This window comes from Rissa tridactyla, chromosome 15, assembly GCF_028500815.1.
Source record: "Rissa tridactyla isolate bRisTri1 chromosome 15, bRisTri1.patW.cur.20221130, whole genome shotgun sequence".
In the NCBI taxonomy this organism is placed as follows: domain Eukaryota; kingdom Metazoa; phylum Chordata; class Aves; order Charadriiformes; family Laridae; genus Rissa; species Rissa tridactyla.
The window spans coordinates 6627122-6753737 of NC_071480.1; the positions used below are offsets into that span (position 1 = coordinate 6627122).

The 126616-nt window shown below is 42.3% G+C and overlaps 1 protein-coding gene and 1 long non-coding RNA gene across 2 annotated transcripts; one reads left to right on the top strand and one right to left on the bottom strand.

Annotated features, from left to right (window-relative positions):
* Window positions 1–13473: 13473 nt before the first annotated feature.
* Window positions 13474–116721, top strand: TNRC6C (trinucleotide repeat containing adaptor 6C). Its single transcript, XM_054221149.1, is given in 24 exon segments — window positions 13474–15085; window positions 34936–35035; window positions 35947–35968; window positions 61270–61596; window positions 78228–80819; window positions 88524–88733; window positions 89804–89970; window positions 91193–91273; window positions 91917–91974; window positions 92184–92329; window positions 98957–99106; window positions 100359–100505; window positions 100931–101053; window positions 102440–102523; window positions 102833–103064; window positions 104804–104971; window positions 106077–106268; window positions 106416–106559; window positions 109392–109508; window positions 111876–112070; window positions 113442–113512; window positions 114208–114347; window positions 115794–116025; window positions 116027–116721. Coding segments are annotated over 23 exon segments (5790 nt in total). The 5' UTR covers window positions 13474–15085; window positions 34936–34972; the 3' UTR covers window positions 116156–116721.
* Window positions 62777–72800, bottom strand: LOC128917746 (uncharacterized). The gene is made up of 2 exons (XR_008469348.1): window positions 72355–72800; window positions 62777–65991 (listed from the first exon to the last, which is right to left on the bottom strand). It is a non-coding gene; the product is annotated as an uncharacterized LOC128917746 (long non-coding RNA).
* Window positions 116722–126616: the final 9895 nt, after the last annotated feature.

Genomic DNA, 126616 nt, shown 5'->3' on the forward strand with positions numbered 1-126616 from the left:
CGGCTGGGCAGCGTCAGGCACAGCCCGGGCACCCCTGGAATAGCCTCTGCAGGGAGAAACCGCCTTTACGTGGGAAATTCCTGGCACTGCAGCAGTGTGATGCCGGCGCTGGGGATGCAGGGATGCATGTGAGCCGCGTCTGCGGCGGTGCCTTCGCGGAACAGCACCGAGCCGCGTGTCGGAGTTATGGATATGTTAGTGTGGGCTGGCTCTGCAGCCTGGCTCCTGTTTCTGCAGCTGAACTGCCGGCAGGTAGCCTACCTTTGGTTGGAATGGGTGTGTTTGTTGGGCTGTGCCAGGGCCGTGCCAAGTGGCACATTCCCGGGATGTGAGTTCGTCCCCAGCCACACACTCAAACCTGCCGGGAATTGGGAATTGCTCCCTGTGCCCTGCAGCTCACGATACGCGCACCCGTTAGGTTACCGCCAGCGGGAACAGGTACCATTTTGTGCAAAATTTCTTTTGTGGGTAACGCAGGCTTTTTAACGCACAGACACCCCGGGCGTGTTTTTGTGGGAGTAGCTACTGTTTCCAAACAAAGGGCTCCTTTCTTCCCAGCAAACAGAGGTAGGTGGTGTGAGCTGAATGCAACCTGCCTCCAGCCTTTGTTCTGCGGTACCTAACACATCCCGGCACTCGGTGCTTGGCATCGTGCAAATATACAGCAGGGAAAAAAGATGGTCCATGCCCAGCGGGGCTCGGTGGAGCTGCCCCCGCTCTGTCCCACCATCCCTGGCCTTTCCCGCGGCCGGGGATGCCCCAGACAAGGGTGATGGTTGTGCCGGGTGAAGGATTCCCTGCCTGGCACCGACCTGGCATGCCGGGAGCCATGCAAGAGCCTGTCCCCGTCCGTCCCAGCCCTCGGGCACGCTGCCACGCTGCCGTGGTTTCAGACAGGCATGGCTTGTCTTGGGAGGCTGCTGCCAAGCAGGGGAAATTAGGGCATTTCTGAGTCTATCGGGCTCTCTGCAGGGTGGGGAACGTGGCAGCGGAGCCGCTCAGCCCCTCCAAGGGGGACCCGAACCCATGCAGGGGTCCAGCTTCTGCAGGGGCTTTCCTGTGCTCCAGCGAGCAGATGTTTGTTCGGTCACATCACCTTCCTTGCCACATAAACTTGTGTCTAACGAAGCAGAGAGGCACCGAGATCATTTCTGGATCACACGTCGTTTGGGAGAAAATTTTAATAATTTCATACAATATTTTAAAATCTGGGTTAAGCCCAGGAACGGCACAGCAGAGGAAACCGCTGGGCAGCCAACAAAGCTGTACCATCTCCCCTTCCTAGCTTCGAGAGGCCATGTTGTGACCAAAGTAATCCTCCTTTCTGCTCACATCACCTTTCCGGATTTATCATTTTAATGTTCTCTGGGCCACCAAGCCCCACAGCTGTAAATTAATTTTTAAAGTAATACAGGTTTTAAAACTTCCATCTGCTTTAATGAGCTTGGGGGAATCCTGTTGTATTAAAAAACATGCATGCAATTATTTTTCCATCTTGGGTTTCGCCAGTTCCCAGCACCGCTCTGCGATGACATCTTCTTCCCCTCTCAAAAGTGTTTTCTTGTGATAATGTGGCATCGTATCCTGATGGTGTGTGTTTTGCCACACGTGGGCAAGGCTAGAGAGGACTTCTCTAAGGACGAAGCAGTATCATTAGCAGGTCCCTCGGTGGCTTCCCAGTCACCTTTCCATTAATCCAGTTCTGCATCACAGAATTACGAAGCGGCTAATGAACAGCTCCGGCGCCGGGAGCCTGGAGGTACCGTATTAACCGGACGTCTCTTTGAACTGCGTGATTTCTGGTGGGAAAACTTCATGGAAAAAACGAGATTGTGTTTGTTTTCACAGCCTTCTGCATCTGTTTTTAAATATTTGCTCACAGTAGTTCTGGGGGGGTTTTTTCTTTTTTTTTTTTTATTAGCAATTAGCCTAATAAGCCACCTTTTCATTGCTTCGCATGTAGATTAACCACTTCAGAGAGTATAAAATAAACATTTTGCGATGCATGTGTGTATCTTCTGGAAAAGATGAGTAACCTGCTTCCACTGAGACGAAGTCCTCCTAATGTCAGGGTTTTGCTCTAATTGTTAGCACCCGAGATTTTTTTTTCCCTTTTATTTCCCTTAAGACAACTTCTTACAGCAGCCGTTAACCTGAATTTTTAACACAATTAATTCTTATTTAGCCAGTACATTCAAAATGATGTTCTTTATAAGTAACAAATAAATAGCCTGGGAATGTGCAACTTCCATGTAGTACCTGAGCATGTAGAAGATTCAGCTCTGCTGAGATCAGGCAGAGTTGAGCAACCCGGACAGATTTCAGCTGTTGTGTTAAAAATGAGTCTCTAAGGGACAGTCCTTCCTTGCAGCCCATGGTTGAGCTGGGTCTTTTGGAGGGACAGGAGACGTAGCAGCCGAAAAGAGCACAGATATCCCCAAATCACTGTGCTGTGTTGCCTGCCCTTACCGCCTGATGGAAATCACGGTTAATAGCAAAATCACAGTGACTAAAATATTGCCGATGCTGATGATGTCCTGGGAGGACACCAGCCACACGGGTGACGTCAGCTTGATTTTTCTGAGCTTTCAGGTAACTTCTGAGTAAGTTATTCCAGAACCAGTGGGATAAATTAAGCCTTTCCTCCAAATCTGAGATAAGCCCCTATCTCTTGCCTGCACCCACATCTCCCTGGGTGAGCGGGGGCCGGGCCAGGGCCACATCTCCCTGGCTGGCTGTCAGCGGAACCAGGAGCACAGCCAACCATTCACCCCCTCGCTGGGGACCCCCACCCCCCTCTAGTCTTTTTTCCCCCCTACACGCAAAATTTGCAGGAACTTAACACCTTCTTGACTTCTCTGTCGTGCGGTAAATGTTGTTTTCCCAAATGAGCGGGGGACAATGGGAAGAAACTGGCAGCATGACTGCACAAGCTCCAGTTCTTTGGCAAATCGGGTTAAAACCGAGCGAGTTGTTTATGTCCATCCCTTGCCATCGCAGTATTGCCACCCCTGCGAGGGCACCCCTCTGCTCCCGACGCAGAGGATGCAGCACTCTACAACTTCACGTTGAATTTTGCTGTTCAACTTACAGCTACCCGGCGCTCGATTCAAAGGCATCGAGCATAAGCGAAACCCTCAAACTCCAGCCAAAAAATCAGGCCCTGGGCGAGCGACGCTGAGTGTCCGAAGTGACCCAAGGCAGCGGGGAACAGGGGCTGCCTCTTGCTCCGCGCCGAGCCCCCGGGGATGTGCCGGCTCCCGGCTGGCCCGGGCATGGCCCCAGCTCTAATAAGATCAGTCCTGCAGCGTGTTTCCTGAGCAGCAGGAACAATGAGCCTCTGTCCCACATGCCGCCGCCGCAGCCAGAACAAGAACCAGACCAAAAAAAAAAAAAAATAGAGAGGGGGAAAAAAAAAATTAAAAAAAAGAAGGGAGGGGAGGAAAAAGATCTTCATCTTTCAGCAGAGCTGCACTCGTATTCACCTCCCGCTTTAGCAAACCTGAAATGCTCAGTGCCTACGCCCGCAGACGGAGGATAAGTTATCAGGGCTGGTGAACGACAATGTGGGGTTTTTTCCAGCACAAAGCCTTAACCACCCCCCTCCAGGGACCCCTTGGCCTCCTCTCGTGTCCGCATTTCCAGAGCCGGTGACAAATTCCACATCACCACAAAGGAATTTCCTTTCCCTTGCAGAGATAAGGGACCTCGCAGGGTGCAGCAGGGCGGTCACCCCTCCCTGGCTGGCATCTCCCCCTCCCCGGCTGGCATCTCCTCCCCGGCTGGCATCTCCCCTTCCCCAGCTGCCATCTCCTTCCTGGCCGGCATCTCCCCCTCCCCGGGTGGCATCTCCTGCCAGAGGGACTTGCCCTGCTGCCCCAGGGACAGGTAACGGCCTCCTCCCATTAGCAAATGAGGTCAGTGGTCCACACGTGGGGGATAACTAACTGGAGATCAATAAGTGGTTGGACACCAGACTGTCTTAAAATCCCATTTTGCTGTTGTTTAAGGCTGTCATGTAGATGACAGACACAGGTTCTTGGGGAATTTGATGTTTCTCACACCCTGGTGGCCAGGGCAAGCCAAAGGTTTGGCTCCCTGACTCTGCCTCCAGGCTGGCTCCCCAAAAACAGTCCGGGATCCTGCCCACAGCACAGCCAAGGGGCTTCAATGAAGCACTGATGACCTTAGAATCATAGAATCACAGAATGTGTTGGGTTGGAAGGGACCTTTAAAGGCCATCTAATCCAACCCCCCTGCAGTCAGCAGGGACATCTTCAACTAGATCAGACCTTGGACCAGCCGGGCTGCGTTGGCCCCACCGCTTGTGGGTTTGGCTTTGGAGAGGTTTTTTAGGAGACAAGCTCTCCTAAAAACTCCTTCAAGTGTGGCAGGAATCGTGTTTTTCCCCTGCTGCCTTTTTGCCTACAGCTTTCCCCCGGGCCAAGCGATTAGTTCGTGTGACTCAGTAGCTTTGATGGAGCAATGCTGATTTACACCAGTTGATGAGCTGCTCTGATTTTCTTATAGAAAATCACTGTTAGGCTGTTACACTTAACCTGTACTAAACTGTGCATGAATGATTTATTGTGTACTTCTCATGCAAATTACATTAATAGACTCTGTCATACATAGGAGAAGATGCTAGAAAATTACTAAAAGCTGCTACACTTAAAAACGTTTCAGAAGAAAATAATGTCTTATATTGTATTACCTGAGAAATACATCTGACTCTCCCCTTGAAGGCACGTACATGAGAGAACAGTGGGAAGGCTGCGTTGCGTTGCATTGTGCATGAAGCACCTTGAGGCTTTAACAGAAAAGCTACAAGAAGGATTTTAAAGGAATATATATCGATAACCAGAGCTGCATTACGGGGAAGGGGAGAAGTGTTTTCCTCACGTACCGCATTCAACCCGACTCATGATCCGGGAGCGTTTGATGACTTCAGGATCAGGCTGCAGAGAAGAAACAAACCAAAAGCAGTCCTGTCTAATTAACTGAACATATTTACATGTGTAAAACTCTCCTGTAGTCCTCGTAATGACTAATGCATAATTATGCACAGACAAATCCCCACAGTAAACACAAATATTTTTGTTTGTGATTATTTATCTCAGGAGAGCTTAGCAATTTGTCAGGGCTTTGCTGAGCGGCTCAGCTGAGCCGAGCGAGGAGTGGGCAGTGGGCGACCGCCCGGGGTCACCCCAGGAGCCATTGCAGCCATGCAGCCACAGAGGAGGGCAGCTTTTGGCTCACAGACCAGTTTTGCATCGAAAAAAATGGAGATTTGGGTCAAAACAATGTATTTTGCAAGTTTATTCCAATTTCACAGAAATACCATGGTTTCTCACAAGTTTAGAGAACATTCCCAACCTCTTCATGCTACAACCCTCTCTCTTATGTGCTGCCTCCCCCAGACTGTCGGGATGGGAACGGGCTCGTGTGTACTCATCGTGCCGAGATGTGACGGTACCAGGTGATGTTTGTGCACTAAGAAAAGCCATTTCCCTGTGGCTCCTTCCTCTGCCCGTGTTCAGTTATCTGAATTGCACAGCAGGTAACTGCACCGTTATCTGAACTGGCATCCTCAAGGATGCGGCAACCTCCGGCACCTTGTGGAGGGGATGTCTGTAGAGGGAAGGGATGTCCTCCAGTGGCCAGACCACTTGGTCCCTACTCTAAGAGAGGGCCAGCATGGACACAGCAGGTTCCTGTAGGGAAATATTGTATTCTCACAGTGCCTGCAGGAGAAGAGATGAAAAAACACATGGAAAAAAAAATTAATCCTCGTAGGCAATTTGGAATGAAGATTTTAGCTGGGATGGAGGGAGTCTATTGGCATGTCGGTCCATGCACCACACGCGCCGGGGAGCCAGGGGAGCACTGAACAGAGCAGAAAGCAAGAGCACTTGCAGGGTATGAAAATGTAGTTTTAAAGTCTTCCCACTGGCCTCAGCGGATGCCAGATTCTCTTTCATACTTTGACTTTGGCTTTTGTTGTCCTCTGGTTTGCCCCAGGGTGTTTCGCAGCTCAGCTGCAGGGATGGACAAATCTCGCCTAGGCACACGCCGACCGACGCGTGTTTGACATCAGGTCTGATGTCCCCTGGTTTCAGTGGGGCATCTGTATCAGAAAATCCGTAGTGCTTTGCTCTTACACAGCACGGGATGGTGGTCTGGAGAGATGTGGGGGAAGGAAAGCAGGAGGCAGCATTCCCAAGCCAACACGACGTCTCTTTGCGGGCAGGTACAGGCAGGGATGAGCGTGTTTGCCCGGTGCCCCGAGCTGGCTGGACGTGTGGGAGCTCTGATCCATCACCTGGACAGTCCCACTGGTGTCACGTCTCCTCCCTGACTGTGCCATCACCCTGCCTGGGAGTGGTGTGGGCATCTCACCCCGCACCGATGCCTGTTCAGCACAAAGAGTCTTCCCGAACCTCTCAGGAGTCACCAGGCTCTCGGTCTGCTCTCGAGTCCTCTGCGCCATGTCATCTTAATCCATGGAGCCATGCAACCCCTAGTGACAAATTCGTCACTGAGTCAATGGCTTTCCTCCTAAAATCCTCTTCAGGGAACAATTCTCCTATGTCTGATACGGTGACTAATTGATAACTTTCTTTAAGGGGACTGCACGATAACTTTCTTTGAAGCAGTATATTATGATCAGTGGGTTTTCCAAGGAGCGTGCTGCTCTCTTAATTCTCACCTTCATTATTTTAATACCCCTGTAAAATGGATTTCTAATGGATCTATATTGCCATAAAACTTTAGGGATGGTGGGTGGGTGTCAATAAATTCTTTGCAATCCGAGCCACTCCGCCAGCGGGTGGGGAGCAGAGTGAGAGGCTCTGAGGAGAAGCCAGGTCTTGACTCAGGACTGTGGCTTCCAGCGGCGTGACCTTCCCTGATTTGACCCCGTCCTGCTGTCTCTGAACACCTTGCAAAACTTCATTAAGCAACATGACTAGTATCTGTCACAAGCAATTCGTTCTCTCCCACCTCCTCACCCCAGGGATAAATCATATCAGCTCTGTCAAGAATACAGAAGCCGCCCTAGGTACAATCCAGCCCCAAGTGTTGATACCTGGTACGTCTGTGCGGAATAATAGTCATCACATCAGAGCTTTTTCACCCAAAGATCCCAAGGCAGGCAGTAAATGTACGTTATACTGGCATCAACCCCCTTCAAAACGTTCTCTGCTACCAAGGGGATGGAAGGCAGCAGCCGCTATCCCCACTTAATCAAAGAAAGAAAGAAGTGGATGTTATGGGCCTCTGAAAATATGCGGTGACTTTAGAGAGGTCAAATTTGCCCAGGACGCTGGGAAAAACTCTTTTACCGTTGCATCCATTACCTGGTCTCACGAAAACCGCTCAAGAATCTTATTTTTGTCTCACCTGGGTTCTTGGGCTATGACAACTCATTTTTACCTTGGACATCAAAGCAGAGGGCCCAGCAATTGCTTAGAAACAAGCTGCAGCCGTAGGCGTTTGCCAGGCTGCCATCCTTTGCCCTGAGGAGCTCCTAGGATCGGCATGTGCTGGAGGGAGGGTGATCCCTGTGCTTCCCAGCGCGCGGGGTACAAAGGAGTCCCCTCCCAGGGGTGTAGGGGATCCATGTCTGACGCGTTGGCTTGTTTCAGTGCTAGAATTTGAGGTCAGATATGTCATTTATAGTGTCCTGCTGCAAAACCCCACTGACGGCTGCTGTTTGTGTCAGGAAATGCTGTTTGGCTGCCACCGGCATTGCAGGGGCGGTGAGGGGACAGCGTCTGGCCTGAGGACTTGGTTTTCTTTTTTTCCTTAAGTATTTCCAAGTCCTTTAACCGCTGTTTTGATAGCTGGTGGGGTGCTAGAAGATATTCTGCTCCCTGCCACTTGTTTCAGAAGAATTTTCACCCCTTGGGTTTTTCATCCTGGTGCAGCTGTTTGAGCTATCCATGTCAAAAAAGGTCAGACTGGTATATACAGCAAATTAACCTTTTCGTGGACTGCCTCCAACTCTGCTTTATTTCCATCGGGATAAGAGACTTGCAAATAGGTAGGAAAATCAAAAGCGTCTTGAGCGCGCCAGGAAAACAGCTCCAGTGCTTTCCATGTGTGAGGCTCTGTGTGGGATGACGATAAAAATCGAAAAATCTGAAGGAGACTCTGAAAATCCTTTTTTTGAAAGGCTTTCTCAGCAAAGAAGCGCTGGCACCTTTTTCCCAGTTCACTGAAAGGTTGGGTAATCGGGCTTTTTTTCCCCTTTCTGCTGCAGGATTTTTATTACAGACACTTGGCTTGGCGTCCCCCCCGTCAGCCTGCCAGTGCCAGATGCAACAACTTCAGTATTTTACTGGGGCTTTGCACACTCGGTGGTGGGTTTTCTGAAACATCTGCAGCTGCGTCTGGATGAGGAGCGCACTCTGTGCCAGCAGAACAGGCGGTGACTTCCCTCGGCTTGTTCCAGCCCCCTTGTACCAATAAACGTTGTCCACGAAGGTAAAAACCTGAGCAAGAGAAACCTATTTTTGGAAACACTTTGACTATCAGGAGCATGATGCACCTCTGCAGGTTTTTCCAGCCTCTAGAATGAACTTGGGGTGCTGCGTTCACACGTTACAACCTCTAAAATGTTGCTGATTCTCCCCCTGAGTAAGCTATAGGGTAAGCTGTAGGGTGAGCTATAGGGCCAAGTCCTGGGCTCTGCCCCCTCTGTTCAGGGTAGATTATGTATTTGATGTTAGGCAAGTATTGATAATAAGCAGAACATGTTATGGCAGCTGTGTGTGCTGTGGCAAGGAGGGTAGAGAGTCATGCGCTTCTTGCTTGCTTTTTGGCCTCGGGACACTTGTGTTCTTGTTTATACAATAGCTCTGCTCAGAGAGCAAGAATAAAAAATACCTTGTTTTCCCCCGCGCCAGATTGCTGTTTAGCATCGTGCTACATCTCTCTCGTGGGAAATACAGGTCCGAGACTCTCAGGTGGGGGAGGGAATTGAATCCAGATGTTACGTTTTCTGGGCAAGTGTCTGAAGTAATGGGTTATTACACAAAAAAAAGGGGAACCAGCTCATCCAACCCAGGGGTAATAGATGGGCTCTCAGGCTCCCGTGATGCTGCTTGCCACAGTGGCCTCGCTGATGTTAAATGTCTGTGCCAGAGATGGGGAGGAACTCGGGGTACCAGTTCAGGAGTCCCTTCAGCTTCTGGGCCAGTGCCACAGAGAAGGCATTTCGTAGCTGGATACAACCACCCTGGGGCTGGTTGTCTCAAGTGGGGGCATGTTCCCACCAACTGGGCAAAGAACAGTTATTCTTTTTGCATGAAAATGCGGGGAGAGAAACATAAGTTAATTAAAATGAGTTTTTCCATAAAAGGAATGACCTGTAAGTTCATTTAAGCATTCACCCTAAGGATGCAGTTGTTGGTAGGGTGGCCAGGAGGGATGTTTGTGTCCTTCAGAGGGAGGGGACTAAACACAAGTGTCTTGCACGTCCCCAACTCCTTTGGAAATTTGGCCAAGAGCCCGTTGTGTCCTGGAACTTGCCCTCCCAGTGCGGCCATACATAAACCCCTGCCCCTGGGCATCAGCTCAGACACAGGAGGGCTTTCGAGGTGTAGCTTCACCTTGTCTGGGCTTTAGGACATCCTCTTCAGCCTCAGAGACCAGCCTCCCCTCCAAGGCATGAGGTTGCATTTATCATCAAAGCATGGCTAGTGCTGGTGTCCGGCTTTGAGCCAAATTTTGTGTGTGCTTGTTACTGCTTGGTGAGAAGTGCTCGTGGACTGGTTTGAGCCGCTTTTGCACTTGGTTGGATCACAGAAAAATAAGCAAGAGGTGTAAAGTCTGCAGTGGAGGAACGCTTTGCGTGAAGACCTCTGCTCAGCTTCGCTTTGTCCCTCTCAGCAAAGAAAACACCCTATCTGCGTGGTTCCTCACACTCGGGTCCATCCATCCGACATGTCCAGCCCCCTGTGAACATTTTGGTCGCAGCCCTTTCCCCAAGACACGGGCGTAGGAGGAAATTTGAGGTTTAGGAGGCGGCAGTGCAAGCGCAGGAATTCCTCCTCCTCTGCCAGCAACGAACCGCTGGCATCGTATGTCCCTTTCCCTTCCCTTCACACTCCATCACATCTGTTCTTACTCATGTGTGACCAAAAAAAGGCCACCTGAGCGCTGGGGGGAAGGAGAGAGTTCAAAGGCAGCAGCGCATGCCTGAAGAGATGGCTCCCATGCCGGAGCAGCTCCGAAAAATAAACCTCGAGGAGAAGCCTGTGCCCAGCCGTGGTCCTGTGATGGTGGCTTGGCTCAGGACAAGGGAGCTGTTAGGGGGACAGATGGACCGTACGTGGTGACAGCGGTCACCAGCCCCTGCAACGCTGCAGCCCATGGCACCGGGGCTGCAAACGCCCCCAGGGCGCGCAGAGGGCAAAACCCGGGAGGGAGACCAGTTCAGGGGAAAAAAATCGAATTTGCATTGGATAAAGCCCTGCGTTTCGTGGTAAAAGAGCTCAGGTTTACCAGAATGCGTTTTTACCCGTCACTGATAGTATTTTCGAACACGGGTATCAAACACAAGGGGCTCTCTGTGTCTGTGCGGCTGAGGTTACATCCTGCTTTTTGTGGTAATTTCGCCAGGGCCAAGAAAACGTATTAGTACACAAATCACTTGCAGTTTTATTCCGTTTTGACATTTCAGGGTCTCCAGCAACTTGGCATCACCCTGCAGAGCCTGCCATTCTTGGAAATATTTGTGTGTTAAAAGTGTGTTTTGAATTACAAATATTTGTGCGTTCACAAAAAAACCCCGTAATTTCGGGCCCCGTTTGACCAGGAATGGTTCCTTTGTGCGATGGCCAGGCAGAGCTGTCGGTGGAGGGCAGCCTCCGGCCGGGTGGATGGTGAGGATGAGGATGCTCGTCCCCATACGCAGGCGAAAAAGGCACGCTTGGCTTTTATCTGTTCGACTTCTTTGGGGGTTGGTGGCTTTTAGCAGAAGAGCAAAATCTCTTTCGAAAGCGGCAGTGTGGCAACCTCCCGCTGCTCTGGGGAGGTCTTTGTGGGAAGGAGTCTATAGGTGCTGACCTACATTTAAGGAAGAGGAGGGAGATGGGGAGCTGCCGGCTCCGGTGCTGCTCTCGGGGTTGCACGAGCCAAGGAGCACAAGGGCATCTTCGCTCTACTCCAGCTCTGCCACCGTCGTGGTGGCTGGATTCACTCCTGGGAAAAGGTGCCAGACGGACACTCAAAACATAGCAGGGAAAAAAAAAAAAAAAGCCTTGTTCATAATAATTTTTCCCTTTCTTTGTGCTGATGAAGTACAAATGGGGCATTTAAATCCGATTTTTATAACATTTCGCGTATATGTAGATCATGGTCTGACCTGGAGAAGACACTTTGTTCTGACTACAACGATCTGATTTTTTTTTTTTTTTGGGTCTTCTGTTGGATATATTCTGTTGGATTCTGGCACAATATGGGCTCCCTCCAGTGGTCAAGGAACTCGGGGCTCCTGCTGGCGCTTGCCCAGTTGCCGGAGCGGGCAGGGTGGCTTTGGTTCACAAATCTGAATAAAAGTCAGACTAGGACTGTATTTTTTTTTTTTTCTTATTTTCCCCCATCTCCCACTGTTTGTGCGTGTGTGAGTCTCATCCCACTCGCAATAGTAAACGCCCTGCTCTGGAACCCACACTCAATTAATATTTAAGTGGAACGGCCTGCGCAAATAACGATTGGGGCTTTAGATTTCCTCGCAGTTCCCGAAACGTTGGCTGCGGAAGGAGGAGAGGAAAAGGGAGAGGAGCGAGAGCCGGAGAGGATCTGCTGAAAGACCCAGACGCAACAATTTTTAGCAAAAAAAAAAAAAAAAAAAAAAAAAAAAGACTAATTTTTGCATTCCGCTCTTCCCGTGGTACTCGGGAGAGTAGATCCCAGCTTTCTCCTCAAACCTGCGCACGATTAATGTGGTTATTGTTGGGGGGGGGGGGGGGGGGGCGGTGGCGAGCCAGTCCCCCTGAAACGTGACGTTCCCCCCTCCCCTCGCCCAGGCACACGATCCCCAGCCGTTCCCTGCTTTGGAAAATGTAAAATATTGGAATTATTTTTGGTAGGCACCTTGGTAAGGGATGTGCAGTCCTCCCTGCCCCCGATGGCTGGCCGGGGGGGGGGGGGGGGGGTGTCAGCCTAGCGCCGGGGGGGCTAGCAGAGCGCGTTGAAGGGCTGGGCCATGCCTGTAGGTACAGGTATAGTCTGTCCCAAGTGTATGTATCCATAGGGGTGTATATATCCATGGGGGGGGGGGGTACTGGGGGTGCTTCTGGTGGGATGTGGGCCCAGGGGGTGCAGCAGGACCCTGTTTCACCCCCGCCTACCCGCCCCCGCCACGCTGGGGTTTGTGCAGCCTGGGGCTTTTTTGCACGGGGGGGTGAATGCACCGACACTGGTTTGCACGGGGGGGTGTGTGTGGTGTGAATGCATCGACGGCCGTTTGCACGGGGGGTGTGTGTGAATGCACAGTCGTTTGCACGGGGGGGTGTGTGAATGCACAGTCGTTTGCACGGGGGGAGGGATGGTTAAAACACAGACACTCATTTGCAAGGGGGGGGTGGTGGTGGTGAAGAAGCGCCACTCATTTGCGTGGGGTGGTGAATGCGCCGACAGCCCTTCGCGGTTGGGGGGGTGAAGCCCCTCTGCACCCCTTTGCGGGGGGGAGGTGGTCGCTCTCCCGTCTCCCCCCCGCCTCCCCCGCGGGGCGTGTGAACGCACCGACACTCATTTGCACGGGGGGGGGTGTGTGGTGAATGCACCGACATCCTTTTGCACGGGGGGGTGTTTTAAATGCACCGTCCCTCATTTGCACGGGGTGTGTGTGTGAAGTCCCTCTGCACCCCTTTGCGGGGGGGGGGATGGCCGCTCTCCCGCCGCCCCCCCCCCTCCCCCCCCCCCCCCCGCGGGGCGTGTGAATGCACCGACACTCATTTGCGGGGGGGAAGGAGGCGTGTGAAGCACCTACACCAGTTTGCACGGGCGCGGTGCGAAGCCCCCCTGTACCCTTTGGTTGGGGGGGGGGTGGCCGCTCTCCCGGCCCCCCCGCGGGCTGTGTGAATGCACCGACACCGGTTTGCACGGGGTGGGGGGGTGAACGCACCGACATTCATTTGCGAGGGGGGGTGGATGTGAGCGCACCGACACCCGTTTGCGCGGGGGGGTGAACCCCTCTGCACCCCTTTGCTGGGGGGGGGGGGGGGGAGCCGCTCTCCCGCCGCCCCCCCCACACACAGCGCGCGCCGCCGCGGCGGGGGGAGGGGGCGTGGCCAGCGAGCGCGCGGCCTCGCCGCTCTTTGGCTCCGGCCGCCGCGCTCATTTGCATGTGGCGGGGGCTCCCCTGTCACGTGGCCGCGCGCGGGCTGGAGGGGCGGGGGCGGGGGCGGAGGCGGAGGCGGGGGGGGGCAGACTTCCTGTTTGAGGTCAGCGCGGGGAGGGGAGGGGAGGGGGGAGCGCGCGGCGAAGCCTCCCCGCGGTCTCGCGCTGCCTGGCGGGGCTCTTGTCAGTTAGCAACAAAATGGCCGCGGCGGCAGCAGCTCTGCTCCCGAGGACGGCGGCGGCGGCGGCCTCCCTGGCGGTGGCGGTAGCGGCAGCGGCGGCGGCGGCGGCGCGGAGGAGCGGGGGAGCGGCCCGGCAGCACTGAAACTGAAGCCTGCCTGCGAGCGGACGAGGCGAGAGCGAGCGGGAGAGACGACGAGAGGCGCTGCGGGCCCCCCCCCTCACCCCTTCCCCCTCAGCCCGGCTGACTGAGCGACTCTGCCCCAGGCGCGGCTGCTGCAGCCCCCCCTTGGGGAGACGCTGCCGCCTCGGCCTCCGGCCTCCTCCCGCCTCCCCACCGGGGTCCCTGCCCCACGGCAAGGGGCTCCGCTGCCGCAGCCTCGCCCCCCCCTCCCCGGCCCGGAGAGCCTGCCGGATCCCTCCGGAGGAGAGGGAGAGAGCCCGTGGGATCACTCTCCTCCTGCCCCCGGATCCCCCGGGCGAGCGAGGCAGACGAGACTGTTGGGTTTCCCCCGCTCCCCCCGTCGCCTCCCACCCCACACCCTCCGTGAAAGACTTTGCTGGATCCTCCTCCTCGGGTCCCCTCCCCGCGCTCGCTCCTTCCTGCCAGAGCGGCTGCTGGATCCTCCTCCTCCCGCCCCAGAGACGGCCGGATCGCGCCGCCGGGGTCCCTGCCAGAGAGACGCGGATCCTCCTCCCCCGAGAGACTGCTGCGGGTCCGCCGCCCCTCCTCGGAGCGCCCCGAGACCCGGCGGGATCCTCCTCCTGCCCGGAGCCCCATGTGAGACTCCGCATCCCCCCGTGGCTCCGTGGTTTGGTGGTGTTTTGTTTTATTTTTCTTTTTTTTTTTTTAAAGGGGGGGATCCATCTTAAAAACTATTTGCTGGGTCCCAGTTTCTCTTTTTAATTTGCACTTTTAAAAACAACAAAAACAAACCCTCAGATGCTCCTCCATGTGGACTGAGAACCCATCAAGACACACACACGAGAACTCATCCCGATCAACTCCAAATCCTGGCTTTCGTGGGTTTTGCTGCAACACATAAAAGCAAGCTTGTATTTAAGACACACTCGTGCAAAAATCTAGCTGGGGACCGTAAGGTGTATTTTGTCTTGGTTTCTTCGTCTTGGTTTTTTTTTTTTTTTGCTTCACTGGAAATCAAAAGCTTGTTTTGGAATTGGACCTGCTTTTGCTGCACTTCTCTGGGCTGGATAACACTGAAGCTCTTTGCTTTTCTACTTGGATAGTGTTTTCCTGTTGATCTGTTGGTTTTTTTCTTCTCCTGTGTGGCAGACTTTTTTTTTTTTTTTGAGGGGGGTAAACAAACGACAACAACAACAAAAAAAATCTTAATTTTTTTTGGCCGTGTGAGATTTTTTTCGTATTCACATTCGTGAAATTACGGGTACACTTACAAAAAAAAAAAGAAGCATTAAAATAAGAAAGGAACACGTCAGAAAGACCCCTACACGGTAGACAAAATACTCACTTGTTTCCTTACAGCAAGACTGAATCGAAAGCTGCCAAAGAGCCCCATAAAGAAAAGACTAAAAGGTAAGAAGGGGTGATAACCTCCCTTAATCTGGGCATGGTAGAAGTTAGCAGTGGAAGAGACTTGCTAAGCCAATGCATACCTCCTTTTCTCACAAGTCTAAACCGGATTTTTAATTATTTTTTTTTCCACTGCTTGTTAGTCAGTGAATCAAGTAACACCACGGAACACTTCAAAATCCATTTATGTTTATCAGATATCGTTTTTTTTTTTTTCTTTAAAGAACTTGTGGAAATATTTTTTTTTTACACGCTAGAATTAATTCGGTATTTTTCTGAATTTCTGAACTGAGAACATTTTCTCAGTTCAAATAGCAGTTGTGGGCAAAATAGCGAACAGAAGTGCCATTTGTTGACCGCTTGTGTTGCAGACATGACCGTGTGCACTTGCTTTATAAATTACACGTGTGAAAATTATTGCAGGGCGTGTTGGAAATGATCCCAAGTCTGGAAAATGAGTGGTTTGGGGATGGTCAGCAGTGCTGAGCAGATGAGGCTCCAGCTTTGTCCTTCGTGGCTGCTTTTCTGTTAAAAGTTAAGGTCTCGAGATCCGTTTTTTTTCTTTCTTTCCCCCACCCCGTAATGAGATTATGGGGAACTACTGTAATTTTCTCCTGAGTATTCAGAGAGAGATCTTCGTCTAAACCTGAAATGTCGTCCGGTGGGAGAGAGAATATTGAACAGAATTTATAGTTGTAACTGCAAGGCTGAGGGGGAAGAAAATGGGGAGGGTTCAGTTGTTAACCTGAGAAATCCTGAAGCACTGGAAGTTTATTAATTGTTTGAATCTTTTGTTTGTATCACAAGTTTGTGTCAAAGGTTAATCTTCTTAATATGTAATTAGTTGAAGGTCCAATTATGGGATTTATTGAACGCAATTGTGTTTTTTCTCCCTCTTTTTCCATTAAATATAATACTGCTAGTCATACTTTGTGGCTGCTTTATTTTCTGCTAAAACTTGAGTGCATCTGTGGGAAGATACTTGTTCAATTAATACGATAGCCAGTTTAAATTTAGAAATAATCTATAGTACGTCATACCATGTCTGTTGCATATTTTTCCTCTCCTATGCATATGTATGCATCTGACGATTTACGCTAATTTATATACTGAGATTTACTCTGGACATCAGACCGGTTAAGGTAATTAAAAAGCCAATAAATCCCGCTGTTAGTGGGCTGCTTGATGATGCAGAGCTTTAAATCAGGTGGACGTTGGCGGTGCTCTGTGGACCTGAGGACAATGCGAGTGTGGAGGAGCAGGAGAACATCTGCACTCGCTGCTCTGGGGTATTGCTTCGGAAGAAAGTCACGTCCTTTAAATCCTGCCCTTATTACATACGGCGGGTGGGTTTTTTTGGATTGACCTGCGACTGACAATTAAAATGTAGTTTCCTATGGGGTATTACTTTTTATCGCTTGAAGAAAGTAGTGGAAAGGTACACACAGATTCTCACTGCTTCCCCCGTATGTTTTCCAAGGAAGTAGTGGGTGACTTGCGGTGGGTGCAGCCTGTGCTTAGCAAATCACATCGTTTTCCATAATTGCGGTTCTTCAAATTCAGAAAGCCCTGGGATGTCTCTCTGGCGACTTCAGTGTGTTATTTGCGAACTCAAAATGGTGCTGAGGAACCTGCCTCCGGATGCACTGTTGTTTCTGCTCCGGCTTCTGGAACGATTTCCAGAACGTTAAAGCATCAATGTCGGGCTTGTGTACAACTGGTGAGAAAAACGCCTGTAGCCTGTGGGAGGCTTGTTCGTTAATTTGTAGGACTAATAGCACTTTTTGGGGTGAGATTACAGAGGCTGTGTTATGCACGGGCATTTGTTAACCTTGCTGCTTCTGGGACTGTGACTTACTGAGTCTATGAAGAAAGCTGTAGTAAATCAGATTAATTTGCACGTTTTTTAGTGGACATGACTGTTGAAGGGGACTAGCAGTAGTGTAATAATGCCTTGCGTTGCTTTGTCCTTATCTTCAAAGGAGGATGTATCTTTCCTGAGTGGAAGTGGCCTGCCTGGCCCTGGGTTGTGCAGTGAAACAGGTCTGGGTTCAGCCCTGGGGACAGGGGCTGCCATCGGGAAAACTGCTGGAGCCTCTGGAGCAGCGCTGGGCTCAGGCCAAGAGCCATGTGTCTTAATAGGGGCTGCATTTTAGGCATTTTTGCGTACTTTTGACTAAACACTTTGTTTCTAGTAATGAAAAAAAACAGGGCAGACTAAACTGTTTAGAGCTCCTCCGCCTTGCAGTATAAAATACTTAGGATTTATTAATGTTTCTATTCTCTACGTGTGGATTCTCGTATTGACAAATTTAAGTATTGGTATGCATCAGGCTAAAAGCTGGCTTGAAGTGAGTAGTGTATTATATGCTGTTGGTTTATGTGTGCTGTTACATCTGTTACAGTACATGGATTATTTTGTAATTAGGCTGTCATGGATGCAGGGCATCAGTCCCACTTCCTAGGAATGGACTTGTGGGGAGCCTTGCTCTGTGCTGTTCCTGTGCTAGTCCAGGCTGTCATGGAATTTACTCTGGGATACTGCCCTGGGCCTTGAGATTCGGTATTAAGAAGCACTTGGTGACTTCAGGGTTCACCCTCTTGATCTGGGATCTTTGCATCTTTCAAAATCTGCCTTCTATCACCTGTGAATAGGACGAGGTTTACCTCATCTGCTATTGCAAAGCCTGCTGAGGCTTAGTGGGATGGATGAAAAATCCACCTCTCTAGGTTTTAAATTTCTTTTATTCTGGAGTTCGTCTTCCCTATCAAAATAACAAGCTATGCTTTTGATGACTTTTGTGATCTTTTGCTGATGCTTAAGGGAAGGAAAGTAATTCTGTTCTTTTTTGTTTGAAGGAGCTTTTTGAGACTTGGAAAAATAATAGGGTGAAATTTCCTTAATATGAGGCATAACATAATTGGGGATAAGAGTAATTTTAACCTGAAGATTCTTTGTTGAAGTTCTCAAAGCTCCCAAGTTTCATACCTTGCCCAGCTGGAGTAACAATAAAGCAGGGTCAAGTTAAAGGTTTTGTCAAGCAGGGGCTATAATATAATCTTTGTGTCTCTTGAAGCAAACTGTTGCTGAATGGCAACCTTATAGAAAGTATAGCTTTAAATTAGGCTAGAAATAAAACCTCTTATTTTTCTGTTTTTCATTCACTTCATTCAGAAAGGCCAGTAAATTTTATTCGTGTAAGGGATTTACTGCCTGCTGTTAACTCAAAATGACCGACGTTTTTACAGTCCGTTCGGATGCTGTATGCGATGTAGACACCTTTTCTCTTTCGTGTTAAGTTTGTTATTAAAAGCCTAACAGCGGCATTTACTTTCAGTTTTAACTGTTAAGACTTAACCAAGACTGGCGTATGTGGGAACGGGTAATATGTTAACTTAGCAGCTGGCCTTGCCGAGATAAACATGCGCTTTTCCAAATGCTGTCATCTGGCCCCTTTCCAAAACAAGCTGAAGGAGGAGGTCAGGGGTGGAGCCATCCTTTGCTTTAGTAAAAAGAGGCTTTCATTTGGAAAGAATTGCTAGATAGTATTGACTATGAGAATGGCAGATTTAAAAATAAAACGGCCAAACCTTTCCCAAGTAAACAAAATAGTCTGTGTTGATTACTTGTATCTCAGTGCCTGTTACTGTGCTGCTTCTCTTTGGAGGTATAGCAAAATAAATGTAGAATGCATATTGCTTCTTTTTAAAAAAATCAGTGCTTTATATAAGACTTTGAATGGGAGAACTGATGAAGAATTTATCATCTTTGGTTACAGTAGAGATGTGCAACACAAAGGTGCTATTGTTTTAATTGTTTAAAATTCAGATTACAAGATAATGGTAATACCATTAGAAGGTTTCCCTTTGGCCTAGAAGCTGCAGGTAGGAGCCTGTGGATCCCTTAGTATTAAAGATGAATGATAAGGAAACCTCTTAAATGCCTGTGATGCTGCAGTCTAGCCAATTTAGGATCACCTGATGCCTTCTAGTGATAATGGCTTGAGGTTTTCAGCTGTATTATGAAGATATCAGCCAGGGCAAATAGTATTTAGGAGTATACTTTATTGAATGGGGAGATGATCTAGAAGTGACAGTAAATTGCATTACGAAATGATCTATGCGCTCTGCTCAGTCTCTTCACTGGTAAATGCTAGTGGTAAGATGACAGATGGTTGTTCTTAATGTATGAAAGCAGAGGAATCAAGGTATTACTTGATCTTCCTTTAGGAATCTGAGCTATTTAGGAAAATGGTCTACCAAAAGTATGGCTTAGTTTTATATCTTAATTACCAGACATAGCTGTACTTATGCTTGTTTTATCATTACTTAATCTTGATTAACTTCACTGTGGATTCTCGCACACAGTTACAACTGTTTTCTGGAAGTTCATTTGTGCAGCTTCCTACCTCATCACTAATATGTTTTAAAATCTCATGTACAAGATAAAAATGTCTGAATTTGATCGTAATAACAAACTGTCCGGTTTTGCGTAGAGTAGTTACAGTGCTCTTTAAGGTTGTAGCACTTGAGGCAAATGTAGCAGTACTTTAAAATACGCATCTGATTCTTTTGTCTTTTTTTTTAAAAATGTAACATCTCTCTCTCCATCCCAATATAAAGGCTTCTTTCACTGAAGACATCTGTAAAACGACTAGCTGTTCTTAAGTCTCATGGTTCAGGGTACCAAGCATCAAAATCTGAGTTAGTTTTGGTCTTAGCCCTGGGTGTGAATCACCACTGTAATTTTTCAATGTTGAGGTCTTGAATGTAGTTGTAATTCAAGCTCATAAAATATTAGAAGCTTTGACGGTAGTGAGGTTTGCTTTCTGGAGCTCTTCCCCATGGGTTTGCAGCCAAGGATGGCTTGAGAGTGAGAACAGTTATCTGTGCTGCAGCAGTGATGTTTTATGGCTGGGTGCCCAGATTGTCTAGCTTTGCACACAGCTTTATAGTTTGCCTTTGAGGGCTATGGAGGTGGAAGTCATTTGTAATAAACAGCTATCTGCAGCTTGCTTTTTCTGTGTTTTGAAATGTACATCCATTTAAAAAATTGCAAGCTAGATGCACATTTACTTAGATTTCAATCGGGAAATTCTGTGTTTTAGAGAAATGTTAACAATTGCTTATTGCATTGTATTCAAAATAGCTAATATTTATCCCCCGGCTGTTTGGGCTTTTTTAGCTGTAAGCTCTGAATTGATAGAGTGTGAGATTTCTTTATTTTATTTTTTTTATCTGGGAGAAAAATTGACTTGTCAAATCGATTGGCATCCTTTGTGGTAATTAAGCCCCAGAGAAGAATATGGTTTTAGGCCTCAAAATAGTTATCATGCAACTACCAGCTATAGGCTCATTTAGGAAAAGATAACACCCACCCCCCTTCCACCGCAAGCAGAAAAAAACACCGTGGGCTATGAAGTGTTTAGTGTCTGCCCATGGGCGTTTTCCTGAGGCAGATCCATTCTTTTTTTTTTTCTTCTTTTTTTCTTTTTCCCTCCTAGCATCTTGTTAATGGAGTCTATGCATGTTTTCCCATGATGGCTTTCTGGAGGGATAGTGGGGAGTGCCTTTGTTATGATGTTGGTCAAGAACATCTCCTGGAATGGCAAATCTGTTTTTTCTTAGATGAGCTGTTTTCCTTCCTATTCCTCTTTTCTCTTCCTGTGTTCTGTCTGTGTGTTGCCTGCTTGAAGTTGACAGTTTTCTCTCCGGTACTGTATTGGCAATACTTCCCGATGAGAAGTGGAAGAGCTTTTTGTTTTGTTTGAGGGATACAGAGTCCTCGGAGTGGCTTGGATACCGTTCTGGGTGGTCAGGCTGTACACATATCGATTGTTAGTTCAAACTGACTTCTGCCAAGTCTATTTTAAGCTCAGACAGATATCTGCGTTGAGTCAGTTTGCTTTTCAGCTGCACTCGGATAGTCTTGGACTCTCAGGTCTTTTAGTTCTTCAGAATTCCGAAATGATTTCATGGCTGATGCTAACGTCATTGGTGCTTACAATAGAGATGCTTGTTTTTAAACAGTAGCTGTTAACTGGTAAGCAAAAGAGCATCAGCCCAGTGCTTTAACACAAACCATTCTAGAAAAAAGAAACAGTTGAATGAGAATGAAAAAACAAAAAACAAAACCAACCAAACAAAAAAAACCCCAACTGTAGAGATGCATAATGTGCTGACTGCCATTTTACCATCTTTTCCTACAAGGTCATTAATAAAAGACCACAGAAGGTCGTCTTTGGCATTGCTTGTAAGGTTTTTGCTTGAACTCAAAGTATGTTCACAATAGCATTGAAGATGATATTTCATATGAAATGTGAAGTTAAAAACTCGAGTAGCCCTGCAAACGTATGCTGATGGAGTGTATGTAAATCAAGTGGGACTCTTTACACAGTGTATTACCAAAGCCAGTCTAAAGTAGGATTGCTCATTATCCCTCTGCTAACATTGTTCTTCCTGTAGGTTTCAGCTTCGCTCTTCTCTCCGTGTTTTTAATCAATTGCACAAACTGACTTAGTACAGGAGAATTGCTTCCAATGTTTGTGTTATCTGAATTTTTTTCCACATTTTCAGCTTTGAACTGGATGCTCCAGTTGAAAGTTTGTCTCTTACGGCTTGGCTTGTGTAACAAAAGATGTTAAATCTCTGCAAATCTAATCATTCTTGTCTCTTTATGGTGTTATGGCTGTAATGCTGTAAATGTGCAGTATTGTGCCTCGTTTTGTGATGCTGCAAAAATTGCTGTTAGTTAAAAATAACCTATTGGCATAACAGTGCTGGTCACATCTGTTCTTAACGTACCTCTTCATTTTCCTGCTTATGAAACTATTTGATTTCTCTTTGTGTAACATTAGCTGATATAAACTATGAAGAGGTATATGTTAATCTTTTTAAGCCTTTTAAAAATATGGAAAATGCATCATCTTCTGATATGGAAGGCGAAGAGCCTGGTGGTGGCAATTTAAATACTATTTCATATTTTCTAGTATGATCATCATAAAATATAGCTGTCTGATCCAGGTGTGGAACTAAATTAGGTCTGTCACAGTAATAGAATTGCTGCTATTGAGGAGGAGAGTCTCTGTAAAAATAGCACTGTTTCAGGTGAAATATGTTATTACATGGGACTTACTGGAGCTTGGTGAATGTGTGATTTTTACTATTTCTATTCTTCTAATCAAACTTTTAGAAATCCTTCACTTTTCAAAAGAACGATCCAAGTTAAGTCTCCTTGAGCACCAGCAGTGTTCTGTAGTGATGTCAGTCTATACGGTGTTGCCACACTTACGTGTAATAATTGAATTGGTTGTGTTATCGGATGGATGCTTACATAACGATTTGCTTAAAGACCCTCAAATTGAATTTTTTCTTGCATTTGTGAAGATGAAATGTTCTTCACAAATTTCTAGGTGGAATATTACAATGACAACAAAACCTTATGCTTTTGAAGCAAATAACCCAGACTGATAGATATTATGTGCTTTTTCTGGATGATATTGCAACACTGATAGCCCAGCTGCATTGAAATTGTGATCCCCCTCGTTCCTGTCCCTCTATTGACATCCAGACAAGATCTGATCTTTCTGGAATTTTGTCTGCATCTACTGATCGGATAACATACTTGGAGACGTTTTGGATATATTTCTGAGAATATTTGCTCCCAGCGGCATTTCATGGACTAACTGAAGGCATAAAATAGTTATTACTAAGATCATAATTGACCATAAATTGATTTCCAAAGTGGTATTTACTGCAACTGGTTGTCTTTCTGTCCCGCAAGATCATTTATGGCTATTTCCTTTCCTCATCTCTCCTCCCCCTATGGGGATGCTATTCATTTACTAAGTTGAAAAATGGATGGTGGCCCATTCTTCCGATGGTGGCTCTGATATTCTAATTTATTATTGGAAGGAATTGACGTCAAGATGCTTTTACTATGGAAAGTGAAGTGGGGGAACAGAGGACTTTGAAACTTGATGTCAGCAATGCAGAGTTAATCTTTTAAACTCTGGTAGATTTGTGGAGGGAGAGGTGCTGGCTTGGGCCTTTCTGTTTCCGTAATTTTGGATGATAGAATTAAAGTCTTCCTGAATTTTGTGGATTCTGTTTCCAGCTGAAGCATGGGTACAGAGCAATGTAAGGGTTTATCTCGCTTGAGTTATGCTGCTATATTGATTTTCAAAACAGCATTGCAGCTGAAGATGCAATGGAACAAAAACTAAATTGCTTCAAAATGTATTATCTTTAAGTTGAATGAAATGATCATGGTGGGCAGTGTTTTGATTTTTGTAGTTAAACACTAAAAATATATAAAAGTGCACAAAACAATTAAGTAGATCTTCTTAATTTGTGTGCAAATTTTCACATATTTGCAGTGCACAACTTTTAGTATAGTTTATTAGTCTATAGTATGTTTTGTCTTCCTTGACTCAGATCAAATTTGGTGTTAACCTCCTGCAGAGAATTCCAGGACCCCTGACATTTTATTGTGACTCTTGATTAGCTCACCAGGGTTCCTGCTAAGAATTCTTCTTTCATTCATTTGATAAATTGAATTCCCTATTCACAGTGCCTTTAAATAGAATGGTATTTGGAAAACTTGAAGACAACAACTTGAATGTTCAGTGAGCTCACCCAGCAAATTTAAAAATGCATAAGGAAATTATGGGTTTGTGTATTCTGAAACCTTTTAAAAGAATAAATATTTTGCAAAAACATAAGTTTCCATCTTCATATTCCCTTGAAATTTTTTAAATTTCTGGTTCCTACAGCAGGGAGTTCTATTGACATCTGTTTTCCCTTTTTCATCTTATCTTGCCTTGTTATGTCAGGAGCCATGTGTTCACCTAACTTAAGTCTGTATCTGGGAGCAGGTATAATAAGGTGGTATATGCCCATATAGTGAAACTAGAGCTTTTCAATGCAGCATGTGTGCAGTGTGGAGAGCTTCTTGTTCTTTACACTCAGCATACCCTCGCCTGGCTTTTGTGCACCTCATAGATCCCTTATGCCATTTGTACTGTGTATGCCCTTACTCCTGGTGGTGATGCCGGCAGGGCTTGTACTCTGGAGTACCGTTCTTAGCTTTACAGCATGGGGAATGGTGTCAGTATTTTTTTTCTAATTCTAGATCATGAGACACAGGGAGGATTCCCTGTGAGGCCACTAACCTTTTACTCCACCATCCACGTCTGTCTCCGTGAGCCTCTCAAGTTGGGGCTGCAGCAGTGTCCTGCACCTCCTCACTGCTTGTGCATCTGAGCTGAGACCTGGAGGCCCTGGTAGGGAGATGGCAGAGGCCCATTCGCTGTCTAGGATGCCATCTTCATAAGGGCTGGTTTCGGCAGCCTTCTGCCACTCATCTGTGAAACAACTTTAATATCATAGGAAAACTCAGGCTGGAAGGGAGCTCAGGAGGTCATCTTGGATATGCAGGTCTGTATTTAAGTTGTGACGTGCATGTCTGGTAACATGTCCGCTGCTGCTCGCTGTGCTGCTGGCACGTGTTGGTGTTATTCTTAGACTTGTCTGGTACAGTTTCCCTGGCTGTGGGTAGGAGCGAGGGAAGTGCATGTGCGTTTTTCTACTGTGCCTGTGGCAGGAACTCTACCTAAAGGAGAGGATTTCTTCCAGACCTCGCCTTCCTGAGCCTTTTTAATCACACTGGAGCCAGTTGTGAATGTGGCAATGAACGTGTGTAGTTATGCCTGCTGTAAGCTGGGTGTCTTTTGTTGAAGATGTGTTGGCCCCACCTTTTCCCCAGAATAAGCCCAAGAGCAGCACCAGAAACATAATTGTCTTCAGCATAAATTCTGCTGCCTACTTTTTGATCCTGTAGGCTGTTTCATCTAGCTTGACCTGTGTGAGAGCACCAGCCTGGTCTTCAGCTCCCGCAGTAAGCGATTTGAGTATGCTTTCACCTGCTTATAACAGAGTGATTGGGCTCAGAAATAATCAAGTGCTGGCATGTGACTGTGATAGAAGGGGGGGAAAGGAAGACTAGGGGTGTTGGAAATCCCTACAGGGAAAATGGCACATCCTTTTAGTTACACAAACTTGCCTTTTTTTTTTTTTTTTTAAACCAAGAAACATAAAGGTTTAGCTGTGCTTTGTTGAAGGGTGTGGAGGGATGCTACACGGAAATGGTGTTGCTGGCTGTGTCCTCCAGCTCGTGTTGTCCCTTCTGACCCTGTTACTGGCAGACAGGTGACGATGCACTGACCGGCTCCTCCAGCCTCTGTCCCTGGGAGTGGTCAGCTCTGGGAGCCCAGGGGCTGTGCTGCCTGGCAAAACATCCTGTAGAGCTGTTGCTCCTGTTCCTGTTTCCTGGCCTCCTGCTTTGCAATATCCCTATGCAGCTGCCCCAGGAAGCAGCGCTCCTCTGACATGCTCTTCAAGTACGGCTTTGAGCCAGAAACCTGTCCATAGGTTCGTTCTGCCTCTAGGTCAGTTAACTGGTGATATTTAGTTGAACAATTTGTCAGTGTGGGGCTTTTCGTCTGTTGGCACAGGGCTCTGGTCTAAAATATTTTCAGAAACCAAAATAGCAAATGTAGTATCTGGGGAGAGACAAACATGCTGCACTCTTGCTGAGATACTGGATTCCTAAGCTGTTTTCCTGTATGTATTATGTCCCGGGAAGACTGGGGAAGAGCTCTGGACCAGATGCTACATCTACTGGTAAATATCATCAGGCTTGGGAGGGAGGCAGCGCTGTGAGTGCAAATCTAGTTATCTGCACTGTTCACAGTCTGTAGCTTAATTTTCCAAGAGAGGAGTCGGTCTGTGTTTGCTTGGAGAGAGATGTTGTTCATAGCATGTTTCTTGCTGTTTATAGCCTGCTTGGAGTGGTGAATGTAATGCAAGCTTTTTTGGGGGTGTGTTTTTGGGTTTTTTTGTTTGGTTTTTTTTTTTCCTTGGTCCTTGCATAGCCTGTGTGGTGCACATGATGGGATACTTGAGGTCTGCTGGGATGTTGTCAGCAGACTGAGGAAGCAAATTCTGATGTGGTTTGTGCCTGAAATGTAAACAAGAGTGAGGTTTTGTGTACAGTGTTCTAGCCCATGCCCAGTTTTTCCTACTAACTACTTAAGTTGTCCCAGAGTTGAGCTTTTATATACATAAATAAGCCTGCACTGTGGAGAGCAACACCTTCACAGAAGAGGTGGCGTACTTGCGTTGGCAGCAGCTTCACACCCTGTAGGATCATCTGCAGTAGCGTGTTGATTTGGACTGAGAGTTTGATGTTTAAGCAGACCTTCTGATTGTCCTCACCTGCTGTGCTTTGATTGTCATCATGGAGTGGTCTTGGAGTGCCACAGTTGGATTCCTTTTAAATAAAACTTCACTGGATGATGCGCTCCAAGGGTGCAGTTAATGCTTTCCTGCTGCAAGTCAGCGTTCGGTACATGGGAGCAGACTGGAGCTAGTCTCAAGTAATAAAGTAACTTGAAACGGGGATAGTGTGGCTACCAAGTCCTCTGCACCAACAGTTCTGCTCTGCAGCTCCATTTACATTAGTCTGTGCTACGTAGTAATGAAGATGTAGTGTACATCTCACGAAACATTCCCGTTTGGACTCCAGTACTCTCATTAGTACGCTGTCTGTCTCTGGGAACAATCCAGGAGAAACTGAACAAAAGGAAGTCTGTAGATGAAAAACCCTACAAACATTTACTAGGACTTGGACAGTGCTCAAATATGGGTGTGTCAAACTTCTGATATCTGACCTGCCACTTAGAGTGAATCTGCATCCTTAGTTTATAAAGGCTTTTTCTTCTCTGGGATTTTCCCCCACTTCTACTGAATGGTGATCAAGTAGTAGAAGGTAAAACAAGGCCAGATCAGTGTCCTTTTTAAAAATATCTTGAATTGAACAATATAGACTATCTAGTCTGCTTTATTTTTCTTCTTACCTAGTTTACTTCAGTGGTTGTTCACCTTACGCGTACATAAAGTAGTTATGCACACAATAAGTTAACACTGGGTGAACTGAAAACTTCCAGTGAGAGCCTAGGTCCTACAGTAAAGAGCAGCCGGCACTCTCCTCGAGGGCCTGCCAATAATTTATTGCTCTTTAACCAATGATCCAAAAAGACGTGTTGGAAACACCACGCGCTACTGCTGGAGATGCAGCCTTGAGACAGGGTGTGTGACACAGGTGCTCTTTTTTCTTCCGATCATTGAATTTCAGTTTTACAGACTGTAAGAACGGGATTATTAATTTAGTCTCTTGAGCAACCTAAAATCTCTCTGCAGTTTCTGTAAGATATTTTAATTGAATATGTTGCTTTTCACACCCTGTTCTCAACTAATGCTGTGGTGTTCTTGGGTGTCTTGAAATGGCAGCTACATTCTGTTCCTGCACAAATTTCAGTTGTGAATGAAGTTGTCTGTGTATGTCTTGCACCTTAGTCAGGTGTGCCGTGGCTTAAAGAAAGCCTGGAAGGGAGTACATAGGGATCCAGTTTAATCCCTCACGGTTACAGGCAGCAGCGGAGAAGGCTCCACAGAGCATAATAGTAGTACCTACCAGTATTCTGTAATAAATCAAATAAATAAAAATAAATAAAAACACACAAAGAAGGCTTCAGTGAAAGGAAGCATCAAGGGCAGTATTAGTGCTCTGTTTCTGTGCAGGAACTTAGGAGGTCAGTTTTGTGTTGCGTGCTTCAAGATAAGTTGACCAGATACTGGGAGCATCAAAGTACCAGGCCCACAATTGTTAGCATGGATGATATTTTGCTATTTCAGAGGAAGGGAGGAATTCCCTGTTAAGGCAAATAATGTATTAAGTAGTGACAGGTGGAGGACAGGGGCATCATTTGACAGCAAGAAACCCCAGAGCATGGGACTAATAAATTATAAATTGAGGTCAAACAAAACCACTCATCAAACTTCATTTATGACTCCTTGTAGGAAAAAAGCTTGCACCCGCACTTTCAAACTACAGGGTTTAGTTTCAAGCTGTGTGATCACACCTATACATGTAACTTGTCCATAAACTTATCTTGTCGTCAGTGGTGTGGCTGAGGGCTTTTCCCCCATTAATTCCCTTGAAAGGATATTGTAGGGTTTTACTTGGTGAATGGGTAGAGGCCTCCTGTTTCCAGTCTAATTGTCTTTGTGCCCAGGAGTTGGTGTGGCCTTTTATCAGTATTGCTTCTTAATAACAACAGTTCTTCCTTTCTTCAGGTGTTTTTCCTCTTATCTTCCCCAAACGTATGTTTATAAACCATTTTTTTTTGGTTGTTGTGAAATGCTACAGTGTGGAATATTTTTCATTATGCCTAATTCAAATCTCCTTTGTTGCAATTAAATTCAGTGCTACTTGCCATAGCTAAAGTAGAAAGATTTTACTCTGTTCTTCTCTACCTCTGTCTTTAACACCTATTTCAATAAAGGGGTTGCCATTTCTGTAGATTTGGTGAATCCAAGTCTGAAGTTTTTTCCAAGGGCCCATGCTTTTTTGATCTCTGATCCTTCTTGTTGCTGTTTTCTGGACTCTTCAGTTGATCTGTATCTCTGTTACTTTGGATAGTCCCAAACTGGACACAGTACGGCAGCTGATGGGTTTCTGACCATTTGTGACCATTGTTGCTTTGCCTTTGGATTGAGATCCTATGTAACACCTGTTTGTTTTTTTTTTTTTTCCCTCCCTGAAACTGGTGTTTAGCCATGCTGTATTGATAACATATGATTGCTTCCTGCCACACGTGGTACCCTGCACTCTTTCTCACTGAATTGCACTCTAATGTTTTTGTACATCTTGAGTTTATCAGGTTGTTCTGTTTGCAGCCCCATGACTTGACATATTCTGGAAACTTAGTAAGTGCACGCATTTTTCCAGCAGCAAAGCGGTTAATAAAGATTTTGCTGCTGGACATGTGGCATACTGCAACAAAAATCCATTGGTTCTCTGCCTCGTCGGAAGGGGAAATGCTGAGGTTACTTGTTTTGTGAGTATTTTATTGTAATTTCATTCAGCTTATGTTCCCTACCTGGTTCTTAGGAGAAAAAGAATACAGCAACCATATTCTTATAAACTCAACTTTGTATGTTGCTTGAAAGGCAATAAATTACTTGCGTTGCCTCCCTTTTGTCCTTTTCAAAAATACTTGCAAGTATGCCATAGGAAAAAAAATCAGACTTTCCCACCCCCAAAAAAATCCTTGTTTGTTTTACTGATGTTTTTATCTCTTCCCCTTTTAAGTTATATGCACAATCTTTGCCACTTGCTAGTTTTCTGGAGTGCCATCCATCTTCTGCCAATTCTTTAAGGTAATCTGGAATGACTTAGACACAGTTGTTCTTGTGGTAAATTACATCAGGCCCAGCCAGTGGAAAAACATCCAATTTCTCTAGGGACTGTTTAAGCTGTTCTTACTTTTGCTGGCCTGATTTCCTATTTGGAGTGGTAGAAAAATGTTTAGTTCAGTCTCTTTTTTCTTTTTTTTTTTTTTTTTTGTTTTTCCCCTGCCAGTTCATGGAAGTTTTCCTCAGAAGTTGGGTCGTTCCTTCTTCCCAGATTTGGGGAAAAGGCACTTGAGGTTCTTGCTTGGAGAGCTGCATTCACCAGCCACTTTGGGTGCAGAAGCCAGAGTGGAACACTGGGGTGGTGGTGGCGGCGGCAGAGATCCTGGGACAGGGACAGCTTGGTTGTTGGCTCTTTGCTGCTCCTGCCACCAGCTTGAAGCAAAGCCTCCCTGCATAGGGGACAGCACTGCGAAATCCCCCCGTGAAGCTGTCGTCATCTGCGGGCTCAGCACCCGTTCAGATGGTTGTTGGCCATCTGTTCCCAGCTGACCTCTTTAGTGAAGGCTAAAAGCAGAAAGAAAAGTGCTGTCACTTTATCCCTTGTAGGGTCAGCTGTCAATAGTCCCCCTTTCCCACTGACTATCAAAACTAATGTTTCCTCTTGCTTATTAATGAAGCACTTAAATGTTGATTTATTATTACTTTTTATATGCGCAATGCTAATTCTTGTTGGCCTTCCTCATTTTTGTCCCCCATGTGTTTGTGCTGGTTTTTTTTTTTCATATTCCTTCTTATTTATTTTGACCTAGTTTCTGTGCTGCTTTCTTTTTTGAGGTGATTGGAGAGCTTGTAATTAGGGACCAGCTTGACTCTTCTTGATTAATGACTGAGCCTAGATATCAAGGGGAAAAAGCTGGCACTTTTTAAAGTCACACCAGCTCCTTGCCTTCAGTGGTATTTACTCTAGAAAGGTCAAAGAGAGCTGGGCCAGATAAGGATGAAGCAGGAAACAAAATTGGCAATAGGTAAATGTGGAGTTTTAGTTTATCTGTTCTAGCAGTGATGAAAACGAGGATTGCTAATGATACAGTGACCTCTTGCTTTATGTGGTATTCCTCTCATACCTTAGAGTATCTGCATTCTTGTTTAGATTCTTGGTGATTTCCAAGAAAGAATGCCTGGCTTTTCCTATGTGACAGTATTTTTTGTTTATCCTGAATTAATTGAAAACAGCCTTTCCAGGATTCACTGCTCTTTATTTTGTTTGGGTTTTTTCATTCCATTCCATTTCCAGCCTTCAAGTTGCTTTCTGCTTTCATGATCTCAGACGCTTCTTTCTTATCATTTAGGATCAGATCTTGAAGAAATTTCTAAATAGTAATTTTTTTTTTCATTTCTATTTGAAACTGTATGATGCTAGATTTTGAGAACTTGGTAGATGGTTACTTCGTGTTCCATGCCTATGCTGTCCAGACCCTCTGCTTTCACCTGTAATGATGCATTGCTCTGTTAGTTCCTTCTGGAAAGCCTGCTCAGGATGCTTTAGTAGCCTGCCTTTGGGGGATTATTTGTCAGTTCTAGTTAAAACATTTCTCCCCGCCCACCCCCCCATCATCACTGTGAGGAAAAACACGTGTGTTCAGAAGTGCATGATGCCCTGTTGTATGGTGGGGGAAGTCAAACCCAGAGCAATGCTTAAGCAATTCTATGCAATTTGTGGGATTTCAGTCAGTAACAGCAACTTTCACAGCCATCAAGGGAGATTTTTCCAGCATAAAGTTTTTCCAGCATAAAGTAGGATGTGAATTTAAGGTACAAGAAGTATTTGAAAATTAAGGTATGGGAGCTATTTTCTCATTGGGCTAAACCAAACAAAGAAATCCACAGATCAAGGCTAAGGATGCTATTCTGAAGAGGTATTCCAGGCAGTTTTCTTATGTAAATAAATGCACCTTCAGTGTCTTAAACATATGCAAGCAAAATTCATTAGGCTGCTAGGATTGGAGTTGTGTCTCCTGGAGGGATAAGAGAGACAGGTCTCTGTCTAGTCCTCAGCTATTGCAGGAACTTCTGAACCATAAAGCACTGTATGGGTAATAACCTTGCATGCAATAACACAAATAGACTCTGCTTGAAGTTTGTTTAAAAATGCAATATTCCCGAAAGGCGCATTGCAAAATCCTGTTAGCATGTCACATCAATGCTAATTCAAAATACCAGCTGTGGCTTCAGATGTGAAAGTAATCCACAAGTCTCATACCAAGTAGAAAACTGAAGTTCTCGCTTAGCTTAAAAAATAAAATCAGCCTAGATTTCTTAATTTTTTAGAGGGATTAGTAAGCCTTTCTGCAACAGGCATTGACAAAACATAGCGGTATTTCTCAAGTTGTTCTGACCATGACCTGCATTTTGTTTTGCTCTCCTGTTCAGAGAGAGCTCTTGAGCATGTGTACTTTAGAGATAACCTTGGTTTAGGTTTGGATTTAATAAACTAATTGCAATCTGTAAAAATAACACTTGATGCTACAGAAAAACTCTTTGCCCTCTGCTCATAAAAATCCCCCATGATTCTGATACATCAGATCCATGTATATGAAAAAGGCAAACTCCTTAAGTATATTCTAAGACGCTTCTGGTTTAAATCATATGAGCTTTGTATTCATAAATTTTTTAGCATGTTTCCTGTAATAAAGATTAAATTGTTGCTCAGGAAGTAAAACTGCAACACATGCCTCTGACAACGTAATCAAACTTTATATAGCAGTGTTTTTATTGTTTTCCTTTTGTTTTGCTCTTAGATGACTAATTTCTGCCTAGAAGTGACAGCAAGAGTTGCCATCTGAGAGGCCACTTGTAGCTTTATTTCTATTTTAAGCCTATTTAAAGCATATGTATTCAGAAGTGTCATTATGTAAATCAGTTTTGAAAATTGAACTGCATTAAAAATTATAGTATCGTTTTCTGAGTTAATCTGAGGCTATTTTAATCTCAGAAATGAAATAAAAAACAGGTTTCCGCTAAGAGTGGCACTTCTACCTCTTGTGTTGTAATTGATATGATAATATGGTAATAAAATACATTGTATTTTTAATGGAGCAAAATGTTTGCTCTTCTTTGGTTTGGAAAATCCTCTGACATGGTGTATTACCTGTGTGAGGGAGGGGATAGCATCTAACAGTGCTCAGGAAATGTCAAAACAGAACCAGCTTTAGAGGACAGAAAGGCTGGAAGTTCATAGTGGAGTCCATGAGATTTTAGCAGTGATGAAAGGAACTTGATATTAAAAAAAAAAGGCCTAAAAAGAAAGTTGGGAAGTATGTACCTTCGTAGTTTAAAGAAAACTCTGCAAATTAAGTGAAATAGTGGTGGTGTGTTTTGGTTGGGTTCTTTTTTTTTTTTTTTTTTTAAATACTGCACTGACTTATTAAAAAGGATATAAATGTAATTGTGGTGTTCTGGAATTATTGTTATGTCGTGGGTTTTCTTAAGTACTAGCAGGAGGAAACCAAAAAGTTCTCATTTTTCACTGACTTGTTTGATTCACCCGCTGTAAAAAAACTAAAAAGGCTAGAACTTCCCTTGGCAATAGCCTGGGAGTTTGTGAGAGTTCACTTAAGATACGGGCTTTGTGGAGTCTGATGTGACTTGGGTAGGGAGCACTAAAAACGGAGGGACTGGATGTTGTTACTTTGTAGTTACTGAAATCCTGGGGACTTCAGTTCTCCGGAGCTAAAGGGAATAAAGTCACATCTATTATGGTTTCAATTCAAGTTTCTTTTGGCAAAGTCAGTCATCACTTTTTGCCAAGTCCTAGAACAATCCATTTAAAAGTACAGTTTTAAGTACCCTTTTCTTAAGTGCAATGTTAAGTATGTGATGCATATACCTGCCTGCAACTCTGGAGAGTAAATGTTTTTCAAACACTGATTTAAAATACAATATTTGAAAGGTGGCTATTTGAAATTGGCATAAAGTTGAGCAGCCATGCAGGTGGTGAATTTTTGGTCATGACAGAAAGTGTTTCAGTATTTAAAATACAGATATCTAATGCCACTTTAGATGTTCTGACCTCCAGTTGTGCACCAAGCACTTCCAGATGTGCCTGACCTCCAGCTGTTATTCCAGACTCTGGGTCTTGCCATATCTGTCACTTCTGTAAATAGTTTGAGTGCTATAAAGTCTCTAAAAGGGCACCTATGTTTAGACCTCTAAATTGCTTACTGTAATGTTTAATGTTTATCGTTTTGGGTAACTCAAGGAAAGGGGAGCTGCTTTTGGTTTAGTTGGGAGCACTGTGCGGGCTCTCTGTAAGCATTAAAGCATCTTCAGAGGCCAGAGTCAGTATTTTCAGGCAAGTGAAAAAGCCAAAAACCAGAACACACTTCAACAGCCAAAATCGCAAAAAATTGACTGTGATGTTCCTTCTTTATAAAAAAGGGAATCTTTTAAGAATGTGAAATTGTTAAAATAAAAGAACCAGTTAAAAGGCAAAATGTTTCCTGGAGAGTGTTTGAAGACCAGATATGCACAGTCTGAAGAGTATCTGTTTCCCCTTTGGGTAAAAAGCAGCCCTGCCCCACACCTCTTGTGATAAAACAGTTGAGCAGAGTGTGTTATAACTAAAAAGACCTTTCTTAACAACAACAAAAAATCCAAACAAAAAAAGGGGGGAAGGGGGCTGTAGGCTTTGGCAAGTTAAATGTAAAACAATAAGAAGTTAGGCTAAAAGTGATCTCGATGAATAATTGGAAGACGTCAAACCTAATAATAGTAATAATGGTTTCAGCCCATCAGAAACTGAGTATTCTCAGAAGAAGTGTGAGGCTGATAAATGATCAGGACCTAAAGAGCTGTCAAGGAAGATAAAATAGTTAAAGAGTAAATGAATTATTTGCATTGGTATTTATTTGGGTGGGTGTTGAGGGGGTTCATTGTTATAACCATTTATTACAGTGATAGACAAAGCATAAATGGTCAGGTTTCAAATAGGTTTTCTTCTTGATTTGGGACACCTTAGGTTAAATTTTAACCAAGACGCTACTGGAACACTCTTGTATTGATGCAAATTTTTCAGCTAGAATTTATAGGGTGGACACAAAATGCAATGATTTGGATTCGTCCTGTCCTTAGTTTACAACTCCTTGAGAACAAAATTTGCGCATATGAGAAATTAATACAGTATGTGTTTGATTAAAAAAAGTTGGAAAATAATGTACTTGCTCATGATCTTTAAGGTATGTTGTGAATCATAGCTCTTGAAAGCCAGCAGAACTTGTGTTAGTTACCTGGGTTTTGTTCTTTTTTTTTAGTTTTAAACTTTTTTTCCATAGAACGTGCTAGTATTAAGTAGTAGTTTTGAGTGATGGTGGAAAGAGATTCTAAATAAAATGTATTGTCTCTGAATTTTCATTGCCTACTATTGTGATTGGTTTCAATTTTGAAACAGCTTTTAAAAATGCTTTTATTGCAGCTTTAGAAGCAGCCTTTTTTTAGATGTGAGATGTAGAAAGTTAAATAAATAAATATGAATTATTTACCTTCCTAGATAAACTTCATCTTATTGAAAAGCTCTTCCCAATCTTTATTCTTATCAGGGAGAAAGAACAAGAAACACAAGAAGAGGAACATTTGATGGAAGAAAAGAAAAAGAAAAAGCAGGAAGAAAAGAAAAAGAAGGAAGGTGCTCAGAAAAAGGTTTGTTTGTGTTATTGTTTTAAATTATGTATTCACTTGTACATGTAACGTACAGATACCGATTCTGCAGCCTTCAGTTCTGTGAATAATTCTGACGCAAATGAGCAGTGCTGTCGACTCTGAGGCTGTGGTCAGAAAATCTCTGCAAAAGCAGTTGTGACAGTTCGTTAGCACTCCCCAAGCTGCTTACCATCCCCTGATGTTGAGTTGCTGTTCCCACAGCTGCATCACGTGAATCTTCCTCATCAACGTCAATGCAAAGTTAACTGGATTAGTCTCAACTCATACTGAAGTGACTGTGGATTCCGAGGTCATTGCGCATTTTCTGTGGTGTGCATTCTCCTGCCTCGTTTTCTGGATAATGTAGTTAGTTTTAATTTTAAATGACCCTTAGGATGCGGGTAGGAATTGATCACTGTCTTTTCCAGTATAAAAATTAGGCATCATTAAAAAAAAAAAGTGAGTAGATTCCAAACAAAAAAAAAAGTCTTCACAAAATGTGCAGTTAATCTGTGTAAGCTAATAGTATGTATGGAATCAAAGGGATACTGGACAAATTAAAAAAAGTTAATTCTGTTTAGCGTTGAAAAATTCATAAACGTACTGGTTGGTTCAGGAAGCCTCTGAACCTCAAGTGAGGGAAGGCTGGGTGGGTAGATGGGGTGCCGTCATACTGCTTGCCATGGTTTATACTGTCTCTTTGGCATCTGCTTTTGGCTTCAGTCAGACAAGGGTACGCATTCTTACATTCCTAATACTGGAGTCAACCTAACATTCTCTAATCCTTGAAACTAATGCCTGATCTATGTAAGCAGTTTCTGTAAAAAGTTAAGCCTGCAGCCCTATAATTGCTAGATATCATTTTGAATATTGACAAGTAGATGATTTGTTTTGTTCTTTTCTTCTTTCAGGCTGCTGAACAAAAAACCAAAGGTAAATTCACATTTATTTATGAACCATTAAATGCTTTTTTAAGTTTCTTTTAAAAAATGCGCTTGTACTTATTATTCTTTTTGTCTTTTTAATGGGGTGAGTGTATCTTACTAGGATAGTTCTGTTCTTAAAGTTTTGTTGGAGGAGAGGACTATATGTTGGGATTCTCAGCATAAGCTTTTTCTTTGCTTATCTTGCTGGGTATCGTATAGCACCTTTTTGACAAGAATATACGGATTAAATTTGTGTGAAATATAACGCAACATATGTCATCTTTTTTGTCTGATGTCAAGACAGATGTAATTTTCCATTTAGTTGTTAGTAGTTATCTATCTATTTCAAAGACAAGTAATTGCCACCGAAAAGGGTAAATCAGAGAGATTTACCCGGCATGCACGAATCAGCTCAAATTAGTGAGTAAAGTCAATTCAATGAAAGTATGAGAAAGCTATTTCCCCCGCTGCCACCACTGCCTTTTTATTCTTTCCATGTGTGTTTTCTGCTTGATAAATGAATTGAATTGGTTTGCAGCATGCTCCAGAAAGCAGCAGAGGTAAGAGAGGCATTCTCCTCTCTGGGGCAGTGAACTCCGAGGTGCCCTAAGAGAAGTGCTAATGAAGCTACAGCCTTAAAAATGGTGAGGGAGAGAGTCGGGGCAATGCCTCTTTTCTGCACCTGGTGGCTTACACTTATTTTATTTAGTCTGTCCTTTGATTTACGTGGCACCACACAGAACTCTGGGCTACGGAACAGTTCTGAATGTGCACTGTTATTTGTTGCTGGGTAATTAGGTGACAGACAGGCAAGTTGAGCTTCCCAGATTCCCAAAGACTGGGAATTAGAGAAGAGCCAAGCCTAACATATGGGGTTGACAAAACAACTTACGTTTCAAATGCTTTTTATGTATTTATACAGCAGAAATTAGGTATTGCTTTAGTAATACTGAATTCAGAAAAATGAGGTCTAACTACTTGAAGAAACTAACAAATAACTTATTGAGACTCTGTCCTTTCCAAACTTTTCTTATGTAGAAAGTATGAAATCAGAAAATTTTAATCTGAATTCTCTTGCATCTTACCTGTAAGATCTCAGGTAGTTTGTAAAGTGGATTTTGCTTTCAGGAGAAGATAGCAGAAGTAGCTAAGCCCCTTGAAATCAAGTACATGAAAAAATTTGGAATTAAGGTACAACATAGTGCTTAGAGAGATGGTTTAGTGATGGTTTTTGTCAGAGTTAGGTTCACGGTTGGACTAGATGATCTGAAAGGTCCCTTCCAACCTAGGCGATTTGATGATTTTCAAGATTGAAGGCAACGCAGGAGTTATCATTGAATTTAGTTAGTTTACTTCATATCTGGGGCACAGCAATTAAATTCATTGTAAAGACAGGATGATGCAGTAAAATTGCAGCAGGTACTGCATGCCAGTGTGGGGGATGTATTAAATCGAAGACTAAGACTAGGCTGGAACTGAACCTTTTGCAGAATGTTACGATATCCATATTTTGGTAGGTAAGATCTTTGTAAATGTGACTTACTGTAGTTGCTTGTGGTAACTTAGGGAAAAAAAAAAAAAACAAACCTTCTTTCATTTTATATATGTGTCATTCAGTTCTGTGGCTGGGTTGCTATAGCAATGAGAGATGCTTGCACCGTTTGGGTCATACTGGAGGAAAATAAATTATATAACTGGAGACGGGATGTGGAAGGATTTTCAGTTTTTGTGTTTTTGTTTCTGTTTCAGTTTTTCAGTTTCTCTTTTTCAGCTGATTGGAGACAATATGTTTATACTGCTATGCTCTCAGCTGTATTTTTGAAGGAAAAGGCACTTTCTTGAAGTAGCTAGGATGGGACGAATGGTAGGAGGAAAGATTAGCCCTTTTGGTTGGATTATTCTGTACTAGAAACCTATGCTGTGATCAAGGTGCTTTTCAATGTTTTAAATTAATATTAAGTTTTTCATTTATTTCTTTAGCACAATGGAAAATGTGGAGGTACTGTTCTATCTAGTAATTTACTCGTATGCTTTGTATGTGTAGTTATAATTTGCTGTAAGATGATACTGGCTGTTGCATGTTCAGTTGCTGGTGAGGCCTCAGGAAAGAGAAACTCGTAAGGAGGAAAGAGGTTTCCTGTGGGTGTGTGTGTATGGCATGTTGTCAGTTAAATATTGCTCTGAGGCCTCGGAGGGAGCTGAATGTTTCCATTTGTGATGTGGAGCACAAACCTCTTCCAAAATAAACACGCATTTCCACCAATAGAGGAAAGGTATGTGGCTGCTTCTGGAGTTACTGGTCCAGGGCTAGGAAGTGCTCCCTTACACAGCTCTTGCGTCCCTTTAAAAAACTTAAATTATTTTTTTCTGTTTAAACAAGGATCCAACTCTTTAAGTCTTCTCTATGTAGCAGCATCTTCAGTTTCTGATTTTTTTTTTCTGCAACGTCGTTTGCCGGAGTATTTTTGTTAGGCTGAATCTTCTATAAATACCCTGTTGGCAACAATTCCAGGGAATGTGTGAAAGGAAAAAAGATTGAAGAGCTGATAAGTAGCTGAAATGTTTCTCAATTACTTGAAAACAAATGAAAGTAGTCTTCCTGTTCAGCTGGAGAGGAGCGAGGCAGAACTAGATGAGGTGGGAAATGAACATGTTTTTATTGCGTGCTGTGCATTGTGCTTCCGTGTTACTGTTCTTTTATGGTAATTTTTTTGAGAACAAGACTATTGAGCACAGCCTATTAGTGTTTATTTTAAATGTGTAAACTCTTGGCAGTTTATATGCACTTGATAAAGAAACTTTGTGTATAAAGGCTGTTGTAATGAAAACATTCAGCTGTAACTACCAGTAAGAGTTTTGTACTGTATGGTAAATAGTCACTAGTATGGTACATGGCTGCTACTTAATAACTACAGGGGAATTTTAAGAGAGTAATGCTTGTGATAAATACCATGAGGTCAATGCATTTTGCTGCCTGCTTTTCTTCCAGCCGTCTTGCTGCAGGTTTAGTCAGCACACAGGGGATCAATTCCTTGACTGCATTACTCCCATCCCAGCTGAATGCTATGCACTTTGTCTAAAATGAAGTTAAAGTGCTGGTATAAAATAGCTTAAGTGGGTTTGTTACTCAAACATCCGCTGCAGTAACTCAAAGGCAAAGTATCTATCCAATTCTCCAGCATTATCTGCAGTGAAGGTAAGTGTTAAATCTGCAAGCATAGAAGTAAGAAGAGTTAAGTATGTACCATTTTTAGTCTAACATAAAAATTATTTTGGTAAATACTTGATGAGAAATGTTAGTCCGGAAAATACTTTTTTCCCTTTACTCTGAAGCAGAGATGGCCAGTCTCTGCCTCTTTGAACATCATGATCCATGTAGATCTGTCTTTAGCGTGTTCATGGCACAGGACCAGGAAGAGGGATGTGGGCATTCCGAGGGGGAAATGGGAACTTCAGCTCACTGCTTATGGGAGGCACCAGGGTTGCAGAAGCTGGAATAGCTGCGATAATCCTGGGACTCATCAGCCTGTCCAGCACCGCCCATCCTCTGTTAAAGTGGTATGATGGACTCTGAGCTGAGCATCATTCCCTTCCGCTTGTGGTCTGTTTCTGGAGCTTTCCCATCCCCCACGCTGTCTGTGCCGTGTGTCTTGGGACTGTTTTGCCATATGATGATTTTAATATGCAACTTGCAGAGTCAGGAAGGCTGTCTGCAGACTGACAGGTTATTCTGCCAAGGTGGATGCTTTAATAATACATTTGATTTTGGGGGACTTAAAAGAATAGAAAGCATTTAACGTTATGTGGTTGCTTGATAAACCATTTGTGTCGCAAATGTTGGCATGCTTTCTTGAGATTCTTTTTAAAATTTGTACAGCATTTTTTATACTACAAGCAGTACTGTGTATTTTATCTGGAGGAAAATGGTCAACTGTATTATAAATGGCGTTAAAAGGAAAAAACAGTGGATGAAAAGATCTCAGATCCCGTCCCCTGCTCTGGTATTTCTATTTGGATGACAGAGGTAGTGGCATACCTGTCTTCAAAGCCAGGTATTTGCATTTCCAAATCAAGCAATGTAGCTTGTTCCATAGTTTTAAATTGATTTTTTACTTACCCTGCCCAAATGGGCTGTTAAAATGTTCTCTGCTTGTACTTGTTTGCATGTGAAGTATCTTTGTGTAACCTATACTCAATTCTGCTCATACAGAAATGCAGTTTTATGTACGTTGATAATGTGCTCTTTCTGGCTGTGGTAGATGTTACTGATGTTTAATGGCAGCTCCATAGGAAATAAGGAAAACTAAACTTTTTAGAGAATCTCATTAGTACTTTAAGAAGAATTATGAGAGTGTGTAACAAAAGCGGTCTTCAAAAAAAAAAAAAAGTTCTGCGTTTTTCTAGTTTGTGTTATATTATTGTAGGAACCAGCAGAGGATTTTTGCATAAGATCAGGAAATGTGTTTCAGCCTACAAATCAGGTATGATTTACAACAGACTTACAACCTCTGACTCATTTGAGTATTTATAGCTTATGCTTGAATATCTGCCTCTGCCATCTTGTTAGTTAAGTGCTGTGTTTGTACCGAACTGCCGAACATTGTAGTGACAAAATGCGCCATAAATCATCATTGCAGAAGGAGGGGGAGCACTGTAATAAGTTCTTCAATTAGATCTTAATACGCAGTCATTTGATAACCTAATGATAACCTATTGCCATGTGTTAAGGCTTTATAACACAAAAATGTTTTCTTTTTGATAAACGTTATCATGGTGTTGTTTTGCTATTATATGTATCTTTAAACAAACATGAATTTGTTCTTATAACTGACGGAGGTACTGCTTTTCTGATAGAGAAGTAATTACGATTTTACAGTCTACAAAGGATAATTTGTAGAGTCCCTGCCATAATACTGGGTGGAAAGGAGTAGAAAATACAAAAAGATTAGAGCAGACAGGAGGAGAAATTTGCATATTCAAGGAGACAGAGCAAGAAGGATGAGCTGGGAGGCTTGGAGAAAAACAGTGTTTGGAGTACAGAAAAACCTTTGGTTCCTTGCTTATTGTTTCAGGTGGGATGGCAGTGATGAGCCATCTTGAGTTTCTGGTGGCAGTAGTTCAGTGCTATTTAATACGCTTTTTGCTCTCACAAGTGTAAGCGACCATATGAGTATATTACTTCAAATCAGCGTTGCCCTTGTGAAGGAGAAAAATGTCAAGTAACAAGCAAGTGTATGGATGATCTTTACTAAACTACAAGCTATATTTGGCTTTGAGCTCTTTCTGTGTTGGTCTGGCTGGTTTGGTAGTCAAAGGTGTCCAACTAGAGATTAGTCGTGGCATTGAGAATTGGTGTCTTTTTGCAGGAGAGAGGGTTTGCCAAGGCTGGACACCCTGGGCCCTGCAACCAAGGATTGACAGTTCTGAAGGTTTACATCTTCTATAGCTCTTGTGAAGCAGTGAATTCAAATAATAAGCGTGCTTTCAAATAAGCACTCTTTTCAGACAATGAGACACCAAAGCAATTAGTACAGGTCTTTGGCAAAAACATTTATCTCTCAAAGAAAAACAAACACAAAAGCTCCAGGGTTATTTGAAAACAAAAAAGAAACCATGAGATACATTCTTCCTAATGTGCTCCTGTCCTGAGCTGGATTTACAGCTGCCCCCCTGAGAGATGCAGAGCGCCTCAACATCTTTGCTTAGAGTTGCTTCTTCATTTTACTGCTCAAGAAAGCACCTCCAGTCCCATTCAGTGGTTGCAGATTCCTCGCTTGCAGTAGAAAAGTAGGTAAGAGCTCAAGTCAGAGATCTTTGATATTCTTAGAGCTCCTCAGAGGTAGTTTTTATTCTCTTTAGAGATAGTCTCTTGTAGTTTGCCATCATGCATATTTAGGCATATGCTTATAATAGAAATACAGGCAGAATACTGCTCTAGTCTTCCACGTGGTTTGCCTTTTCTTGGTTTCCTCAATTAGGGAATCATCTGAGCTTATCAGATTGAGGATGGTAACAGCCTGACCTGTATATATTTAGTTTTAAAACTGGGTGAAAATGGGAGCTTTCAAACACTAGGCACAGTTGATTGAAAGTATTTTTCAAATGCTCTGAATGTTGTAAGGGTCGATACCCTGTTTGAAGGCAGTAGGACTATGTGCTTTCATCAGATTTCTCTTTACATTGTCCATTGTCGAATAAATTTCAAGCCTGGGACATTATCTCTACAAGAGTACTCTGTGAAGAGAGAATAAGAACAAATGAGATAACACCACTTTGGCTTTTCTCATCTAGACCTAATTGTCAGGGTGCCCTTGGTGGTAATGGCTCTCAGATAAATCCCTGGCTTGCTTTCTGAAAAACAAAACAACTGCCAATACAGTTGTTGATAACTGTATATTCTAGAATATAAATTTTAACACAGCTACACAATGATAATAGTGGTAGTTATGATCAAACGGCATGCTGTTTTACGGTTATTTATCTGCCCACAGTGTGTGCTTTCATACTCAGCAATAGACTGCTTTTTCAGTAATGGGCATTGCCTAATGCGGTATATTTAAGCATGTAGACTGTGAAATGGTCAAACCGCTACACTTTCTGGCATCACAACAGTTCAGACAGTAGCGTGTATTCTGTTCTTCTATCAATCTACTTGTCAAATAACTATTTTCCAGTTATAAATAGAATGCTGTCTGATACTTGTTGTCCGTCAGAGCATATCTGCCCAAGTACTAGAGGCCAGATGCGTTTTTCCATTTTAGCGTGCCACCACTGTTCTGTATCTACTGGTGATAACAGACGGGGAACACCAACCCTGCACCTCTGAGCTTTCTTACCCACCCAGCAGGGACTGAGATTTGTGTTCTTGCAAGTGGCTTTATAGCACAGCTCACCTGTTCTATCAATGTGGTCCTCCCTGACTTTCTGAAAGTCTGTCATCCGTTTTTACCCTTCCTTTAAAGAAATATTCACGTGAAGGCAGTTTCTTGTCTGCCTTGAGCACTGTCTCACTTAGATCAGTTCTCTCATAGGAAACTCTGTTGGCTGCTGTGGTGCCTTCATGAAAACCTATCAGCTTTGATTTACCTCCAGTGTGCTGACCACTTTGCATTATTAGATTATCATCTTACTACCTGGAGGAGGCTTGTATCACATATAACTGTGATATCTATAAGATCTGCAAACCGTAAGCTTGAAGAGAGGTTTGTCAGGAAGTGTATTAGCCCAGTTTGTACTGATTGTTTTGAGATACATGCCAGTTTTCTAATGTTTCTTGATCCCTTCCTTGGGAAGGGTAAAACCAGCTTTGAACTGGAACATTAGTACACGCTTTTGGGGTAGTTACTCTACAAATGCTGAAGAGAGTTATCTTGGGGAAAAAAAAGGAAATGAAAATGTGTTTTGATTCTTTTATACCGTGTGTGATGCCTTTGGCCTGAGGGACCTTGTGTTCTCCTGTTGACTATCTGGTGTTGACATTCCTCTACTCTGAGAACCTAGGCTGCCTCCTGACTTCCCTGTGTTTTGCTAGATTATTTTCATGTTTTTCTTGAGTTGTTAAAAGGTGGTAGCCCATACTTTACAAATCCTACAGGACTACTTAAAATGTCTATTTAACCAGCTCACACTCCGGTAAATGCTCTGAAGCATTCTGGTCAGGTTTGCATCGTGTATCCCATCATTCAGGTTATTCCTGAACTGGTTTAGGCAGCGTAGTGTGCATTAGCATCCTTAGAGGTGGTTACTTATGAGGTTGATTGTAGGTCCAAGATCACCAAGAGAGGAGATGATTTTCTTCTTAAGCATCCAGCCCTAGCTTTGTGGCATGGCAGCCATGGCTCATACTAAGCACTCTTGTGGGACCTGCGTTTAATAGCACCACTAAATGCTTTGGACACTCCTCAGCTGCCCTGAGCATGTCAGCAACTGTTATTACTGTTTGCCCAAGGGGAACATCTGAACTTGAGGCATGATTCAGGCTCTTGATTGCTTCTTCCCATGTTAACAGAAGTAGTTCCCCTCTGTCTTACTGTAGAGTTTCCTGAAGATCTGTCCTCCTGTTTTCAGGATGCTCTTGAAGTTTCTGGCATAATTTCCAATTCGGCTGCTTCTGTCGTCTTTTTTTTTTCAGCCATCTTTATGGAGCTGCACCTTTCACCTTTCTAAGGCCAGGCAGGGTCTCATGAACTTTTGTTTTGAAGCATGTGAATTACTAAACTCCAGAACTGATGAGTCCTCAACTCCATTATAAATTCAAATGTCACACTCAAGTCTTAGAATCATAGGACTAGATATATCCCTTTAGATGAGCAAGAAGGGATTGTCTTACCCATCTCCCCATTGTCAGACAGGCCCAACAGATGTTCTTGAAAGATGTTTTGGCTGTTGCTGGAAAGTAAGTCATCTTTGCACTCAGCCTGAACAGACTTTCCTATAACTTAAGCCCATTCTTTCCTGGCTGATTTGCCCAGTATGTGGAGAGCGGATCTTTCCCCTGCTCTGCGGGAGCCTTTTCGTGTATCCTCTTCTTTACTTAACAGCCCATTCAGTTTTTCCTTGTGCTAGTGTTTTCAAGCTGTTTTTCAAACCGTAATAATTTATGTTTCTCTTCTTTGGAGGTCCTTCCAGTGAGTCCAGAATTATTTTTTAAATGCAGTGTCGGTAATTGGAGGATTATTAAGTAACCTTTGAGTTAACCTGTGCAACTATAACCTTACTACTGCTGTTTACTTGTAAAATCTAAGGCTTATTTTTTATGCCTTTCAGGCTCACTCCATTGTACAGCTCTAATCCAAGCTGTTCCATAGCAGTGCTGCTGATTCTTCTCGTTCAGTTATCTGTCCCTGAACTCAGCCTGCTTTAAGAAGCTCCTAGATTTCAGATGCCCTTTCCTCTAATTCTGTAAGGATCTTGGATTGGTAATGTGGAGTTTCTTCTTGCAACTCTCTCCGGCTTTCCTTTTTGATTGCTGTTTTCTCTCTGCAGGTAGTCCTCTGAAGTATACATTTAAATGTATTTATGCTTTAATTTCCCAACAGTTTCTGCTGCAGTTATTTAGGCCTGAATGACCCATGATGAGAAAACTTCCTGACTGTGCTGGAGGTGATAGGCTGCCTGGCTGCATTTTCAGTTCTTTTCTGATGTACGCGTGGGGGAGGCCATTCCGTTTGCTCTGGCATTGTCTGAAAGAAAGATACATTTTTGTGCAATGTGAGGATAACTAAGTGAATTCCATGAGCGTGCATTGTATTTCCCCAGTTTGGTCCTTGAATACTAAATACATTTTTGAATATGTTGTATCATTTGGTGCCTTATTATAATTACAATGACTTCAAAAATCTAATTCTAACTTAAAATTTCTGGATAATAACTTAGGTACATCGTAACAATAAACGCTTAAATCCATAATCACGTTTTACTGATACCTTGAATGTAGGCAGGATGTTGTAAACTTTGCCATGTTCCGTTCTGTTGGATTGTCGCTGTTTTACTGCACCCTTGCTTTTCACAGTTGCATTTATGTCTGATTTTTAACTGGTGTTGAAAAAATGTGTTAAAATACTTACTGTATTCTTTTAATGGACGTATTGACTTTCCTCTGGGTGTTTAACAGAACTTGACCTGAACCTGGTGCTTGGGCTGACGTCATTGTCAGCAGCGTGGGCAGTGGCAGATATGAAAATACTGTGTGCTCCCCCTGCTGTTAATAGCTGCCTTCTCACGCGTCAACGGAGTTTCTTTCTGAAAAGTAAAGTAATAATGTGGTTTGTAATCTAAAAGATGATTAATATTAGATAGGCCCCATTTTCCCCTGAACTGTTTTGGTGAGTCTTATAATACCAGTTAAAGATAAAGTCGGGCTCATCAGGGCAGCATTAATACCATCAGTTGGCAATTATAACTTGCCCTTTATTTGCACTGGGAACTGGGTGCATCTTAGATTTGCCTCCCAGCTGACTGTTCTACTCTAGCTTGCAAGAAACTACTTTAAAAACACAAAGTTAATAATATATTGTTAGGTAGATCTGTAAAAACATTAAAGAGCTTTTATTTTTGTGGCCTGTCTAGGCAGGCATGGTATTTTCTTCTTTCTTTGCACTAGGACCTATTGCAAAAAGCTCTTTTTTTTTTTTTTTTTTTTTTTTTTTTTCTTCTGGAAAAAGCAGAAATAAAACTCTTTGGAAACAAGGCACAATTGTTGAAGGCGAGGGAACTTAATAAAAATTTAAGAGTGTGTAGGGAAGAAAAATCTTAGGGTGTCAGCTATTAAACAAAGATGCGTTTCACAGGTGAACAGTCCTTAAAATGCTGGTATTATTTCTTTTGGATGAGTCTAAGCACCTATGTGAAATAAACGTGTGTGACGTATGTGGAGTAATTAGGTATTCCTTCCTAGTAAGGGGTAGACATGTGTCTAAAATAAACTGAGCAGAATTTTTGAATTAAAATGAAGTAATAATATTAAGTTATTATTAGTAATCTTTATTAAAACATCTTTAATTTCTTTTAACATTCATGTAATAGAATCTGATTTACTGGGAGTGGCATTTAATTAATTTAATTCAATTTAGAGAGTTAACTCTATTACATATTAGTACAGAAAATTACCTCTGAACAGTCATTTCTCACTGGTGACATGCAATAAGTTAATTTAGCTTGGAGTTCGTTTGGGTGCATTGTGAGTTCTTCGTGAAAGTTGCTATGGTGACAGCCTGATCAACCAGAGCTGTCATCTAAACCAACAAATACACCAGCCCCGCTTTGCGCGGTGACACGGCGGCTGCTCGCCTATAAACACTGACAGATGGAGCCTCTCTGCTCCCTGCTTTTTTTCTGGTCCTCGTCTTTTTAGTGAACTTGGTTGCTTAAATCTTCAGTGATGCCAAGGGTGCGCTGCAAGGAATAGGGAAAAGCTTCCTAAGGAATGCTCGGGCATTAATAGACCTGCTGTGGCTGTACCCTTCGCACAAAAGAGCTTTTCTGTCAGATGGTGTTCAACAAATTGAACTGAGCTTTTTTTTTTTTTTTGGCTTCATCTTAGCTGCAGTGAAATGACTGCACAATCTCAGTCAGACTTTTGTATGCTTTTATTTAGGAAATTGTCCTAAAGAATCTGAAAAAGAGGAGGTCTGAAAACTGCTGGAACGGCTTTCTTCATGTTTCTGAAAAATTTAAATCCTGTGTTTTTTTTCATATGTGGTATTAATGCATGATGGCAGTGGAGACATAAAGAATCTGTTTGGCTTAAACTGAATTAATGAAGAATTTACTTCAGATTCTGTGTTGCACCTAAAATGAAGTTTCCTTCAGATTTTCCAGGCATCACTATTAGATAGGTGAACTCAGTTCTAAACAATAAACTTGCAGTGAAGAGGCTGTCTTTGGGAAACTCATTCAGAAAAACACTATCTGCATATTAAATGGCATGTTTAGATTTAAGAGGGAGTATCAAAAGAACCGAAATAAAAATTTTTAAGTTTGGTATATTTTCTTTTTTTTCTCTTTTTAGATCACTATGCGGACTTAAGCAGTAGTTTGTTTGTTTGTCTTATTTTATCTAGAGCATGACTTTAATTTAATTGGATTTATTTGAGTAAGGGATCAGTCTTATTTTTGGGCTTCAAATTTTTCTCAGCTGCTTGTTTCTGAAGGCAGAAGAGCGACATTTCCATAGGACTGCTTGTCTTTCCAACACTAGGAACTGCATCCAGAACAGGATGTGGAACTCTGAACATTTTTCTGGATATAAAACCTGTGAAATTTTCTAAGTACAGTCTCCTAAAGTGGTAACGATGTCCCTATGTCTTTTTGTATGTTTTTAAGAACCTACTTGTTCAAAGCATTGATTCCCAAAACAATTTTATTAAATATAAATTAACACATCTTCAGTTAGGCCAATAAGGATTCAGATTTTGAAATCTAAAGCCAAAATATTTCGGGTTTAGCTTGAGTTGTCTACATACACAGTTTCTCTGGGTGATGATACCTGAGACTTGGAATGTATCCATATTGCTGGGGAGGAGGGGAAGCGGGTCCGTACTGACCTCTCTGTTGGTGCTACTTCAGTGATTCATGCTGACCGATTAAAATGATAGCTCCGATATCTCTATGCTATCTTTAGGACTGTAGTATAAACATACTTTGAAGCCTTCTCTTGAGATAGAATGTGAACTGGAAGCGTTACGCCAAAATTACAGAGGCCTTTTACTGGTTGCCCACAAAATTGTTGCTATTTTAGTATTGTGCATAAAAAATTCATTTGGTACCATAAATGTCCATGACAGTAGAGCCAAGGCGTTGTGTTTACACAGGGCTCTAGTCAATTTGACATGTATGCGTAGTCCCATGATCTCAGCAGCACGGCCGCTGTCAGTAAAAATTATACTTAATATCTCACCAGCAGACTTGGAATCTGCAAGCAGTCGACACTGTGGTTTCATAGGAATGTCTAAAAGGAGTTAAATAACAGTGTGACCTGCTACTTCTGCATCCACCCCCCCCAACATAAATAAAATAATTGGAGGAGCTGTATTTCTAGTTTTCAGAATGAAAATGTGTGTGTGTATGGTGAATCCGATGCGTCCGGGCTATGTTTAGACGCAGTGTGGATTTGACATGAATTGCTGTGTATGCCTTACAGGCCGAGGGCATCCCCAGCAGATTGATCCGGGGCACACGTGCAGGCTGGCTAACGTGTCCTGGACACATTAAACTCACCATCCACATGTTCAGATTTGGTCCACAAATACTGGCATTTTCCAGACATTCCAGAAAAATAACCAGGGTCCTTACCTTCTTTCCAGCTCAAATTTCAAAAGGGGGGAAAAGAGGTTGTGCCTGACATAGCACGAATGCTTAGTATTTCCAGTTGCCCTGGGTGGGGTGCGACTGACTGTACTTGGGACACCCTGAAACTCCAGGAACATCTATCTAGTGTGCCCAGACCACGGGTGCAGCACAGACATTCTAGATGTGGTAGAACCTGCGCTATGTACCGCAGCGGAATCAATTTCTGTAGAAGCAATCCAAGATGGGAACAATGGATATATGAGGTGTCTCTTTATAGTCCTCAACCACTTGTGTATTTGAAACTGGAAGCATTTACGCTGTGATTCACTCTCTTCTCTTTGAGCCTCAACTGAAGAGGTGCCTTCAGCATCTCTTCAAACCTCAGACGCTGTATGGAGTGAGCTGGGTCCTCCACACTCCTGGCGGATTCCGCTGCAAAAGCGCTGATTCTAAGAGTGGCTGTTTGACAGAGTAGAGGCAGTAATCACTTCCTGAGGCACAGGTTTGTTTCTAATACGATTTTTGCCTCTACTTACTGAAATAAAAACCCACGCGTTAATCTGTAAGATGGCGATCCATGGGATTGCCCTGCTTTCTGTAGTGTTTTACACCAGTCTCAAGGCTTGTTCATGTGAACTGTAACCTGTAGATGCATTACTGGTCGAGGTGCAAATGGAATTTTGTATACAGTAAACCGATTGACAATGAGATTATCCTAATTGTCAATTTCTTGTGAACATACTAATTACTGTGAATTTTCATATTTATCTGTGCGAATAGTTTAACAATGAGTAGATTTCTATTGTAAAAAATATTTACTGTTCTGTCTGTGCCTGGAAGTGGCCTCTTGAATTAAGGCAGAAGAATGTCGCCAGTGTGATAACTTAGCACCATTTGTAAATTTGTTTTTTTAAAAAAAATTCCTTTAAATATGAAAACTGTGTGTAAAACTTTGTCTAATGAAACTAAATACACACAGTCAGCTTAAAATTAAAGGATTCAATTCCTGGTTCTGCCCTGGCTTCTTACGTAACTCTGTATGAAGTTATTTAATCTGTTGTTATATGCTTGGATTTTCCCACTAGCACTTGCAGTGATGATAGTGTTAGCATTGGTGATTTAACTCTAAGCTGTTTCCTGTCTTCTCTGACTCTCATATTGTCTAGTTACTGATGGGGTTGCGTTGCCTGGAGCAACGCTTAGGAAGGGTCGGGAGGGTGAGAGCAGAGGTGAAGGAGGGAGTCTTATTTATAACAAGTCATGCCTGTGACTGCTTCCTGATACATAAAATGGTGTAATGCCTTACTGTGTTACCAAATTGTTGAGATTGTGTGTTTTGAGAGCCTGTCGGATCCTGTTGGTAGGCTAGAACTTCAAGTGTGTTTGCTGAGTGTGTCTTTAGTTGGTGGAGTTTAGATATTTCTAAATAACTCTGGGAAGGAATACAAGACGTGAATTCTCTAGCTGTGAAAAGGGCTGAACTCACTTTATAGGAGGAAAGTCTTATATCAGAAACCTGACTAAACTCTGCAAATGTTTCTCAGTGCTACCCGAGCAATCCCTCTCTTCCTTCAGAGCTGCCTCTCATGTCTTGTTGAGTTTCCTGCTCAAGGTAGTCATCTCAGCAGTGACTCTTCTCTCCCTTCTGGCCTTCTTAGACAGCTCTTAATGCTGCTGTTTCTTAATGTTATTAACACGAGTAATTAAAAACTTCTAATAGCTTCATTATTTTCCTTTTTTAATAGGCAAATTGGCTTTCTAATGTCAGTGTGTCCTGCTGTGGAGCTGGGAATTGAGTTTATGGGAGTCTGAATTCAAAGTTAAACATATAATGGCATGTTAAAGGAAATATGCCTGTGCGGAAATGTCAGAGGCTTCAGGACAAATATAGTCTAGAGACCAGCTTCTAGCAAGATATATTTTTTTTTATTTTTCGTTGCTTTACAATGGGAGCATATTTGGACAAGTCTGTGCGTAGAGTGATGTACGTGATTAATACTGGTATTTGAGTTACATGAATTCATAAATGTCAGCTTCATGTCGCCTGTGAATTGGAGAACTATCTCTTGAAAGAAAACAGACGAATTGTTAAGTCTTGAAAGTTACCATCTGTTGTCAGTTCATGTCCTGAAGGAATGTGGCTATGATAATTTAACTGTTCCATTACCCAGAATCTTGATTAATAGCTTGGACTTCTAATTTGAGGCCTGATGTGTATGGTCCAATTTCTGTTCATCAATTAGGCCGTGGTAAAACCATGTGTGTGCACTCAGAGCCTTCGGTAAACGTAAGAGAGTTTGACTTGCAGTGAAAGAGCATCATATTTGCTTTGGATTATCAGTCTATTGTTGATGACAACCTATCAGCCTAATTGGCTGTACCATTTTTAATGGCACAGCTAATTAATTGTGAATTTAAAATTAAAATTGTAATCAGTGCTAACATGGAGGAAAACAGTGAGGAAAATATTAGAAGCTGTTAAAAGTATAAGTATTCTTCACAAGACTGCTCCATGTGAAACCAACCTGAGTAACGTAGAATGGGATGGAAGAAAACGTTTAAAAATACATATTGAATTGCACAAAACAGGTTTTTTATCTTTCTCTCTAAAGAAGTATTTGGCACCCTCTCTGCTGACAGATCTGAAAGAAAAAAATTTAGATGCTATTCAAGAAAAGGAAACAAAATCTAGTATCTGAGCTCTGAAGTATGCAAGGATCTATGTTTTTATTAGGGGCTTCTCCAGTTCTTATAAGAAGAGTAATAGTTGCAAATATTGGGTTGTATTGGTAGAGCTGGGCTGGGACTGTCTGCTGCCCACAAGTTCTGCGGCAGGGTGGGCTGTGCTGGGCTTACAAAGAGAATGCAAACCCGTTTGTGGTGGAGGGGCAACGTGTCATTCGGTTTTGATAAAATATCAAATTAACGTTAATCAAGAACAAAATGGAGAGGGTCTGGACAACCGGGGCAGATGAAGAAAGACTATGTCTTAAACTTAGTTAAAAAACAGCAGGAGCTGGAGAGAGTGCTGTAACTATCAACCTGGGGGAAAAAAGATTTCTTTGCCATGGATAAGGGAAGTGGGAGAAGTGACTAAGATGGATTTGGAGCTCTGTTTTACTTGCAGGATTGTAAAAAATAATGCTGGAGAGGTTCTTGAGAGGTCATCTGTTCCATCCTTTTGCCCTGAGACAAGATCACCAAACCTGTGTCATGTCTGCAGATAATCCTTAATCATCCTTATTGTTAGAAATTTAAATCTTAATCTCCCTGGCTGCTATTTAAACCTAGCAAGTCTTGTCTTAGTGTCGGATGGAGCAAATTATTTCCTCCTCTTCCGTTGTATTTTTTTTCTTTTTTTTTGCTTTGTATACCCATTGTCTTCTAGACTGAACTACTACTTTGCTGTGGTAGTTTGTGTTTCCAGATTTGTTTTTCCTTTGTACTCTTCCCAGGTGGTCCAGCTCTTTCTTGAAGAGAGATGGTCAACTGTGGGTATGGGCAGTGCTTTAGTGAAAGCTTTTAAGATGCCAGACTGAAGGAGAAGAGTTACTTTGAGCCTCACGGGTGGCTATTTATTCCATTACAACACTTGTCTTCTTACAATAGCCTGATCTTTTGACTTCTGTCTCATTTGCGATCTAAGACATGGTGTTTTTTTTCTCCAGAACTGCCGTGGGTTGAGTTGATGGCCATTCTGCATTTAAGTCTTCCTGCCTAATAAAATGATTTTCCTTATTGAATCGCAGTTGCTTTTTTCACACCGCTTCCCCAGTTCATCATTGCTGAGTTCTGATCCCACCACGCAGCGATCTGATCACCCCCATCTTCCTTCTCCCTAGCTTGGCGTCATTTGTAGATTTAATAAGGATATTCTCTAGTCCATCATCCAGTTGTTAACGAAAACATTGAACAGCGTAGGCTCAGATCAAGTCCCCGTGGAATCTATTCTGAAACATACTTCTGTTTTGACAGCAAGCCATTGATTCTCCCAGAGAATATTTCCACCCGTTTTACATTTAGTTCACATTCCTCCAATTCGCGTATGACAATATCAAGTAAGAATTTCATATCAGACATCATTAGAAAGTTAAGATGTATAGAAGGAGCTTCAGAAGACGGGACATGGATGGAAAAAGTGAGAAAACAGGTCGAATTTGTTTGAACTGAAGCAGATGAGTGAGTGGAGGGAGGAAGAAAGGAGTGTCGATAGGAGTCAGGGGTCAGCTGGATTTGTGGATATACTGCTCTAGAGTCAGAATAGAGAGAGGTGGGTGAAGTCCTGAATGTTTCTCTATTTCAGACCTTTGCAGAAAGACAACAGTTGAGAAGGTGACACCTGTAATTAAATGAATTAGGAAGAAAAACAGAAGAGGAGAAAAAGATTATAAGAGCGAACAAGGGACAGATTCAAGGAAGGCATAAATGTTTCTGATGAAGTGGGTGCCTTAAGACACCAAATTCTACCGAAGGAAATACCATTAGACAACTTGGAAGGTTTTCCAACTCAGTTTACAGACAAAGGTTGGCCTGAGAGGTGCTGGGGAGGGGGCAGAGGTCTGAAGACAAGGGAGAGCAATGGTGGGTTTATTAAGACAAACTTGAACCGTGCATGTGCTGTCAAGACCCCAGGATGGAGAGGTGGGAGAAGAATAAGGGTAAGAAAGTAAAGAGTGTCAGTGCGGGTAGGAATGTGGAAAGAATGTGGAATTACTTGAGAAGGCACAAGGACTAAAAGCAGGTCACAAACTTTTGTGCTAGTGACTTGGAGAGGTTTTGTTTGCATACAGATAGATAAGAGTCCCTTATATCGTATGGAAATTGTATGTTTTTCCATCAGTAACTGAGGTGGTATCTGTTTAAAATGTAGTAATTTAAATGTTTAAATTCCTCCATTATTCCATGATTTATGGAGGTATAATTTGTTTAATTTTTCCTGTAAATTTCCCCAAAAGATTTCTGCTCTTTTCTTTATAGTTAGAGAAGTTGCCAATATTAACTTCTGCAAAAATAGAATCACAGGATCACAGAATGATTCGGGTTGGAAGGGACCTTAAAGCCCACCCAGTGCCACCCCCTGCCCTGGGCAGGGACACCTCCCACCAGCCCAGGTTGCTCCAAGCCCCGTCCAACCTGGCCTTGAACCCCTCCAGGGATGGGGCAGCCACAGCTTCTCTGGGCAGCCTGGGCCAGGGGCTCACCACCCTCACAGCAAAGAATTTCTTCCTAACATCCAATCTAAATCTCCCCTCTTTCAGTTTGAAACTGTTACCCCTTGCCCTATCATTACACTTCCTGATAGAGACACTTTATATAAAACTACAGAAAAATGCTCTAATAAATACATTTTCTGGGTATGTTTTTGACCTAGTTTCGTAAGGAAATGAGGCTTTATGAATTTGGTTGTATTCCTATCTTGATCTCCCCATTTAGCTTCATAAATTCCTGTCTGACCCTGACCAATTTGGTCAGAGATTCCCCAGAGGTTCCTTGAGATGTGCAGCTGGGTGCAGGACTGTGTCTTAGTGCCATTACCTCCCTTTCCCACCTGTCTGCTGAGGTCTCTTTAATCTGAATTTAATGGTTATCTATTCTGGTTAGTCTGCCAGCTGGCCGGTCAACCAGCAGGGAGCTTTGAACAAGGCACAGTACTAACACCAATGTCTGTTTAAGAAAAGAATGTTTAGTACTTCAAAAATTGTGAAATACAACCAAATGGAATATATGTTCCAGCTTACTTTAATATTTATATGGTCCTAGCAGATCCGGGAATGAAGATCGAAATAAAACCTTTAATTTCTAAGAGGTAATATGAAAGTCTCACTCTTGGGAAGATGATTTGCGACTGGCTTGTCACTAGGGGCCCTATAAGTTATGATTTCCTCATAAAACACCGGCTTCCCACAGATGGTTGTAAAATGTTTCTGGGTGACATATTTTCAAAGGAGGTTTCCCAGCATCAAAATTAGGAATTAATTTTTGACTGAGCTGCAATCCACTGAATAGATAACAAAAAAATTGCAACGTTTAACGTATATGAATTTATGGTGGGTAGTTATCTGCTAACTTCATTCAATGATCATATGAATGTAGTTTTAGAATAAATTATGCTCATATCTTGATGAAGCCTGTGAAATATGTTTAGATAAGCAGATCAGAGTGGGGTTTGAATTCATCCCAGCATGGATACCTTCTCCCTTGGAACCAGAACCATTTATTTATGGTTTGAGAGCTCCATCAGGCAACGAACATAGTGGTAAACATGGCTTTAAAACTACTCTAAAGCAAAGAAGGAAGCCGTCACCTGTAGGTATTTCCTGAACGAAATGTCTGTCTTTTTCAGAATCCATTTAAAAAAACCACGTTCTTTCTCCTGTTGTCATAAAAAGACTTTTCAAATGTGATTTTTTTGGTATAAGCTGGTGCAGGTCTAGATGGGTAGATATGTATTCAGAGCTTTGATTTCTTTTTCTTTTCTGGAGCTGTAAGCTCTGGCTGTTCTAATTAATAATGCAGTGTATAATAATACATTAAAATACTAGTTTTAATCAGTTGGCGTTTAGGTGATATATAAGGAATAGCTATTATTAAGAACTAAAGCTGATTTCTGGAGGCAGGAGGCTGAGAGTGGGTATATGACGACACCGTATACCATCACTCCTTGTAGAGCAGAGGGCAGACTGGTGCAGGGATGAGGGATTAGATGGTACATCTTGGTTATCTCCTACCACTGATTACACGAAGTTATTGAAGACATCAAGAAATCCTAACGGTTTAGAGGTTTTCCGTGAACTTTGCAGCTTCCTCCTAATTCCAAGTCTGACTTGAAATTTCCTGGATAAAAAAAATCAAGCTCTGTATAGGAGGTCTGAGTTGGTAGAAGTGAGAGGAGACTGTGGAGACTGTTGGGGAAAATAGGTTCTGGGGAGAGGTTTTAGAAGTGGGATGTTGAAAGATTAAGGAAGGAGGCAGGAAATGTTGCAAAATTCAAGAGAAGTGGAGAGGAAACGTCTGGAAGAAGCAGCAGGAGAAGATGCACTATGGTCAGCCAGGAGGTCACACGGCGGGGGGAAATAAAGTTAAACCAGGAAAAGACTTCACTTTTTCATAGTATTAAATAAATGATAAGTTCAGAAAATACAAAATCAAAGCATTTCTTTAAAGAAATGATATTCAAGTTCTAAGGCCATAATAATGCATATATTTTTACTTTTAACCCTGAATATGGGCTTTGATGTCAAAATGCAGCTTCTGGTTACTTTGTTAAAGCCATTATGAGTACTACTGAAAAATAATTTTGGGACTTCTCTTGGCTTTAGATTGTAACTTTTCTGCTTTTCCTTTCAGGAGAAGTTTGTGTGCTTGGGGAAGGGAAGATCCAGACAGAAAATTACCCACTTTTGTATAGAAACATTAGGAAGTAGGTTTTTATGCAATAGTTTACTGAAATACCTTTAGTTTTGCCAGTAGATGTCACTGTGGATAAAAAATACCAGTGCTTAGTAGACAAAGGAGGTAATTTGCTAAATGAAAATTCATCCTTTGAAAGTCGATTGGGGGGGGAACAATTTTTTCCTAAAGAACGACTTTTTTCAGCTTAGAAAAATGGATTTCTTACTAATCAGAACATCTATTTTTGCCCACTACAATCCTGATTTTTTTGGTTATCTTCGCCCGACTTGGGTAAGTTCATGGCTTTCTGTCTGACATCCTAGGGGTGTCCGTGTCTGAGTGTGCTCCTCTTCAGTTTTATTCCAAAAGCATTTAGTGTTCGGAGGTTGCTTTAATGAGCGCCAGTTGTCGCTACAGTGTGTGTGTGTGTGTGTGTGTGCGGGGAAATGGACATGGAGGAAGTGGCTTCATTAAGGTTGATTTGGAGGGGGGAGCGAGATGAGGAAAAAAATTGCCCATATGATTGGCTGGGAGAATAGCTCTGAATTATGGGATCCATCTGTTTCCTGTAATGAATTCATAAACCCATCAAACAATGACCTGAACGAATTGCTGAAGGAAAAAAAAAAAAAAATACACTGGCATGATATGTTTAACGCAGTGAGGCATTGGCATTGTATAATCAAAAATTCTTCTCACATCCAGCACTTTGTAATGGAGCTGCTGTGTTTAATAGAAGCTGTAAATAAATCCTGTCACAGTAGCAGCCAAGAATGCATTTCTGGGTTTAACTGTTTCTCTTCTGGAATGTCTGGTCCTTGAAGGCTTTAGAAACGCAAGTTTTATAGAGCTGGAGTGGGGGATTCTGAAACATACAGAAATGTTAATGAGGTGAACGAAAGGAAAAAGCTGCCATAAATCAGTATTATGTGGCTTAACCAGTTTCTTTCATTTATGCATGTTCTTTCCTTATGTCATAGAAATGTACTTAAAAGCTATTGTTGTAATTGAAATCTGTTAGACTGATCCTATTCATTATATTAATAAAATCCACCTACAATTGCTCGTAACACTTTTTTATGCAGTTGGGATTCCCGAGATTGTAATCATCAAAAAGCATATGGAGTAATTATTGGATTTGTTTGGGTAAAATTGGATTAAGAAGTTTAGATACCATTAAGTACTGATAATTATTACGAGCAAGCTCATTGTTTAGTATATGTTCAGCTCTCAGAATGTGGAATAAGCAGATACCCATCACAAACATCTTAAGAGCAAGCAATCTCAAGGCTTTTATTTTCTGCCTTTAATTGTATTTTTGCAAGAGGCTTTCTGCTGAAATGTTTTTGCTTTAGCTCTTTAATCATGTGCTAGTTATGAAAATCACTTTGTATTAAACCCCTTCCCCCATACATTTTAAAGAATATTTTTAGTGTTAAGGCAAATTTAGCCATACATTTTAATTCCTGGATTTCCGACAGCTGCCCACAGAAGATTAGCCGTGACCGTGTGTTACTTTCAGGTGAAAGGGGAGTCTGGCTGCTCCTCGAGGGGCTGGCGAGGGCTCTCTAGAGACGGGCAGGTTGGTCCTTGGGGCTGATTCAATGTCTAGCACAGAGAGCACCCCTGTTCCCGCAGCCCCACCGCCCGCAGGCACTGCCTGCTCCAGGCAAAAGGCTGCTCTTGGCTCTGCTTTTAGCCTGCACTTGGCTGAAATATGATGGCTTTGTACATTGTACCTTCTGCGAGGGATAGCCATCATGTGAAAATGCATCCCTTGCGGGAAAGGGGAATGTCTACGTGGGTTATAAAGAAGCTCTTAGAGCAAATATCATATGACAATTAATAATTAGGAAATCTAATGTAGACACTTTGAATGGTAGGTATTTCTCACGGTGCATATCAAATGAAAATTGCTGCTTAAACGTTGCTGAAGATGACTTTAATAAATAGGTGTTGAGCGTTTGCAAAGAATACAGTCGTATTGTCTTTGTAACGTATATTCTCCAAATATTATTGCTGTATTTGAAGTCTAAATTTGAAGGCTCAATTCTGTCCTGATATGAAGCTGAAATTTGGGAATGGAGCCCATTCCTATGATGTTGTTCACTCTTTTTGCTTTATTTCCTGTCAGTGGTGTAACTAAACGGTTATTTTCCAGCTACTGTGATTTGTATACACAGTATTCTTGCAAGAACTTCCATTTGACTAACGTTAAAGAGGTTTTGATGTACAAAATAAAAAACACCTTGCTGTGTTGATTAGAGGAAAAAGCAATAATATTAATATGCAGAAATGTTTTTTCTAAAGTACAGAGATTCTGGTATTTTGATTTTTTTTGTTCTTTTCTCGTCTGTGATTCAGATATGTAAAGGGGAACATTGTTTCTAACACTGAAATCGAGTGTCTCTGGCCAGACCTTTGTGACGAGACAGCTTTGTTAATTTACATTAAAGCAAAAAGTGTTGTGTATTCTATGACTTGCATTAGTGATGGCTTATATATATGCACATCTATTTGGAAGTATCAGATGTGATTTTTATATATACAGCACTGAGAATATAATACTTTTTTAAAAAGCAGCCTGTCTCGCTCTCTGAAATGTTTCAAATTAATTAATATGCCTTAAGAAAATCTTGGGGCCAGACAAATACCGACTCTGCTGGCGTTGTGCCAGTTAGTGCTTTTAATGCCCTTGCACCCTTTTTTAATTCCATGGAAAAATTCTTTCGTAGTTTAAAAAAATAAGCAAATCGAAGCAGGCTCTATTTTCTCGCTTTGCCATGTGGTTGTCCCTTCCAGCCTTTTTTCCCAGCTGATCGGGACCTTGGAGCACGACAGTGTTCGGTGGCCAGGGCTGAGCTGGCTGGGTGAGACGTCAGGTGGCAGTGATGGAGGGAGCGGTCCTCATCCCCATCCCGCTGCCACCTCTGCTACCTCTTCACTGCTCTTGCCTCGGATCTGCTGGCCCAGGGCTTGTGTGGCTCGTCTGTTGTGTGGCTAGTCTGTGTCCCAGTTGGAGAAACTTCTTGGCTGAAATAGTTTAGTATTTTTGGCGGATCAGACTATGCCTGGAGTGCTCCTCCTGAATTTTGTGGCCATGGTCAAATCACATACAGCTTTTTTTCTGCTTTTCAGATGTTACGGGTACTTCAATTTTTTTTATATTCAAAGTTCCTTTTTTGTTATAGAAGTAAGCACAGGTGAAATTGCTTATGCTTCCAAAGTAAGTCTGAGAAGCAAAGTGCTGATGGCTGCTGTGAAACTTGGCATTATTTTCCTTTGTCTAAGTCTCTGCTCACTGTGACACCACCCTCGACACCCTTGGTGCCTGCTCACGCCTTCTGTTGGGGAAGTCAGTCAGTTTTCCAGGTGTGCCAGAGCCTGGAGAGGGGCTGGGCGCTGGTTTATAGCATATGTATAACAACAGAGAGGCGATTTTGCACTTATTGAACCATACTTCTTGGATTTCCCAGAGAAGCTGTGGCTGCCCCATCCCTGGAGGGGTTCAAGGCCAGGCTGGATGGGGCTTGGAGCAACCTGGGCTGGTGGGAGGTGTCCCTGCCCAGCAGGGGGTGGCACTGGATGGTCTTTAAGGTCCCTTCCAACCCAGCCATTCTGTGATTATTATGCTTGTGACAAGCTGGAAGAACACTTGGTTCTGTGCATCTGGGAGGCCCAAAGGGTTTCTTTCTTCTGGGCGGCTCTGGCAGACACTGCCAAGCGAGCTGAGCAAACCGGTGCGATTCCCCGCCAGGCGCTGCCATCCCCGGCCAGCGTTGTGCTGCTGCGCTCCCGGTACCCCCATCCCAGCTCCCTCGGGGCTGTTCCTGAAGAGCCCTGGCACAGCTGACCTCTCCATGCCAAGCTGTGCCAGCAAAGCCCACTACAGCCCAGCGTGGGTCTGGCCTGCTCGTTTCAGGCAGGGTTAGTGTGGCATACATCAAGTGTGTGCCTGGAGGGCAAATGTAGAAGACTGGGGTGTCCTGAAATGCCTGATACAAAGGTTTAGGTAAAGACCATGGGAAAACAAAAGCTTTGTGTGAGTGCTGAATAAGCTGGTAGATCAGGTATTTTAATTTGTTTTTTGGGAGATCATTAGAAGCCTGAAAATTTATGCTTTCATGGCTATAGGCAGCGTGATTTGATGTTAATATATGCAATCTCACATCCCAAACTGAGAACCTGCAGAACTAGAAAGGCGGTGGGTGCTCTATAGATGGGTGCAGTCATTTACAGTGTAGTTAAAATGAATACTGATGTACAAATAACTGTAAAAAATTATTTTTCTGCAATGTAAACTTTAGTCACAAATGTATGTCTTTGACCCATCCTACAGACTGGTCAATACATTCATTAAATGAGAGAGAAGGTGAGATGAGCTGAGGTGTTCTTTCTGTCCTAGTGTGAACTGCTTGGCCGGTTTGGTACCTGTAGTGGGTGTGCTCTGCATACACTGGGGAATTAGTACCTTTCTGTGAAAGACAAAACCTTTTTTATCATTAAAAGTAGTGCTAACAGTGATTAAAATAACGTTCATGCTTTACATGTGGGAATCCATTTTGCAGCTGAAGTCGAGTGCGTCTTACTACAGATGAGACAGTTTTCCTGTAGTCACTTGTGACGGGGGAAGAAGAATGGTGCAGCACATTTGTCCTCATGCCCATTCGCTTCTCTTCTTGCAAATGTGTAGAAAACTGGTATGTGGTAGAAAACTGAAATGTGGTTTATGTATTTCAGTGTCAGTTTGGAAAGGAGAAGTGCTCTGCAGAGGAACATTGTTTGGGAACTTCGCAAAGTGCAGGGATGGCTCTTGGGCACTTCAGTGGGGGATCTGTATTCTGGTACATAAATTTGACAGCTATACAAAATAAGTGGTTTTAGACATAGATTTCAAAATGATTATATAAAATGTTTCAAGAGGCTACATACATAGTAAACTAGCCCTGAGTTCTGGTTGTAACACTTTTCTATTTAGAATATATTTTATGTATTTTATAGTCTATGTTTTGCCAACTGTTGTTTGAGAGACTGAAAAACATTATCCTTTTGCTCAGTTCCAGAAAAAAAACCCAAACATAACTTTTCTGATATTAAAGCAATTTTTTATTTGTCTTTTTAATGCAGTGCCAGAACCTATTAAGACCAGTTTAAGCCAGCCCCAACCTGCCGGTACCGGTACCAGTACTTCCACCAGCACTATCACCAACAGCAGCAATGGCAAGCGTGCGTCTGCTAATGGGCAGCAGCCAGCTGCGTCCCGCTACCTGCCTCGTGAGGTGCCTCCACGCTTCCGCCAGCAAGAACAGAAGCAGCTCCTAAAGCGGGGTCAGCCACTGCCCACTGGGACTCTGACCGGCACCAGCCCAGCACAAGGTACTGGACAAGCAGGGGCCAGTCCTCCTCCGCAGCAAGGAGCAGGTGGACAGCATCATCCCAGTAAGACCCAAACCGGTAAGAATGGAAACCCAGTGGGATGTCGGCTGGTTCTTTATGTGGTTGTGCCCTCCACTGTTAGCACGGGTGTTGCTAAAACTTAAGGAATGTTAAGAATTGTCTTAAAACAACAGGATTTAAAGGGGAGTGTATGCTGTTGCTCTTTTTCTTAGAGTGTATTATGTCATTTCTTGGATCCAGTTATGAAAGGTTTTCTTAATTATTTAGATGCTCAGACCTGTGGGGTCTTTTTCCAGTTTTTTTCAGTTTCTTTGGTAGTTATAATGGATATGATCTTGCAGACATTCAGGTATTTCTTTAGCGATCATTCTTATGGAAGAATCGTTAATTCAGGTATTTCCAAGTTTTTGGCTATTATTTTGGCATTTTTAATATTCTTTAAAGAGAGTTTTGCATGTATATATAAATGAAAAATAGGAACTTTGCTTATGTTGTCTTGTGACACTTTTATGCCTTTATTTGCTTATGCTCTCAAGTGTTATTTTCACATTAGCAAAATAGTATTTTGGGAAAAGTAATTTGGTATCTTAGGCCTTTCTACCACTTACATTCCATCCTTTGCAGGTAGACACACTGACCTTTTGCCTATCGGAAATAGCGTATTGAGTAGTAAGTCTCTTAGCTACCTTTATTTCCTGAAGCTGCTGATGAGAAAATAAGCAGCTCTCTTCGTATTTGCTCTTCTGTTCTAGAGATCGTGGAACTTTAACTTTTCCAGTGGAGATGAGTTTAGTCAGTAATTGGTATGAATCACCTTTTTCATCATTGCTGTATATGTATGTCGTGTTAGGCAAAGCAGGGAGTGTTCTAAGGTACAGTTATCTATGGCTTAGAAAAAGTTATCTGGACTAAGGCACAAGGAGGGGTTTGATATCTTGAATATTAGTAATTTCTGTATGATCTCAAGTGTTGCTCATTATCACTCATGCTGTCAGACATCACAAAATTTGGATCTGAACTGTCTGCAGTTTTTCCCTTTGGGCATTAGTGAATCTTTCACCATTTTTGCTGTACTTGCTGCTGGGCTCCTGAACTCCAGCAGAGAAAGTGATTTGGTGTTGTGCTTAGAAGTTTTAGTTAGATAAGAAAATCACCTCTCTCAGAAATTATAGAAATATGGTTATCGAGATGCATTTGACAGTATTACTCAGCTACTCCCCAGAAACACAAATCTGAAAAAGCAAAATAAAACAATTGTTTATTTACTTAAAATGTTGGGTTTTTAGGGAGGGGAAGAGGTTCTGCTTCTGTATTCTCGAGTATTTGGCTTTAGTGAGATGGGAAGTAATCAGTTCCCCCCAGTTAGAGCAGCATTCCCAGCTTCGTGAATCCCAGTTCAGCAGGGATGGTGGCTGCCGTTCATGGCTTCTTTTTGGTTTGGAGGTGTTTGTTAACGATCAGATTAATGTTCTGTGTTAGATATATTTATATATATAAAAGTATATATATATATATAGAGAGAGAGAGATGGTTTTTTATTTTCAGAAATTAGTTATTTATATGGTAGAGACAGATTGCCCAACTCAAGTGGCTCAGGTTGGCTGAGGGTCAGTATTAGACGTCTTCCAAGCATCGTTGTAGACGTATCTGAAACATCTTTGTTTAGTCTTTAAGAAACATACTGTAAATCATGAAACAAAGTCTCCACTGTAAATCATAACATAATCCATAAAAGAATGTAGCTTGTAAGAGTAGAGTACTAGCTGTCTGACTTTGATCTTGCCAGATGCATTTGTACCTTGAGGGTTTAGACTTCTTTTACTGATTCTTATTTTAACTTGCTGTATAAAATAAGCACTTGTTTCTGTAGTTTGTCAGCCTGGCAACTATCAGCAGATGTTTTACACTGTTGAATTAGTTTGCTTTTTTACTGTCACTGTTGGAAAAGTTCAGAATACAGTAAAAGCTAGTACAAATGGGAGGACGACTGCAGCAGCTTTTCCTCTTCATATTGTATTCCATGTTGCACAAAACAAGTTAACCCATATCAAATTCTTAGCAAAAGTATAACTTGAAGGCAGTCATTGCAGAGTCAAAATTGTCAGGTTGTTGTTTATGTAAAGTCAAAACAAAAGCTTTCAAAGGCACCTGAAAATCTGTGGACAGTTCTTGGAGCAGGGAAGAGAATCCTTGGCTACTTTTTTGTCTGCTGACAGCAGGAGGTTGTGTTTTGAGACTTTAATGGTTGCACCTTCCTCGGAGAAAGAACTTGCTGAACACCGTCAGATTAAGAGCTCAGTTAGTTCTCTTTCCAGCAGGTGGAGCATCAGTTCATTTACTAACTACAAACAGTAGCAGGAGAAAAAAATGATTCTATCTCGCTTAGTTTATAACCAGGACAGCTGTGTGCCTGGCTGCCCTGTGAGGCCGAGGCGGGAGTAGAGATATCTCACTCCTGAGAGACCATTGTAGCCATGAAATACATACGCTGACCGTCTCATTCGGTCTCTCATACTGGCTTCATCTTCACCTTGACAAGCATAAAGAGCAAAGCAGCAAGAGGAGTATTCAGGGAAGGCCAAAACCTTTTCATCTCAGCTATTAGGATTTGAGTAACTATTAGCCTTGTTGGGATTCAGTATCCTGAAAACCTCCAGCACTTAAGTCATGAATTTTCCATGAAATTTAATTGAAACCGGATCATATTTTTGTGAATAGGAAAATCGAGAATTTTAAAAATGAGGATCCTGACTGAGCAATACGTTGTCAGAAGGAAACTTTTTGCCTTTCTCCTTTTATCATCAGCAGGAACTGTATTCCTTTAAATGTCTGTTTCTGTTTTGCTGGGCATTTAATTTACTAGAGTCTTTGCAAGTAAAAGTTATCCGGGGAAGCGAAGAACCGAAATAATCAAAGTTGTTCAGCAGAGAGTCGGTGTCTGTGCCTGATCCACATATAAAAAGGAATTTTGTCTGTCTGAACAGCATCTGCGTTGTAGAAAAGTGATCATTGATCACTCTTGAGATGAACGTTACCAGACGTCTTCAAAGTCTAGAGACAGTGGATAACACATCAGTGCTAAGGGTTTCTCCCTCTCTGGGGAGCTGGTTGCCTAACCAGAGCTTGTCAGACCTGTGCTGGGTTCTGCCCAAGCGAGTCTCCGTATGTGGCTGCTTTAGATTCCTGATGAATAATAGTAACTTTCTTTTGATGGATGACCTGGTATTAATCAAGGAGCCAGGATCGTTGTAAGCTAGCATCTTGTATCCAGAAGACGCTTAATGGAAATTCATATCTGTAGCTTTTCTTTTTATAGGATCATATTCCTTCATCGTTAACTTGAAATTACGCAACCACGTTCCTTCCAGGCCCTATTTGTAAGTACCTGGATACAAGGGAGGCTGTTAGAGAGGCACTGCCAGCCTCTCCACTGTAAAAATCACACAATTTATCTCTTTATTGTCTTATCAGCAGTCTGTGTTATCTACTGCCTTGGCCTATCCAAAACACTTATCAGAACTCTAACCGCAATGTCATGAATTAAAAAGGCTGTTCTGCCAATGTAAGGGAAGTGGGAATTAATGACCACTAATATATTCTTTGTCAGGTTTATCATCTGGAAAGATCAGTGAAGTGGATGAGAGTAGTGATTTTTGTTTCTCTCTTAAGGTAATCTGTAAAACATTAACTAGGCAAACTGTTAAGAGAATAAATTAAAACATTTCAAATTGGCTAGAATATTTTAGAAATCTTACCGCTTGAAAACAGTCTCTTATTCATTGTTAACTATTATGAAACTATTTTCTGTAGTACTTTAGAGCAGTTTCTGTGGAATAGTTATTTGTCTGGAACTTTTCACTTGAGCTACAAAGCTTGTTCTTAACATGCCCCTTCTGTAATCCTTTGCAGGATTACACTGAAGGAAAGCTGTACCTGTAATTTATGAGCAGTATTCTAAACATCTAGTCTAGTTTGTTATTTTTACTTGAAAGATGGAGCTGTTTATCTCTTCCCTCCCCATTTTGTCAGCTAACTCCTATAAATGTGGTGAATAGTTAACTTCCCTCATTATGTTGTGAGGCATTGAGGGAACGATCCTTTTGCCATATGATCTAAAAGAATCAAGGTAATTTCTGGAAACTACCATGGGAGATTAAAAATAACAAGTAATATATCCTTCTTTGTTTCTTTACAAATTATGAAGTTTGTATAGGAGTCTCCAGGCAACCACTGTGTGTTTGATGATTATAAGAACAAAGATCAAAAGAAGTAATCAGGTTTTTTTGAAGATGCCTTTCACTTTTCTGCAATTCAGCAACGTGAAACCAACAGCCATCAACGCAGAAGAAATGTACCATGTCCTGCAGGAGTCACGATGAAACTGCTGCACTTCTTTTGTATTGGCGAGTAGAGTATTTTGTGGAACAGATCTGCAACATATGTTTCCAAAGTCTAAAAAGAAATGAAAGCAAGTCATTAATGCAGTGGTCAAAATGGGAGAACACACGAGCAGTGTGGAAACTGAAGGGTTAAATCTGTTTTATCTGTTGTTTTCTGGCAAGTGAGAATTTGACAGCAGTTCCAGAGATTTATTTTCCTGCTGTGGGTTGATGCCAGATTCTGTGCTGAACTTTTTTCTATGAAGCTGGAAGTTTTATTTCATCTTTCGAGATTTCTTTAGCTGCAGTTTGCATATTTATGCTTGTAGCAATGGTATGTGCATGCTGAAGTAAGTGTTGTGGGCAGTTGGAAGACGCTGAGTGCCATTGTGTGGCAGGTTAACTCTTCTTATAAATCTGTTTGTGTTAACTTTGCTTTTGATAATTTTTTTAGGAAGAATGCTTACTGTTAACATCATGTCTGACAATAGTAATTTTAAACATCCAATCCTTCAACTGTGGGTTATTTTAGAGTTCCTTCTACTAGGGCAATTTTACACGGTTGTAAAGTCAAATTTGGAGAAAAGTTTTAGGGAGAGATAATACTTCTTCTAAAACCAGTCAATATATTTGGAAAACACAGATAAGCTTTGACGTACAATTGTTTCATCAGATCTAGCAAAGTGGTAGTGACCTTCATGCTAAATACACGTTTGAACAACTGCCCGGTTCAGCTTATTGTACCTAGCGATGACTGTAGGTAAGGCATATATATGCAAAAGTAGTTCTCTAGTGTATGAATAAAGTCTCATTTCAAAAGTTTGAAATAAGATTTAGCTTGCAGGCATGGCAAACAGGCCGATTTTTGACAAATAAAGCACATGTGAAAACTGCCTTTATGGAAATGATTTGCTGAATTTCATCTCTTTGGGCCCATATTCTGTAATTCCACTAGCAGAACATCTTTGCTGGCAAAACATTACTGTGATTTTGCTTTTAGTTGGAAAGTTACAGAATTCAAACCAGAAACTTTTTAGAAATTCATTTATTCTGGATCTTCCGTAAGCAGTGTTTTCCATATGTAATAGTTAAAACACTAAACGCTGTAAAGTAAAAGTCAAGGATTGGATAGTGTATTTATTCACTTTGTTTGAACACTTTCTTTGTGTATCTATAGCAAATACACTTTATAAAAGTGTGCTGCATAATACCTGGAAGATGTTCATTTTGGTATCGTGGCTGTTGATCTTGAGTGAAGGAACTAGCATGGTGATGTTTCATTGTAAACACAAGAACTGGCTATTCCTACTGCTTCTGTAGAAGATAACTCTGTATAGCAAACACATAACGCTTATCTGCAGTAAAACTCGTAACAGTTTCCAGTTTTTACGTCACTCGACTAGGTGTTGTCCGTTATTTGCAAAGCAGTTCACTACAGCTCATCACTATCCACAACATTTCTCCAGTGTGGCTATGTAAAGTTTTCCTGTGAGTGGGGTCAAATTTAATGTTATGCCATTTGTTTAAAAAAAAAAAAAAAAAAAGAAAAAAAAAAAAGGAAATTACCAGAATTTGTTTCAATTACATCTTTTGCCAATATTCTCATCTAATCAGTGTTGTAAAGGGATGTTCAGGTACCACCAGGGCTTGCATGAGTGGTGATTATGTTTGTTTCTTCTCGTTTTGTTCCTCAGGGCTTTGTTTAGCGTTTGGTAGTGCTTGTTCTGGTACGTGTCCCTGGAAATCGGGCAGCGTTACCAAAGGTCACTAGTGACAGGTATACGTTTAGACAAAAGGAAGTTTAAAAAAAAAACGTCGTACAAGGATGAAAATGTAGCAGTTAACATGGAGATGGGATCTAGCCAGTAGGTACTGTCTGGATGTACTCCTCAGGGATGGACATCTCTGAAATGCACCTCTGAGAGAGGTGAGTCTCGGCTAGTAAAGGGTTTTGTTTCCCATGTAAATTTTAAAAAATTCCATATAATGCTTGGAATATACATAGAGAAATAGCAACCGCTATGTAGCACAAATACAGGCATTATGAATGAAAAATGATGGTAGAAACTCATCAGTAAACTGATCTTTGGAATGAATTTTTCTGTATTGTGTATGTTATCTGACATCAGGCAGCAGACCGTGAAAAATAAATCTGCTGCTTCAAATCTATTTGACAGTGATTAGAATTTTTCACCGGGAGAAGGAAAAATAGAAATCTGTAAAAGGATAAATAACTGAGATGCCTTTATAGTTTTGCTGGCCTTACTTTCAAAGAGTGGAGCTGTGCGAAAACGTCATGAGTCAAAGGCCACTGCGTTTGCTCTGGAATCAGTAGACCTGTGTCCTACCTCTGGCTTCACTACAGATGACTTTGTGGCTTTGCTCTAGTCAGAGCCAGGTACATGATCTGCCCGGGTGTCAGGGGAAACATGGTCAGGAGACAGAGAGTCTGGCAAGTTGTTAAACTGTGCAGGTGGCAGTTTTCTGACAAAGCACGTGAAGAGACCGAGTAGCAGGATTTGTCTCTGATGGTGGGGAAGTAAAAGGTAGGAAGCAACTAACTAAGGTCAAAATGACTGGGAAATAAGTGTTTGATCCTTGGGAAGAGCAGAAAAGGAGTAACATCATGTGAATTTTATCAGAAAGCTGAATTTACTCAGCTCAGGTACGAAACTACAAGAAACAAATAACGAACAAAGAAGTTTCTAGCCATTAGGGGAAAAACCAAAGAAAAAAAGATAACGCTTCCCGAGTCCATCAGTAGTAAAAGGAAGGCCAATGGAACTGGCCTGATGTTCAACAGGGAGAACCACGGATAGATGGCATCAAGAATACTTTAAATGCCTTTTCCCTTCATCTGTAAACTGATGATTGACTTGGAACTAAGACTACAGTGAGTCAGGGTACGTAAGGAAATAAAATGTTTCCAACTGTCTGGAAGTGATGAAATTCATGGTAGCCTGCACTGAGGATGGGCTGGCGCAGTCTGTCCCACCGGCATTCTTTCAGAGTGTGAGAACTCCAAAACAGGAAATAAACCAACTGATGTTAAAAGATGAGAAAGGAGAAATGGAGGAATTACAGATTAGAGTAATCTGCTAGAAGACTAGAAAAAAATAACCAAAGCAGCTATTTCTGTGCATTTAGAACTTTACAAGGGAGAAGTCCAGAGCCAAGATGGGTTTGTGGAGAGCAGGTGGTGCCAAAGGAGAGTAGTCGCCTGCCAGCAGTGCGACAGGCACTGCAAAACGGGAGGGAAATGTCAACTTCCTACAGCATTTGATAGTGCCCCAGAAGACTTTCGCATGATGGATGTGTGGTGGTATAAATAATTGGGAAGTATAAGATGAAACTATTGTAAGAAGTGTCAGAGCCGCTCAGGAAGCTGTAGGCAGAGAGTAGTCCTTACTGGCAAAATGAGAATGTTTTGAGTGAGAGTGCAAATTCGTACTCTTTGATATTTGCATCAGTCTTTCAGCTATAAACAGCAGTCTTCATTAAATTTTTGAATGATACCTAGCTGGAGAAGAGTGCAAGGCAACTGGAAGACAAAATCTGCAGTATGGAATAGTGGTGACAAAAATATTTAAACGAATAAGAAAGAAAGAAAAGGAACAGGTTCTTTATTTTGGCTGGAGCAGCTCTGTACACAAATAGGGTTACATGAGTATCACGCTGCAAAAATGGATCTGGAGTTGGTCACAGGGTAAACCAGATTAATGGTGTCACATTGTTGAAAAGATGACAGACATACTGAGGGATATAAACAGTATTGCTTCCCGTGAGGCACTTCTGGTAAGGCCTGTGAATGTTGAGTCCAGTGTGGGGTACTGTGCCTTCGGAAGGAAGGGAACCAGCTGGAAGAAGCTCAGAGGAATGAGTAGAGACCTTGAGAGTAAGCCTTGCAAAGAGTGAAGGAATTGGAGCTGCTGAGTCGAAGGAGGACTGGAATTGGAAATGCAGAAATACCTAAATGGCTGCTGCAAGGAAGAAAAGGATATGATCTTTATACCTGTGATGGATCAGATAGAATATAATGGACTTAAATTTCAACAAGGAAGATTTAAGGTTAGACATTAGCAAAAACGTGCCAGTATGAAAGCTATCTTAAGAAGTGAGAGAGAGCACGTGGGGATGTGCAGTCTCTGTTGCTGGAGGGCTTCCTTGGTGTGTTGGGCAAATGTCACTTAGTGCGTAACAGGAATGGTTGCTTAGATCAGGTGAGTGCTCTGCATAATCTCTCAAATCCCATTTTTTTAGCTTCAGGTATCTATAAAGATTTCAGATTTATCAAGACATGTGCCCTGTTGAGGCTGCTACAGGATGGGGTGCGTGGAAGGGAGCAGTTGCTCTCGGCCAGCACAGGCTGGAGTGGAAGCTGCGCTTCGTTTTGCACCCAGGTTTTGGTGTGGGCTCTGACTCTTCCCTGGCATTCTGTGTTGCCTTCCTACGTACCCCTCGCCAGTAAACATGTGCCCTTGATTTTGTGCCCTTGATAAGTACCTCCCTCCCTAAATTGAAGTTGATTACAGGAAGTACCCTCAAACTGGAAGAGGGGAGATTTAGATTAGACATTAGGAAGAAATTCTTTACTCTGAGGGTGGTGAGCCCCTGGCCCAGGTTGCCCAGAGAAGCTGTGGCTGCCCCATCCCTGGAGGGGTTCAAGGCCAGGCTGGACGGGGCTTGGAGCAACCTGGGCTGGTGGGAGGTGTCCCTGCCCAGGGCAGGGGGTGGCACTGGGTGAGCTTTAAGGTCCCTTCCAACCCAAACCATTCTGTGATTCAACGTTTATGTTATTAATAAGAAAAATGCAAGGAACACGGGAATATATCTTATATCTTCCGGTTTTGACGTACCGTTTTAACTAATGGAAATTTCAGTCATGTATAGCTGGTATTAAAGGAATGTAATAAACTGCAACAATATTTTCACTTTAAAGATTTGCAAAATTGACTCTCAAGCTTAGTTTGAGGTTGCATTTGAAATAGTTTTCTGAATGGAAACAAAACCAAACAGATTTGATTGTCATTCATCATGAGGTTAAACCCGTCCACTATTCAGAGGCCATTGCAAAGAAACAGGGAATAAATGTCTTCAGAAGGAAACCAACTATTTTCAGGAGTACTTTAGTGGAATAGTTCTTGAGCCAAGAATAGCAGCAGCGATTGTGCTCTGGTAGTGAAGTGGCAGCAATTCTGAGAATGCAGCCAAAGTTTAAAGAGACATCAGTTGTGTGCGAGCCGGTGCAGAAGGGTGAAACTGCTCAAATGGGCACACCTGACAAGAATTGAAACAGCAAATTTTAAACGTGCTCCATTTACTGTGGAATTAATATGTATTTGGGGCAGATGGGAGGAGGAGGAAGAGCAAGGAGGTGAGAAGGGGAGATAATTGTAAAGGTGTGTATTAGACATACTGTAAGTATGAGATTTGTGTGTATGCCTCGATAAAAGTCCACGAATTTGTGATGGTATTTAGGTGCTGAAAATATTAAGCTGCCCCCCGTTCTGTTCACACTCTATGTGTTGATGGAAAGAATGGAACCAGTGCCTGCGGGTGTTCAAATACGGTCGGTGCCCTTCCGCAGGAGGCAGAATCGCCATGATCCACACTGGGTTGTCTGGGGCAGTTGTTCTCTGCCTTGATAAACACCAGCGCCTTTGATTAATGCGCTCCCATGTTTGCCACTTAGATCTTTTTTAGATAGAGGCAGGGAAGTCATTAAGGGCTTGGCAGCGCGCCAATATACAGCTGGGACTTGGGGCTGCTGCTCGCCCTGTTGGTGGGGCAGGAGGTGGGACAGGCAGGAGGAGGCAGGATCTGGGGCAGGCAGGAGGAGGCAGGAGCTGGGGCAGGCAGGAGCGGCAGGCAGGGGGCAGGAGTTGGGGCAGGCGGGGGCAGGAGCTACAGGCAGGAGCTGGGGCGGGCAGGAGCTACGTGCAGGAGGGGGCAGGAGCTGGGGGAGGCAGGAGGAGGCAGGAACTGGGGCAGGCAGGAACAGCAGGCAGGGGGCAGGAGCTACACGCAGGAGGGGGCAGGAGCTACACGCAGGAGCTGGGGGAGGCAGGAGCTGGGGCAGGCAGGAGCAGCAGGTGGGAGGCAGGAGCTGGGGCAGGAGGAGGCAGGAGCTGCTGTTGGAGCAGGCAGGAGCTAGGCAGGAGCTGCAGGCAGGAGTTTCTGTTGGAGCAGGCAGGAGCTGCAGGCAGGAGCTGGGGCAAGCAGAAGGAGGCAGGAGCTGCTGTTGGGGCAGGCGTTCGGCATCGCCCGCGTCGTGTCTTGGCTGACTTTCAAAAGCAGCGCTGGGTGCTAATTGTAGCTGGGTCCTGAAGTGAAAATGTTTTGTGACAGTTGAAAGAATTTAAAGAGGAAGGAAGATCCGGTTTAGTGTCAGCTGCAATTAGATAATCAAAGCTTAAAAATCCCACTCTGTCGATACCTTCACCTCGAGTGGCGGCGCGAGGGGAAGGGGGAGGCGGGCTGTATTGCCAGCGCCACCGAGGCCCGGCCGAGCTCACAGGTCGTCTGGGCGCGCGCTTGCACCGAGAGATTTTCTTGGCAGCTCTACAGGATGAGGCTCACACTGTACACAGCCGACATATTGAAGCCGAGAGCCCCGGCGAACGTAGATGCAGGAGCAGAAACAGCTCTGCACACAATGTAGCGTCTCCTAGGATGGTTGGGCGGCTCCTTTCTTCAGGTATTTTATTACCCGTCAGCCCTTTTTTAGAGCCAAAAAGAGGAAAGAAAAAAAAAAGAGAAAGAAACCCTAACCCTGAGAAAATAGCATCTGCGTCTGGTAAATCAATTTATTACATAACATTTCCGAGAGCGGCAGCAGCGCAGCGTCCGCAGCTTTTGGCTGCGTTTCAGGTTTGATAAAATGGCGTCTTCGCAGGGAGCTGCTTTGCTAAAGATAATGTTGCACCGAGCAGAAAAAATGCGATTATTTCGGTGTTTTCTACTGCTGCTTTTGTTTTGGAGAGGTGGCGCTGAGTGGAATCTCTACTAACAATGCAAAATGTTGTTTATTTTTGCTTGTTTTCTTAATGCATTTAAAAGCTTTCGGCATTAAAGGAGAGGAACTACATTTTAATGTCGTAGTGCAGAAAATTAAAACAGGGTAACAAGCTTTCCCACTTGTGTACTTAACTATGGGTTAGTTTGAAAATAAATAAAGCTGCTTTATTCGATGCTTCCATCTCTTTTCGGTCGTTCTACATTATGTCCATTATTCGAGATTTCAGCTTCCTGACAGCTGTGAGACTTGTAGTAAGTTAGCTTCGGAGATGACAGTTTTCAAATTTGTGCTCAGCCTCAGACAGCGTATGCACAGAGCTGCATGTAGCAGGTAACCTGAAATATTAGCACTACAATGCCCAGATTTTCTACTTTATTATGTTTTGTTCTTCAGAACAGATGCTTGTGTCATCTTTCCTTTTATGAAATTAGCCTGCATGTGATCGAGCACTTAAAGTATTTCTGGCGATACCTATTTAATTCAGATTTAGAAAATTCATGTGTAGTCTTTTAAAGGTCTGCTTATGTTGAAATGAAAACAGTTTCTTTTTGGGAGAGAAAATAATCTGCCATTTTTTCTCGACTTCCTACTCAGAATCACTAACCTTTGTGTGACAAGTAAAATCCCCAGTAGGGCTGTCGCTGCCCTTTGGGGTTTTTCTCTTCTGCGTGTCAAAGCAGAGAACAGCGTGGTCTGTAATCTCTCCTTTGGGCAGGACAGGGCGAGCCAATGAATCTGGTTGGTGTTGTTCCGCTGACTAATACAAATTGAAAAAATAAAGCTAGTAACAAGAGAGGGAGTCGCTATTAGATCTGATTGAAAATTAGATATGTAAAACTTGCTAATAATGTGGTTCTCATTAGAAGCTTATGGCAGGCTTTGCCATTTCTCACCGTCTCCACGCTTTGGTTCCTAAATCCGCTGAATGCTATATTTTAGTTCAGGATGCATAATTTTACTGTGCAGCATTCGAACTAATCGCTGCAATGGAAGTTATGAAGATGCAGTTACTTTTAACGCAAGTGAATAAAATGAAAAGAAATATTATTGTAAATAACATTTTCAGAGGAGGACTGAAATTTTGGGTAAACTGATTGTGCAGGCAGAGTATTTTGCTTTTCTAAGAAATGCATGCAACAGCTTCTCTCATTTCACTCTACTCATACTTTTAGATTTGTAATCTATGTAAACACTAAACTGATTTTTGCAACTAATTATTCATCTTCATTACCAAACACAGCCAAAGCTGGTTTCTATTTTTTATAAGTGCTAAATTGAAGTTGGTAAAGTGTGTTGGGTAAAGTAAGAATAACACCAGCAAGCTCCTCCCATCCCATTAAGGGTGTTATTTAAAACCAAACCCAAACCCTCATGCTCTTGGTAACACTGATGGAAGCTCTGCGTTTTTCAGGTAGCATCTATGATGGCAATTTGACAGAAGTTATGTTTAAAGCAAATTTGAGCTGTTATTCATGGGATTATATTAATTTGTCCTTCCTGATTGCTGAAGAAATATTGTTGATAAAAGGAATGATATTTTATAAAGGATGCATAATTAAAATTTCCAAACACAAAGTAGTAATTTAAAAATCACTTTCACTTTGCAGTGTGCCAGCACTAGGGTTTGGTAACATAAAATACCTGTGGTTCCTGTTCCTGATGCTTCGTTCAAAATCTTTGCTCAGTTCACAGAGGAAGGATGGAAATGCTTCTGGTGGACTGCAGTGCTTTTATTTCTGATCTTTGCATAAATAAAAAGGAACTGATTCTTAAGAATTTTTTATGTGGGTTTCCCATTTCAGTCTTACCAGCTTTGAAAATTTGCAATTTCTCTGAAGAGTTGGTTTCCTAAAAAGTTGGAGGAAATCTATGTGTTCAAAAAACCTGCTCAAACTAACAAAAAATTCTCTAGATTAATCGTATAAAATATTTTGTTTCCATTATTTTTCCCAAATGTTTCCCAAAAGTCCTTATGGATCAATTAGGATTGTATTACTAGTTATTTAATTTATAGGAATGAACTCCATTTACTCTAGAGAAAATGGAAAAATATATTTTGGTTATTTGCTTCTAGAGACAGGAATGTAAAAAGTCCTCTCTTCAGGATCAGTTCTGTGCTCGAACTCTGTTATGTTTGTCCAGCAGCAGAGTCACAGTTTTTGCAGCTTTTCTGTTTATATTATGAATTTTTTTTTCATTCTTTTTATCTGTCCTGTTTCTTTCAAGTTTCATAGCAGCAGCCTTCGGTATTAGAACCAATTGTTGCAGTAACTATTTCCACACTACGTAACGTTCTTGCATGTCTCTCTCTTAGCGCTTTTTTTTGAATTTATGATGTGTGAAAGGTGCCAGTGTGGTCCCGCTGCCTCCAGTGCAGGGACACTGCTGCTCAAGGCGGGCGTAAAATAAGCTGCTTGCTTGTTTTATGTCACCTAAAAAAATTATTGTAATCCCTATCAAAGTAACCACTTTGAGATTAGCCAGTGGTGGTTGTTGAGGTTGTAATCTGAATCTCAGGGAAAGGAACTCTGCTGGTGGTACACCAAAGGGAGCAATCCTGGAGCTGCAAAGCCTTGAAAGGCAAAGGGGTTTGAGCTGCGTCTGCTGCTTCCGAGCCAAACGGACCCGGTGTGATACTGTCTGGAGTCGATGTGCTTATCCAAGCAGGGGCACTTGGCTATATTCTACTTTTAACGTGGTCATCTCTTGGTTTTTATAGTTCTCCCTCCTCATAATTTTTTTTTCGTTGTTTGTCTGACTGCTCTTCAAAATCCTAGTATCTTATTTAACGAATACTTTTGCTCCCTGCTCTCAGGAGTCTTTATAAGCTGTTTTGTCATCTTCCTTTTCCATTCCCACCATTCTCTTTACTTCCTGTCTTCCAAGTTCTGTCAAACTTAAGCATTGCTTTAACCACCATCTTTGGGGGAGAGCAGAAAGAAGAAGATTAAACAAGCAGCTGCTTTTCTTTTGGTTGTGTCAGGTCCTAGTGCCATTTTTGTGAATATTGAGACATCTTGCACTGTGGTCTTGATCCTTTTTCACAAACCTTGGACTCTGGCATGCCTTGGGCAGCACCACCGTTCTCCCAGGCACTTCCATATGTAGCTTAGGTTTTGGCTTTGATAAGACCTTTTTATTGGATTTTATTTCAAGCCACTTTGAAATCTTCTGTCATGTCTGAAATGTAGTGCCGAATCTCACCACCCACAGTGTTGAAAAAAACCTTGTGTAACTCCTCTTATCTGATTCCTTGGTTGCCTCAACCTCTTATCTTCTGACCCGGACTGCCGCTGTGTTTTTTTCTTTGTTCGTTCCTACTCTGCTAAGAACACTGCTTGGCTCATTTTCCTGACCCTGTTGACCTTTTTAAAGTCATTTCACAAGGCTCCCTTTTCCGTTGCACGTCTTATCAGGGATTCTGGTCTCTAGTTAACACCTGTGTAGCAAACCTAGATTATCAGGTACATTTTCAACCTCCTTCCTTCCTTAGCTCTGTAATGTAACCGCTCAGCTTTATCTGGGAATAACATGATGCTTTCTTCCTTTCCAGCCATTGCATGTAGGGGAAAGTATCCAGGTAAATCCAAGTGGCTCTTTTCATATTCTCTTCTGGATTTCTCATACACGTGTCAATTATTTAGTTCCTTCTGTGAAATGCTAGGCTAGATGACAGGCAGTGAGCTAAGACTGTTGTCCCTTCCATTTCTCTAGCATTCATAGTCTTGCTTCAATTGGTTCAGGTTTTTTTTTTGAAAAAAACAAACTGGGAAAGATGCAGCCTGTCCTGGTTTAGTGTGTTCTTTCTTTATCTTGATAAATCTTCATGAGGCAACCAAGTTGTCCCCCCGCCCCCTTTCTCAAAAAGCTACAGGTGAAATGTGTAAATAAGAAGACTTTGTCAAAGAGGGAGAGCTTTTTTTATTCTTGGGACAATTCTTACTTTGCAGTATTAGAACACCTCTAATTGGAGGCAGTTAGAGGAGCTAATCACACCAAAATATTTGTGATTTAATTTAATACATATCAGGCATCCACTGTTAACAGCTTATTTGGGAGGTTTGTTGCATCCGTCTTCCCCACAAAATACTCTTCTTATTCAAATCATAAAAAATAAAAGTCATACTTCTGCAGATTTACAGTTGACATCCAAAATTTCTAACTTATGTATATGCGTTTTTGTCCCTTATTTTGAAAAGCAGTTAAGAGGAACTGTTCTGCAGATGGTCCCTAGTACATATCCCTAGGATCAGACTGAATTACTTGCTGTAAAATTCCCATCAAAAGAAACTAACAGGAGTAATCTGTACTAGAAATCTTGTAGAGAGCAATCGGGATAGAAAGTAAATGCAAAAACTTTACCTAAGCTTGAGTTCTTAGCATGGGAAGTGTTGTGTCTTCCAGTTTTACTTCGTGCCCTAGCAAGCAGTTAGATGCTCAAGAGCTTTTGTTTAATTTTTTGGATTAATGTCTGTCTTTGAGAATGTGGGAGATGCTCTGAAAAGTCCATCTTCTGAGTACCTGCACATCGTAACATTGATTTTCATTGGTTTGGGGGGAAATTGGACCGTATGTGGAAGTGCAAAAGAATGTTTAAACCACATGTAAATCCTTTAAGAGATAAGTTTCTTGACAAAACTGCCTGTTATCTAGAAATGCCCAAGTTCTCTGCTAAAGTGTAAGTGCTGTTTAAAAGTAAAATTGACACTGAGTAGTGAAGATGGCTGTCCGTATTTGTTCCTTTATTTACAGGAAGGGTTGAAAACCTAAATGCGGTATGAATTTAGTGTGTTGAGTGTGATGTGGGTGTGGATGTAATATCTAATGGCAGACAGACATTTTACATTTTTTATTGGATGCTCTTCCTTTGTGTTTCTCTGAAGAATCAGAATTGAGTCAAAATAAATGGTAAGAGTTTGCTAGATATTCTTCTGTGTTTTTTCCAAGTTAGCTTTTTAGATTTTTCACGTAGATCAGTGTAATTGCTATTCTTATTTATTGCCCGCTGCTTATTTTTACTAGTATACTAAGGGATACAAAACACTTTTGTTGTGCTGTTCCAAAGCTGAATTGTTCCATTATTTTAATCCAGAGTTTTGCCAGATTAAAAAAAAACCAACTAAATATGAGCATCGTGCTTTATTGTAGTGAGGAAAATTGCTGTATTATGTTAGAGAATGTACTCTAAATTTTAGCAGAACGCGGTGTTGTTACTAGCAATGTAAAATAGTAGTTAATGGAGGGCTTTTGCAGTGCTTGAACTCATTTTGAACCTTGTTGGATCCTTTCAGATCTCAGCCACAGTGGATTGGGAGACCATTATGAGAATTCCCACTGGGGACAGCAGCCCACTTTCAGGAGTGAAGGCAACTGCAGCTGGGATAAAGTGATAATAGACAGGACTGACAAGGAAGCGTGGCCTTCCATTACCGGAGCCGAGACTGAGTCTGCCTCAGAATGTACTACAGACACTGACTCTGCCTCCAACTGTGGCTCAGAGAACAGTAGCATGGCTACAGGGAGTGCCCAAGGCAACTTCACTGGACATACAAAGAAAACTAATGGCAATAATGGCGCCAACGGAGCACTCGTCCAAAGCACTTCTAACCAGAGTGCCCTTGGAGCTGGTGGAGCAAACGGTAACGGCAACTCGGCCAGAGTGTGGGGGGTGGCTGCGGGCTCCAGCTCTGGCCTAGCCCACTGCTCTGCCAGCGGTGGGGATGGAAAGATGGACAACATGATGGGAGATGGTAGAAGTCAGAACTGCTGGGGTGCTTCCAACTCGAATGCTGGCATTAATCTTAACCTTAACCCTAATGCCAATCCAGCTGCCTGGCCTGTACTTGGACATGAAGGAACTGTGGGAGCAGGCAACCCTTCCAGTATTTGCAGTCCAGTCAGTGCCATAGGTCAGAACATGGGCAACCAGAATGGGAACCCAACAGGCACCTTAGGTGCTTGGGGAAACTTGCTGCCGCAAGAGAGCACAGAACCACAAACGTCCACTTCTCAGAATGTGTCTTTCAGCGTACAACCTCAGAACCTTAACACTGATGGACCAAATAACACTAACCCCATGAACTCTTCACCAAACCCTATCAATGCAATGCAGACAAATGGACTGCCGAACTGGGGGATGGCTGTTGGTATGGGGGCCATCATCCCGCCCCACCTGCAAGGCCTTCCTGGTGCTAACGGAACATCGGTTTCTCAAGTCAGCGGGGGCAGTGGTGAAGGAATGGGCAGTTCAGTGTGGGGCATGTCCCCAGGTAATCCTGCCACAGGAAACAGCAATTCTGGGTTCAGTCAGGGGAATGGAGACACTGTGAACTCAGCATTAAGTGCTAAACAAAATGGATCCAGCAGTGCTGTGCAAAAGGAAGGAAATGGAGCGAGCGCGTGGGATTCGGGGCCTCCGTCTGGTCCTGGGGTACTAGCGTGGGGCAGGGGCGGTGGCAACGGCGGCGTCGGTAGTATGCATTCTGGAGCTTGGGGCCACCCCAACCGGAACACCAGTAACGGTGTGAACGGTGAATGGGGCAAGCCCCCGAACCAGCATTCCAATAGCGACATCAATGGGAAAGGATCAACAGGGTGGGATAGCTCTAGCGTTACCAGTCCGAATCCTGCCATGCAGCAGGGCAATGAACAAATGAACTCTTGGGCCAAAGCTGCAGCATCTGGCACCACAGCTAGCGAAGGAAGTAACGAGAGCAGTGGCAGTCAAAACGAAGGCAGTACCGGGAGAGAGGGGGCTGGAGAGGGCAGGAGGAGAGACAAAGGGATGATAGACCAAGGGCAAGTTCAGTTGCCAAGAAATGACCTTGACCCCAGGGTCCTGTCCAATACGGGGTGGGGACAGACCCCTGTAAAGCAAAACACTGCCTGGGAATTTGAAGAGTCCCCAAGGTCTGAACGAAAGAATGACAATGGAACAGAGGCCTGGGGTTGTGCAGCTACTCAATCTTCAAACTCAGGGGGGAAGAACGATGGGTCCATCATGAACAGTACAAATACCTCTTCAGTATCTGGGTGGGTCAACTCTCCACCGGCAGCTGTTCCAACAAATACAGGTTGGGGAGACAATAGCAACAAAGCACCAAATGGCCCAGGGGGATGGGGAGAGTCAGCAAGCTCTACTACTGTTAATAATGCTGCTGCTGCCAAAAGCGGCCACGCTTGGAGTGGGACCGCAAATCAGGAGGACAAATCACCTACCTGGGGTGAACCTCAGAAACCCAAATCTCAAAACTGGGGAGATGGACAGAAATCAAATCCAAGCTGGACTTCAGGAGGTGGAGACTGGACAGATTCATCATCTGTTCCTGGACACTTGGGTGATGGGAAGAAGAATGGATCTGGATGGGATTCTGACAATAGATCAGGGTCTGGTTGGAATGATTCCGCGAGGTCTGGGACCAGTGGTTGGGGAAATGGCACAAACAGCAAGGCTAATACAGGTACAAGTTGGGGGGAATCTTTAAAGCCAGGCCCCCAACAAAATTGGGCTAATAAACCCCAGGACAACAATGTGAGTAACTGGGGAGGAGCTGCTTCTGTAAAACAGACGGGGTCAGGGTGGGTTGGTGGGCCAGTGCCAGCCAAACAAAAAGAGAACTGTGAGGCAACTGGCTGGGAAGAGCCATCTCCCCCGTCCATTCGCCGCAAGATGGAAATCGATGATGGTACCTCAGCTTGGGGCGACCCAAATTACAACAACAACAAGACTGTAAACATGTGGGATAGAAATAATCCTATAATTCAGAGCAGTACCACAACCAATACCACCACCACTAGCACCATTATCAACACAAACATGGTTGAACCTCAGCCATCGCACCAGTCAAGTGCCCAGCCGAACCGGTCCCCGCTGCTTGGTCCAGGTATGAAAATAGTTTTCTAAGACACTTTATACCTTTACTGAATGCTGTCTGGCCCGGTCAGTTTGTGGTTAAAGATAGACATCCTGTATTTATGTCATAGAGTAAGTTTTATTCATTTACTCTGAAGCAGAGGACAGAACCTATGGATCCTGTCACCAGCTTCCATAGTCCAAGTGAATGTAAGAAAGGCTTGAAACAATACCTGGTCAATAAATCTGTACATTGTTGGTATTTATTTTGTCAGCTCTTCCACAGTTTAAGTGACTTTGTATTCAACCATTTTGAGAGTTTGGGGTGGTTTTGCTAACCTTTTTTTCCCCTCTTACTTGTCTTCCGTTACCATTGCTCAGTCTTTGTTCTTGTTTAGACAGCGTGCATCTGTTTCTTTTCTGCAACCCATATCTCTTGGCAACAGATGTTTTTTTTAAGGGTTGCATGAATCTATGCTGTTGCTGTTTCTCCTGTCTTCTGTTTGTTGTCTTTTATGAAGAAATGGTTCTCCTCCGTACTTCAGGTCTCCAGCACGGGTAGTATCCCAGACTTTTATGGGATTCTCATAAAGCTGGATTGGTTAAAGATGTTAATATTCGGGGTGGCTGGGAAAAGTTATTTTAACTTCAGCTGTGTTCCAAAGACAAGGTTTTAGGCATCTAGGAATTTTTCTAATCAAAGACGAGGTACTGTTGTAGACAAGCAGCAAGGAATAAAAATGGGGAAAAAATAAGAAAAATGCTTAGCGGGGGAGGTATTTAAATAAAAGGTACTAGCAGCCCTGCTCTACATCATGACCACAGACTTCTCAAAATAAATCTAATCTTGCAGTGCTCTTTGAAATTATTCATCTGATTTTTCTCTCCAGGTTTTTGTTTCGTCTTGGTCATGACTAAATATTGACTTTTTAACCATGTTTTTCTCTGAGTGGGGTTTGTTCTACTTCTCTTATTTCCAGCATTTTTTCTCTTTGATGTTGTGAAACAATTCAAACTTACTGTGATGTCTGTGTAAAAATAGTTTCTTGTTCCCTACTCTGGTCTAATATTTTAACAGTTGAGAGTATTTATTTTAATAGTGTGTGCTCCAGAAGGAGAAATCTTTAAATAGTTTTGTACTTGGTCAGTCTGACATATGTGATCTGTAATTCATTTACCTTAAACCTACTTCATCTATATTTAAAACTTTACACATGAAAGTGACAATTATAGTGGAGATATCATGAAAGTGGGTTTTTGGTTGGTTTTTGAGTGGGGTTTTGGGTGGTAGGTTGTTGGGTTTTTTTTTCATTAAGGTGATTTTTGGATTATTACATCAGTGCTTGTAAAACTTTTCATATACAGCAATGTATTGTTAATGCTATTCAAATCATCTAACACCTTACAGAGGAGAACTTAACGGTTCCGAGTCCTTCAGATTTTGAAAATGGAATTTAAAAACTGGTGTTAACCTACAGTGATTCCTCCGGAGACGGTAGCAAAGGAAGGGTTTCTTTGAAGTGATGTGTTTATGCAGTCAGAGAACTGCTCATTAACTTGTAACCATCCGCTCAGGCTGCCACGTGGCCAGGTTAAATGACAGCAGTGTGCATCTCGCAGAAATGTTCATTAGAAAGATTCTAAGATACTAAAGCAAAAACAGCTCTCAGAATATAACACAGCATGTGAGGGAGAGGGTAAATTGAGGAATAGTTAAGATGATTTAAAATACAATTTTGATATTAAAATTTAGATCAAGTTATTGAGGGCATAAGGCCTTTGTTGTGTATTTTTGCTTACATATGCTTACAGTTTTGTACGTAGGTACAGATATAAAGGCCATACATGGAAATATTTTTGAAGGATTATTGTCTAATCTGCAAATGGAAGCTAGGAGCAGTCCCATGCGTCTTTTTGTTATGCCCATCTTTACTTTTGACTCTGCCTGAGAGGGGCTGGTCTTGTGCTAGTGTAATTTAAAATGGCATTATTGGTTTCCCCATTCAAAGTGCAGGAGACCTGTTTTTAACATTGCATGTAGCACATAGCAGCTGTAGAACCATATCCTGTTGGTCTTTGTGGGAATTTACACGGACTTAAAATTTAACATCAACAAATCACGTCCCACCTGGGACAGCTAAAAGATGAGAAGCGAGTAATGGGCGGCTTTCCTACGATACAAACATGCAATTTGTTGTCGGGCTGTTTGACCTTATTTTTTCCTACTCCAATTCCCTGTGCCGTTGGCTATGCATTTCCAACCTCTACAGTAAAGGAGACGAGAATCCTGTAGCCAGGAGACTTCTGTAATCCACAACCAAATTTCACCCAACAATGTTTTTCCATGTACAGTATTTCCATGCAAAACATGATTGTGTAATTAAAGGTTGTGCCATAGGGCACGGGCTAAGCGCTCATCTAAAAATCTTACAACGCTTGAACTAAGTAGTTACCACTGGCTTTCTGTCTCCTGCATGGGTCATGATGTACTTTGCCAGTCATATTTATCATTCCTGGTTATTCAGGGAATATCATGGATAAGGAGCGCTGGATTGTGTTCCTGTATTAGTGGGAAGCCTGGTGTAGCTGTAAGATGGCACAGCCACACATCCTGAAAGCAAAGAAATAGATTTTAATTTTGCCATACAGCACTAGCTAACAGTTCACAAAGGAGCAGCAGTCCCTTCTGGGTTTTAAGTTTATAGTATTTTAGTTCAGAAGTGGAGGCCAAGTTACAGTCTTGTTATTCAAGTTGTCACCCATTCCCAGAAGTTCTCAAGATTCTTTGAATACAGAACTTAAAAGCTATTGATGGGAAACAGATGTTGGTACACACTTGATGCAAATGGATAATGCTCTGAGGAGCTTCTTTTTCTATTGGGGGGAAAAAAGGGGGATAGATAATGTGATAAACGTAGTCTTTTCTGGTTATAGGAGCTTGCTCCAAACCGCTGGTGAGCTCTTTAGAAAGACGAGCAGAAAGCTAGTGGTTTTGATTTAGATTCAATTTTTATCTAAATTACTTGTGCCTAATTCTTACTAGCACTTTTAACTCTTGCAACTTGGATACAAGGGGAATAGGAAGTGAGAAAAGGTTTTGCAAACAGGGATGATGAAAAGAGAGATTTCTGGATCCCAACCAGCACCAGATCCTTCTCCGGATGCTGAGTGGGCTCGGTGCTTTCCTGTGCCCATTGGGTAGCTGGAGACTGGGGAGGGGGGTCCGACCGCCCATCCTCCAGCTCAGAAAAGAAACGACAAGAGAAAATGTGGGCATCCCTATGGAGATTTTCAGTAGAAAATTAAGGTCTTTGTGGTTCCTAGAGAGTAAGGGGCTTAAAAAAATCTGAACCAGGTCTAAATTATGAAAGCTTTGAACAGCTCTCTGTTCCTTTTATAGTCCAGTGCCATTGTCTCAGTGGCAGCTTCTGTGTCATTCATAGCATGTAATTTATGGGAAACAGAGAGCACAAGTGATGCGTTTTCATTAGTTTGAACTTTCATCGGAATGCATTTGAAACTAGGTCGGTTTTGAACCCCTTTAGGACACTCATGTGAAAACCCAAAGTCCTGTTGTGGGTGCTGAGCCCTCTAACAGCCAGGTTCTGGGGGACAGCCAGGGGACATGAAAAGCCTGCCCTTGGTTTCCACACAAGGGGGATCTCATTGCTGAAAGCTGAATTTAGAGCTTCCCTAATGCTGAGCGCTATAAGAAGACATGGAGCTCCACCGCATGAACTGGAAACCTTTCAGAAAATAAGGAATTGGAAAGGTTAAGGGTTACAGGTGACTCTTAATAAATAAATAAATAATATATATAGAGATATATATATATATAAAAATATATATATATAAAAAGCCTCCCTTTTACACACACACACCCTATAGGTTATTTCTTTTCTATTATTAGCAGAGTAACTAGTGTCTGTTTAGTAAACAGTCTGTTTTCCACCTTTTTTCTTCCATTTTTATCTACATAAGGTCCTAATATTGTGGTTTGCCTGTATTGTAGTCGTATGCTCTGGTATTTATCATGGACCAAACAACTTCAAGGCAAACAATTTCTGCCATCCAAATGGCTATAGGGTTATTTTGAGGGAAAACAACTGCATCCTGCCATAGCTTAGTTAACATTTCACTTTCCCTTGAGGATTTCCTGTTGGCTGAGGCCCAATGTTAATTATGTTTTTATTTCTATAAAACAAAGCTCTGCCAATGTGTCCATGTTTATTACTCACTGTGATCTTTTTGTTTCTTGCAGTTCTAAGAGTGCTTAAAAGCTCCAGTATTAAAACTTCACTTTCTTGCCAAAGAACGGGGCTTGTTCTGTTGCAAAACAACATTCGTGCAGATCTGTGTGTTTTTTAAGGCTTTTTCTCAGGAAAGCCTATATTCATATTATTTTCATAAAGAAAACAGTAAGTTCGCTCTGAGCAGAATTTTTTAAAATTTTCGGCAGGTTCAGATTTGGAGACCACTGGGAAGGTGTTTTCCTTCCAAACTGCTGCGTACAGGAACTTAAAAGTAGCTTCGTACTTTCATTCAACCCACTTAACGCTGTTTCTGAGCCACCTTTAGCGGGAGGTAAATGGTGGTACTGGAGAGCATCGCGCTGCCGGAGGGAAGCGGCTGGCACTGCAGACTCTTTGAACCAATATTCCACCTGTGCCCATTTCAAATACAAAGTTTACTGGATTATTTTAAAAACTGCGGAAAAAAACCCCTTGTTTAAAAAAGAGGATCCTTTGGAGAATACAAAGTCAATGTCTTCTTTCACTTGTAGAATTTTGTAGCATTCAGTCAAAAATGTAACTTTATTCACCTTTTAAATTTTCTAAAATAGAGTCCTGTGGAATCATAATGAGGTAGCACAGAGATTAACGTTAAGACAGCAGGTACTTACCACAGAGGAGAAATCAGGCTCAGAATTGAGAAGTACTCTGCAATTTACAGAGGTTAATTTCTGCACTTGCACTAGTTATTTTTCCAGCATCCTGCAGGTTTTACTTACAAATTTCCTGTGCTTAATTTGGCCTGTTAAGACAATTTTGAAAACTTTCAGTTGATGCATTTTGTTTGTTTCTACGTGCTTGCAAGTATTATCTTTTAGTAAAGGCTGGCTCCCTCATTATTTGTAATCCCGTATTATTTACTGCTCAGCGCATTTAAAGCACTTAACTCAAAATAACTTTGGACACATCTGTGGTCTTTAATCAATGTTGAATTTATAGCAAAGAGCAACAGAAGGACCAGTTCTTTTGAGTTTTTATTCTACAACCTGGCACGCTTTGCCTTTTCAATATATGAATTATGTTTTAAGGTTGATTTCATAAATTAAACTATTTAGTTTTCAGTGTAGGTTGCATGAACTCAGGGAAACGTTCGTATTCTGCGCTCTCTCGATTTGTATTTGTATTCTAGTTGGTGCTTTAGAGATGATTTTTTTGTTTCATTTGCCTGCAGTTAATCTTTTTCAGATGCCAATATGATTAAAGGCACACAGTTGTCTTACAAGGTTGCCTCCTGAGTAGCGAGGCAGAAATTCAAGTAACGCATTCCTTAAATAAAGTTGGCTTAAAGATACCAGCAGAAAGTTTGCATAAGTATTTTCGGTGCAACACCGAGGAAGTTGTCATGTTGCAGAGGTTTGTTTCTTTACGTATCTGTGTCTGAGCGTAAGTTTGTCTTCTGTACACACTTCAAAATAGCCAGAAATTTAAGATACACGGATACAGCTTAGAACACGGTATTTTTGTTTGAAATGGAAATCAATTTAATGAAACACAAATTTGGGGTTGTTTCAGGCATATGTTTTAAAACACAATGAATCTTGCTGGTATTAAGCTTTATTAAGCTGCGTGTTCCTGAACATGCAGGCTTAGTTTGGATATGTTTCATGTCATAAACACTTCAATCAGTACTGCAGTTGCTTTAAGAAATAGAGCCCAAAATAAATATGTAATACAGTAACACTGGAGTAGAGGACAGATATGAGCCTGTATATTTGAAAGGAATTTTTTTCACTGCTAGCCGGTGTCCAAGTCCTTATCGGCGGTGTATGTTGCCTACAGTCTCTAGTTAACAGAAATTTTGTTTAAATGAGTCAGTCCTGCAGAGACGTCTAGCAAGAAGTCCTGTTCCAGCATTAGGCAGTGTTACACTGTTGCCTAATTAGTTTAATGGCTTTCAAGGTACTCTATTAAATAAAGTTCTTTCATGGCAACTTCCTTGCCATTTTCAACTTACTCTAGGTGTCCGGTTTGTGCAGAAAATGTTACGTTTCTGCTCTCTGAAATCTTTCCAGAGTATTTTTGCAGGTAGCACAGGGGAGCAAAAAAGAAATAATGCAGCAGCAAAGTAGGCATCTAGTCATTAAATTACGAAAATCTGTTAGAAACAGTAATGGTTTTTTGGGTAGCACCAACACAGATTTCGTTCTTGCCAGATCTGTTTCCATGTTGTGAGCCACTAGGAGTCACAGATTTGGCAAGGCAATATTTGATCAGAATAAAATACCCATACTTAATAATATTTGATCTCCAATGAAAAGAGGGCAAGTTCTTGAATTAATATCCTAAGTAACAGTGGAAGTTTTAAGCACATTGAATTCTGCAGTACTTTTTGAGATCTTGGTTGCTATGTAATGTAATGGGTTTTTTGTGATAATTGTAGAAAAACAATTTAATATCAGGTATATGTAAAAACTCTGTTTTCTTGCCTGTTATGTGTCTGTCTCTTTTGTATACTTTTAAAAAGTACTTTGAACTCCATCTATGATCCAAATGTGTCTCTTCAAAAAAATTTTTTTTTAAAAGGGTATGTTCCTTTTAAATTCCATCAAGGCTTTTGCTGTGTTGGTCAGTGTTGCTCTTCAGGACTTAGAAGCTCTATGGCTGTTCCTGGCACATTTGACTTCACTGCTAAAATCGGTGTCATATGGATTTAAGCGCATTACATTCAAGCCAAGCCAGACTAAGAAGAGTTCCTTTATAGTAGCTCATGTTTTTCAGTGAGTTAAAATAATACTCTGTAGGAAAACAGTGACTTCTGCCTAGCATTCCTTATGGTTTGTCTATAGATTCTAATTGCAGTCTTGTCTAGTTCTCTTTAAAAATCATAATTATTATAATGTAGAGACTCAGTGATGAAGGGGTACGTAGCGAACACAGTCAGCCATGAGCTGTAATAGCTTTAAGGAATGCGTACAACATATGTAATCTATGTTGAGAGTGGCAAAAAACAAATACCCTCTTGCTCATAGGGCATGAGAAAAGAGATTTGATAATTTGTCAATAGTTAAAAGGAATTAAAATAGCCGGAAATGTGTTAGTGAAGCAAGGCCCTGCTCAGCTTTGGGTCGTGGTGTCCTGAACACAAACAGCACACTGCTGCCAGCGCTCCCCCAGCCCTGTCCGCTCTGCTCCAAGAAGCGGCATCGGAAGGAGCTGCTCCCTTGGGACCAGGACTGGTGCTCCCGGGGCAGCATGGCTGCTCCTGGCTATGTTGAAAAATACTCTATCTTGACAATTTGGCATCAGGATTCAATTAAGAAAAAGACTTTTGAGACCAAATCAAAGGGATTTTTAAAATATGCTTAATTAGAGTCACTGTGTCTACTTGCTGGTTCATGCATGCTCTCTCCAGGCAAAGACTTTAATACAGTGTCCGTCTTTGAAATTATAGACAAAAGAAACCTTTCCTCTCATCACTTCTCCTCTCCTTCCCCTTGCTTCAGCAGGCTGGGGAGAAATGCCTACTGTCCACACAAAGACCGAAGCTTCTTGGGGAGAGCCGTCATCCCCTTCTGCTGCAGTTGATAATGGCACTTCAGCCTGGGGGAAGCCCCCCAGCAGTGGTACAGGGTGGGGAGAGAATCCTGCCGAGCCGGCAGGGACATACGGAAGAACAAATGCTCCAGCTGCTGCCCCAGCACTGTGCAAACCAGGTACGTGTGTGGGTGTCGCTGTCATAAGAGGTTTGGGGAAAAGGGCAAAGTGGGTTTGCTTCTGGCAGTATTTTTAAACAGCACTACTTACGGGTTTCTGTGCATTGAAATCTTAATAATTTCATTCTTAAAACTCCATTAGGTGTCTCCAAACACTGGTATTCTAGGCAAAAATATGAATATAGTGCATCGATCCAGTAAGTTTAGAGATATTCCTTAGAGTATTTTTGTGTACTTTGACAGTGGTATAGTATAAATTGTAGAGATACAGGAAACTACAAAAGCGCAGAAGAATGTGAAACAGTGCTTATCCCTTGCTGCCTAAGAGAAACCTGTATTGGGATGAGAAGCAACTGAGCTCAGTCAAGATAGGACTGATTTTGTTAGGAGAAGAAACACTTAAGAATAACTGTCATAACTTCTCTATTCTGTTAAACCGAGGGGGTGGATATCTTCTTCAGCTGTTAAAACTGTTAACAGGTTCAGGAACATGCTGAACTATTTACTGCTTCACAATTCCTAATTAATGTTATTTGATAAAAATCCTCCATCTCTAAATGCCGTGATGGCTACAGGGTTTCTGTTAGACTTCTGGTTTGGCTGTGGTAATCTTAACGCTTCACTCCTGCAAAATGCAATACTGAGAGATGGGTAGAAGGCTCAAAAGACCTAAACAGAGGAGTGAGAGGCTTTAAAATGAATAATATCAGCTTTAAACAGAGTAAACAGAATAAAACATAACGAGGTGCCACAACCTCATCACTTCACGTAAAGGGTACCCTGCAGCCATGCTCCTTTCAGATCCCGTTCTTCTGAGATGGGAACAAGTTTCTGACCATTAGTGACCTCGAAATTTGGTTTCTTTAATCCGAAGAATGTGATGGTGAGATTCATTGAAAGCAAAATAGCACTTAACAAGTGCGTGGTCATACTTTTGGTTCCTTGTTCTTCTGGAACTTCTGTAACTTCTTGATAACTTCTGTATCACTTGGAAATACTCAAATGTCAGCATACTGGCGTAAAAGGAAATTGAATTTGAATTTTTGTCTCCCCCTTTCCTTTCCCTCCAGCTTCAAAATCTATGCAAGAAGGCTGGGGCAGTGGTGGGGATGAAGTGAATCTCAGTACTAGTCAGTGGGAAGATGAAGAAGGAGATATGTGGAATAACACTGCTTCACAAGAGAGCAGCTCCTCCTGTAATTCGTGGGGGAACGCCCCGAAGAAAGGACTTCAAAAGGTAAGACAAAAATAAAGGTGCTCTCTAGAAAAGAGTGGAATTAGTATAACATTTCTAGAATAAGTGGTCACAGATTTTGTGTTGCATTATGCCTGAACTCTTAAATGAGACCTCTGACGCCTGAACACAAACACAGCTTGCCACTACAGTGGTTCAAGTACAGCCTACCTGCTTACAGGGGAAAGTGGGAGATCTTTGACTTTAAGCATTGTCTGGTGCTTCGGGAGGTTGTTTTCTTGTTGCTTTTGTTTTCTCTGAGTTTTATAAGCTTCCGTGTATTCTGAAGAAATGATAATGTATTAACAGAAACAGAAAAAGCGTTAAGGGGGCTTTCATGCACTTTGCATCGTGATAGAAAAGCGAATAGCAGTTTGTGATGAAGTGGTTCAGCAAAAAATATCTATTTCCTATTTGTGAGGAACAAATAGATAATTCTAAGGTCTGTACTGGTATGAGAACAAAGAAAATTTGTATTAATACTGCACTCAACCAAGAACATAGACGATTGTGTTAGGAATTTTTCCATTGCACAGTCTTTATTTCAGGACGAGGCCAGGCTGTAACTTAAAGGAATTGGGAATGCATTTAGCCGCTTTGTTTGTTATTCCGTTAGCCAACAGTTAGGCCGGTGATTTGATCAAGTATGGTTGTTTCTTGTACTGTCCGCAGCCCAAAACAAATCCACGCTTGTCCCTTGGTACTTTCTGGAGAACTGAAAGGAAGAGACTTCTTAAGGATTTTGTGATAGAAAAGCTGCACAGAGATCTTTTAAAGGTGTTTATCTAGACGCTCTTGTTTGTTTTTAAGAAAATACACTGAGTAACATTCTTAACTTCAAGGTTGAAAACTCATTTTTGGGTATGTTTTTCAGGAAGTGTTGTACTATTTCAGAATCTTTGATTTCATTATGTTTTTCTGCCAAGGATTAAAATGAAATACTTTAATTCAAAGGTGGCTTTAATTCAGTGGTCGGCAAATCAAATACTAAATAGTACACTGAACACCTATTCAGCTGAGATAAAATCTGTACACTTTGTGGGGGAAGAGAATCATAGTTTCGTTGTTCGGAGGGTTCTTCAATACTTTCTAAATTAATGTACTAATATATCTTTCAGTAGCATGTCTTATTAATAAGAAAAACTTACCATGCATTTTATGTACATCTCACTAGTATTAACATGGGATCCAGACCGTTAATGGAATCTCCCATTTATTTACTAAGGGCATGAAGACATCTAGCAAGCAAGATGAGGCCTGGATCATGAACCGTCTGATAAAACAGCTCACAGACATGGGCTTCCCTGTGAGTAGCGTTCATAGCTTCCACACCTGGGGCTCAGCTTTCGTAGCTTGTGGTTCTGACTTTCCATGTTTCAGACCGTAGCTACAAAAAAGACTTGCAGTCTCTTCTTCAGGCTGGGAAGTAGTTCTGTTACCTGCATTTAGACCTTTTCTCCAGGTTCAGAAATCTACCGTGAGCTAGTGGAGCCCCTTCTGAGGTTACTTGATGATATACTTTGTGTGATCACATTTATAGACCTTTCGGAGTCCAGAGTTTTATAACAATAGGTGTTACTTTGAACTTCAGTAATAATTCCACTCCAGTTCCCCTTTTCTTATTAAACAGGTGAAATTAGAGTATAGCTGGGTTTCTTTTAGATAAAGGAATATCATAGTGATATTTAAGTTGTCCATAGAAAACACGGAGAAATTTCAATAGATCAGTATGATTTTGACCTTGTAGAACTGGTACTTACTTGACAAACTGAATCTAACTGAATTGTCATGGGAATTGATAAAAGCAGAAAAAAATGGGCGCAGACATTATTCATGCTGCTGAGTAAATACTAAATCCAGTGTTTGAGACGTGTCTGTTTTCTCAGTTTGCTTTGTAATCATATAAGCAAGTTTACATTTTCTCTTAACGTAATCTGTATTTTTGGCAGAGAGAGCCAGCGGAAGAGGCCTTGAAGAGCAACAATATGAATCTCGATCAGGCCATGAGTAAGTATCTGTGTAACTAATTATTTTTTACTTTAAAGCAACACAGGAACCATTCATGATTCTGAGAGTTTGATCTTATGCAGATATATTTGATAATATTTATTTTCTTGCTTTTGCTTTTGCAAGCGAGACCTACTTCTCTTAACTAGTGTTGCCAAATTCACTGTCTTTGCACCACCTTTTTAAATGCATTCCCCCTCTCTGTGAAGGTGCTCTGCTGGAAAAGAAGGTGGAAATGGACAAGCGTGGAATGGGAGTGACCGACTATAATGGAATGGTCACCAAACCCCTTGGCTGCCGCCCACCACCAATCTCCAAAGAGTCTTCCATGGACCGCCCCACCTTCCTTGACAAGGTAAGTTCAGAAATAAGAATGTGATTTACAAGTCAAAACTGTACACGGTATAGAAATATTGATGATTTCCACTTTCTGTTTAGCAAGCTGTACAGAGAAATGTGATAAATAATTGCATATTGCTTTATTCTTTTTCTTCTCATTTGTAATCTTGTGGGGAATTTAGTCCTTGTGGAGAGGACCAATGATTTGATTCCCACATAGAAATAAACAATGGTCATCCCCAGTGATATACTTGAAAAGGAAACTTACTAAGGAATCAGTAATGCAATAGAAAGGGAAATGTGAAAAACAAAGAAACTGCGCACAGAAAGCCTTCTGCTCTGTAAGAGTCCAGACAGTCAGTGACCCTTGCCCAAATTAACCATCTGGCAGGACCAAGGCCACAATCTTCAAGAACTGGGCTCCTAATTCCTGTTTTAATTTCGAGCTCCTTATAGATTTCAGTGAAAGTTCAGTACTTAAATAGGAATGAGGAGCTGAGGTATTTTTGTTAAGTCAAAGAGCAGACACGCACAGTCATAAATAGCGTCTCTGATGCGCTTCCTTTTCTGTGATCACGTATGACAAATTTTCCTGGACCATTTAATGGCTGAGGAGAAGGCTCCAGAAGTTCCTGGCGTCCAAGATTCAAAGTGCCTAAAGAAAAGGATGGTAGGGAAAAGCGCGGCCAGATCTTCAGTAGGAAATGAGATTTAAGACCTGACCCACCCAATCACCTCAGAATCCCCCCGAAAACGGTTAATAAGGAAAGAACAATCTCTGGTGCCATTCTGTATTTCACAGGTTATTTGAAATGTTCACAAAGATGGGTGGTGGTGGTTTCTGAATGCAGAAATTGGTGCTTTTCACAAACTGTGCTGAAACCAATTCATTTTACATAAGCTGTTTACAGGCTGTGAGACAGTAACAATATCTGCTCTTGTTAACACAGACTGTATTAAAAACTTTACTGACCCTGAATAACAATTATCTTTCCAGTCCTCCACCCTGTGGTTTTTTTTATAGTCTTAACTATAGCGTAATCCTTAAAGTTATGGTTTGTGTTGTGACAGGTTCCCAGGTGTTGCGCTAAGAAAATTAGTGTGGTGCTATGCTGGGACATCTGATAAACACTGACCTTTCAACGACAACTAGTACTATTGCTGCTGTCATCACAGTCTAAACAGTATGCTGAGTTTTAGTGCTGGTACGCTGCAAGCTGTGAACAAGTTAGTTTGATTAAACACAAATGCATCTTACGTAATTATGGGTTACTTTTATTAATAAGGAAAAATTAGCATCTATATAAAATTGGCTTTGGGAGGGTCCTTACATATCAAAAGGTTTTGTGGTAGTTCACACGCTCCCACAGTGCTGCGTAATCTAGTATCATGGCAGTTTCCCCCACAGATTATACATAAGAAAGCTGCTTTTTGGGAATAATAACATTTGTTCTTTCTGGGCTCCCTACTTCTGTTGGAATGATGTGGTGTCCATTACGTTGTTGTTCCCTAAACCAGACTAAACTGATTGTCTATTTCCTACAATGCAAGGCTCAACCTGGCTCTTCTTCCTTCTTTTTCTCTTCCTTCCATGTAAAGTTCATTCTGAGCTATGGCAAATCTATTTGCTTATGGCAGACTTTAATGAATATGTCAAATGAAAGATCTCTCTTCTGATGAAGCTCACAAAATCCATGCATGCATGCCAGTTAACCTTTTATTTTCTAGAGTAACAATATCTTGAGCAGTAAAATTATTGCCGGAGAGAGAGATGCATTATGTGCGGCAAGATGCATAACTATGGAAACATATGTTAAACACAACTATTGAGAAGGGAGTACTAAAATCATTAATATTCATACAGCAAGTAAAATCTGTCAGTCTAGGCATAATCTTGTCACAGTGACTTTACTATAACAAAGGAAATAATCCCAAACTATATTTGTTAAGCTATCAGAGTGTTGAGCAACTTGCTAAGTGAATTAAACAAATATAGTTTCTACTCTATTCTTATAAGAATAGATATTTTTTCCAAAGAAGTTAGTTCCAGATTTACAGCTCATGCTACTAGAGCAACTCCTCTTCTCCAAAACCTTTTCCCCCTTTGAGTTATGATTTCAGAGGATGAGCCTGGAGCTGCCTTACTTCCTGCTCAGGTCATCCTTGGTCGGTGAACAAGCTCTCTGCACAGCTGCACAAAGCACTCCAGCCAACATTCCTTATTTTACTTAATGTCTTGTCAAGTCATTATCCTTTTGCTTCGCTTTGCTGAGTCTTTGATAAGTTATGCAAGGTTCCTCTTCATGAAATTGTAAGTTGGGTTAGTGTGCTCATTGCTACTACTCCTTCTTAGCTGGTGCTCTCAGCTCACCTGCGTTGAGACTCCATGATTTTTCTCCTGCATTTTGTCTGACAGGTAAAGCCAGCGCTTACTTATTTTTTTTTAACCTTATGCATTTGAGGAAAGAGAATTGCCAGCCCTGACACTTGCTTCTGGACCCGTTGAACTCCCTGTTCCCTCTGGATTAGTAGTGGTCTGTGCAGCTAAACATCACCGTTGAACGTTTGCTTTCACTTGTTCCTCCATGCTTGCTGCTGATAGTCTTTATTCTGTGTCACATTGAGTCAATCTTTGGCGCTCAGTGCTTTGTTAATTGTATTATTTTTCAGGATGTTATCTTGCCCTGTAGCACCATAAAAGGAGAAGGGAAAAAATCCAATGGCTTTGAGGAAATAAAGATCCAGCCTAGCAGTACCCTGATACGTGATCTCAACCACGTTAACTTATGCTTGGTGGGGAGCATGCTGTACTTAGGTATCAGGCTTGCTTGAAGATGTTACCTGATGTCTTCTGGAGCCATCAAATTTGTAAGAAAACCATGTAAGATTTTCCTTGGAAGCATCCTAAAAAATATTGGAAATTAGCCCAGAGTGCTTCAAAGATCTTTTCTTAAAGTGTAGGGATTTGGTTTGGGTACCACTCCTGAGTACTGGGACTCAAGTTTGGTGTGTCTTCCCACTCCACCTATCGAGTGTTCTTCTAAGCGCAGAAGAAAAATGTGGTGGTTTGCTGATCTGTGCTGACCAGCCCATCATTGAAAATCCTGAACCATACAGAGGTGTCACGTAATTTTTTAGCACAATCAGATGTGAGTGTTGAACTCTGGGCCGTTGTATTAGATGTCAGTGATCAAAAGTCAGGTCAGCTCTCTGAAGTACCATCAGCCTGCTTTGACAGTCGCTCAGGCTTGCCTTCTGTGAAGCTTCAGTTCCATGGCAGGCTCATTTTCCTTCCTCCTCTCATCTTTGGTTTTGTATGTTTTCTCTCATACTGCCAGCAGAGTCCTGTCTTCCTTTGCCCTGATGCTCCTTCCAGACTTTCTCCCAAATTCTTGAGTATATAGGAGATGCTGAAACTCTCGCCTTAGAAATTAAGTCTCCTTTTCACTACTGTCTTATTCGCTGATCAGCTCTTCTTCTCTACTGTTGAGAAATCCAGGTCTATAAGTCTTGGTGCCTGTGGACCGCAATCATGGTCTTTCAAAAATATTCCGACTAGGCTTTTTCCTTGTTTCTGTTTCGAGCATAGTGTTTGTTGGGTTTTTTCAACCTTGTCCTTCACATTCTGATCCCATTTGTCTCTGGTGAGTGTGATTGCTTTTTGTCTTTGGCATAATGAACGGGATATTTTATCATTATGCAAAATCACTTCTGTAGGCCTCGCAATTAGGTGATCACTAGAATTTTAAGGTTGACTGAAATTCTTCTTCTTTCCTCCATCTCTGCCTCCTATGATCCAGTGATTGTTTCTTTTTTGAACTTTCAAATTTGGAAACCTCTTTCATATTCCCATGTTTTCAAAATTAAAAATACCAATGATGAGTACTTGTTTGAGTATTGCATTTCCGGCAAATTACTTTTGTCTGTACCTAACCCCCGTCAGATTTGAAGGGAACTTATTTTGAGGTGAGTTTTTATTACTTTAACTTCCTCTTTTGGAAAAGTTTTTTTCTGTTTTAAGAAGTTATTAATGTGTATTTTCTACTAACTACTTCTGTAACTGACTTTATACAAAGACCTCTGGCAAATTCATCAGTCTCGCATCTGTCTGTTGGGACGTTTTGATTCATGAAGTGGCAGTTGTTGGCAGGTGACTGCCAAAGATTCCAGGAATCCTCTGCTAAATTGTCCGTATCTCAAAGGGCTAAAAAATCTTTGAGTAATGCCACTTGCAGTCTGTCATATTTTGTTCATGAAACTATTGGGAGAGACTTTCCAAAGTCCTAAAAGTAATGTATTATTGAGAACCAGTGTGGTGCTTTGTGTTAGATAACTGTAGAAGGAAATCCTGCTACCGGAAGGATTTTACAGTTGTGTCAAGTCCCTTCAAAAAAGTTAAATGCAGCGCCGGATTGAGCATGATTTTGATGATTCAGGTGTAGGGGATTTGTTTAATTGATTACCCTGAGGGAGAAATAACATAAATTTGTAAGAAAATGACTGAAGAGGAAAGGTTAGGCAGAAAATACTATTCTTCAGGATACAATTATTACATAAAGCAATCTGAAAAATAATGGGTCAGAAACCATTGTCAGCAGTAAAGGTATCGCCCAGTCTAGGTCAAGAGTGACTGAGGAGTACTTTATGTTGATCAACTAAAATGCTTTATGTGAAATGAATTGATTTCAGCTCCACAGACTTGTGTAGCACAGTTGGCACCTTAGGATAAGTTGAAATTAAAAAAAATAGGACAAAGTGAATGTGAACTGTGTGTTATAAACTTGCCACAGGAGACATCTGCTGCAGTCCAGCCAAGGACCACACTTGTGAAGGTGGCCTTGCAGCAAGAGCCCGCCTGTTCTGGAAATTAGATGCCTGAGTCTCCAGTGGGGCTTGTCCTCCACCGTCCTGGCACTGACTGGTTCCAAAAGGAGGGAAAAGATAATGTCAGTGAGACAAGACTCGAATAAATTTTGGGGGCAGGGAGGGACTGCGTGGTCTTTCATGGTCAATAGGTCTGTTGGCGTAGGAAACAATGGCATCTGAAGGAGAGAGCAGGCACCAAGCTTGAAATTATTTTCACTTTAAAGGGGGAAGGGTAGAATTGTAAACATATGTCTGTGATCTAAGGAGAAATCCTTGAACCTGTTACTGTCATGCAAGCTGCAGTTGTTTGTGGAGTGTGACTGATGTCCAGTAGAATGTAAAATATCTTGAGCTGAAAGGCCTTGGGGATATCATTAGAAAATGTCAGCGTCCCCGTCAGGATAGTCAGATAGCATGTCAAGTGTCACTCTGCCTGATAGTAAAGCAACTTTTTCTTTGCATCAAAGGAGAGCTGTTGAAAATGCATTTTTCAGGATTAACTTAGAACATAAAATTTACCGGGCGTGCTTGCTGCATTAGGTTGTTTGTTTGGGTATCTGGTTAGCGAACTGGGTTGCTTTTTTAACAAAGGAGGTTTGTCAGTATCTCACAATCTTCTGGGGCATTGAATTTATTGGTTGAAATAACCTAGCTCCTCACCTCTTTAAAAACCTTTCTTTACAATGAATATATTGCCTGAAAAGCACCAGTCCAGCACATTGCAAATTAAAGATTTTTTCACTCTGCCTGTTTTTGGAGCTCTACTTTGTACACAGTGTTATTTGATCATGCTTGCCGCAGGCTTCCCAGACATCAAAGCACAGTTTGAGATAGAACTCGGTACCCCACTGTAATACTAGCTAGACACCTACCTGTTTGATTGGGGATTATATGATTTATTTTATTTTCTGACTTGCTGTTTGCCCCCCGTGGGGGCTGCCTTCTGTGCATTGTATCCGTGTTCAACCACGGTTGCTTACAGCCCGGTTATCAGAGGGGGCTCCTTATGTCTTGCTAAAATCTGCCTCCTCCTGGGGGGCGTTCAGGCAGCGTCTTAATCGCTTTCCTAGGAAGGCTGCGCAGACAACATTATCATTATTGGTTTTAAGTATTTTTGTGTTCATTGGGTGCGTTAAGAGTGTAATGTTTCATAGTGAATAATAATAACTCAGTGCTATGTGAATATTAAAAGAGGCTCATGTGTCTCAGTTAGGAAAAGGGATTAATGCAAAAACGCTTTTTTAAGAGCAGAGCTATGATGTGGAACCAAAGGCAGACTGATACCCAAATAAGCTGATCTGGCCTTTCCCAAGTTCTGGGTTAGCAAAAGCGGTGTGTGTATGTCTGTGCTCCGCTGCGGGGAGTTCATCGAACTCACAGAAGACTTCCCTGAAATGTGCCGGGTCTCCTCCATTTCCAGCTTTCAATCTGGTGGAGAAGAGAGGAGAATATCTAAAGGGGTCGGAGGCAATGGCCGCATGATAGCTCTGCGATCGGTTGCTAGAATCCCTCCTTTCCTTCTGGAGAGGCGGGGGAGGGTGATTGTGCATTTGTGGATTAAGTGCGACAAAGTAAAGACAAACAGTACCTTAATCCTATTTCTCTCTTTCTTCTCCCTTCACTCCATACTTTTCATTCCCTGTTATTCATACCTTTTTTTTTTTTTTTTTAAATATTTTTATTCATCCATGCCCTCTTACATTTCCATGGGACATTGTTTTGTGCACTGTCTGCTCCTGGGCGCCGCACGCAGCTCACCCTTTCTTTCTCCAATCAGGATGGCGGCCTAGTGGAAGAGCCCACTACTTCACCATTTTTGCCTTCACCAAGCCTGAAGCTCCCCCTTTCAAACAGTGCACTCCCTAATCAGACCCTGGGCGGGATTGCCTCAGGGCTGGGCATGCAAAACTTGAATTCTTCTAGACAGGTAAGGCTCTTGGAGGAGGTCCCAAGTTGAATTTCAGCTCTCTGGGACTCGTTGCTTGTGCCCGTCGCTTCCCCCGGGGAAAACAGTGCTTTAAACCGAAAGCGTGTCCATCATCTTTATTCACGTGAAATATCAGTGGAGAAACTACCTGCTGTGTAAACGTTTCACGTTATAGGACATAAAACAACTGCTTAGTTGTAATTAGCCTGCTAATTATACGCGTCCATTGAGAAGAGACTGTAGTATTGTGGATTTATACCACTGAACCCTGGTATAGCTCTGCCTTGATTGATGTGAGGCTTCCTTTTTTGAGGCGTTGCTAATTGTCACAGACTCTTAAGGCAGAGGCATTGCTCTAATTCGTCTTTGCTGGCTGGCATAATTATTCAGTGATGAGATGGGTGAGAAGTGATGGGGGCTTTTTTATTCCTGCTGTAAGTGTCAAGACAACTCATAGCTTTGACAGCTGGTGAGAAAGAAACTGCACTTCTTGCACCTCTGTTCAAATGGAGCATCGTGGCAAGAGGGATGTTGTGGCCCCTGGGTAGAACATGCTGAAAGAGACAGGAAAGCAAAGAAAGGAGAAGGAGGGGAAGATTCGTAAACACCACGAGACTGAGAGCTCATAAACTACTGTTGATTATGAAAAGGTTACTTTTGCCATATAAATTGAAGTTCCAGCAAAGATAAGAAATAACAACACAGGAAAACTCTAGGTATCATTCTACAGTTGCTTTTATTACAGATACTCTTTTAAAGTTAGTTTTCTAAAGGCAATGTTTGTCCATTAAGCATATCTTTCAGAAGCGGAGGCTGCACTAATAGCATGTCCATTATCAGTAGCTTTGTAAAATGACTAGGTATAAAAACTGCCTAGATAATTCAAGGATTGGGATGCTCTGAGTTTAATGATTCCATTCTCCTGTTCCTTGCTACACAAATCCAGACATTTTTGGTGAATACTTTTCATTGTTCATCCTGTGACCCGGTAGGGTTAGGCATCCTTATAAAAGCTATCTTCAACTTTTGTTCGGGCATCTGCACAAAGTTTTGGAGGTTTGGGATGTTGGGTACATGGCCATCTTCGCCATGCGCGATTGCGAACCTGGTTGTCAATGCAGTCTATATCTACTGGTGCCTTCATCCGTGCCTGTCATGATCACTGAGGAAAAAGACTGCACAGATAAGTAATTTCCAGGTTATATGTTGAGTAATGTCTTGAAATGCCAACGTCTGTCTTGTCCTGCTGTAGATACCGAGTGGCAATCTGGGTATGTTTGGCAATAGCGGAGCAGCACAAGCCAGGACCATGCAACAGCCGCAGCAACCGCCAGTGCAACCTCTTAATTCATCCCAGCCTAGTCTTCGTGCTCAAGTGCCTCAGTTTCTATCCCCTCAGGTTAGACAACCTTGAGCTTTCTCTTTCCCTGGGACTCTTCCATATTCACTCTCCTCTCCATATGCATTCTCTCATGCTCCTGAGGCTTTGCAGCTACTGTTGCTTGGCTCTGGGGTGATTTATTTACTAGCCACTAAGCATGTATGCTCTGTACGTTATCTGTGTGAGCATGTTCCTTTTTGCAAAATTTAACTTTTCTAGAGAGCTGAGGAGTTTGTTCTAAGCTCTTTTTGTATAAATGGACATTTAAGTATGGTTATTAAGATTTGTATTAGAGCCTCTTGTTAATTTTTTGATAGTTCATGGTATTACTTCTGGTAATAGTAATATTTTCCAGCTGATGCCTTGTGACTCTTATTAATGGCTTACACAGTTGCCGGTGTTAAAAGCAAATGTACAATGTTTAATACAATGCTCTTTTTTAGGTTCAAGCACAGCTTTTGCAGTTTGCAGCAAAAAACATTGGTCTCAGCCCTGCACAGTTAACCTCGCCAATTAATAATCCTCAGCATATGACGATGTTGAACCAGCTCTATCAGCTGCAGCTGGTAAGTTAAAAGACAAGACATGGCAAATAAGCTCTAAATGAGAATTGAAGGCATGAAGATAAAATAAGAGAATGGTTAACTAAATTTTTAAAGGGACGTGACAGATCTTTAAAACAATCAGATGCTGATTTCTTTAGTGGGGTTTCTTTTCAAAGAAACAAAACCATGTTTTTTGCCTCAGGCTTTATAAATAGTCATTTGTGGAATAATTATCCTTTACAGCTGATCAGTGGAACTAAAAAGTCAGTTGTCTTGTACTGGTATGAGTAACACAGTATATTGTTAAAGAGCGCGGATCTGTGTATTACATGCCAACGTGTGCAACTGATGGACCAACTGGGAAGTCTGTCTCACAACACGAGAGAAATCTTGGCAGTGCTGGTCCACCCGAGTTACCTGCAGAACTTCCTTCAGTTGCCTCGCTAAATAATAAAGTGTACAGTAAATTTCCTGTAATTAATGGAATGTTTATTAAACACATAGTATGATAAGAACTACTTATTTTTTTTAAAGCTGTGTTCTTTTGCTATATATGTAGATTTTACGTTTATATATGTATGTGTGTATGAAGATATTTAATTGGATTTTAAGAATATTTTAAGAAGAGATACTGCTAACAGTAAGTCTGTATTTGCTAGGACTAAACATGAGATTGAGGATGACAAACTAGCTTAATTGACTAGCCCGTTGAGATCAGCAAACTCTTTTTATTAGCAACAGTGTTTGATACTATTACTTATTTCTGGTTATGTTTCCTAGTTTTGAGGAGCAAAGCATTGATCTCATGCCATGGTAGTACTTGAACAGTACCCAGCTCCTTGAAAAATATCTGTACACAACTCCTTTGGATTTTAAATTCACATGTTTCAGAGAAACACCTTGCGGGGAGGGCGGGGGGGAGGTGGCGCGGAGAAAATGGGGGAATTAACTGCCCAGTTAGCCACATTAAAATTGTGGAATTTTTCTGAAATAAAACAGCACAACTGGTTAAATACAAAGTGTTGTCAGAACTCAAAATGGCCAAAACAAAAATAACTATTGGTATTTATCCTATTTGAATAGTATTATAAACTTATATTTTAATTTTTGCTTTGTGTTACAATTTTTTCAGGAAAAAAAAAGGTTCCTGTGTTTAATGGCCACTTACTGCTCACAAACTTTACTCATCAGATTTTTTTATTGATTTGTTTGGTTTAAAAAAAACCCAACAAACACTGGACTTCAATGTATTATAAAATAGATTTCTAACAAGATGGTTACTTTTGTTTCATTGACTGTTTTGAGAAAACTCCAATGTTTCTGTTTTCTATTTTATAATTACCAGAGCAAGCTTGTTGGGCTTATTATCGGTGTTAGGACCTCTGACCTCTCATTTCTCTCTTGTAGGCGTACCAACGTTTACAAATCCAGCAGCAGATGTTACAGGCTCAGCGTAATGTTTCCGGACCCATGAGACAACAGGAGCAGCAAGTAGGTTTTCAACCTCTCCATTAGAGTTTGATTTCAATAGCTTAAAGAGATTGTACTACATTAGAGCAAAGCAGCTAAAGCATCCTTGGAAACAATAATACAGCGCATGACTTGAGTATAAGGAAAGAGTGCTGGAGTAATACAGCTATTTCACAGCATTCGCTTATTGGAGGAAAGCTCTTCAACCCCTAATACAGTCAGTTTTTATTTGTAGAGAGATCTATTGTGTTATTTCACTGTAGAGAAAGGCACAAGGAGTCTGGTGTCTTTTTGTTCAATTGAGCATTTATTGATTCTCTCTCTTGCCAGGTTGCACGTACAATCAATAACATGCAGCAGCAGATCCAGCAGCACCAGCGCCAGCTGGCCCAGGCCCTGCTTATGAAGCAGCAGCCTCCCCCTCCGCATCTATCTTTGCACCCCTCTGCAGGCAAATCAGCCATGGATAGCTTTTCACCCCATCCCCAGGCTCCCGGCCTTCCTGACCTGCAGACCAAAGAGCAACAGTCTTCACCGAACACCTTTGCTCCTTACCCTCTTGGTAAGTGTCCTGCATTAAAGCAGTTCCATAGGAAATAGACAGAGGGAGTGTATTTCGTTAATTCAGCATCTTAATATTTTGCTCCACAGTTTAACAAATACAGAAATACAAAAGCTATGTTTATTAAATAATGTTGAAATACCAAAACAACATCATGGTACTACATACCTATCTGGTAGCTGTTCAGGTGGGCTGAATTTCCTCACCTGTGCTCTGCCTACAAATACCAGAATAGAAGAGTCGCTTAATTAACTATCTACTTATGTTGCTATTTATGAACTAAATATAAATTAACAGCGTCATGTTGCAAAACAGACAAATGTCATATTGATAAACAGGAATATCATCTGGAAGTCATGTAAAGTCATCTTTCCCCTCTAACCAGCACTGGTAGGGCATCAGTTTTGGTAGTGTGTTTAAAGGAAGATCTGGATCAGTTTGAAGGAATGCAGAAAGAGTGTTGTGCAGATGATTAGAAGTTTCAAAAACGTGGCTGCAAAGGAAAAAATGAAATCCTCTGCTCACTTTAGTCTAAAGAGAAGGCTTGAGAGATATGCAGGAATCTTCAAAAATGTAAAAGAGAGCTATGAAAAAGTTCTCTTGCATGTGGCTAATGCAAGAGGTAATAAACTTTTGTTGCGTAAAAGGGGATCTCATTAAACATTAAGGATCACTTATTTGCTTTAAGCAAAGTAGAGTACCAGAATAAATTATCTGGGAAGTTTCTGAAATCTTCTTCACTGGTCATTTTGTGGTAGGTTAGACATAGATCTGTCAAACATGACTGATGTCAAAATAATCGATTTGGCCTTGAGACGACAGGGTGAACAGAACAACCTTTCAGACCTTTTTTCTGTGTGATTGATGTACGCTACAGACTTCATTTGTGACATAAAGGAATTAATTTAATCTCTTTGTGACTCTCTTTATACTGTGTACAATAGAATTGCCAAGCTTTATCTACCATGCAGCAGTTAAGAAGGTAATTCTGACTGCTGTGCTGAGCTGGTAAAACAGGAAGCATCAGAAGGCAAAAGAATTTATGAATTAAAGGCCTAAATCTAAGAGGTTCTTATCATATCTCAGCTTCCTGTGATCTGCTAACATTCGGGATTATATATCAAAAAGGACCCAGATTCCTGTCACAGAATCATGTCAAAATTATTCCCTAAATGTAGTCTGAGTGATTTTGTTCTGGGTATACAAAATATGTGCCCAAATAGTACAATACCTGCTCTGGTGAATAGCAGCTCTTTGTATGACCTTTTAATTAGTTGCTTTGTTTGAGATTTTAAAAACATTGTTAGCAAAATAAAATGGCAGATGTCATGGGGGTGTGCTGAAGAGACTTAAGGAATATTTTGGGTTTAGTAGTGGAATGCTGCGAATTCTTTACTGGTTTAAACCTAGCATTCCAGTGCGTTCTTCCAGAATGCCTTTTCTGAGCCAAGTGAAGAGACTGTAAGTAGAAATACTGACAGCTTTAAAATATTATCCATATGTATTTTTTCTTTTCTTCTTTTAGCAAAGTTTTAACATTTTCTGAATTCATGGGAATTCAGAAATTCATTGGTGTTCCCATAAAAGCAAAAGTCCTGAAAATGTACATAGTATGCTACTACACGTGTGTACAGGTGCCTGAAAATAAATGTTTAATAATTTCTGTAGCTGGATTTTTTTAAATGCATCTTTTCATCCTCCAGTACGTTATGGATCTCTAATGACCTCTTTCCCCTTAGCTGGACTGAACCCGAACATGAATGTAAATAACATGGACATTACTGGTGGTTTGTCAGTGAAGGACACTTCTCAGTCCCAGTCTCGCCTTCCTCAGTGGACACACCCCAACTCAATGGATAATCTGTCTAGTGCTGCTTCTTCACTTGACCAGAACTCCAGCAAGCACGGTATGTCCCATTTAATCTCTCTGTTAGTCTGGCTTTTTGAGACTTGAGTCATATTGCAATTGTAATTTTTCTTCTCACGTTACTATTTTTGGTGAGTGGTTGGTACAGAGTGCCCTTTGAGACTGGCGTTTTGAAGATGATTTCTGCAGATTTTCTGCAGCAATGCATTGAAGTTCTTGCAGCTATCGCTTCCTACATGCAATGTAGGAATGTTTTTTCCATTTGCTGAGTTTTGTTTCTCAGAACATGGAGTTCAACTAAAACAAACCATTAGTGTGGGCAAAACAAGTCCCACAAACTTCCCCTTACTCCAGATCTGCATACCTTCAATCCAAAAAAGCTTTACGTTGGCTTTCTCCCACAATTTTTCCAGTACCATCAACCATTCACAGCCAGTCCCGTACAAAAGCATGATGAATTACACAATTACCCAACCGGAGACTTAGGAGCACAAACTTCATATTTTTCCAGAAGTAATTGCTAATCTGTTTGAACACCTTTATCCCTAATGCTTCCAGTATCCTGAGTCGTTTCTTTCTTTATTTCCTGTACCAAGTTTATTCTGTTAGAACATGGTGCTCTGTTAACTTTATTGTATCCTGGATTTTATTTTGAGCGGCATGAATTCTTTCTTTTACAATAGTTTGTCATTCTTCGAGTAGCTGTACTGCTTACGCCAAATCGTTGTTTGATAGTTTGTAGGACCATGAGAAAGGCCATTTCAAATCGTGCACCACCTAGAGAAGGAAGAGAAGGGGGCTTGCCTACGGTGATATTCCTTAGCATGCTGTCTCAGCAAATTCCTGTTTACCATCAGTGTAATGATAATGAATTTCTTAGTCCCTTTTTGGCTGTAATGTAATCTGAATTTCTTTAACTTCAGTGTCTAGATGGCACCAGCGGTGTATCTCACAGCTTTAATTCCTAGTTTGGCTTCAGGGGCTGTTAAGCCTTGCTTACTGTGTTAGTATTTTAATTTTCTTTTTTATCTTTGTAATACAGAAAGAAAAAAAGAAAAACTTAACAAAATACAGGGACTGATGAAATGCCATACCCAAAATTAGTCCCACTCCTAAACAAAGCCTTTTCATTTCATTCATTACAGGTGCTATACCTGGAGGTTTAAGTATTGGTCCTCCGGGAAAGTCCTCCATTGATGATTCTTATGGCCGGTATGATCTGATTCAAAACAGTGAATCGCCCGCCAGTCCGCCCGTAGCTGTTCCTCACAGCTGGTCACGTGCCAAAACCGATAGTGATAAAATTTCCAATGGCTCCAGCATAAACTGGCCACCAGGTAACAAAATACAAAGCATTTGTGTTAAAGTGATGTCCTTAAAAGGTATTGCTGGTGTTATCTATTGAATCCTCATGCCACCTGATTTACAGGAACTTTGAAGAATTACGATTTTATATACTCTTCTTTTTATTATCTTTGAAACAGAGTTTCATCCAGGAGTGCCATGGAAAGGACTGCAGAATATTGATCCTGAAAATGACCCCGATGTTACTCCTGGAAGCGTTCCAACTGGGCCTACCATAAACACCACGATACAGGATGTTAATCGCTATCTTCTCAAGAGTGGAGGTAAACACACAAATCACTTCCACATCTGTTTATACTTTCATTTTCTTTCCAAAAAAGTTGACTTCATATAGTATGAATGTAGTATATTTTCACATGTAATCCTAATTTAATAATGCTTCTACACTGAACTTTCACTGAAAATACAGAACTACTTGATTTAAATACGGGACTAAGAAATTTCTGGTTTTCCATAGGACTGTAAATATTTTTACATCGGAAAAGTCTGTGAGATGTAATACAAACTTCTGTGGTCACTGGAAGTTTTTGTAACATATAACGCTTTGTTTTGAACAAGACTTCGCTCTCCGTACTGACCAACCTCTTGCGCTTTGTGAACTGCTCAGCAGACACGATACCAAAGCTCCACAGTTGTTGCTGGGGCAGCAGGCTTCTGTCACACTAATTAATTGTAGCTTTGTTAGAAGACCAATCAGCAAAAAAAAATAGAGCTGGTTTATCCCCAAAACAACCAAAGAAAAGGAAAAATAGAGAACTGACTAGTAAACTAGTATTTCCCAGTGCCAGTTCCATTCTTTTTGTCCTTCTAGTGTTTACTGCAGAATTAAATGGTTATTCTCTAAAACAATAATCCATTGGGACTGTGCTACTTGTTAACTAGATACACTGAAAGTGGATCAAGGGAAAGGTGGCTTGGTTTAATTGTGATCAGCGTGCCGAAATAGGCGAGTTATCTGTCCTCTGTTAGAGCACTCTAATATGCACAGGAGTAGTATAATCAGGACATGTCAGGATTAAAAACGTGGATGTTGTTTTAGTAGTTACATCTGTGGTATCTGCGTAGATTTGTAAAAGAGAACTGTGCCTGAAACGGGTTTCCAGCTCTGGGTTTGTTGAGGCGCAGGGATGTGAAGGGTGAGGGAAAGGAGGCGGGGGCTTTCGTTGCCGCGAATGGGTTTAGCTGTCTCTTACCGGAAAGCAATCCTTATTGGAGCTGAAACGTGAAGTATCTTTGTGCACAAGTAACGTCGAACTAACTTTTAACGTCCCAAATGTACTTAGAGTGACAGGCAACCTGGATGGTTTCAAGTTGTAAAAAGGGAAGTATAAAGATACAATTCAGTCACAGTTCAGCTGTGGTGCACCCGAGAAATACTCCTCTAGGCCAAAAGCCTACAGAGCTATACCTGTCAGGTGATACCTGCTACAGGTCTTCTCTATCGGAGGAAAGTATACATTAGCTCTGGTGGTGTATAATCTCTATGGAATGAAGAAATAATAAGGCTCCTTAGAGAGGGTCGGTAGAGATGATCTTTGCAGAAGTAAACAGGCCCTCAAGAGCCAAAACCTCCTGAAAAGCAGTGACTGTTGGGGTCCGAGTATGCTTCCTTTCCTTGTTAGCTTTTTAGTTTGTTAATAATATAACAAAAAAAATGTAGTTGCTGAATTTGTTTCCTTATGCTCATATAACTAGGTGTATTCTAGGTAAAATTAGCTGCTGTCAGTACCCCTTTGTGGGCCACCGGGGTTTTCCTGACACACTGCTAGCACGAGACTCTCTGAACTCCGCAGCTTGAGGTACACGGATTGTAGCACCAGAGCTGGAATCCATTTAGAGGGCTGGGCCGTGGTGTGTACCGTCCTTTCACTGTACACTTAGACAAAACTTAAGCTCTTGGGTTGATTTTTGTTTTACACTGTTTGTTAACGAAGCTTTGCAGGATCAGCTGTTATGAGCTGAAAGTCTTAGCCTCGTGGAATAGGGAACGGATTCAGCTTTGTGGGCATATGGGCCTTTCAGTCTGATATAATTCCCTCCCTCCAGCCCTGGGAATAGATTATTTCCAGAGAAGGCCTTGATAGAGAGTTACTTTTCTCGAGACTGACGTCTGTATTGGTGTGTCCTATGGAGCGCAGTGAGTCTTGATAAGGTGAAGTTTGGTTGGTTGCTGTTCCAGTTGAAAATGTAGCCTGTGTTTTTTATTGAGCTGCGAGGGATGAGATTGTCCTTTCACCTGCTCCCTTCTGCCTCAGTACAGCGCTCTTTTCCAAAGAACTGAACCTATTTTTATTAGTCAGTTAAAGATGTTTCAGTATCACAGTCGATCTGTGTATGTCAGGAATGATAAGTCACCCAGGATACACACTTAATATTGTTGGTGGCTAGAGAGAATACTTCCAGCTCTTCTGGTCTTTATAATGAAGATATTCTATTTTATGTTCAGTTTCTTTCATTTGCTGCCAGTAAGGAAATTGTATGTATGCTTAGATAGCTCCCCAGATTGTAAATGATCTACCAAGGTGGTTTCAGGCTATTTTGTTTAATGTTATCAGTTTGAGAAGCGATTGCTGAAATATATCCTTGCTTTACTGAAAGTCTGCAAAAATCTAAAGATGTTTGTGGGCATTAGGATGTAGGAGAAGTGCTTACCTCGAGTAATTTAGGAGAAATCACCCACGATAAGAGGTTAGTTTATCATATACATCTATGCTCATCTACAGTTGCCATTGCTTAAGTCAGCCGGCAGAGCACCTTTATAAATGAAGCCTGTTCCTTGAGACTAAACAGTTTAACACTGATTTTTTGAGAGTCACGTATCTTAAAGGAAATGCAGAATTTATCTTCTGCACAGGCGCTAGTACATTTGCTGCTGTACCGGCGTTGTTTTCTTTTCTTTTCTATTCTTTTCTACTAAAGACTTGTGCTTCACTTTATCATGCTTTCTATAACATTTCATTCCTAGACGTGAGAGACCAGGCTGATTAAGGAAAATGCCTTGCATGGTTTGTATTTGCACGTAATAGATTTTGCTTATGTCACACCAAACCTCATTATGCCCATCTTTCTTAGTTGCTTCTCTGCTGGTTCTGCAGGGTCATCCCCAACATCATCTCAGAATGCCACGCTGCCTTCATCGAGTGCCTGGCCGCTTAGTGCCTCCGGCTACAGTAGCTCTTTCAGCAGCATTGCATCCGCACCTAGCATTGCAGGTACGAAAAATGGCCTTTCTACTTTCACATCCTTCTGCATTCTGCAAGAAGGCCCTAGAAAGTGCTTTCCCACTTATTTCAGTAGTGCTACTATAGACAGAAGCGTATTTTTTTAGTACTGTGCTAGGTAGGCAGCTCTCCTGGCAGCCCTTCAGTGGTGAGCGTTGGGTGGTATGACTGGAATTGTGCTAAGGAAAAATGTATTTATTCCACTTGGTGCCACATGCTGTCACTCTGATTTGGCATCGAGATCTCTTAATAACTGTTTCCATTGCAACTTTGAGGAGGAGTATTCTATTGTCTAGGACCTCAGTGGAAACACCCCTAACTAGACCCATCCAGTAAAAGCTGATATGAAATTTTTGTTAATAAACTCATGGTTAAAAGTGAACCATCTTCAGCTCAGGGATAGGAGGTACTCTGGATGGCTGGGCGGGGGGGGGGGGCGGGGGGGGGGTGGGTTTGGGGCTCTTATATATCTCTTGATAGTCAATCTAAAGCCTGATGCTCCCCGTTCTTTTTAATGAGCTATAAATTCTGGAGCATCTCTCTCTGCATTGTGGAAACTTTGCTTGTGAACTGGCTACCTAAATATCCAGTTTGTCCCATTATAAAAATGTGTTGGGGCTGTTACATGGATTGTATTAGCTTTTTCATATCTGATCAGTGAAAACCCTCCACTTTGAATAAATGAAGCTGCAGCCTCCAGGTCATACTGCAGAACTCAACAAAGGTGGATGTAAATGTTTTACTCCAGTGAAAGGAGAAGAAAGGAATGGCTTGCTTTTCTTTTATCTGCCATGCATTTCTGCTTTATTTGCCTTTTATTTTTTTGCAACATCATCTAATCTTTGTGTTAACCCCATGAGTAGTAGTGACATAGCAACACCTCATCTGTGGTAATGTGCATGTATCGTGCTACATCACAGGCTGAGCTGCTCTGAGTTCTAAAACTGAGACTTTCTCCCTTTCCTCCCACCATTCTGTCCTCCTCTTCATCATTGTCAGCTTATTTTTATTGTTACGGTTTGCAAGAAAATGGGAGAGTGGTTGCCCTTTCACTTAAATTGCTGTGATTCGGTATAAAATCGTTGAGTTAAATGATACAGATAAATAGAGGCAACTGGGGGAGTGTGTGTATGTAACTGAGGCTGTGATTTGGTAACTGGTAAATTTGGCTTTAGGATTAATAAAAAACCCTCCATGGCTGCCTGATTAAAAGCGCTGATTCAGCATAAACTTCATCGGCCAGTTCAAATCTGGTTTTAAAAAATTCACAAGGTTTTCTGCATCTTGGGCTTTATCAGACCAAGTATTTTCTTACTGTCTGCGATCAACATCAAAGCATTAAGGCTGCATAATCACAGTATCATTTGCAGAAGATGCAGGGATGTGACCATTTCGGTCCCTTCCAGTCAAACACCTGCTGGTAATGTTAGTAACAGTGGGAAACTGGACTCTTCATTTCACAACATATGTTGGTACAAGGAAGAAAGGCAGGGATGTCCAAGTCTCAAGGGTTAGAAAATAAAATAAAATAAAATAAAATAAAATAAAATAAAATAAAATAAAATAAAATAAAATAAAATAAAATAAAGGAGTTTGTTTAGATAGCCATAATTTGAAACAATTTTGCCACTCTGAATGCTAAACAGTATTTGTTCTTCCTGATTTTTGTATTATTTTATAAAACTCTGATTTGGCAGGAGCAGTAGTAAGGGAGTTTAAAAGCTGATTAGGGAAATAAACTGAACTGTAAAAAGTTAAAAAAGAGTGACAGGTTGTGATATGTTATAATCTTCTGAAGACTTCATTTTTCTCAAAGACACTTGGAAAAAAGAGTATCTGTTAACTTTGAATATGCAGAAATACAGTTCTTGTCAGTCTTTGATCTTTGGAATTTCAATAATATATCAGAAGAACATATGGATATACTGGTTACTTTATATTAATTAAAATGAGTTGTGTAAGAAAAAGTGGTTAAGTTCTATTAAACCTTTGAGAGAGACAATCTTGAAGTGTTTCATTATAATTTTGATTAAGTTAGATTTCAAATACTTACGTCCCTTTTCTGGGCTTTTTTTCATTGTCTATTACGACAAAACGAAATAGGAGATTTTAAAAAAGGAACTGTATATGTAACAGGTGGTGCAAGATTCATTAAATACAAAATTCTTTGAAAATGTAAATACTACTGTAAGTAGGTTCAAAGGATACAGGATTTATATCACTGGATGATACAGAATGCTTTTCTTTTCTCTCCTGAAGCGTTGAAAGAATGTAGTCAATGCAGGTGATTGCCCATCCTATTTGGTTTAACAGTTGTTGATAACTAAAAATACACAAATATATTTTTTTCTGTTGCAGGTAAATTGTCAGACATCAAGTCTACGTGGTCCTCTGGCCCAATCTCTCACACACAAGCCTCTCTATCCCATGAACTCTGGAAGGTACCCAGAAACACTACTGCTCCTACGAGACCACCTCCAGGCTTAACGAACACCAAGCCATCATCTACGTGGGGTGCCAGTCCCCTGGGTTGGACCAGCTCTTACTCCTCTGGTACTCTTGGCTCTTGTGGTTTCTTTTTAGAATTGTTTGCTTTTGCTCTGTGTCACAGTAGTGAGACACCCCATAGCTGTCTGTGAGGCTCCAGAAACTTGAGGCTCAATACAGGTAGAGTGTGTCTGTTTGGGGGATGAAGCTCATGTCTGTCTATTTTAGTTAGGATAAGCTGTAAACGAAGCTATCATCTTTCAGGTGCTCATAGTAGTAATTTTACGTAGGGATTGCCAAATTATTTCACTCCAACTAGGATTTTTTTTTTCCCACTTCTTAATTTCTAAAAGTATCTTTTAAACATGTTTCTTGTTTTGGGGTGTGATCTATGACTGCCTACGAGGCTTCAAGATGAGTGAATCAGCCCGTGGAAGTTACAGTAGAACACATTTTTGGAGCATGGATGTGAAGCCTTTAGGACCTGATGGCATTGCAGAGCCCTCAGGGAATGTCTTAATTTTCTCATGCAGACTCTTTATTTTTTAGATGCCATTGTTTTACTTTAATACAAATATGAGAAACTGTGGATATGGAAATATATACGTATGTATGTATGTATATATCTCCTGTTGGTTTGAGAAGTATTGTCAGCTTCAAAAGTATTGCACCTATTTTATAAAGCTGTTAGTCTGCTTTCACTAAATTGGGAATTACATTCTTCCCTCTTCTTGCCGTTTATTTTGTATCCGTTTTCTTCACCAAAACCCCACCTGGTGGGCAGATAGTGCTGGTGCCACGATTCCCTCTGGAGCCAGAGTGTGGTCACGCATGTGACTACAGAAGCACTGCGGTTTCTCAAATGCCACTCATAAATATCAAGCTTGTGCAGTTTCTCATTGTAAAACACCAGGCTGAAGTTGGAAAAGCAGGTTTTGTTGCTTGTGTCCTTGTATCTTTAATCAGAACATCGTCAGTGCAGAAATACCTGTTTTGAATAAGTCATATACATTAATTTATCATTGGCAAGATAGTAGGATGCTGCAGTGCTATAAAAATCTTTAATAGCAAGCAGCAATCTGAGCTTGGACATCTGAATTGCTTTTAAAATGTTAAAATTAATCTTCTAGATTAATTCTAATGGAACTTGAAGATAGAGTTTGTTGCAGTGTCATACCTGCATCCGCTGGTTTTCTAATAGTTATTGTGGGAATGTGAAAAATGCCACAGATCTTTTAAATGTAACAAAAGCAGGTTGAATTCAGCAGTCTTCCGTTCCGAAGAAGACAGTAAATCAAGATCTGAGGAAACCGCTGTAGGATTTGTTTTCAGTAGCAGTAACGCTTGCCAGTGTGCTGTGATTCCAGATAAGTTTTCTTCTTGTAATATGCTTGCCACACCGTGATGAAATGGGGTTTTGTGGGATTTGTATCGTAGGTTCTGCATGGAGTACTGACAGCTCAGGGAGAACAAGCAGCTGGCTGGTTCTTCGAAACCTCACACCCCAGGTAAATGGAATTGTACAGAACTAGTTATGAAAAGGGGCTTTTAAGAGATTTAAGAGATAAGAACATTTCTCAACTTTGGTCATTTGGTTCATTTGAAGGGAAAATAATTATTCTGCATTTATTACAAGTGTCTGTTTTCTACAGGGAGTTTGTTACCTTTTCAAAGTGCTGCCAAATCAAGTATGAGCTTTTAATGTTACAATTAGTCATTCAGTGTGCACCATTTACATATGTGTAAGTTCGGAGGTCCCTTCCAACCCTATGATTCTGTGATAGGTGTAAAATCTGCTTTTCCCTTGGGTTTGTTTTGTTCTTCTCCTAAGTCTGTCAAATCCTCTAGTCCTCCACGCAGTGTCATTCACAAGGAAGAACATAAGTCACAAAGCCTTGAATGTAGGCATCCAAATCAATCTTGGGGAAAATTGAGTTATATTTGAGAACCATATGTTTTTCTGTTGACTCATTTCTGAACTTCTGTGGACTTCTAATGATAACTATAATTTGTATCACCTAAATTTTGTGCTTAAAAACTCTTAAAAACTCAGTGATAAATCTATAATTAAATTCTTCTTACAGTAGAAAAAACCTTTTTTTCTTTCACCTCTGCTTCTCCTTTAGCTTTTAAAACTTGCTTAGTGAAAAAGCATTTAAGTCACAAAAAGACAGATAACCTCTCCCCCCTTCCCTCTTACCAGATTGATGGCTCCACACTGCGGACACTGTGTTTGCAACACGGCCCTCTGATAACATTCCACTTGAACCTGACGCAAGGGAATGCTGTGGTCCGATACAGTTCCAAGGAAGAAGCAGCCAAGGCCCAAAAGTCTCTGCATATGTACGTTTCTGCTCGCTCTTTCCTTTGTTATGAAGCCAGTTTTATCTCAGAAATTATTTTCTGAGATATTTATTTGCCAGGACTCGGAAGTGATCGCTAGTTTAATCCTATTTGGGAAATTGCCTAATGAGAGAGAGGAAAACTAACGGGGGCTAGATACTCATATACTACCGATTAACACGTGATTACAAAACTCGACAACAGATATTCACCATTAATAATGTGCTCACTGAGGATTTGTCACCTATAAGGCTGCAAAGAATTTGTAAGATGTGATGAGAATTCCAAAGGAAGCTCAGAGGGAGCATGAGACAAGGTTTTAGCTTAGAGAGCAACAGAAAGGACAAAAGGATGATAAATAAAGAATGCAGTCATGGTGGTCACCTTTTTTTTTTAAAGGAGTTGCGAAAGAAATGCATGACAATAAAATGTGCTTTTTAGGTGTTTTAAAATCTATGGGATAATTGGCATCCTGCACAAGAGCTGGAGAATTTCAGGGATAAAATTAGGGAAGATTAAGAATGTGAAGCCTGATGTTTCAAAAGAATACTTAGATGCTTAGAGTTGGAAAGAAATTTTCCTTAACTGGCAAAGGCAAAATGAATATGTGAGTTTATAGATAAGTACTTATTTTAAATATGTACATGGCAATGTCCTTACGTTGTCAGTGATCTGGGAGGCCTCCGTTGAAATCGGTTTTTTGGTAGGTCGTGGCATAACTATAGTTCTGCTGCTGGCACGGACAGGACAGACCTTTCTGAATGAAAGGCTTGAGCTGCCTATGTGTTTGGTTTGCTGGCAGGGGCACAACCGTAAAATACAGTGGGATTTGTGGAAGACAACAGGACCGTCAGTATTAGAGTTCCAAGAGATAGCGGCCACTATCTGTTTCACAGATAAATGTTTACACGGAGTTGATGCCTGGAAAATCCGTCACAGAGCCAACAGCCTCAGATCCCATCTGATCTGGTGGGAGAATTACTCTCTCACACTCTCCATCTCTGGTTGCGTGGGGTTTTTTCTATATAAGTTAGGAGCAAGCAGTGATTAATACTTTTTGCAAATTAATTTAAATTTTTATGAAGCATGCGTAATTCTCAAAGACTGCATTTGTATCTCTTCACTTACGTATTTAGGAAAGGTAGAAATTCTTAACGATGTGATTTTCAGCAAGGAGCGTTTGCAGAAACGCAGCTGCTTGGTGGCTTCCAGAGCAGAGGCTGCGGCAAAGGGCAATGGCCATTACAAACACATTTTATTCCAGCAATAGGACAGAGAAGTCTTTTGTTCAAAGACTGTGATTGCTGTAAGTGAGAGGATACGGCATCAGTCTTCATCTCAAATTCAACTTGGGGGGAAAAGGGATTCATATACATCTCTGATATTTCCAAAAGTGCCCTTTGCACCCTTGTTTCATGTCACCGCACCTTTTGCTTTTGTCCCCAGGTGTGTCCTGGGAAACACTACCATCCTGGCCGAGTTCGCTGGCGAAGAAGAAGTCAACCGTTTCTTAGCCCAAGGCCAGGCGCTGCCGCCCACCTCCAGCTGGCAGTCCAACACTGGAACCAACCCCCCGCGCCTGGGCTCCTCCAGCAGCTCCCACGGCTTGGTGCGCCCCGACGCCGGGCACTGGAACCCCCCCTGCCTGGGGGGCAAGGGCAGCAGCGACCTGCTGTGGGGGGGGGGTGCCTCAGTACTCCAGCAGCCTTTGGGGACCCCCCAGCACCGACGACGGCAGAGTCATCGGAAGCCCGACACCTTTGAATACTCTTCTCCCGGGTGATCTTCTCAGTGGGGAGTCCATCTAGGAAACAAAGAGGAAACAAAATGGAAATAACAATCATCAGCACTAAAGGAAAAAATAAAAATTGTAACCCTTTCCAGTCCCGGGCTTGATGAAGAATCCAGCTTTAACAGATCAGACTGGCAGCCCTTTTTTTAGTACCTCTGTCCAATATCGACTATGAAACTGCAGAAGTCCTTGTGAACTGTTGAGGAAACAGTATGGGCTACTTTTGGTCAGTGTCACATGCTAATGACAGGTTTTATTTTTGTTTTTTCATGGCTTTCTGTTTTATGTCGTCTTTTTATGTTTGTATGGTGATTTTAAAAAAAAAAAACATACAACAACGTATAAAAGCTGCTTAGAATAGGTCTATCATGAAGGGCACTTTTCAGAATTTGGGCTGGAAAGGGTTATTTTATCAACTTGGGGGGGGGAAGGGGGAAATGAAAGCCTATTTAAAATGAGCCTGTGACTATTATGCACATTACCAGAGGCGGACCCAATAATCAGAAAGGGTGAAGTGTGATATTTACCATTGGTACAGAAAAGTAATGAATCTGAATGGTAACTCTTGACTGTACAGGTGGAGCGGGGGGGAGGGGGAGGAGGGAGGGCAGGGTTGGGGTATCTCTGTGTCCACTACTCCCATGGATCTGCCTATGCACATTACCCTTGTTTCATTACTTTTTTCATGTCATTTTTTTAATCCCAAAAATAGAAAAAGTAAAAAAAAAAAAAAAAAAGAAAAAAAAGGACAAAAAAAAACCCAACAAAAAAACCCAACATATCAACATGCAAATACTTGAATCCAGCAGGCCAATAACAAAATGTGAACACTTTCTAAGTCTAATTATTACACTTCCAGGTCGGCATCAGTACACAAAAAACAGGCTCTAAGAATTTTTTTTTTTTAAAGCTCAGACTATGTGTTTTTGTCGGAACAGATGTACGTATGTGAGCGTGCTGGTGTGTGTGTGTGTGTGTGTGCCTGTACGTGTGTGCCCACGTGTGGTTTAACTCAAAAGTGTGAATTTTTTTTCCTTTTATTCAGTATATGCTTTTTATTTGCTCATTGGTCAAATGTTTAATTGTTATTAGCTTCTAACTTTGCACTGAGTGTCCGCAGCCCTTCTTGTAGCTAATCCTATAACGTTAAAAAGAAAAAAGAAAAAAAAAAAAAGAAAGAAACTGATAGAAGGGGCCGGCGACAATTCACGTGTAAATGTTTACTCAAGGACTCTTATCGCATTTTAAAAATTACAGTGTGTATCTCTGGAGAATAATATGTATATCTACCTTTAGCGGCTTTTTATTGTGGACTAATGCAAGAAAATTATTACCGGAGTATTGCACCATTTTTCCATTCGGAATATAAAGTTTAAAAAAGAAAAAAAAAAAAATACTCTTGTTGAACTGTGGCCATAGATAATTGTAAAGAGTGGATAGTTCCCTTGCAAGCAGGAACAGAAACAAGCACTTGGACATAGGTTTTGACTGCTTTTGGAGGAGCCAGGAGTTTTGGCTCCCACCTGTTTACAGACCTTTTTTTCTCCTTCAAACTTTAAAATAAAAAAGGAATTAAAAAGACAAAAAAAAAAAAAAAAAAGGACGACAAAAAAAAAGGACAAAAAAAAAAAAAAAGACTTCCATCGTAAAGAAAACTATTTTCAGAATGAAGATATGCTACTTCAGAGCTCTGGGATTGAACAGTGTTGTTGTATTATTCTTTTCTTTGGCCATTGCTGTGTACTATTTTTTTGTTGTTGTTGTTTTCCTCCTCTTCGTCAAAGTGGCGAAAACTTTGTGATCACTATCTTGCACATGGTGGAAGATGTCTCAGGAAAGCCGGGTTTCCCGAGGAGCAACTCCACACCATTTCATGTATTTTTAAAAACCCAACTCCTAGCACTGAAGATATTATTAAAAAACAAAAGAAAATAAAAAAAAGACAGTAAGAAAGAAGAAAATACCTAATCTAATGTGTAGCAGTTACATATTTACCAAATAATGGACTCAAAAGAAATAGATGTTTGAAGAGTGCTTTATATATTAAAAAATCGCTTTATGTTTAAAAAAAAAAAAAGATCAATGTTTTTGATTGTTTTGAAAGGAAGAAAGACAATGGAATAACATACACTTCACGTATGTTTTAAAAATTATATGAACATTGTGCTCCCTGCCTGCTTGGATCAGGAAACTTGTGCATTACATATTTTTTTTTTTCTTTGGAAGATTAGCTTTTTAATGGTTTTATCAGATTTAAAGGGTCCTGCAAGATTGCAAATTAACAAAAAGCTGGTTTTATAGAGGATCATGAACTATGCACAAACTGGGTTCAAGACTTGTTTTTTTCTCAAGTTTTAGTAGTGTATTTAGCTGAATAACCTTTCCTCAGAGTAATTGCATCTCATTGCCATTACACGCCTCCTACATATATATTTTATATATATATATACACACACACACTCTTATATAAAATATGTATGTGTGTATGTGCGTGTTTACATACGATTTTCCATGCTGAAGTTTAGCATTGAGTTGTAGAAAAACTCCTGATATTTTAAAATTGGGAATGAAAATTTCTGTTGGAAGGGGTTGGGGGGCGGGGGGTGGGGGGGTGGGGGGTTGTTTTGGGGCTTTTTTTTTTTTTTTTTTTTTGCCTTTCCTTTTGGATTAAAGATGTCTGTAACTCTGAGATTAAAAAAAAACAAACAATTGTGGCTTTTAATGTTTATTCTCCTCATAGAATGTGATTGTTAAAGAACATGCACCGAAAGTTGCTTTCAAGAGTACGAAGATTTTGAAACTTAATAAATTGCAGTTTTTTCTTGGCTGTTCAAATAATGTGTATTTTTCTTTTATGCAGGGGATACTAAAAAAAAAAAAAAGTAATATATTGTTAAATCTGTTACGGTATTTCATGGAAGAAGTTTAACTCTTTCGATACTAATGAGAATTGAGTGTACAGCCAGGCAAATCCCTCCTGTAAGTGGTCGCACACTCGGAACCTGCTTGTTGGTGATGGCATTCGCTTAATAAGCTTGTACCATGAACGCTTCGCACGTGGCACCCTAGAGAGTGCTGCCTAAAAAGCAGCAGTCATCTTTTTTTTGCTGCTGTTACGTTTTTCTCATTTACCCATTGTTTAGTAGCACAGCAGATGAATCGCCAACAGTGACTGTTGCCAGGCTGAGGGCTCCTCTCTGGCTCTACCATCCCGCCACCCCGTAGCCTCCCATTTGCTGGGCCTGGGTGCCCACTAAATTTTGTGAGATGGGCAAATAGCTTTTAAAGAAAACCAAAATATTGTCATGTTTGGCCTTTCAGGTTTTGAAATGAAGGAAGATACTTGCAGAAAGGTCCGTGGAGGGACCCAAACTTGCTCCGTCTCCCCTAAGGACGAGCTTGTGTCTCCTCCTACCTCCAGCGAACTGGTTCTTCCCCTCTTGGTGGCATGGAGGTGATTTGTCCCAAAAGCCTGATTTTACAGCAGGGCTGGCCCCGGGTCTCCAGCGGTTACGAGTTTGTACAGTAAAACTCATTCCGCTTATTAATTAGTCACGAGGATTATCGGCTGCTCTGCCATGACCTGTACGGTTCATAAAGACCCGTGGGGCCGGGGGACCCCAAGCAACGTCTGTAGTTTGCTGGTAGATAACGGTGCAGTTAAATATTACCAAATCCAGATTTGGGAGTAGCTTCTGTTATCTAAATAGCTGAAACATCCACTCTGAAGCCTGTTCTCCTAATTTTGTTAGCAATATTGCCCCAAAGTTGCACAGCTGTTGCCATGGTTAGTTTTTACTGTGAGCTGCTTCCCATCCCACCTCCCTTTTTTTTTTTTTATCTTCCAGGTGTTTGTAATGAAACTCTTAGAGTTGCCTTCTCTTTTCTTTTCGATGTTTTTTTGTTTGGTTTTGTTTTGTTTTGTTTTTCCTTTTGCAAGGAGGACTTTCAGTCCCAGCATCCCTGGCTTTCGTTTGCCTAAACATCACAGGCCATTAGAGCGGGATGTTTGAGCTCACGAGAGATTTGTCTTCCCTAAGGTGGGCAGAGGTGGCTTTTTGTAAATCAGATGCACTCTTAAAATTTAGTCTCCACCCTGGTATATTAACAGAAGTACAGCTTTTGGCCAAAATCAGCCTTTTAGTGTTTGTGTAGCTCTGTTTGTTTTCACTCTCATACTCTTCTATTGCTTTAACGCTATCCGATATTTCTGAAATTGTAAAGCTGGCTCCTGATGAGAAGGATTCTCCGTATGCCTCCAGAAGCTTTACAAGAAAACCTTTTTGGCAATTTGTGGTTTTTCTGTATATTGCATTTGCTGTGTCCTCCATAGCGCTTTCACTGCATGGCTCCCCCGTCGTTAGACCGAGAGAATTTCTCTTTCCTTAAAAGTGGTCTGAAACTGTCAAACTTCTTCTTAGTTACTTGTCTAGTTTGTGGGTGGCACTGGCAGAGCGGATCGTTTTGCTATTCTGCTCCAAAAATATATTATTGTTCTTGCTAATTCAATATATGATTGTGTATGTGAAGGAGCATTTTAATTAAAAAAAATGTGTATGGCTTATCTGTATATGTTAAGAATTATTGGAGTTGGAAGAGTCTGGAAATGGAATTGAAAAACCCTTTAGGATTTGGGTTGCGGGCAGCTGTTGTGTGGAGCATCCCTCTGACGCCGGGTCAGAGATCGCCATGGCGACGTGCGGCATCGCCTCCTGCCGTTGTGTATGAACTGCTGCTGATCGTCTGCTCCCGCCTCGTACAAACGCCAGGCGTAGGCGTTGTATCCCTGCCTCCGTGCTGAATGTACGATCTCTGCTCAAGTCCTGCGTAGCCGGTTTTCAGGGAAGGGGAGTTCTGAAAAAAAAACACGGGAGCTCGAGCTCAACGGAACTGTGTGAGTCAAGTGTGGGGATGGCGGCGTTCCCCACGTTCCCCACCGGCCCCAAGGTAAACGGTGGCTCCCCACGTGTCTGGAAGCGGCTGTGATTCACAATGTTCTCTGTAGCGGGAGTTTGAAGGAGACCACGGGCCCGTCCCCGGACCGCACAGGACGACTTTAGCTCCCTGCAGGTCTCTTGGACTGTTTCACCCAGGTCCTTGCGTTGCTTCGAAGGCGGTAACGTCCCCGTGAAACCTTAACGTCTCCGGGAGCGGCCCAGCCTCTGTCCTCTTGCATTCCCCCTCCTTCCCAAGGGGTCTCTTCCAGTAAACGCTCTTGGATTTTGGGAGAGGCGCCTCCAACACCCATCCGCATTGTAGCTTCCCTGAGGGAGGACGGACTGACTTCGCGTTGCCCATGTTCTAGTGGGGTCTAGGTGTCTTCCTCCAGCGGATACACCCAATCGCTCAGGGTAACCACTGCTCGCGGCAAGTTGCCAGACTCCATCCTCTGACGGCCAGTCCAGCCTGTGCAAAGACGAGTCGACCATCCTCAAACCCCTCCCGCTCCGTTTTCTTCTCTCTCACGAAAAGTGCTTCACTAGAAACCAATATGACGCTTTGTCCTGGCGTTGTTGCCCCCCCCCACCCCGCCCCACCGGTGTTTTGTTTTTTGTTTTTTTTTTTTTACTGTCGGGTGCATTGGAAACGAGTTGCTTGTAAATTTTTCTCGGATGAGAAACGTGGTCCCAGTGCAGTCATGCTTTTCAGGGTTATTAAAATGGTTATCAAACACAATAAGCTGGAAGATCGCTTTGCTTTCAATAAATACTATTAGTAGTAAAGGGGGCTTGCCTTGAACTAGCCGTGAGGCTGCGGACTCTTGATGAGAACCCCCCCCCCATCTGCTACCTGCCTAGAGCCTCTCCGCAGTTAATTAAACAATTTGTGGGTTTAAGTGCTGATTTTCTTCAGGGGAGCGGACTTGATACTGTTCAAAAACTGTGGCAGAACCCTCTATAATTTCTTTGTAGTTTTATCTCCTGGATCTTTTGCCCATTTCTTAATTTATCTTAATTTAGCCTTAATTCGTACTGAAAAAAAAAAGTATTCAAGCAGACTAAAGACCTGTGTTACTGATGCTGTTGGAACGGAGCAGATTCTCTTTCCATTTTCCTTTCTCCTTCTTTTGGCTAAAGCATTCGCAGTTTACAATTATATTTTCCTGTCTGTACCCCACGGGAGCAGGAAAAAATTGCATTTTTCATGATTTTATCTGATTTCAAGTGGGACCCACTGCCTTTTCTTGGCACGTTTCTGTCTCCTTCCCAACCCTTCTCTCCTTACAGATGCCAGGAAACCTCTAAGAAAGGTGGAGATGATTATTCTGCAGGTAAAGAACTGCAAGTTCTACCAGGATGAAGTATAAAGGTATATAATATATATATATATGTATATATAGATATACGCACATTTAGAAATATAATCCCTGTGCTCAGTGGGAGATTGGGCACAAGCCTGTACTATCTGAAATACATAAGTGGGGCAGACATTAGTCCCCCCGTAGCTAAACAGCCCTTTTCTCTCGTTTCTGGGATGATCGCATGGTCAGAAGTGTAATTGTAGGAAGGCCGGTAATCGGCAAATAGCTCTGATGAACTTGCGATGCTTTTACTGATGAATGATTTCCCAAAACCTTTCACTTTCCCATGTCCTTTGCAGCAGCAAAGGTAGGACGCAGCTGGTGAGGAGGGCGGAGAGCCCGGGGACAGGGCTAGAAGGAAGCGTACAAGGATCTAGTTGATTTGTGGGCGAGTTTCATTTCTGAAATAGCCAGAAATTGCTCAATATATTTATTTATTTATTTATTTATTTATTTATTTATTTATTTTCAGAAAAGGGTTTTCTCTGATAGCTCTGGCTTATTGATGGTTTTCTTTATAGCATCGGTGTGTACAAATGAGCCTGTCGTAAGGCAGCTCTAAAGCTGCGTTTCACATATTATGTCATCCTAATATCCATCATTCCTCGCTGGTCAGCAAGGTGACTGCGTGTCTTGCTGCTGTCGCCCCGAACTGCTTTCTAAGCCTTTGCTGCCTGTCCATTCCCCGTGTGAATCGGGGATCACGCGATAACCTGGATGGGAGCGCGGCTGGAAGCAAAGCCGCTTCCCCCGGGTGCCTCGGCATCCTGGAAAAATACCTTCTCCTGGGGCTTTTCTGAAGCACGGCTGCAAGACGTGAAGTTGAGCCCGTCGGGACCAGCAAAGTGAACCAGTGACTCCAGTTCAGCCTTGGACACCCCTTGGGGTTGCTTTCAAGCACAGACCGTTAGAGACTCAAACCGGGGTTGATGCAGAATAAAGCTTAATATTTTGTCTGCAGCAGAACACTCTTTGTTCGTTGTTTAGTGGAGGTTAAGCACAAAGCACTAAACCCTCATAACATGGAATTTTAAGCCAGTAAGTTTTCTTGTGCCCTTAAATGAGGGGGAGGAGGAAGAGGGAAGGGAAGAGAAAGTATCCAAAAATAATGGGGTCCACTACGTAGGTGAAAGATCACGTCTTCTCCTATAGACACCTCCGCGTAAAGGAGGTTTATTGCCTTACAGTTCAAACACTGATTCTTTTTAATCAGTTTTATAGAATCCAGGCCCTCTAAGACATGGGAGATCTACCGCTGTGGGCACCATCTCCAGCTGAGAAGAAAGGGAAACTTCCCTGAAGCAGATCTGGAGGGAAATGGTTGAAGAAGTCTCTTTCCACTTGGACCTTCAACAAGGCCAGGAGGCCAAATAGCACATTTTCCAAATAAGGTTGTTCTTAGTGTTCTTGTCAACACGGTGCCTTTAAATTGCAGTACTCCACCTGGAATTACACGTGCATTCCGAAAGATGCTTTGCCGTTCTCATAGTCAGTGGTAGGACCACAGAGGCGTCAGTTGCGTGTCCGACTTCTGTCCTGTGTGTCCTGAGAGAGAAGAAATACCAAGTTAAAGGATTTATCCAGTCTTTTACTGTGCATCGTGGCAGAGGCCAGAACTCCTGGTCTGCAAAACGAGGAAGTCTCTTACCAGCGTCTCAGTTTCTCCCCGGTTACAAGGCTGTAACACACGGGACTCGGGGCCCTCCAGCCGCCCCAGCATCGGGATTTTGCTGCCCTGTCATTAAAGGCCAGAGCCTTAACGGGGATGAGCAGAGCTGTAATGGAAAGCTGGGAGGACACTGCGTGGAAGGGAGATTCCTGCTTTTGTTTTGGAGACGCTGCTGGCCCCCCCAGCCCCTGCCCGGCTCCGCGAGCAGCAGAAGCAGGTCTGCCTGCCCGAGGCTGGGGGCGGCGGGGGCACGGCTGCCCTTCCACTGCTCGTGGCACGACCCATGTCAGGGGAACGGACCCCACGTCTCCCCTCTTTGCCTGTCGGAACAACAGCCCTGGTTTATTACGGTACGAGCACTCGGGAGCTTACGTTGTCTTTGCCGAAGGCCGCCTGGATGCCCAGCACTGGGAAGCAGCGGGGCACAAACTGGGGTGTTTACAGACTGGTTTTGGCTCCTAATGGGAGAGTTTTGATTTTGAAAAGCCTTTGTATCAAGCGAAGTTGTGCGCGCTTGTCCCCAACAAGCCGAGCTGGCAATTAAAAGGCAAAGTACCGTAAATCCTCTTTGCGAACGCTCCGAGTCCGGCAGCGTGCAGATCCCTTGCAATCTGTTCTATCCAGGGAAAGAAACCGGCGTGGGACCCGCGGGTTCTGCGGGGGGGGTCGGTGTTATCGGGGTGCGAGCGAGCCAAAGGCTTCATAGGAAAAGTACTATTTCTGCTGCCCAACCGTGCACTTTCCAAGCATTACAGACTGACATTTTTCTCTCATAGACACAGTTCCACAGACTGAAATGTCTTCTCAGAAGGTGGTGGTCGCTCTGCCCAAAACCCAGGTGAATCCTCTTTCCAGAACCCTCTGTATGAGCAATCCCGTCACCTGCACACCCAGCCCAGCAAGCGCCAGCTGGGTTTCCCTGCGTTCCCGAGCGTTTTTTGGGCATCAGGCCAAAATAAAGCGCATTATTTTGGCAGCCCCGAGGAGCGGAATCGGTGCTCGTCCCCTCGCAGCTCCTCAAAAAACGTGGGGGGGTCGCCTTAAATGGCTTTTCAACAGGCACAGCCTTGCTTGGAGCGGGGCGGGGGAGAACGGGAGGAAGCCCTTTCCTCCTACAAAATGTCCTCGGCTGTAATTCCTGGTTTCCCCCGGCAGATGGTGGCCGGGAATTGCTGTGAGCAGGCAGCTGCGGTGGGGGGCAGCCCCGTCCCGCTCCGTGTCTCTGTCTCCATCCCTGTCCCGCTCCCGGTCTTTGTCTCCATCCCTGTCCCGGTCCCTGTCTCCATCTCTGTCCCGCTCCGTGTCTCTGTCTCCATCCCTGTCCCGGTCCCTGTCTCCATCTCTGTCCCGCTCCGTGTCTCTGTCTCCATCCCTGTCCCGGTCCCTGTCTCCATCCCTGTCCCGCTCCCGGTCCCTGTCTCCATCCCTGTCCCGGTCCCTGTCTCCATCTCTGTCCCGCTCCGTGTCTTTGTCTCCATCCCTGTCCCGGTCCCTGTCTCCATCCCTGTCCCGCTCCGTGTCTCTGTCTCCATCCCTGTCCCGGTCCCTGTCTCCATCCCTGTCCCGCTCCCGGTCCCTGTCTCCATCCCTGTCCCGGTCCCTGTCTCCATCTCTGTCCCGCTCCCGGTATTTGTCTCCATCCCTGTCCCGCTCCCTGTCTCCATCTCTGTCCCGCTCCGTGTCTTTGTCTCCATCCCTGTCCCGGTCCCTGTCTCCATCCCGGTCCCCGGGCGCCCGCAGCCGCTCCCCGCTCCCCCCCCCCCGCCCTGGCCAAGCACATCGCGGCCCCCCCGGCCCCCCGCTGTGAGGCCAGCAGCCCCCCCCGGCAGGGCTGTTTGCCCCAAGGGCTTTGCCAGGCCGCCGGTACCGCGGTGTGTGCCCTGGGCACGCTCCCCCCGCTCCCCTCCCCGGGGTGGCCTGGGTTGAGCCGTGGCTTTTGTAAAAGTTTTCCTTGCTCGGGAGCAATTTGGGATGAAGTTTGTGTCACGGGTAGTGAGAGAGGCTCTTCGGCTGTTGTACCGCAGAGCCACAGAGCCACAGAGCAAGGAGGGGCTGCGGGGGGGCTGCGCAAGGCAAGCTGGCTCCACTTCATGGAGATGCTTTTGTCAGACCCAAACCCGCGGGAGGGTGCTGCTGCGGCTGGGTGCTGCGCCGGGGCTGGGCACTGGGTCACAGACTGGCCGGGGTTGGAAGGGACCTCTGGAGATCATCTCCTCCAACCCCCTGCCGGAGCAGGGTCACCGAGAGCAGGTGGCACAGGAACGCATCCAGGCGGGTTTGGGATGTCTCCAGAGACGGAGACTCCACCACCTCTTGGGGCAGCCTGTGCCAGGGCTCTGCCACCCTCACAGCAAAGAAGTTCCTCCCCATGTTGAGATGGAGTTTCCATGTTCAAGTTTGTGCCCGTCATCCCTTGTCCTGTCACCGGGCACCACTGAGAAGAGCCTGGCCCCATCCTCCTGACACCCCCCCTTTAGACATTGATCAGCATTGATGAGATAGACACC